General features: G+C 47.7%; 1 protein-coding gene and 1 long non-coding RNA gene across 4 annotated transcripts; one reads left to right on the forward strand and one right to left on the reverse strand.

Moving 5' to 3' along the window:
* The first annotated feature begins 1,168 nt into the window (after window positions 1-1,168).
* On the forward strand, window positions 1,169-61,943 carry LOC144110168 (uncharacterized). Its single transcript, XM_077643004.1, has 6 exons — window positions 1,169-1,257; window positions 2,010-2,126; window positions 6,034-6,140; window positions 45,445-45,543; window positions 48,058-48,216; window positions 61,006-61,943. Exons 1-4 carry the CDS (start codon window positions 1,170-1,172, stop codon window positions 45,463-45,465), a joined length of 333 nt encoding a protein of 110 aa, XP_077499130.1. The 5' UTR covers window position 1,169; the 3' UTR covers window positions 45,466-45,543; window positions 48,058-48,216; window positions 61,006-61,943.
* On the reverse strand, window positions 39,291-120,016 carry LOC144110169 (uncharacterized). 3 transcript variants are annotated; one of them, XR_013309737.1, is made up of 6 exons: window positions 119,838-120,016; window positions 119,535-119,761; window positions 64,279-64,489; window positions 62,798-62,909; window positions 60,643-60,741; window positions 39,291-39,789 (listed from the first exon to the last, which is right to left on the reverse strand). It is a non-coding gene; the product is annotated as an uncharacterized LOC144110169 (long non-coding RNA). The 3 variants fall into 3 exon arrangements; XR_013309738.1 differs by lacking the exon at window positions 39,291-39,789 and adding an exon at window positions 43,910-45,180; XR_013309739.1 differs by lacking the exon at window positions 60,643-60,741.
* Between the last annotated feature and the right edge of the window lie 24,163 nt (window positions 120,017-144,179).

The raw sequence follows: 144,179 nt of genomic DNA on the forward strand, positions 1-144,179 counted from the left end.
CAGCTCTGACGTCACTCGGCTCCTCGCGCATGCGCACAACTGGCATTCCAGAAGCACGGCGAAATGGCGAGACTGTGGGTAGTGTAGCTCTCACTACAAAATATGCATATACAAAATATGCAATATGTAGCAGCTCTGCCGGAGGCGGTTCTTCCTTACAGTCCCATAAGAGTCGGTCGTAAGTGGCGCGTTCGCCACAGCGGAAACATTGGGGATCGTATTGCGAGGGGGACGTGTGTGGCAGTTGCGCGGGGTTCGTGAGGGAGCGCGTTTGAAGCCGTCTCCACGTGGTTTCTTGTGCTCTGGAATGCGTTTTAGCCGGAGGGTGATAAACTCCCCTGCCCAAGGTGTAGCGGTGGGTAATGTCATGAAAAGAGGTCATGCCGTCTCTCGTAAACTCCGGATGAATAGGCGAGCTCCCTGTCCGGTTGACGTAACCTCGGGCTTTATTGTGAGCTGCCTCGTTCCCCGTATTGTCCGAGTGGGACGGCACCCAAATAAGTGCGACCTGTCTGGGAGGTTGGGCTGCTTAAGAATGCTAAGGTTGATGGGTGCTATTCGGCCCCCCGCAAAATTGTGAATGGCGAATTTTGAGTCGCTGAATATGACAGCCCCGCCGCGGTGGCTCAGTGGTTAGGGCGCTCGACTACTGATCCGGAGTTCCCGGGTTCGAACCCGACCGCGGCGGCTGCGTTTTTATGGAGGAAAAACGCTAAGGCGCCCGTGTGCTGTGCGATGTCAGTGCACATTAAAGATCCCCAGGTGGTCGAAATTATTCCGGAGTCCTCCACTACGGCACCTCTTCTTCCTTTCTTCTTTCACTCCCTCCTTTATCCCTTCCCTTACGGCGCGGTTCAGGTGTGCAAAGATATATGAGACAGATACTGCGTCATTTCCTTTCCCCCCCCCCAAAAAAAACAATATAACATATGCGGTGGTATTAGCTATAGCTATTGCCGCCTGCTCCGCAATAACGTAGAAGCTTGTTTTGATAGCCGCAGCTGCGAGCAGTCCATCGGGCCCTTCCACCGCCACCAATGCGTAGGCCTTGTTGTGTGGGTACTCCACAGCATCCACGTATTACACCACTCCCGAGTGCTGTCCGTACTTTTCGTGCAGAGCGCGTGCTCTGGCTGGACGACGGCCCTCGGCCTGCAACTCGCATCGGCATGTGCGCGAACTGGCTGACGCAGACGAGAAACGACCGGCAACATATCGGCCTGCCGCTGGTGCGAGGCCATCGAGTCAAGGCTGCGGGTTATTTCGATTGCTCAAACCACGCTTGAGAGCAGCACGATCGTGGCGCGGTCGCGTGGTTTATTTTTGCATTTCGCGGGCTTCTTTGGAGGTGGGGAACAAAGACACGCATGTGGGTTTCCTTATCGTAAATGTTTGAATGAGGGTTTCTGATGGTGCTGTACAACTTTTCAAATGCAATTTGTTGTCTAAAGTCAATATCTTTAAATTAAAATAATTAAACTATTAATTAATTTCGCAAGAAAAAATTGCTTGCGGTGCGCAACGTGGCTGTCACCAATATGCAACTGCTTTCACTCGGCTGTAAATAATAATTTATTTTTCAACCCTTGGCTCTACTTAGCCAGCACACCCGGCATACAGGCTGGTAATGCAATACAGGTGGTGAAATTAAAAATGCAGTCATGAACAGAGAGTAATAAGATACAGAGAGAACTCCAGAATGGGTTCAGAAGGGGAATGCGCTTAGATGTTCGTGCTTACCCGATGCAAAGAATTATGGTGGCAAAAAAACCTCTGTTCTTAGACATCCTGAGCATTAGCGGTGCACGCAACAGGGTGAACAGGGAACTGCTATGGAGCATACTCTCACATGAATGCAGCAGATTGAAGTCGCGAGCTATCATATTCACCGACGCAGCTGCAGCAGTGGCGCGCCGTAGCTTCACAGGGCTAACCAGTGCTGTGGAAACGCCTGACGTCACGGCTGCCAAGTGTCTCCGGTTTTAATCTCTTGTAACGAATTTGAGTAGGTCACGACCGTACGGGAGCGCGGCATTGGTTGACTGGAGGTCCTGGACGCGTTCTCCACGCAGCTCCAAGTGCAGCTTCGGACGGCAGAGCTCACCGTTACCGACGACAGCCACATGGTGAGAACATCACTATTTTTAGTACGCGCGGGAATACCGCAGCGTCAACTATATGATCAGTAGCAGAGGTGGGCAACCTCTTGAGGTTTTGACATCACGTAATGAGGTCGACCTCAACCCCAAAATGACATCAACCTCACGAAGTGAGGTGAGGTCGAGTTACACGATTTCGCCAATGCTATTCACCGCCTGTTTACAGGAGGTTTTCCGAGGCCTGTACTGGGAACAGTTGGGGATAAGTGTTAATGGAGAATACCTAAATGGTCTGCTTTTCGATGATGACATTACCTTGCTGAGTCCCCCAGGAGATGAACTGAAAAACATGATCAATAAGTTAGACAGGCAGAGCAGGACAGTGGGTCTAAAAATTATCATCAGAAAACCAAAGTAATGTCCAACAGTCTAGCAAAGAAGGAGAGCAGTTCACATTCAGGACCGAGGTGCTGGTGGTGGTAAAAGAATATGTCGATTTAGGGCAGGTAGTGAGCGCTGAACCGGATCATGAGATGAAAATAACTAGAAGAGTAAGAATGGGTGTGGAGCACATATGGCAGGTTCTCTCAGATCATGAAAGGCAGTTTACTAGTACCCCTGAAAGGAAAAAAAAATGGCAGTGGCATAGTTCAGCTATGACAGGATATACGCAGCGATAGCTGCAGTTATCGTCTTGTTACCCGTGTTGTCGAGCGTGTTGGTCTTTTGGACTTGTATCCACGGGTTGTCCGTAAAGTCCTCTAGAAACGCGCGTGTCGCACTGGAACATTCAGTAAGTCTGATCACGCGGTCGGTCATGCGGTGAAGCCTTCACGTCCTCGGAAGACGGCTCACCCAGGTGGGCCAAAGCGCGACGCTGCAACAGCTCCGCGTCATGACGTCGCCTCTTGGCTAGGCGCTCTTCTCGCTTCTCAGGCATTTCCGCTGCTCTCTTGGCGTTGCGTCGATCAGCTCTCTTTTCCCGAAAGCCAGCTCCCAGGCCACAACCTCAGGGTCGGACGAGTTGAGCTTATAATGTTTGCGAAGCGGCTGCCTTCTCCATGGCATTGGCTTTCCGCTACTTCATCACATCCGTTTTATACTCACACTGCAGCGCGTCCCCTCCTCTTGCGCATCAGCTCTGACGTCACTCGGCTCCTCGCGCATGCGCACAACTGGCATTCCAGAAGCACGGCGAAATGGCGAGACTGTGGGTAGTGTAGCTCTCACTACAAAATATGCATATACAAAATATGCAACAAAATATGCAATATGTAGCAGCTCTGCCGGAGGCGGTTCTTCCTTACATTCCCATAAGAGTCGGTCGTAAGTGGCGCGTTCGCCACAGCGGAAACATTGGGGATCGTATTGCGAGGGGAGGGTGTGGCAGTTGCGCGGGGTTCGTGAGTGAGCGCGTTTGAAGCCGTCTCCATGTGGTTTCTTGTGCTCTGGAATGCGTTTTAGCCGGAGGGTGATAAACTCCCCTGCCCAAGGTGTAGCTGTGGGTAATGTCATGAAAAGAGGTCATGCCGTCTCTCGTAAACTCCGGATGAATAGGCGAGCTTCCTGTCCGGTTGACGAAACCTCGGGCTTTATTGTGAGCTGCCTCGTTCCCCGTATTGTCCGAGTGGGACGGGACCCAAATCAGTGCGACCTGCCTGGGAGGTTGGGCTGCTTAAGAATGCTAAGGTTGATGGGTGTTATGCGGCCCCCCGCAAAATTGTGAATGGCGAATTTTGAGTCGCTGAATATAACATATGCGGTGGTATTAGCTATAGGTATTGCCGCCTGCTCCGCAGTCCCGTAGGAGCTTGTTTTGATAGCCCCGGCTGCGAGCAGTCCGTCGTGCCGATCCACCGCCACCAATGCGTAGGCCTTGTTGTGTGCGTACTCAACAGCATCCACGTATTACACCACTCTTTCTTTCTTTCTTTCTTTCTTTTTATTTGTTGCTTAGACGTTTGCCTAAGAAGGGGCTGAGGCTAAAGGCACAATGTTGCCTGACAGGGCCTCAGCCCCCTACAACATGACAAACAAACATACAAATTACAAATTATAACAGTCCGGCGGGCCGGTAAAAAAAAGTAGGCCAGATGTAAGCGTTATACAGAGGAAAACACATACGGAAGAAAATACATACAAAAAAAAAAGACAGAAGCGCGTGACAAAAAATTTGCATAATAAATGTACGATGAGTATATAAATAAGAAACAAGGACCAAGACATACATGAAACACTACATCAAATAACGAAGTTCTACTTAAGGCTTGTTCTAGCCTACTGAAAAACAAGACATTATGTACATATAAACACAAAAAAGGAGTACAGAGAGGCGAACACAGAATCAGTAAAAAAAAGAAAAAAATAGACCACAACTTGCTCGCATAAGAAATTTTAGCGATTGCTATAGGTGACATCGCTGCAGAGAAGAGCTCCCTTACATTCGTTTTTGAAAGTGGAGAAGGGTTTACTGTAATTAATATTTATATCTCTTCTATTGAGAATTCTGATAACTTGAAAAGAAAGTGCTTGACGACCATAATTTGTCCTTATCCTCGGCATCTCTATTTTCGGGTCTCTGATAGCGTACAAGTTTATTCTGTCTGTGGATGTGACATACAAGCGATTTTTATGTATCCATTGTAGCAACTTAAAGTAGTATACCTTGTCTGCCCTCAGCATATTGTACTTTAAAAAAAGTGGATGCGTTCTTAGTTCCCTATTTTCGCCATGATAATTTTCGCATATGCGTAACACTTTCTTCTGTAAAGTAATTAATTTTTTGTAATTAGTTTCAGTTGTCGTACCCCAGACTAAAATACCATAACTAATTCTAGAATAGAATAGAGAATAATATAATGTCTGCTTCATCCAAGATGGAATCAAGTGCTGGATTCTGTAAAGACAACCAATGATCCGTGATAAATCAGACTTAAGGCAACTAACATGGGCGTTCCAGGACAGATCACTGCTGAACCATACACCCAAGAATTTTTGCTCAGTGACCTCCTCCGAGTGCTGTCCGCACTTTTCGTGCAGAGCGCGTGCTCTGGCTGGACGACGGCCCTCGGCTGCAACTCGCACCGTCATGTGTACGAACTGGCTGATGCAGACGAGAAACCACCGCCAACATATCGGCTTGCCGCAGGTGCGAGGCCATCGAGTCAAGGCTGCGGGTGATTTCGATTGCTCAAACCACGCTTAAGAGCAGCACGATCGTGGCGCGGTCGCGTGGTTTATTTTTGCATTTCGCGGCCTTTTTTGGAGGTGGGGAACAAAGACACGCATGTGGGTTTCCTTATCGTAAATGTTTGAATGAGGGTTTCTGATGGTGCTGTACAACTGCTCAAATGCAATTTGTTGTCTAAAGTCAATATCTTTAAATTAAAATAATTAAACTTAATTAAACTATTCATTAATTTCGAAAGAAAAAATTGCTTGCGGTGTGCAACGTGGCTGTCACCAATATGCAACTGCTTTCACTCGACTGTGAATAATAATTTATTTTTTAACCCTTGGCTCTACTTAGCCAGCACACCCGGTATACAGGCTGGTGATGCAATGCAGGTGGTGAAATTAAAAATGCAGTCATGAACAGAGAGTAATAAGATACAGAGAGAGAGCTCCAGAATGGGTTCAGAAGGGGAAGGCGCTTAGATGTTCGTGCTTACCCGATGCATAGAATTAGGGTGGCAAATAAACCTCTGTTCTTAGACACATTAGCGGTTCACGCAACAGCGTGAACAGGGAACTCCTATGGAGCATACTCTCACATGAATGCAGCAGATTGAAGTCGCGAGCTATCATATTCACCGACGCAGTGGCAGCAGTGGCGCGCCGTAGCCTGCACAGGGCTAACCAGTGCTGTGGAAACGTCTGACGTCACGGCTGCCAAGTGTCTCCGGTTTTAATCCCTTGTAACGAATTTGCGCAGGTCACGACTGTACGCGAGCGTGGCGTTGGATGACTGGAGGTGCTGGACGCGTTCTCCAAGTGCAGCTTCGGACGGCAGAGCTCACCGTCGTCGACGACAGGCACATGGTGAGCACATCACTATTTTTAGTACCGGTGGGAATACCGGTGGGAATATGATCAGTAGCAGAGGTGGGCAACCTCTTGAGTTTTCGACATCACGTCATGAGGTCGACCTCAACCTCAAAACATCAACCTCACGAAGTGAGGTGAGGTCGAGTTACACGATTTCGCCAATGTTATTCACCGCCTGTTTACGGGAAATATTCCGAGGCCTGTACTGGGAACAGTTGGGGATAAGTGTTAATGGAGAATACCTAAATGGTCTGCTTTTCGATGATGACATTACCTTGCTGAGTCCCCCAGGAGATGAACTGAAAAACATGATCAATAAGTTAGACAGGCAGAGCAGGACAGTGGGTCTAAAAATTATCATCAGAAAACCAAAGTAATGTCCAACAGTCTAGCAAAGAAGGAGAGCAGTTCACATTTAGGGGCGAGGTTCTGGTAGTTGTAAAAGAATATGTCGATTTAGGGCAGGTATATAGTGACCGCTGAACCGGATCATAAGATGAAAATAACTAGAAGAATAAGAATGGGTGTGGAGCACATATGGCAGGTTCTCTCAGATCATGAAAGGCAGTTTAACAGTACCACTGAAAAGAAAAAAAATTGGCAGTGGCTTAGTTCAGCTATGACAGGATATACGGAGCGATAGCTGCAGTTATCGTCTTGTTACCCGTGTTGTCGAGCTTGTTGGTCTTTTGGACTTGTGTCCACGGGTTGTCCGTAAAGTCCTCTAGAAACGCGCGTGTCGCACTGGAACATTCAGTCAGTCTGATCACGCGGTCGGTCATGCGGTGAGCCTTCACGTCCTGGGAAGACGGCTCACCCAGGTGGGCCAAAGCGCGACGCTGCAACAGCTCCGCGTCATGACGTCGCCTCTTGGCTAGGCGCTCTTCTCGCTTCTCAGGCATTTCCGCTGCTCTCTAGGCGTTGCACCGATCATTCTCTCTTTTCCCGACATCCAGCTCCCAGGCCACATTTCCAGGGTCGGACGAGTTGAGCTTATCATGTTTGCGAAGCCGCTCAGCGGCTGCCTTCTCCATGGCAATGGCTCTCCGCTACTGCATCACATCCGTCTTATACTCACACTGCAGCGCGTCCCCTCCTCTTGCGCATCAGCTCTGGCGTCACTCGGCTCCTCGCGCATGCGCACAACTGGCATTCCAGAAGCACGGCGAAATGGCGAGACTGTGGGTAGTGTAGCTCTCACTACAAAATATGCAACAGCTGTATCTTACTCTTACTCACCTACAGGGCAGAAATTTCGAGGCTAACGAAAAGGGTCAGCTTAAGTTAAAGACCACGCAGCGAGCTATGCAAAGAAAAATGATAGGGGTAACGTTAAGAGACCGGAATCGGGCAAAGTGGGTCAGGGAACATACGCGGATTAATGACATCCTAGTCGAAATCAGGAGACAGGAATGGGCTTGGGCAGGGCATGTAATGCGAAGGCAAGATAACCGCTGGTCCTTAAGGCTAACGGAGTGGATTTCGAGAGAAGGCAAGCGTAGCAGGGGGCGGCAGAAAGTTAGGCGGGCAAATGAGACTAAGAAGTTTGTGGGCGTACGGTGGGCGCATCTGATAAAGGACCAGAGATGGGCATCCTCACGAGGGCAAGCCCTCATGAGGGCGTCCACCCTGACCTCATGAGGATTTTACTCGGTGAAGTGAGGGTGAGGAAGGATGGGCGCATGAAAATTCGTGAGGACGAGTGTGAGGGATGAAAGACATGGTGAGGGGTGGGCGAGGAAGGAAGACATGAGGTGGGGGTGAGGGACGGCAAGATGCACTACCCGAGGGCGACGGTGGTGGCCCGAACCGTACTCTGGGCTAACGTTTTTTGTCTGTGCAGCCTATTATAAATTACCGTTTTGAAGCGCTACTTCTCAAGATGAAGATTCCCGGGGAAGACGTAGTTTCTGCAGTCTGGAGGTACACGAGGCGAAGACGAAATGGAGGTGTCGCACACCTTCTCTGTCGCCGCGATGTACTCCACCACTGACGATGCTATGCTGAGAAAAGCGCTATTCTAACTCAAACAGCCTATTTTGTTTTAATTTGTAAGGTAACGTGAAAAACCCTGTATACTGCACTAACAAGGGGGCACTGACCGGGCCGTGCTGGTGGCCGCCGGTGCAAAGGGCAAACGTGCTACCGCAGCCAACATTTTCATCATCAGCCCCGAGTCTGTCGGATGATCAGAGTGTAGAGTAAAACGCGTAGAAATAATTTTTGTTTATTTATTTATTGTACCCTCATGGCCAAATGCATTACAGAGGGGAGTGGGTTAATTAGGATAAACAACAATGAATAGAGTACAGCGAAAATGGATATTACAAAATAAATTTCCTACAGAATAAAACAAACAACATCCAGAAACGTAAATAGTATAAAAATAATATACAATACAGTGGAAGCAGATATAACACACAATCAACTTTCTTCAGAATAAACAATATTAGCTACAGCGTCGTGAAAGATTTTGTTATCAGCAATGGCTGCAATATCGCGGTGAAGGTGGTTCCGTTCCACAGATGTGGTGGGAGGATATGTCTGAAAAGATTTGGTGTGGCATGTTCGGATGCCAACCTTGTGGCGGTGATCGATGCAACGTGAAATGTATTCGGGGGTGACATGAAAAATTCGTGAAGCGCAACGTGATGGTATAGCTTGTGAATTAGTGTTAGGCGACCAATTTTGCGGCGCGATTGTAACGGTGAGAGTGAGACGTTAGATTTCATGGCTATGATGCTTGCCGTACGGATGTAATTTGAAAGAATGAGGCGAACGGAATTATTTTGGACTAATTCTAAGGAATATACGAGGTTTTCATGCGTAGGGTCCCATATTGATGCTGCGTATTCTAGTTTAGGACGTATGAGTGTCTTATTGAGTATAAGTTTAAGGGATGAGGGAGTGGCAGAGAAATGGCGACGTAAGTATCCTATCATGCGGTTTGCGTTATTAATCACGTAGTCAATATGAATAGACCATGGTAAGTTTCGAGTGATATGAATTCCTAGGTACTTGTATGTTTTTACCCAACCTGTAGGAGTGCGATCAAGATAATATGAAGGAAGAGCGTTAGGTGTCAGTGAAACACGCAAAGCTTTACATTTATTGGTGTTTAATTCCATACTCCATGTAGTGCACCAGTTTGACACGAAATTAAGGTCTGACTGGAGAGTGTCAGTATCGTTGACGTTATTTCTCGAAATATTCCACAACCGTGAGGAAAAAGGTGAATGTTAGGAGATATGGCAGAAGGAAGGTCATTAATATAGATTAAGGATAGAAGTGGTCCAAGGACCGATCCCTGTGGAACACCAGACAGCACGTTAGCAATCGGTGAATTAGTGTTATTAGCATGCGAAAATTGCCGACGGTTTAGAAGGAAAGATTTTATTCATTGGAAGACGTTAGGATCGAGATTAAGTTGGCTCAGTTTATGTAGCAGCAATTTATGGCATAGTTTGTCAAAGGCTTTCGAAAAGTCCAAGAAAATGCAGTCAGCGCAAAATGAGTTGTCAAGTATACGGCATAGCTTATCAGTAAAGGCAAGTAATTGAGTTTCACAGGAGTATGTTTGACGAAAACCTGGTTGCGCAGGGGTGAAAAATGAATTCTAATCGAGAAAGGTAACGACATTCTTGAAAATGATATGCTCTAGTAATTTGCAGCATGTGGTGGTGAGCGAAATCGGACGAAAGTTTTGAGGGGAATGCTTACTACCGGACTTGTGAAGTGGAACCACCTTCCCAATTTACCAGTCGTTAGGAAGGCTTGCTGTGTCGAGTAACTGTTGAAAAAGTTTGGTTAGTATAACTGAACTATAAGCACAAGTATTTTTTAGGAATTTAGCGCTAATCGCATCAAAACCAGGTGAAGAATAATTTTTTAAATATCTAATTAATTTGGCTACACCAGGTGGATCGTCAGTTATAGGTGACATTTTTGGGAACGTGTGGTGCGGTATGAATGAGAGATTTACGCTTGAAATTGAGGAAAAGCTTTCAACGAATGTGTCATTCAGCACGGAAGCACAAAGGTCATTGGGGATAAGTTTACCGAAGGCGTCTTGTAGTGTAATTAATGGGTCGTTCTCAGGATGTATAACGTGCCAAAATTTTTTAACACTCGTTTTCAAAATAGTTGGTAATGTGGCAGACAAAAAGTTATTCTTTGTAAGCTTAATCGCGTTGACGTAAGCGTCGGAAGCAGACTTGTACTTCACCCATCGCGCATTAGATGTTGAAAGCTTCGCGCTGCGGTATAGACGTTTCGTTTTGTTAGATAATCGTCTGATGTGAGAGTTGTGCCATAGTGCTTGTGGATTAGAGGCAACGATGCGCTTTGGGACATTCTTATCAGTTAGTTCGTAAACCTTCGTTTTGAATGATATCCAGTTATCCTCGACAGAGCAGTAGTCTGAGTTTGCTATAAAGTAATCAACAAATGTTCCCAGTTCATTGTTAATAGTGGTAAAATTGGCGCGTTTGTAATCTAGAATGATTTTTTTACTATTTTATTCACTTTTGGGCGTGGTATATTAATGCAAAAATTGATCAGAACGTGATCGCTGATGCCTGCAAGATATGTTATGTCAGTAGCTAACTCTGGATTAGTTGCCAGAATAAGATCGAGAGTGCTCGAAGCGTTATTAAGTGTCCTAGTGGCTTTTGTAACTAACTGAGTTAGCGAAAAAGTGGTGCATAGTTCTAAGAATTCTTTAGCTTTATGCGAAGAGGGAGATGAAGAAGGCGGCTGCGCAGTCCATAAAGTAGTTGGGAAATTAAAGTCCCCAAGTAGAAAAAGCGGTGAAGGAAATCATGCGCGAACAAGATTTATAGCGTCGTGAAGCTCGTTAGTGAATGTAGGTGAATAAGAAAGAGAACGGTAACAGACGCCAATAACGAATTATACCTAGTAATGTTGTTGAAATCGATAGTTATATGCCTGCTGTACCTGAATGAAGTCTGATTTCAGGTCAGTGATGTTTTGAAGAATTGGCTGCAGTGCAAAAAATGCTTCTGCGAAATTTCACTGCTAAATCAGTCTGTTTCATTTCATTTATTTCATCCTTAAAGGCCCGAAGGCATTACATAAGGAGGGGCTTACAAATGGTTTTGTGTATGTGCACTCATGATGAAAACATAGGCACAATGATCTTAACACTGGAACTGTAAACACTAAAAAAAACGATAAAATAAGGAGGATCAAGCGGTTACAAAAAGGGTAAGCAAAAAATAAAAAAAAGCACAAAAATACAGGGAAAAATACAGGAAAAAGTACAGGGCAACTACAGGTTCACGTGTTCTGAAAATGACTAGTGAGTTTCGCGCGAAATGTTTTGCGATCGTTGCATGAAACTATGTCGTTGGGCAGGGCATTCCAATAGGTTATTGCGTCAGGAAAAAAAGAACTGCTCATTGCTAAAGTACGGCTCTTGATGCTGGCTATTGGGTGGTTGTGGCTGAGTCGACTGGAAGTTCGGATCGGTGGTTTCAGCAGGGGGTGTATTGACGTCGGATGGTAGAAAAAGCTGTGTAGTAGGCAAATGCGTGAAATGATGCGGCGTGACTCAAGTGTGGGGAGTGAGATAGAACGTTTTAGTGCAGTGATGCTAATTTCTTTTGTGTATTCAGAGGTTATAAAACGGGTCGCGCGGTTTTGGATGGCCTCAAGTTCGGCGATGAGGTAGGCTTGAGAGGGATGCCAGATGGATGATGCAAATTCAAGTTTGGGACGAACAAATGTTAGGTAAGCCAGTTTTTTTACTTCAGGAGATGCTGACTTGAGGTTACGTCGTAGATAACCTAAGACACGGGAGGCATCGGAACATATTCTTTGGATATGGTTTACCCAAGGTAGTGATGATGTCAGATGCAATCTGAGATACTTATATGACGTTGTTGGGACAATCGGGACTGAGTTAATATTGTATGAATGATCAATAACTGCGCGTTTGCGAGAGAACGACAACAGTTGGCATTTGTCAAGGTTTAAAGGCATCAGCCATGTGTCGCACCATGTGGCTATTGTGTCGATATCTTTTTGTAGCAGGTGACTATCGGTGGGATCACGAAGGGGGCTGTATGTTACACAGTCATCCGCGAACAGTCTTAATTTGGTGCTTGTTTTAATGGAAAATAGTGTATGTAAATGAGGAATAACAGTGGGGATAAGCCGGCCCCCTGGGGGGCACCTGATGATACATCTGTAAGGGATGAGTGGTAGCCATTGCATGAAGTGAATTGCATGCGCCGATTTAAGAAATGATCAATCCAGGTTACTAGGTTATGAGGAATGCCTAGGGGAGGAGAGTTTTGCGAGCAGGTGCGAATAAGGAACACGGTCGAAGGCTTTGGAAAAGTCTAAGAAAATGGTGTCTATTTGAAGGTTATTGTCCATAAAGTGTAAGATGTCATGAGTGAATTCGGCTAACTGTATTTCACATGAATAGTGTTTTCGAAAACCGTGTTGGTTGGGAAAAAAGAAGTTTATTGAATCTAGATGGCTCATTAAGTTTGACGATATAACATGTTCAAGTAATTTTGAAGGAATGCTGGTCAACGAAATGAGACGATAGTTGGAAGGATTTGTGCGGTCACCTTTCTTAAATATTGGAATGATTTCAGCTATCTTCCAGTCATCGGTGACTTCTCCGGATTCCAATGATTGGGTAAAAAATAGATGCAGGATTAGGCTTGAGACTGAACTAGTATTTTTCAGGAGTTTACTGTTTATATTTCGCAGCCAGCTGATGATGAAGTTTTGAGAGAACTGATTAAGTTCGCTATTCCTGCCGGTGTGACTGTGACTTGTGGCATAGGTATTTTAGCGATGGCTGGCAAAAAATTTGGGCTGCTAGTTGCTGAGGAGAACACTGAACAGAAGTAAATATTAAGAACTGCCGCGCACTTATTACTGTCTATGGGCTCACGGTCAGCGTCAAGAAGCTCAATTCTACAGGATCGCAGTTTGGGGGAGAGAATACGTCAGAATGTATTAGGGTTTGTTTGGAGGATAGAATGTAAGTCGGAAGAAAAAAACTTCAATTTGGCGGAGGCTAATTTTTCATTGTATTCTTTAGCGCATTGATGGTGTCGCTCCCAAGTTTCAGACAGGTTATGCAAGTTAGCCTTGCGATAAAGACGCTTTTTCCTATTAAGAAGCCTTGTCAGGTCTCTATTGAACCATTCGTTGTTGCAATCGGATTTTACAAGGAAGGACGGAATGTGTGCGTTTTTCAATGTGAGCATTGTAGTTTTAAAAAGTTTCCAGTTGGCATTGACCGAGCGAGCAGAATAGGATTTAAGAAAAGATTTATAAAATTCTGATAATGCGAGGTTGATGACATCGAGATTAGCCCTTTTGTAGTCGGTTATTATTTTTTTCGTTGGGGACCGCTTTGTGATGGGCAATGATAGGCGGATGTGAATTAGGTTGTGATCGCTAATGGCTGGTAATATGGTTATGCCTTTAACGTCATCGGGGGAGGTTGTCAGAAGTAGGTCAAGAATGTTACTTCCTCTTGTGGGGCATGTAATGGCGTGGTGTAGGTTGTAGTCAAGTGTTAGATCAAGGAAGCGTTTTGATTCGTTGGAAGGTGATCTTTTAAGCACTGAGAGTAAGGGCCATCTAATGTTAGGGGAGTTAAAGTCGCCGAATAAATAGATGGGATAATTTGGAAATTTATCTTTGATGTCGTTCAAGGCACGGCACAGCGCGTCACAGAAGGATGAATCACTATCAGGTGGCCGATAGCAAATACCAAAAACGACTTTTTTTTTTTGCCCTGTCATTCACGGATACCCACGTAAGTTCAAGGTTGCCGTCACTAAAGTTGTGAGACGAGGACAAGGTGTTCTTGATGTCTCTGAGAACGCCTCCGCCTTTCTTGTCTTTCCTGTCATGCAGGTGTACTGTGTAGTTAAGGTTGGGGGAAAATATTTCACTGTCTCTAATATTGTCGTTCAGCCAGGTTTCAGTGAGTAGCACAACTTCCGCTTCAATATCAGTAATGCAACCTTCAAGTCTGTCTCGTTTAGGGATAACGCTCCGGATATTCGTGAACGCAATATTCAGGTCGAGGTATAGTGATGGACGCTGTGTAATGACGGGTGAAGGTACTTGTTGGATGGTGCGTCATGTATCGCTTTGTTAAGTGTTTACGGAGGGTGGTCTTGCGTTTTGGGGACGGTAGCTGCTGAGTTAGGGCTTTCCAGAACGCTATCAGCGTCAGCGTTATAATAATAGCATTTGTTGCCTACGTAAAGCTTGTCAAAAACAAGTTTAAAGGCACATTTTATTGGTCTAACGAACTCAATAAGCTTAGAACGTGCTTGTCGTGTAGGAAATTCGAAGTCTTCTCTTACGGCGTAGTTGGTCCCTTTAAGTTTCCGCCCATGGGAAAGAATGTTCTCTTTTGTTTTGAACTGTGTAAATTTTACGACAATGGGGCGTTTTTCGTCGTCGCAGTGACTTCCAATACGGTGGGCACGTTCGATGCTACTCCGGTCTAGTTGAGCGTCAAGGTGATCTGCGCAAAGTTGAACAATTTTGTTTTCTGATTCGGTCCATGATTCGGTGTTTGTGTCGTCAATGCCCAGGAAAAGCAAGTTGTTGCGGCGCATATGGTTTTTGGTGTCGATGTTGGCAGCTTTTAGGACTGCGATCTCGCGTTATATGTGGTCTGTCGCGTTAGGCGTTTTGTCAGTATTCGGTGAGTGTTCTGGTGATTCAAGATTCGCTAGACGGTTGCTTAAAGCGGTTATTTCTTTTTCGTGTGAGACTTGAGTCACGCCGAGGTTAGCCATTTCTAAGCGGAGTGCTGCAAAACTTTCTAGTCGGTGAATGCGGGCCTCAATAGGTAATGGTTCTTTAGGCGTGCCAGGGCCAGGGTTGAGTTCGACGTCACCAGATAGTAACAGCATGATTTGTGACAGGTAATTGAAAGCTAGAATATCAGTGAGCATGCGAAAAAACGCGCCACTTCGAGTCGCAGGGGCACGACACCGTCACCAAAAAACTGTTGCTACTGCGGTATTGTTTGCAATGGTTAAGATAACTAACCTGAAACATCAGGAGTGCGGTGAGCATTGTGCGGTGACCGGTGTCGTGCTCCGTGTGGACCGGGTGGCTTTGCTGGTTAAGTAGGGTAGCGTTGAGTCCCGTGGTTGATGACGTAACCGGTAGGGGTGGTTGCCAGATGGGGGACGGCGATTATCGTCGAGAATGGTGTCTCGAGCGTGGAATGGGCGGCATTTGGTCCAAAATTCCGGGCAGCTGCGGGGTAATCATCGGGGGGTGGCAGATCAAGGCGGCACCACGTACAAGCAGGTGGCCAGTACGACAGCACTTGAAACATGAGGAGTGCGGTGAGCATTGTGCGGCGACTGGTGTCGTGCCCCGTTGGTGTGGTTTTCATTCACATTTTGAGTAGTTCAGTACAGTTGTATCTTTTTCTATTTTCTATTTTCACTGGAATTGCGGTATAAAAATGCGGTGCCGCAATGTGGTTGGAAAAGCCAACCACTGTAGTCACACCATGGAAATAAATCGCAGCTTAACCAGCTTGGCCTGAATCATCGCTCGATCCTTCTTTCATTACACGATGGGCTAAAAAAGAAATATGTCGTGCTGCTTTCTAAAGAACAGAAACAACTCTTGGTTTATCTCTGCCCCTGGTGAGACGTGTGACCATTTAATCGCGCGCCTGATTTTATAAACCAAATTTTATGCAGGCATAGTAGGGAATTTGACATTCAGCGTTTGGGTAATGCGTAGACGTGCAAGCAAAAAAATCACGGGTGGTTTAGTTTTGGGGTCAACCACGAAGCATCGTGCGCTAGCACCATTTGCCCTGATTTTGCATGTTTATTTTGATTTTCTATGCTTTTCCTTGTCCTGAACTGGCTTACATTGGTTGATACATCGTGTCTTGTAAGTTTGCGTGGTATTGCATCATTTTAGATTTGTACTGCGGTAGAAGTGGCCACTCTGTACATCCAGAGATATCTGGGAGTCCTGATTCCGCTCCAGGCGCAGGTGCTCAGCTGCTAAGCTACGCGCCACTGCTTTTCGATGGCAGGTGCTGCCATCGGTGGGGCTTGTGAGACCTGTGTTGTTCCTGAGGAGCCTCTTGGGACTAATCATTAACTGAACCGCCATGGGAAGTTTGCTCACCATCCAGTGGGCAGCTTGTGATGACTTCACAACATAACGGGACCAAAGTGGCCTACGTGCTAGAAGCAGGCTTTGAACAGACAGACAACACTTTTCGGCGGATTGGAAGCGCTAGAGCATTAAAATAGCAACTACAGGAATCGTTCATTCCAGACTCGGGGAGTTAGTGATTAGCATTATTCAGCCAAAATGCTGCATTTTAGCGAGCCGTTTGATTTTCAAGTGGCCTGAATATTTTTTTTTATTTTACGCGATATAATAAGAGCCTCACTGCAGCGGAAATCCGGCATCACACTGGGGGAAGCCACTAAAGAAATAAAATCTTTATAGCTGAAGGAGGGGGATCCGAACCCACGGCGGCGCTAAAAAATCAGTTGCGCTGGCCGCTGCTTCAAACCACTACGCCATCGCCACAGCTTTTTATAAGCATGGTATTTATTACATTGCAAATAAATTCTCTTCACATTAACTGAATTCTTTACAAAGCCTTTAGGAAACGCCACGGAACACATCGCAATACAAAGCCTTTAGGAAACGCCACGGAACACATTGCAAAAAGACAGAGCAACAGAGCATTAGACGCGAGGTAAGGCTAAGCACATCACCAAAAGAGAGTGCCACTCCGGTGTAAAGACTCTCGGTTCATATACTTACTTCCCTCAGATGAACAATCAGTTGGGATAACTCTTAACATCCTGCCTGTACGAAATGTCAAGCTCTTGAGCTGTGCTTGCAATGTCTTCGTCACGTAGCCGCGTTCACGCGTGTTAAACTGCCAATCTCTCACGCGGTATTTTGAAAGCGCGGTCTTCGTCACCTTGCATCGGTGCGCGTGGAAGCGTCATCAAACGAGCATCCTGCAAACCGCACTAAATGGCGGGAGACTAGAAGCAGTGAAATTCAGAAGGCCCAGTGGTACTGTAATTTTATTGGGTGATGGAAATTAAGCGACCTACAAACATTCCTTGTTCTGAGTATATTCAGCGCTTAACACTTAATGTAATTGTCGTGGTAAGCGCTACAGAATTATTTTCTAAATATTCTTGACGTACATAAGTTTTTTTACACAGACACAGCAATGCGCTCACTTATTTTAGCAGTCCATACAGATAACAATGAAATGTTGTAATTGCAGGGCACATGCATGCGTGCAGTGCATGCCAGAAGTGAAGGCACAATGATATTGTCACGGGTGAAGGCGGGATATCACTGATCACAGGAGACAGCGGTGGGCTTTGGCGAATGTCTTCAGATCACAGCTCCAGATCGCTGTTACTTCCACTTCCTCTTTTTGACGTGGCGCGTGCTTCAGGCCAGCGCTAAGCGAACATGCGGAATGCACTGTGTCACTGGCCCCCCGGAAAAAAAAGAGGATCGTCCCGATGCGTGGCCTGTGCGTTTAAAAAAAGTTCACTAGGGGAAGCATGATGTGCGCGCGAAAGTCCAGCTCTACTGCTACCGCTCGTAGTAAGGCTTGAGACGGACAACGTGTACCACCTCAGGGTGCAGGGATCGCCGAGACTTCTGAAAGCCTTCAGGAACGACCGCACAGTTGAGGTCTCCAATTAGCCTGATCACTTTGTAGGGTCCAAAATACCGGCAGAGGAGCTTTTCGCTGTCCGCGTCGGCGAATGGGAAACCAGACCCACACGGTCTCCTCATATGTACCGAGAACCACGACGTCGGAGGTTATAGCGTTGGGCATTTCGGCATTGTTGGTCGAGAATCCTCACTCTGGCCAGCTGACGAGCCTCTTCAGCGAGGTGCAGGAAGGTGTGAAGATCCGCATTCGGGTCGATGTTGTCCACATGCGGCAACATGGCGTCCAGCATCGTAGTCACGTCGCGGCCGTAAACGAGACGGAACGGTGGCATGGTTGTCGTTTCCTGTACGGCCATATTGTATGCGATGGTGATGTATGGGAGCACTTCGTCCCATGTTCTGTGCTGAACGTCGACATACATTGAGAGCATGTCACCTAGCGTTTTGTTTAATCGTTCTGTTAAACCGTTCGTCGGAGGGTGGTAGGATGTCGTCTTTCGGTGGCCTGTATGACTGTGGCGTAAAATTTGCTGTAGGAGGTCAGCCATGAATGTTGTACCCCTGTCAGTGATTAGGATCTCCGGTGCACCGTGACGCAAGATGATCTGATGGATGAAAAATTTTGCCACGTCAAATGCTGTGGCACTTGGTAGAGCTGATGTTTCCGCGTAGCGCTTCAGGTAGTCAGTTGCCACGATTACGCACTTGTTTCCCGAATGAGAAAGAAGGAATGGGCCCAGCATGGCCATCCCGATTTGTTGGAAAGGCCGCGATTGGGGTGCTATAGGCTTCAAGAATCCAGCTGGTTTTGTTGAGGGCACTTTGCGACGCTGACAGCCTCGGAACGTTCTGACGTAGTGCGCAATGTCCGACTGAAGGCGGGGCCAGTAATACTCTTTGATCCTTGCAAGCCTGCAAGCTACACCCAGATGTCCAGAAGTTGGTTCGTCGTGTGAAGATTGAAGGATTTCGTCACGTGGGCTCGTCGGTATGACAATAAGGTATTGCTGATTGTTTGCGGCGAAATTTTTCTTCATGAGGACTCCATGGCGAACGCAGAGCGACGCTATCGAGCGCTTGAAAGCCTTCGGGACAGTCGGGCGGGGTTAAGAAACTTCATGAGGTGCCGAAGTTCCGGGTCGGCGTATTGTTTTTCAGCGAGGCTCGTTGCACTGATCGCATTGAAGGTGATGTCGTCGTCGTAGTTACCGTCCTCTGTTGGGGATTCGAGTGGGGTGCGCGAGAGGCAATCGGCGTCCAAGTGCGTCCGGTCGGACTTGTACGCCACTGTCATGTCGTATTCTTGGAGGCGCATACTCCATCTGACAAGACGGGCTGACAGATCTTTGAGGGTCGCGAGCCAACACAAGACATTATGGTACGTAACGACAGTAAAACGTTTTACATAAAGGTAGGGTCGAAATTTTGACGTCGCCCACACTATCGCTAGACACTCTTTCTTAGTTGCTGAGTATTTAGCTTCAGCCTGAGACAAAGAGCGACTGGCGTAAGCGATGACTCGTTCTCGAGTTCTGTGGATTTGAACCAGAACAGCACCCAGGCCTACGTTGCTTGTGTCAGTATGAAGCTCCATATCTGCGTTTTCCTCGAAGTGAGCCATAACTCGGGGTGCTTGCAGGTGGCGTAGAAGAGTTTCGAGTGCTTGTGCTTGAGGGGCGTCCCACGTGAAAGGCGAGTCCGTCCTCGTCAGATGCGCCAGGGGCTCGGCGATTCGAAGGAAATTTTCCACGAAGCAACGGTAGTAGGCCCATAATCCTAGAAAGCGGCGCACTGCCTTTTGGTCCTGCGGTGGAGGGAAATCGGCAATAGCTCTGGTTTTGTCTGGGTCCGGCCGAACCCCCTCGCAACTGACGACGTGACCCAATAACCTAAGCTCAGTGTAAGCAAAGTAGCGTTTTGCATTTTTTAACGTTAGCCCAGAAGACTTTATGGCTTCAAGCACAACTTCGAGGTGCCGACGGTGCTCATCGAGCGTTGGGGCGAACACAACAACGTCATCAAGTTAGACGAGGCATGTCTGCCACTTCAGGTCTGCCAGAACTGTGTCCATCAGTCGTTCTAACGTTGCGGGTGCAGAGCACAAAACAAATGGCATTGTCTTAAACTGATAGAGCCCGTCCGGAGTAATAAACGCAGTTTTTTCTCGGTCCCGTTCATCTACCTCGATTTGCCAATATCCGGATCTGAGGTCCTTGGATAAGAAATATTTTGCATAGCAGAGGCGATCGAGAGCATCGTCGATTCGAGGAAGGGGATAAACATCTTTTTTTGTTACTTTGTTAAGGCCACGGTAGTCAACGCAAAACCGCAGTGTACCATCTTTTTTCTTCACGGGGACAACAGGCGCTGCCCAGGGACTACGGGAGGGCTGAATGACGTCGTCTTGAAGCCACGTAGGCCTGGGTGCCGTTCTCGTTCAAATCCACAGCAGTCGATGACGAGTCATCGCTTACGCCAGCCGCTCTATGTCTAACGCTGAAGCTAACCACCCAGCACCTCAACCAAGATTTCACGCGCGAATGCGGGAGATCACTGATTACAAGAGACAGCTGCGGGCTTCGACGAACGTCTTCAGATCACAGCTCCAGATCGCTGTCACTTCCACTTCCTCTTTTTGAGGCGGCGCGTGCTTCAGGTCAGCGCGAAGTGAACATGCGGAATGCACTGTGTTAATATCTTAGGACTCAACTCATAACTGTCTCGGTTTTGTCTCACGTATTAGCTCAAAGAACTTTCACACGTACACGCATACAAACAATATAAGCATCTAGCATCTCCTACCATAGTGCCATGAGGGCTTGTCTTATATGTTTATTATTCAGTAATATCACCAAAAGTTGCCGACTAGAAAATAGAACTCGAATTTTAACACGACTGTTAATGAGGTTGAGGAAGGGGCGACAATGTGAGGGCGAGCGAGGGCCAGCAAAGTTTTCGAAGTGAGGGTGAGGGTGAGTGAGGACCGGTTAACTTTTCAAAATGAGGGTGAGGGTGAGGGAGGGCCATTGATCCAAGAGTGAGGGTGAGGGAGGAAAAGTAAAAATGAGGGCATTTGCCCAGCTCTGCTAGTGAATGCCCTCAGGTTAATGCGATCATATTTATGGACTTTATTCAGATTTATACCTAATCATATGTGCTGGGTTTACGAACCACGTAACAGTAAACCACATCTTCCGTTCGCTTCATTACATTCTAAACTAGTCAAACGTACCGCGGCCAAATTGTGCTATACTAATGCATTTAACGAATCGTTTAAACATTCAATGCAAGATAGCTTCATGTGGCACACCCAACGCCTTGTGATGGCTGGTTACCCCAAGCATCTCCTTCTCTCAATAGCCGAACCGATTCTGTTAGGTTTAAAGAAACTCAGAACGAACAAAACTAATAGATTCCACGCAACCGTTCAGAAAAATAGAAAAGGTTGCGGTTGTTTAGTACATTCACCGCTTTACACACAGCCTGAAAAATATAGGTAATCTAGCACATAATAAACCAGTTTACTTGTGCCCTGATAAGCTGGGCAAGATTTTCAGTAATGTTAACGCCGCGAAGTTCATTGCACAAAAACGTTCTATTACGCGCAGAAATCAATTCCTGCCATGTCAGGAAGGTGTTGCGTTCTCCATCCCGCTATTGTGCGCTAAACAATACGTAGGGCAAACAGAAAGATGTCTGAATGTACAACTGTAGGAGCATGGCAACAATATACATCCTTCCAGTTTTTTTAATCGCACGATTATCATCGCTAAATGCAACGTGTAAAATGCTCTCCTCGGCTAGGCCGTTTGCTTGCTTATTAGTGGTGTAATTTAATGCACGACGTGACATTTAATGGTTCCTTTTCTCTAATTACGTGCTACTTGCATGATTCAGTCACAAGTAATTTAAAATATGCATCGTCTGTTGCGACATATAGCAGCATATACTGCGGTGGTTCTTGCTGCACATCGACCCTAAAAGAAGTTCACCACCTTATTCACATTAGAGTGGCCTCTTACCCACAGGAAGCGAGAAGGATCAGAACCATTGCTGTGCATGCTGCTTGATCTGGCTCTTTGTCAATGCAGAGAATGCAGATCTGTAATTGATGCTGACTGAATCTGAATCATGAGGTGAAAATAACCAGAAGAATAAGAATGGGGTGGAACGCATATGGAAGGTTCTGTCAGATCGTGAATGACAGTTTACCAATATCCCGCTACAGAAAAGTACGCAACAGCTGCATCTTGCCGGTACTCACCTACGGGGCAGAAACGTGGAGACTAACGAAAAGGGTTCAGCGTAAGTTAAAGACCGCACAGCGAGCCATGGAAAGAAAAATGACAGATGTAATAAGTGACCGGAAGCGGGCAAAGTGAGTGAGGGAACAAACGAGTGTTAATGACATCCTAGCGAAATGGGCTTCGGCAGGGCATTTGATGCGAAGGCAAGATAACCGCTGGTCCTGAATAACTGAGTGGGTTCCAAAAGAAGGCAAGACTAGCAGGGGCGGATGAGATTAAATTTGTGGGGATAATTTTGCCGCAGCTGGCACAGGACAGGGCTAAATGGAGAGATAAGGGAGAGGCCCGTGTCCCGCAGTGGCCGTAGTCAGGATGACGATGACCATTAACTGCCACCTCATGCGTTTAACTGTTGCACAAACAAGCAGTCTTGAGTAGCCCATAGAAGCATCGCACACTTTGCCTTTAGAAATGCATCATGTTGTGTTATTAAAAAATGGTAAGCGTGCAAATGAAACACATGCATTCACACGCATTGCATTTACATGCATTCCAGAGATTGTGACAGCAAAACATGCAGGCCATACTTCGTGGAAATGAAATTGATGAGCTTACATAACAATAGCCTGACTCGGGAAATTCTTGAAGCTGCAGAAATCGCAAGGGTAAAGGAAGCATGTGCCAGCACTCCCTCTGTGGCAGTAAAAGTAGGGGAGCTGAAATTTTTAGCCGCGTCGAAATGGCGCAGCTGTTGTCGTCATCAGCAGTTGTTAGTGTGGACCTTCTCATGGTATTATTGATACGTTTTCATTTATGGGTTGAGCCTGTTGTATATATTTCCCTGGTACAAGCAGTAGAATTCAGCTGAAAGTCATCGCCCGTCCTCGTGCGTCTTCCTTTGTCCCAGTTTAATTCGCGCGGTTTCTGCTCATAAGAATACCAACTCGCCCAAGCTTCTGTTTTAGCCACTTTTACCTAAGTTGTTCTGAAATTAAAAGAAAACTGATTTAGAAGAGCGTTTTTTTTCTCGGAATATCATTGTCAGTTTTGTAGTGTATCAGAATACGGTTAAGACGTGCTAACTGGTAGAATGGTTAAGTAATACTGCATAGTTAACTTTGCAATTGTTACTGTGTCTTCGAAAGTAATACCCATATCAATTTTTATATTTTCGAAACTGCAGTTTTTGTCGACGCTGTGACCCAACAAATTTCGGCTAAATCGCGGCAGAATAAACGCGTTTTCGAGAAGCTTGCAGGCAAAGCAACCCCTTCAATAAACGTAACTTGTTGAAATAGCCGCAATTTTTTGGGCCACAGCGGTGAGGGCAACTGCTTTCTTGAAATTCTAAAAACTGATATGAGATTACTTACGGGGAACTACACGCGTCTCATTAATTAAGTGAACTGAGAATAATAGTTAAAAAGTAATCTATTGAGTGTTAGTTAACGAGCCTACTAGTCAGCACGCCTTAGCTGAAATCTGAGGTGCTACAACGCTGGCGACGCTATGCCGAGAAAACGGTAATTCAAACTCAAAAAGGGTATTTAAAAAATTATCTGTGCACGTTAAATATCCCAAGGTGGTCGAAATTATTCAGGACTCCACTACGGCACTTCTTTCTTCCTTTCTTCTTTCAGTCCCTCCTTTATCCCTCCCTTTGTGGGGGTACTTACCAGACCGTTTAGCCTCCCTTGAGGTCTCGGCCGCGAACTCCGAGCTCCCGATATCGCACACCACGCGCGGCCGTTCTCACGGCGGCGCAGCGGAAATGCGAATAAGAACACAACACGGAACAGGACGCTTTGCCCGGGGCCAAACGTTTATTGGATTCTCCCAAATTCGCTGGCTGCTGGATGCTGGATCTATGACCCTTGCCCTCTGTCATGGTCGTGCGGCTGGCGAAGCAAGATGGCGACAAAAAAGAGGGAAGATGGGAGATAATATACCTGGGGTGAAGAAGAAGAAGAAGAAGAATGCTTCATTGGCATTCTACCCTATACCTTGGCCAATCCCCCCCCCCCCCCCCCCCGTGGGTATGTGCCATATTACTTGAGGAGAAGAAGAAGAAGAAGAAGAAGAAGAAGATAATTACCTGACGTCCTCTCGCTGTCGCAGCTCTCTGAAGTCTCCCTCGGCCACGGCCGGTGCCCGCCGATCTCGGCGCACTTGCCCGTTGTGACTTCCGGCCAATCAGCGACGGATTTGAGGAAGGAGGCGGCGCTCTCGAGCTGACCTTCTGGCTACTGGCCCGTGGGGAAGGAGGAAAGCGTCCGCTTTCCTGCGTCTCCACGGCGCGCCTCGCCGGCCAGGGAACTTTACGGCACTCCGAAACTCCCACACCATTACGGCGCGGTTCAGGTGTCCGCCGATATGTGACACGGCGGCCGCGTTGGCGTGGTGCTCGTAGTAGGCGCGAGAAGCAGTCCTGTTTGCGTCGCCACACGATGTTTCGCTGCATGAATGCTGGATGTTTGAGCGGAGTATGCTCACCTCAGGGGTGTCATATGCTCCGACAACTTAGCGAAACAGAGGGCCTCGGGTATTTAGTTTCCTCCAAGAGGTCCCCGAGATAAAGCGTAGAAGAAGCTGGTCATGAGAGGCAGCTGATGAAGTCCTGTTCAGCACATCTAGCCGTTTTGTCTCTGTTCGTCACTCCGTATTGGAAAGTGTAAATTTTAATGTTTGAAACTCTGAAATTCCTTTTATACGCCGCCCATCTCTGAGGCAGTCCCTTAAAGAGGCGACTAGGAGGCGGTCGAATTTACTCCGTGCTAGTTCGTCAAGCCGTCTTTGCAGCGATTTCTGTCCGATGTAAGTCTGTGGGTGAACAAATCTGACTTTTGTCATAATCAGGAAACCGCAGTGTGGATGCTTGATGTGCGTGTTCATTCCCGATACCTCATGCTCCAATAGTAGCGGTAGTAGTTCATAAATTTCATGGAATGAGAAAGAGTGGCTCTAAAACCGTGGGCACGTGGAATAATTCCTGACGATTTGTTGTACCTCCCTGTTTAAGCACAGGTGATATTGCGAACATAGCAACTTGTCATTTAGTCGGAATTTCACTGCGGTTTTATCAGCATTTACGAAAATAAAAAAAATGGTAATGGTCTAACGTAGTAAAACCCAGTAGACCTGCCAAAGCATGTGTTTAGCCTGACTGGCTGATATTTTTGTTTTGCTGGATAGTTGGTACGTCTGGAGACGATATTAGACTCGGGTTAAACTGTGATGGAGGTTAAGCTGATCTGATCTGTTTGCGCCGCAGACAGAAGATGATGAAGACGACGATGTGCAATGCACAGCGCGATTATGTGTTGCAGTTTAACATGAGGAGTGTCGGCTGCGGCGATAACATAGTACACTATCGTGCAGTGGCCAGCGAAGCTGACTTGTTGGCGCTGCCGCGGCTTCGAATGCAGACAACATGAAATGCACATTTTGAGAGAGTGGCCCCTAAACACGAGACGTGATTGGCTGCGGGGACAGCGTAGTGCTCTCGTGCAGTGGCCAGTGAAGCTGAACTTGTTTTTTTTTTTTATTCGAGAAGTGTGCCATGAGGCATAAGTTGAAAAAAAGGAATGCACGGGATTGAAAGTTAAAAGAAGGAGTGAAGTCCCGTCGCGCTGAGGTAGTTGCAGAGGTTGTTCATAGTCCACTTCACGTAGTCACTTTCGTGGTTCCACCGCAGGCCCACCTGCCTGAGGAGTCGTTTTTCTTATAGCAGCCGTCGCTGGGCACGTCCACAACAAGTGCCGCATATCACAAATGTCCGGTGCAGCGCTACAGTGAGGGCACCTGTCAGGTGCTGGCAGATGGTGTCAGAGCCGCCCCTGACCGAATCCGGCGCACGGATACCTCCTCCTGCTGTGTAAGACTACGGGGGGAGAGGGTGCGAACACGGAGGAATTAGAGCGCGTGTTTTCTGGCGCAGAACTTCGGAATCCGAAACATGGGACAGGAACGGATCTGGGGGAAGAGGGGAAGATGGCGGATCGTCTGATGTGTGAAGATGAGTCATAGCATCCGCTTGAATTTTATGTAGATCCTGGGAATGGCCGCGAATCCAGTGTATGCGCACAGCACATGGATACTTTGCGCAGAGCACATGAATTGATTGTGAAATCTGGAATGTCCGTCGAACAGCCTTCAGCTGTTTAAGGGCGGCGCGGGAGTCGGTGTAAATATGAACTGTATTGAATGTTGGAACGAGCGGAAGGGAAGCAATGGCATTATAAATGGTTTGAAGTTCCAATGCCAGGGGAGTGCACGTATCTGCAGTATACGTCGCGCGAGAGTTGAGATGGACTATACACAGCAGTAACTCCCCTCTCTGCAGAATGTGATGCATCCATGTATAATATGCACCCTTAATGCAGATACGCTGCTGATACCGACGGAGAAACGGTGGGGCGATTGTCAGTGAGCTGGCAATAGGACCACGGAGGAAGTGTCTTTAAACGATGAAGTTTGAGAGACTGTTTTCGAGCTCTATTTGCCACCCGTTGGTCGATGATTTCACTGAGTGTATTAAGTTTGGCGAACTCCTGTAGCACAGGTATGGGTGTTAAACTAGGCAGATATGTTATGACGCACATAGACTCACGATTGATAGTTCCAAGGGAGTCCGCGGGTGAGACGTTGAAATTGAGCCTGATATACTATCCGTGGCTGAAGGATAGAGCGCACAAGCTGGCGGGCCGTACGAGCACGTGCGCCACCAGAGCGCATAGCTATGCGACGAATCAGACCTAGAGTAGCGTGAGCCGATTTACGGGTGGCTGTCAGCCACGGGGTGCCAGTCCCAGATGTATGGAGGAGAAGGCCAAGAATACGAACAGTTTCTACCTGAGGAACCGGAGAATTATGTATCGTAAAATTTAAGGCGGGGGGGGGGGGGGGGGGGGACTTTCCGTTAGCCGGCTTTATTTACAGTGCGAACGAAACATGGTTTAGTAGGAGAGAGTGTTAGACCCAGAGGTAGGAGGCGAGATGTCACTACATCCAGCGCGTGCTGAAAGACCAACTGATGGATAGACGCATTCCAAATCTCCAATTGCGGCTAGGCGCCTAACTCTAGTAGTTAAATGTTACTTATTAAATATTAGATGACCAACTTACTACTTAAGACGGTTCACTGGTTTTCATGGCTCACGGTCGGCGCTTCCGAATGTAACCTGATGAGGCAGCTGGTGAAGGAGGGGGGGGGGGGGGCGGTACGACGGCCACTGCCTTCACGAAGTTAGCGTGAAAATCAGGAGTGCAGCGGCGGCTCCGTAGAGCCATGCAGAGGTAGAATTTCCAGCTGCGTGGCATCGGGCTACGTCACGCCACTGCGCTCGGCGACTGCTTCCATGAAGTGAGCGGTCGGGCTTACGCCTCCTCAGACGTAAGCTGTCTTACCCGTCTGCGTACACCTTTTTTCCGTTCTTTCGCGTGAAAAAAATGTCGTGTTATATTTCTCCCACTTTTCTTATCCCTTGCATCCTTTGAAATTACAGTGGTATTGAGGGCCCCCGAAGTGTGGCGGAGTTTTCGTGCCTCTCTACTTTCAGTGGTTGCACCCTTCCCTGCAACTGATTGAAAATAGGTGTGCTCTTGTTTCACTTACATCGATACAGCATTTTCGCTTTGCCCAGTGACGCGTACGCTTGCGATAGATGAGTTTTGTACATTTTTTTTTCTTTGGAGCTCTCTACGCCTCTCTTGTGGATTGACTTTTTTTGCATGCGGTGCCTTTCGGTGAATTCGGTCTATGATTAGCCGCTTTTTGGGCTCTCAGCCATTGAAAGATGAAAATCATGGGGAGTGCAGCCAGTGTCGCGTGCTGTCATCATCTCTATACGTTTCACTCACCTTTTCGTGATGACTGTTTGGTTAACACAAATGTACTGGACACACGGGTCCCTTGAGTTAACCACCGTTCCGTCACTGACGACTTGCCCATCTGGCAACCTAACACGCGCATTGTGTGCCAAAAATGATCCTGAGTTCTGAGTTAAAGGCATTCAAGGACTCATCTCACGTTGTCGGAGATGAGAAAGGCGGCTTTTCGTAACATTTCTAAATGTTAGTTGCTAATAGTTCCAACCTGAAAGTGTGTTTAATAAGGTTCTCGCTCGCTGTACCCTATGACTGAAGACCTGGTTTTCCTTATTAGGGGATTTTATCAGTACACACGCAAGAAAACCGCTATTACCTCGATTTCTATTCTGTACGATGCGTGTATTTTCTAAGGATCTGGCCTCGTCTTTCAAAACGCCCGTCTTTATGGGAAATTTTTATTTCGCGTCTAAAAATGAATCTGTAAGCTTTGCCAACACGCGCTACGTAGCATAATAGTGATATTTATTGCAGTAGCCGGAATACTGCACTGTATTGGTTACGCTAAGGAATCGGCCTCTACTCCTTCACAATGATAGACGGTATTCCGCATATTAGTTTTTGTTGCTAGTGTTAGCGGGACGACTATGCTATTGTAAACTCACGGTTGAAAAAAAATTTCATGACATAAGCACGAAGATTATTTGAACTCGTGTAGTAAGCTTTAGGTGACAGGTGGCAGATATAGCGAGATGATACTGAGAATTTCAGGAGCATGCTAAGCCTCAGTTACCTAAGTAGCTTCATTGAGAGAATGCGATGGTATTTTTCACCGCATTACAATACATGCAGATTTGAACTAGCATTTAGGGCACGGCCCAAGTCAAGGCAACAATATGTGTGTGGACGACCGGGAGCTCTACTAGGAATTTCAGCGGGGCTTGATTAATTGGGACCCTGGGCCTGGCGGCAAGTAATCGTAGAACACTGATTAGCACGGGACTGAAGGTGCCGTGGAAGACCGTGGCAAGCGTACATCGACCACCCAGCCGTAAACGCGACATACTCGTGTTTTTTTCTTTGTTGGATAACTTTCTCGCAAAAGAAAGGAACTTAGAAAAAACATTCAGGCAAAGAAAAATGCGTGCGTCCCGGATGAACAGTTTGATCTCCGTATGCCGAATGGTACTGAAAATATTAGTAGCTTTTGTATGTTTAACTATCCGCACGCTGCTGCAGGTGCCGTGTAAGCCCGCAGCAAGCACACATTGACCAGGCATCCGGAAGACGCAACGGGGGCTTTCCTTTTTTTTTTTTTTGCTGGACATCAGGATATATTCCCCGCTTCATTAAAAAAGATGTCTAGCAAAAAAAAAAAAAAACGTCCACGCGGCGTCTTTCGGATGCCTGCTGCGGGCTTGCACGGCACCTGCAGCAGCGTGCGCACTCCTCCCGCGAATTCCGTATTTCGAGAACAAGAAAAAAAGAAACGCGCCTCCCAGCGGTTTGCATTGCTTTGTGGAGAAAAGAACAATATGAATGAATATTTTCAAGAAATCCGGCTGATGCGTTCTTTAAGCACAGATCATTCATATCCGATAGATCTCACTCTCTGCCATTAGGTTTTGTTCTCCATACTATGCAGATAAATAAACGAAATAATTAGTCATTAGTATACCCCGAAGGGCAGTCATACGAGTACAAGTGAAAGATTTGTAGCTTGGTAGTTAAAGAAAAAGTCGTCCTTTTCTGGTGATGGAACCCAGACGACTGCCTGTCCGGCGCTGTCGCTCCATAGAGTAACTTTTATGTTACTCTATGGAGCGACTGCGCCGGAATGACAGTGGTCTGTGTAGAGTAACTTGTATGTTACTCTATGGTCGCTCTACTAACCAGGGTGGGCGAATGTCCCGATTTTTGCGCTTCCTTCCTCACCCACACCAGTATTGCATTGGCTCTCCCTCAACCTCACCGTCATCTTTCAAAACTGTCTGTCCCTTTGTCGCCCTCACTGTCACAATGAGCTGCTTTAAGATTCGTGTTTTTCTTTGCTCCAGATGTTGTTAGTACGTTCACTTTGGATCCCTAGCGAAAGTGTCCATAAAGACAGTAGTCCATAACAACAAATGATGAAGAGAAAACAGTTCATGACTTAAACCCTGCACCTGAGCATAGCAGGTGGGCAGCGAAGTGGAAATTAAACCAATTGTACGGCCCATGACAATTCAAAGCTATCATTTGCAGTTGGTCACTGCTTTTCGCTCCATCCAACACACCAAATAGAAGCGGCCGGCAGGGAGCCTGAGACTTCTTTCTCATGACTTTTCATATTAACGCGACAGGATTACATGGAACCCCACTTCGTCTTGTCCTTTGCCCGAACAGCGAGTGTCCGTATTAACGGGAGCTGGTCATATCAAAGAGGCACGGCTGAATGTTCTGGTGTTACTGAGTAGGACTAGGCGCAGTTTTCAGTGAGCAAGAATGACCGCAAGAAGTAATACAGGGACTACGCTCATGCTGTAGCCGACCACGAACAGGAAAGAGGCGTGTAGGCACACAATTGTGTAGGCACACAATTTCGTTAACTATTGTGAGGGAACATTTTATAAACGTGCCATTACCTTTGTGGCGCTCGCATGTGTTTGTTCCATTTCGTGCTTCTCTCGTCAGGACAGCTGCACTGATGGATGGTGACTTCCACATTGTACGCTGAAAGCTGATAACAAATCTGCCTCCTAGCGCCCGATGGTGGCTATTAGGGTGGCGCGTGGCTCCTGTTTTTGAGGTGGCCTCTGCTGTACGCCAGATATTTCGCCTATGATGTTCAATTTTTTAAAACAGGTTTTTTCGCCTAGAAAAATACATTTTGTGGCATATCACTCCGAGCGGTGTAGCGCATTAGGATGCACTTCAGACGTGCTAATAGGCTATCAATAAATACTGAATAGTTAATTTATGCAGAATTCTATAACTAAATAATCCCGAAGTCCATTTTGTATTCAGTCTACGTTGATAGCCTGCACATCCTCAAACATAGCAACATGCGAGAGGGAATACAACTACAGTAAACAAACTTCCGATATGGGCATATAAAAATGGTTTCAAATTTTCCACGCAAAAAAACAGCACCTGTTCTGTTCTCGCTTAGAAGAGGGCTGCACACTGTACCCACTCTCTAGCTATTTATTTATTTTTCAATACTCTCAAGGCGTGAATAAATTACAGAAAGGAGCGGCATACAAAATCAGCAGTAGTCTTGACATTTTCAACACCGGTGATGGGAGCGATGAAGTCAGGGAGGTGGTTCCATTCATTTGTAGTTCGCGGAATATATGACTTCAAGCATAGGATTGTTCTGCAGTGCGGCATTCTTACCTTAGAACTGTGATCAGTGCGTGAGGATATGTAAGATGGAAGAAGCAGTAACTTATGTTTGAGAATAGGGTTAGTATAATAAATCCGCTTGAAAAGGCAAGTAAAGATATTTACGGCGCAGACTTTATTGGAGATGCGCTTGGTGTCCGTGTGTAATTTGAAACAAAAAAGCGGGCGGTGCGGTTCTGAACAGACTATAAAGAGTTAATTAGAAATATTTTATTAGGATTCCAAATAGAACATGCGTATTCTAATTTCGGTCTTATTAACGACCTGTACAGGTGAAGCTTAACGGAACTATTTGCAACACTGAAATGGCGGCGTAAGAAGCCGAGTATGTGGTTGGCCTGGTTAGTTGCATAGTTCACGTGCATTTTCCAGGAGATATTGTGAGTTGTGTGAGCAGCGAGATATTTTTAGGATGAAACAGGCGAAACGGAGTGTTATTATGTAGATAGAGTGTGGCGTTAGCACGAGATTGGCTAGAAAAGCGCATGTGTTTGCACATTGTAGTGTTGTAACCAGGTCCGTCTGCAAACACGCTTCATCACAGGGACTAGTAATTATACGATATAGCGCACAATCATCTGCAAAAAAGTTTAGTGTGGGAAGAAACACTGTCCGGAAGATCATTAATATGAATTACAACCAATTATAACACAGCACCTGGAGGTACTCCTGAGGTTAAGGAAATAAGAGGCGAGTGTTAACCATTAACTGAGACATAACAATTCTTCTGAATGAAGTCGCACTACCCGCAAAAGATGTGCACAAATTTTTAGGAGAAAGTATCAGCAAAAACTCACATTCCAGCCGCGTATAAACATCCTAAAAAAGAAAGCTTTTCGATCCCTGAATATACTAAAAGTACTCTCAAGAAAAAACTGAGGTCCCGATAGGACGTCTTTTACGAAATTATCGCCATGTACTACACTCTACCTTAGATTATGGATGTTTAGTTTATAGGTCAGCGAGACCATCGTACCTTAAGCAACTCGATCCAGTGCATAATTTAGGCTTACGTCTTTCCATCGGGGCATACAGGACGTCACCCATAAATAGTCCGTATGTAGAAACGAGCCATCACTTACAGACAGAAGAGGCTGGCTCACATGCTCGTTCATTCTAAAAATATGCTCACTGCACAAGCATGTTTGCTATCCCAACGCTACAAGGTGCCCATCTAGAATACTCTTTAGGGCTAAACCGCAAGCCACCCGGCCACTGCTCTTGCGATTTGAAGACATGTGCCAGAACGTTGGCGCACTAGATATACTGCCAAGCATTGCTCGAAGGCGAGGTTCACTGCCACCAAAATACAATTTTCCTGAAATCTGAGGTTTCAGTCTTACACAGTTTCGCAGAAAAAGAAATTACAGAACAAGCTGTAATACAAGCATTTCTTGCAGTGGAGGAAAAATGCAGCACTTTCACAGCTTAGTATAAAGATGGTTCAAAACCAGATGTTGACTTTGGAAGCACAGTGGTACAAATTGGGATGAAATAGTAAGACTTCCATAGTGTGTATCCACTTCACTGCCGAATGTTACGCCATCTGTGCAGCCATAGAAACAATAGTAAATGGGAACCTCGCATACAGTATTATATACAAAGAGTCAATAGGTGGGCTTACCACCTTTCATTCTAGAAATGCAATCATTCCGCTGCTTCATCATACACAACATAACAGCCAGCCATAGCTCAAGGGGAAAATAAAACTCAGCTGAGTACCAAGTCATGTCGGTTTAAAAGGCAACGAGAGAGCAGATTTGTGCGCTGCTAAAGCTTGTGGCAAGCAAATTAACAAAATAAATGTGCCCTATAAAAATTGCAGCACAGTTTAACTCAAGAAAAGAATGGCAATCTGCTTGGAACCACGAAATAATTAACGAATTCCACTTGGTAAAGCCAGTTTAAGGTGAATGAAAATCATCTACCTCCAGGAACTTTTCATGCAAGTCATTAACCGCTGTCTGCATATGGCCACACGCACCTTACGCACAACTTCCTGGTAGCGAAAAAGGACAAACCGGTATGTAAGTGTGGAGTAAACATAAAGTAAATCACAATTTAATTTCATGCCCGAAACTCACAATTCTAAGGAAAAAGTGATTTTCTTCGTTTTATAATTAATGAATCAATTTTTATCCAGCGCTGGTCATAGGTGATAATGCAGTTGTCGACATGTCTTGTGTCAGATTTTCAACAGAAGCAGGTTTTCTTTAAAAAAAATGTAAATCGTGACCCAGTGCATAGCCAGATGAACCTCAGCCGCTTGTTCATTCCTGAATTAAAGTCGTGAGATCTTTAGTTGATTTGTTGGGAGCATCGAGATCCTTGCCCTGGCAAGTGTTGCCGCTGAGGCTACCCGACCCTTTTTAAAGGTTTTAATAGTACCCATGTCTAAACATTCTTTTTCTTTCTCATCGCGAGCAAATGCTAAGATTTTAAGCACTCTACACCACCGACGATTGTTCACAGTTGTATAAAATTCTGCGCAAAATTTCTCCTATACCTAAGTATATGTATGCTTACACAACCCAACACGAATGTTTTCTACAGCCGAGTCAGTGTGAAAGCCCGTATATCTGCCATGTGTAAGAGGACGATGAGCGGGCAGTGCCGCAAGGCGGAGCGCTGGCGCTATGCCAGCGGCTGGCACGCAAGAGGTGATGTTGTTTGGGCCAGAACCATGGGATTCATCATCATTATCGTCATCGTCAGCACGGATACACACACTGCCGAACAAAGGCATCTCCAGACTCCCATATCTCTCCAATTAAACCTGTCCTGGGCCAGCTGCGGCCACCATTTTCCTTTCGGACTTCTCAATCTCATTCCTCCCCCCCCCCCCCCCTCCAAGTATATTACTGCCACCCCTTGCCACGCCCCATTCCCTTGGAATCCACTTTGTTGTCCTGAATGACCATCGGTTGTCTTGATTTCGCATTTAATGTCCCTCCAAAGCCAATTTCTTCATCTTAATTTCGACTAGGGTGCCATTAATCCGTGTTTGATCCTTGACCCACTCTGGCCTCTTTCTGTCCCTTAACCTTCCTCCCACCATTTTTCTCTCCATAGCTCGCTGCACTGTCCTGAACTTAATTTAAACCTCCATGTTTCTTTGCTAGTATGGTAGTTGGTGTTGTAGCGGGAAGCGCTGGCGGTCATTTTTATACGGACTAGAAGGATCGCGGTTCTTAATGCAATGTTTTGTTCGAGCCCTAGCGCGATTTTCGACCAGGCCAGTTCGACTACACCATGGTGCATATATTCTGTGTATAATCTGTAATGAGACCTTTTGTGGTAGTTCTCTTTGTATATTTATTTATTTTGCTAGTTCTCTCTGTATATTTGTTTGTTTTGCGTGTGGGCGTGTGATCGCTGTTCGATAGTCTCACCTCCTCGCAAGCACAAATTCTCACTTCTTATAACGATCGTATAGTTCTGACATTCGAAAAATATTTCCACTGGTAATTTCGTAGGCCTGGCTGATGTTGAGATGGTTTTCGAGGCCTTCACGAAAGCGGCTGCAGATTCCAGCTCTGAACACGCGCTCAGACGCGCGCGTACATCCATGTGACGAACTTGGCGAGTTGTTGAGCGCGATACGAGTGCGTGGTCTTCGTTGCGTTTTGCTCAGTGGAAAGGCGGATAGGCTTTGACAAATGTGATTTCTTGAAACATGTCCATCATTTAAAGCCCTCATGAGCGCATTGCTCGAGGCATCTGCGCGGACCTACATGTGGCCGCACAGATTTCACTTACGGCAGCCGAGGCAAGTACTGCTTCTGTCGTCGCCGACTGTCGTCCAGTTTGATGCTCGGGACTTCTGCCACAAATTGTTAAAATATCTCAGAGCTACCGCACACATCTATATACTCGGGTTTGGCTCAGTAAAGAGATGAAGAGAAGAATTTCTCAGCCCGGAGCATCATACAAACACACGCGGTATGTGAGGCGCCGACACGAAAGGATCTATTGTAATGCCTTTCATTCGAGTTGCAGCCTTCTACGGTAAAGCTGTAACAGTACAGATACGAGACGCAGCTACAATTGTACAGTACACTCAGTTGCTCTACATGAACGTTCATCTAGCTGATATGCACTTTCGTCGAGGTTATGCGCGCATTCCTTGCCGGCAGCAAAAGCCGGGGCCGATGGACTAAAGTCGAACGGAACGTCATCAGCATCATCAGCAACAGCCTGTCTACGCCCACTGCTGGGCAAAAACCTATGCCATCTCTCTCCCATTAACCCTGTTCATTGCCAGCTGACTTCTTTATCTCATCCGCCTACCGCTTGCCTTCTCTTGGAATCCACTCCGTTACCCTTAAAGACCAGCGGTTACCTTGCCTTCGCATTGCATACCCTGACCAAGCCCATTTTTTTATTTTTACTAGCATGTCATTAACCCGCCTTTTTTCTCTCACCTACTGTTTCCTGCTCCTGTCCTGTCCTGCTCCAGCTTCGTGTCTCTTAAGGTTGCACCTATCATTCTTCTTTCCATGGCTTGGTGCATTGTCCTTAACTTAAGCTGAATCTTTTTCGTTAGCCTCCACGGTTCTGCCACGTAGGTGAGTTCTGGTAAGATACAGCTGGTGTATCCTTTTCTCTTGAGGGATACTGTAATTAACTCAAATGGCATAAAAGACATTTCAGCCACATTCTCACCTGTTGTCTTGCGTAGATAGGAAACAGACCTAGGTCCCCAATACAAGAAGCTGAGCTTTTACTTAAGACTAAATCTAAAGCTGTAGCAGCCACTCTGCTTACTCACAAAACAATGACAGTGTGTTGTATGTATATCGAACATCACGTTAGAGTGAACGTAGACCTTTTATACCAGCCACCAGTGCTATAATCAGTAGTTAGAAATTTTCACGTTCATTCATATTTTGTGAAGGGTAAAATGTTATTCAAGAGGCCAAACAATACAGGATTCTATTATTTGTAATAATATTTGCTTGCTGAGCAATGAAAAACCTACATATTGCTCCTCAATCTCGAGGCTGTATGAGCTGTATATATGTATTTTATAGCTTATCCCTGGGGTTTAGTGATTTTAAATGGGATGTCATTGACAACCATTATGGGATCCATCACCTTCCTGTACTAATCAACCTAAAAGCTGCACCTGAAGTGATTCCAACAAAACCACGACGTTGGAAGCTACATATAGAAGACAGAGAAAAGGCCAGCCTAGATCAAATGGTTTCGTATAACATCAGTGTAGACGAACATAATTCCTCAGTTATCTCGGGTAGTGAAACAAAAAGTGAAAAAAGAAACGAAACAAAGTGGCAGTGCAAACATACCTTATTATAATTGAGTTACAGTTCAAGAAAATCATGCAGTATTTTCCACTGGTGAACAGACTGCAGCCAGAAAATGCTAGCTAATCTCTCTAAACCTACCGTAGAGGCTCTTCTGAGATATTTTAACCAAATTTGATTATAGGGAGAAATACCCGCAGCGTCCAACAACAGGGCAGCATGAAAGAACAGAACACGACAAAACAGCGCGCGTCAAAACAGCGCTCGAAAAACAGCACAGCGACAACCCAGCCCAGGCAGAAAGCAGCATAGCGACAAAACACCACAGGGAAAAAGCAGCACGCCTCAGAACACCACACTGGACAAAACGGCACAGTGAGGAAACATCACAGCCAAAAAACAGTACGACGAAAGAGCGCAGGGAAAAACAGCTCGACGAAGGGAGAATAATAATTGTTTTTTTTTTTTTTTGGGGGGGGGAAGGAAATGGCGCAGTATCTGTCTCATATATCTTTGGACACCTGAACCGCGCCGTAAGGGAATGCGGTGCTGCTTGAGGGGTGAGCAATCATCGCCATAAACGAACGGTAAATCACAACACATACGGCAGCGACCATTGGAGTTAGCGTGTGCTCGTTTAACAGATGAAGTAAGGAATAGGGTAGGGTAATATTCGCAATCTCAAATATTCACTTTTTCTTGTGGGTAATGGAATGAATAACGCTGAAAAAGTTGTTCTGAGAGCATCAATTCGCTGATTGGACCATCCTGATGCTGATTTTTGGAAAAAAAACGCCCGACGCAGGGCTCTGGGTGTACAAAACTTCCTATTCAAAACTCTCGCTGCCGGCAGTTGAATCTTCAGCAATGAGCTACAGTGTCTTCATACACTGCAAATATCCAGTATGCGATGCTTATTGTTAAGGTATTGCCCGAGCCGACAGTTTCAGGACGCTGCACTGTTGTTCTCTGAGACTTGCCGGCGGATATTATTATTTGAGAAATGGCCTACACTGCTTACCTCAAAATTCATACATGAGCGTGTATTTATTGAGAGTAATTTTATACTGAAGCTGTTATTTTTTTCACTTCGAAGAGGAATATCCCGAAAAATCAATTTTCGCGACGTTTTACCGAAGCTACTCTTTTTCCCTTGGAGCCCAGTTTTATTAAAACAGTTTTCGGTAAATGGGACCCTTTTTTTCAGAAAACACAAGAAAAACACAGGTGGGAGTCTACTCAAGATGAGTTGTAGAATGAATTAAGGAAATTTCGCTTCTAAGCATGTTTATTGCCCAATATGGCTTGAAGATTAGGAGGTTGCAGCAAAAATGAAACAGGAATAACGAATTGGTAATACACTACGTTATGCTTCGGTAAAGACAGCATGAAAAGCTGCAAGACACATACCAAGATAATAACGCAAGATAAACTATCTGTGAAATTTGACCGCAGAGCAGATTGCCGGGCCATTTTATCTCTCATTTGGAAAGAGTCTTACATAATACAGAGACCAAATAGACAATTGAAGCCGAGCAAGCAAGGACTGCATTGCCACTAGTTTTGTGAGATGCACCATTGAAGCAACGCTCTTCCACATTGAATGAGCCGGCCCTGTTTCTTAAGGAACCAGCGAAACGCACTCGTTAACTCCAAAGGTATTTGCTATATATGTTGTGATCTTCCGTTTGTTTATGGTTATGACTGTCCACCCCTCAAGCAGCGCTGCACTGTACTCCGGTGTGCTCTTCGTGCTGTTTTTCCCTGCTTTCTTCGTTCATCGTGCTGCTTTTCTCTGTGCTGTTTCCTCGCTCGGCCGTTTCGTCCAGCGTGCTGTTTTGACGCGTGCTGTCTTTTCCCTGAAGTGTTTCGACGCCATACTGTTTTGTCCCTGTGCTTTGTTGTCGCTGTGCTGTTTGTTGTGCTCGGTTCTGATGCATGCTGCTTTGACGCGCGCTGTTCTTTCGCATCCCCATATGCTGCTTTCGTGTCCCTGGAAGAAAGTCATTATAGTTGCATATTTATAAAGAGGAAAACCACCTACCTCTGCTAGTAGTTATTGGCACATTGCCCTTACCAGCAGTCTTGATAAATTGTTTGAAAGTGTCCTGAATAGACGATTACTTTTTGTCTTTCGATCCCGTGCACTTCTTCACTGCGGTTTTAAAAATCATGCCCCACAACCGATCATCTTGTCGGTCTTGAAAACACAATCCGAGAAGCTTTCGTACATAGGAAACACTATCTTGCTTTTTCCGACTTCGTAAAGGCATATGAAGTAACCTGGATGTTAAGGATTCTTCAAGACCTTGCTGAGCCTGGCATCCATGGCGGCATGTTGAAATCCTTTAAAGAATTTTTGTCAGCTCATTCCATATCCACCTTGGTTCAACCCTTTCGAGGAATTTCATTCAAGAGATTGGGGTTCCTCAGGTGGTGTATTTAAGCGCAACACTTTTTATTCTAGAGATAAATTCTTTTTGCAAAAAATTCATAAGGTCCATTATCAGTCTATGTAGACGATCTTCAGATACGAAGTTTGCATGTCCATCAGCATATCAACATGACAAATACAGTCAACAATAAATAAACTGGCAACATGGCTGGACAAAAATATTTAGCGCTTTTCTTTACAGAAAACAGTGCTCATCGGTTTCTCACTCAAACGAGGCTGACAGTCAGATCCCACACTAAACCTGAACGAAACTATTTATTACAAATAAAAAATGGATACAAATTTTGTGGCATAAGTTTTGACAAAAAACTTACTTTCCTGCTTCTCATAAAAGCACATAAGAACAAAGCTTCTCAATCTCTGAATATCTCTAACTGCTTTCACGCAAACACTGGGGTTCTGATAGGGCACGCCTTTTGCAAATTTATCGCTTTGTTGTACGTGCCTGCTTACAGTATGATTGGATAGTGTATGGCTCAGCGAGACCTTCATATTCTTTGTGCTCTCTGCCTTCTGTATGTGACTTCACATTAACATCATTTGAGAATAAACAAACATCAAATGACAAGAATTTTTGGCGCTGATGGAGAAGTACAGGGAATACACTGGATTTTATACCGATGATTCAAAATCTGTCCGTGACGTTGGAAATTCACTATTACAAAACAAATTGGAGAAGACACTTAGGCTGCCGCAGTGTGCATCCATTTTCACAGTCGAGTTTTACACAGGATCTTTGGCTGTAGAAGAGAAAATAAATGAGATCATTGTGAACAGCATAATTTACACCGATATTTTATACATGATACTTCACCATAGGAATGCAGTTATGCCACTGATCGCCGATATCAACATAACAGTAGCCACAACAAAAGGACCAGTCATAAAATTTTGCTGGGTTAAGAGCCAGGTCCGAATTAGTGGAACTTAGAAAACGGATACCTGTGCTGCACAGGCCCGGCACAAATAAGTCAAGAGTGTAACCATCCTCTAAAAAGATGATGCGAACATAGTACGATGCAAGCTGGAAGGTAAATAGCAGGCTAAATAGAATATTAATTTTTTAAATTATAAATTATAAACTACAGACAGTAAACCCTTCATAGCTGAGTGGAACCAGGCTAAACTCAAGAACATTTTATTGGAGTCATTTCATGCCGCCTCCGTATTAGACACGCACCTTACACACCGTTTTCTTCTTCCAAACCACGAAAATCTACATACGAGTTATGCGGAGAAGAGGTCTCCATAACCCACATTTTATGTTCCTGTACATAGTTCGAGAGACTAAGAAAAAACATTTCTCGCAATTTTAGGAAGAATATTCCATCCGAGATTACTCTTCGGACAAAATTAAGTTTTCGAAATTTTCTGCATTACATCTTTCATAATAAATTTAAAGCTTTTAAACCAGTGATGGTACGTTAAAACTTTTGAAGAAAGTGAAAACATCACACAGTACTTCATCGACTTACTGCTATTCGTGTCGCCATTGAGCATATCAGTGAAGAAGCACCCCAGCAATTGTCTGTTTGCACTGATTCAAATGAAGCCCTAAAAGCGTTACAATCTGCTGGGTCACATGAACAACTTGTCGCCGAAATCCGAGAGTTCCACCACACATCCATCAACAAAGGGCACGATATTGTTTACCAATGGCTGCCAGGACACAGCGGGATCGCAGGCAACCACCGCGCGGACGAGGCCGCGCGAACTGCTCTCCATGAGGGTTATTGTGTGTTCATCCCCATCTCGAGAGCCGACGCAGCGGGTAGGCTTAGACCACTCTCGCGGGACATCACGTTTGCCGCGTGGAATTCAGGCCAGTTCTCGCATTCGCATTTAAAAACCTTATACCCAGATCTGAAGTTTTGCCTTCCATCCGGCCTACAACGACGTGAAGCAGCTTTGTTGTGTCGCCTGTGGCTTGTGTAGCTTCCACCAAGCACTACTCCTTCTTAATAGGTATGGCTGACAGCCCTGCATGTGCCATCTGCGGGTGTGATGAGACATTCTTTGTGAATGCCCTGACGGAAGCATAACGATCTGACGGAAACGGAGATTGTTGGCCACTGGCCGCGGCGGTCGTCGGCGGTGAAGGCCTCCAAGGCACTGCTCCGCTTTTTGAAGACTTGTGGCCTGCATGATAGGCTGTGACATTACTGAACTCTGTGAGTTTACACAGTGACTAATTTCCCGCAACTGTCTTTTCTACTTCATCTTTTTCTCCCCTCACCCCTTTCCCCGCGTGCAGGGTAGCAACCGGCTAACCGGCTATTCGTCCGGTTAGCCTTCCTGCCTTTCCTCCTCCTCCTCAGTTTTTTTAACCTCACTAGGCCCTATCACATCCTAGTTCCTCGAACAGCACTGCTAGGCTAGCTTGACTGGATAAGGGTCTAGAGTTACACATTTCCAGAATGAGTTTCCAATGGCAGCCTGTCCGGAGCCAGAGATACTTAGCACCATCCTTTTAATCGTATGTTTGACCACCGCCTTGGTCAGTTACTCTGTCGTTTATATGTAAGAATGCCATTTAGGCATATTTTGTAAAAAATTGTGGGAATGCTTTGACAGCTACTATTGTAGCTTCAATACTGTCAATATTCTCTTTTCACAGTGTCTGGAGCCAGCTCTTTAAGTGGTGAGATGGAGCTCCCTGTCTTCAAGCCTTGTTCAAAAGACATGTTAACTAGGTTGACTATGGTATAAGCAAATAATATACAGCCTGCAATTAACTTTTCTAGTTTATATGCAGAAACCTTATACAGCTCAGCCTGCTAGCGAAAGCGCGTTCTAAAGAAGGATACCGGCCGACGCTCCGTAGCCCCGCATTTCAGCGCTTGCCCCAAGATGGCGCCCACGAAGGTCGTGTCTCCACCCTGTACGGCGCAGCGCTGGCATCGAGGCACCCTAGCGCGCGCTCCTTGCTCGCCGTGACCAACCAGCACGCTAGGATCGACGAGCGATGGTTGGCGGTAAGCACACTTTGGCCAAAGTACTGTACGGCGCTTCCTCTCACTATCTGAAGACTGAAGACAAATTGAAAATTGATCTTCTTGCATGTTGGTGCCGGAGTTCAAGAGCATACGTAATTTTCTCATTTTTCAGCCTGTGTGTATTAAAAAAAATTCAGCATATACTTTTCTTCCTTTCAGTTCAGTAAGTTTCATTGTGTGTGTGTAAGCATGACATCAATAAATGTATAATTAATATTAAATAAAGTTTGGTTCCTGTTAGGGTGTATAGATGGACAACAAATTATTCTTACCAATGAACCACTGCTGCACAAGGAATGTTAACATGTAGTCGATAATGCGTGGCAATTTGATTGTGCTTAATTAGTTCTGCTGCCTATAACAAATAGCTTTACCTTAGTTCAGTAGCAAGTACTCCAAGTGGGTGTGAGTGGTCGCCTTAGCGACAACCACTCATTGCTGTATTTCTCAGTTTTAGCGAAACCGGAAAACATTCATCATACAGTTGGGATTAGCAGTGAGGATGGACAGGTGGGCACAGCTTTCTATACATTACTTGTTTGTTCGTGCCTGCAAACTGTCTTTTTAGTCAATATCGAGGTACGCATGAAAACTGCATTAATTTTTTGCCAAATGTGTAATCTTGCCAGGTTAACTCGACATTTCGGTGCTTAAATGGTAGCGCAAAGCTGCCCAGAAGTTCTAATATTCATGAAAAAGAAATATATACGTATTGTAAAGTCATCTCAGCCCAGTATGACCAGAGCAGGCCGCAAACTGTGGTAGATTTGAAATAATCGAATAATTACTGATAAGCATATACCAAAGCTCCGCCATACGGATAGAAAGCAAAGCTGTACATATTCATAGCTTTCTTTGTGATGGCATGGCTCTGATAAGCTGCTTCCTAATGAGCAATAAATGCGTTATTTCACTATTAAGAAGCAATTGTACTTAAACAAATGTTATGACGAGCAGCTGGAAGAGCATCGGAACTGGTTGGCGCTCCTGTAGGCAACTTTAATGCAGCCTGAAACACATTTGGGACCAAGAGGCATGCAATGATGCCTCTAGGAGAAAACATTTGCTATTGCAAATTATAAATGGTGTCTACAAACGAATAGCACCTTTACAAGAATGACAGGAAAGCCCCTTTATGTGATTCAGAGATTGGGTCCTCTTTCAGAAAGAAATTAAAGATGGCCAGATGTGACACTTGATGTTAAATGAGCCGCTAATAAACAGTGTGACGTGTGTTCAACATCTTTTGCTTAAGTTTGGGCGACATCTAATTTCCTAAACTAGGTTAGCATTTCTGGTATATGTATCACATAGGTGAGATTTTATGATCGAAGTGGATTTTGATTGTTGCAAATTTGCCTGACTCCAGAATTGTTTATTAGAACTGATGCTTTCATCTTTTCAACATCAAGTGCAATGAAATCCGATGACTGTCTAACTATGGGGGACGGAAGTGATAGCAGGAAGGAACCTGAGAGGAACGCTTTCAAAGCATTTTCCAAGAGCACAACTGAAGTGCTTCCTGTAAAGGAAGCACCAGATAAACAGATAAACAACGCTGTCAGATAAACAAAAACCTCAGTGTGCACTAGAGTGTGAATGCCATTTAGTTTTGCGCATGCCAGAGATTCACCGCTGTTATCAAAGCATTACTTGCCAATGTTGGTGAGGCTGTGTCCACAAAACGTCCGCAGCAGTTGTGGTGTTGTGTTCTCAGTAGAAGTGGTATAAAACGAATGGTTTTAATCGATAGAGAATGACGTCAGGATGATGCGCAAAGAAAAATATCGATAAAATGATTAATTATGGGGATTATATCAGATGGAGATTAACCCCTTTTATTGTTTCCGATGTACTGAAAAGCGGCATAGTAGAGGCCTTTGCCCTGCAGTGGGTCTAGTTAGGCAGGTTATTGGGGTGATTGAAAGGTGATAAAAATAATGAATTGTTCTATGCAATAGAAGCAATAGAAGCATAGAAGGTTCTATGGAATAGAAGCAAACGGTACTTTTCCGAGAACACGGCTGGCGTTAGGAGCACAGAGCAGATGAAGAACGGTGAGAGCAATGCATAATCGCTTTGTGGTTACCGGTGGCTGACTGGCTGGCTGTCGATGTAGACCGGCGGGCAATAGCATTTGTACAGAACCAGAATCAGAAATTTATTTCAACATCACAGGGTGCATGCGCGCGGCTGTCGATGCAGAATAAAGCCTTCTGCAGGCTTGACGGCCTGCATCTTATTTTGGTATTTGTTTGCTCACATTCGCATTCTCTGATTTGGTTGGTATAACGAAAGACATTGCAATTTAAGTATGTTCATATTTTTCCGCAAATCTCCAAGGACCGTCTAAATGTGTTCCTAAGTTGGAAACGCGGCTAATGTCTTATCATTATCAGCGCGAGACATGAATTTCAGCACTCTAACACGAGCGTAATGTAGGCGGTTCAGTGGTTTTCTTTCATTTCTCATTTTGGAGAATGACTTAATATTGTTGCGTCGTTGGTTGAGTGCGGGCGCCCGACTTCCTGGGCCTGCCGCAGCACACTCATTAAAGCAAGTGAACAGCGCCCCTGCTGAGTTGGCAGATAGTCATAACGTGCACATAAAAAACTAGAGAACATTTAGTCGAACTAAAAATCAATCATCGAAAAACAGTTCCTGGTTCACTATGTGGAGTCTCGCACAACCGCTCCCCGAGTTCGGCCGCTGTGACGAACAGGATTCTAGGCAGTATTGTTCCTGTATGCACCGACGCGTCAGTATCCTGTACAATCATCCGGCCTACTGCCCACTCCGTAATGACAGCAGTGAGATTATCATTCACTGTTTGACCATTTATGCCGTCCTCCTCAGTACGCACCGAGGCGTCAGTCACTGCACCAGAGCACCTGTGTTAGAATGCCCTACGGCGGTGTCCCCAGCAGAAGCTGGCACTATAGTTCAAGGTGGCAATCGAGCGTCTCCGCCAACAACCGGAGACAGAGTGCTCGGAGGAGCCGCCCCATTAAGCTTGCCCACGATGGCCCTTATGGTACACGATCCAAACGCGGCCATCCGGAAGTCTCGTCCCTGCTGCAAAGCCTTGGTGCGGCTCCACTGTTGCTGGCACCCGACTGGTCCAGGCAGCAAATTCTGCACGAAAACCCATTCTCCTGGTGCCTGGTTAGCCGCCTTCATCGACATATATGCGAATATTTTTGGAGTCGGGCAGCACGTTCGTTAACACAACTGAGCCGCGCCCTTCTACTGGGTCAATGCTTTCTTTTAAATGAAGGATTTCACGGGGCGAAATGTTAGGAATGGCGTCATACAAATCATAATTTTGCAGTTGTTCAGTGAGCCATGCAACCTTTAATAAAAAATATTTACGGCCAAATGATTTTTATACTTCTGCAGGCACCTTCTCGGATCTTCTAAAGGAATGCGGATGCAGCGAAGGAGAGATGGTGAAAAGCCACAAGCTGATGCCGTGATACCTGGACATTCGCCGCTAAAGTAAGTTTCGCATTTAGTGGAATGCTCTTGCGTGCTAGTTAGTTCAATTTGGAGGATTGATAACAAACTTAGCCTAAATGACGAGTACAAGAGGTAAAGTAACGAATAGGAGACCACAAGGGCATTTTTGCAGCTACTTCCTTCTTGAATTACTTCTTGAGAGTAATTTCGTGCGTAGGTGTTTTATTTGGCGTGCAATTATGTTTATTGTTATCCATAGCTACGCGGCAAAGGCCAGATGTCTCTCAGCTATCTTTCGCAGGAGCTAGAATAGCAAAAGAAAATTAATATCGATACAAGCTGCCCTTGGCTCACGGTGAAGAATGTAATTTAGTGTTGATACTCCGCCCGACGGAGCGACCACATCTTGATCGCCGCTTCTCGTGCTTTATCTGGCGCCACGAAATGAAAGCTTGTCAAGTCTCCGAGCAGCGGTCGAACTGCAGGCGTTGCTGGACCATTCAGTGCCTCGATGTGCACGTGCGATTGTTGCACAGAAGGATAGAAGCTCATGGAACTGCTTGAATGAGCAGAACCGCTGCGAGGACGTGGCCCTGGGGTCCTTCAGCGCGCGTTATAGATATCGAAGGTTTTTTTTTATATTTTTGCACGTGTCTGCCGAAACCGTAGTTAACTATACAGTCTTTTGAAGATAAACGGTCGGCCTCAACACGACCGCTCTCATATTTTGGACAAGGAGCCTACGTGCAAATTTATAGATCAGATGAGCAGCGTATTGAGCCGAAGATGACACGATATGAGCCTCTCCGTCCAGAGATCATGGTGAACTTCTGGGATCCGGGGTTTTTTCCCTGAGAAGTTCTCGCGCTAAAACACACTCTCCAACTGCAATTTTTTTTTCTTTGAATGAAGGTGTTCGTGCACACTGCTGTCCAATTAAAAAAAAAAAACCCCAAGCGGCATCTGGGCGGTCTGTCCGTGCCGTCCTTTCCGGTTGTATGAGTGGCGTGCAGACAGACGCAGTCCTTCTGCACGCCACTCTTACGACTGGAAAGGACGGCACGCCACTTCTGCACGCCACTTCAGGTGCGACTGCACCAGGGAGAAAAAAAAAACGAGCGAAAGCAGAACGGGAGTGCCCTCCGGGAACAATTCCACAGGAAGCAGCGGCAGGCATCCGCCCTTTGGATGCCCGGGGGACAGCGAGAGGAGATGATGTGTCATAAAGACACACCACCTCGCCTTGTCCACCACACAGAGCGGCCGAGTGTACAGCCGGGCGTCAAATCGCCCGGAGCGACCCTAGACGAAATCTCAGTCCCCACAGCGGGTGATGCCAGCGATCGCTCCGCTGCAGACGCTGGGATTCGATCCAGGGTCTTCGCGAATGCGTGAGCAAAGCTCAGGCATGTTACCCACTCGGCTACCCTGCGGCACGGCTTGGTCGTGCTTCCAGCCAGTGCTGGAGCGAGAGGAACAAGCTCGGCTGAAACGGCGCATGCGCAGTGTCGTCACCCTTGGGCGACGGCGATGCAATCGCGAGATATGAAGTTCGACAGCGATAACGGCGAGCATAATGCGCTATTCGCGATATCGTGCAAAACCGCGGCAGGGTCTTTTCCGTTGCAGTCGTGTGGGACGCAAAAACATCGTCATACAATTCACTGCCAGCAGCGGAATCGGATAAGTTGACTGCTGATCTCGCCATGATTGAACGTTTTCAGTGGCAAGGAGATGGTATGAAATGTTTCTCGCCTACCGCAGGCATAGGTACAAGCACAACACGCTATGGATAGTGGCGGCGGAGATTTATGAAATGTTTTACAAATTCCCCCACACCTTCCAAGCGCCTTCAATTTTTCAGCTGAATTAACACCGAAAACAAAATCGTGTCAAAGAGCGACCACCTCTAGCGAAGTTCCTGTCCTTCCAAGTGAAGGAACATCGCAGAAACTAGAATAGAATAGTCCCAAAGGGTCGTAACTGTTTCAGTTACGACCCTTTTGGACGTCCAGACTACCCTTAACTCTTTGCTGTTAATTTGGAGGAGTTCCTATAGGTGCATGCAAATAAGAAAACTTAAGGTCTGCCTGAAGGCCATCACGCCGCAACGTTAACGGCTGTTAGTGACTGTACAGTACGGAGAATTCTATTTATTCTCCTTAAAGTTAATGCGGAGACGCAGACATAAACAAAAGTGCGGAGACATTGCCAAACTACAATAAACCGATATATTCCAACGCATATGTAGTTCCAATTCAGTGCAGGGCCTTTTACATAGATAGAATATCGATCCTTATGCTCCCCTCCCTTCTGGAATCCTTATGCCTCCAAACGAGAACTCACGTTCGCATCCTTATCTATTCGAAAACGCGAAAAAGGCGAGGACGGAACAACTAGATGAACACATGCGCTGAATTTCAACAAGAGATTTATTGCTAGAGACGCCATTTATAGATTTTCGCGCAAAACGAATGCACAAAAAACCCACTGAATCGCATCTTCCCTGGTATTCTTTCTGGAACGACAGTAGGCGTCTCCTCTCCTTTCCAGGCGGTGTTCAGGATCTCATGATTCGTCCATACACCTCTCCCTCAGCGTAGCAGCGAAAACCAGACAGACAGAGCATCCCTGGTGGCGTGTACCAGCTGCAGATATGAGATGGAAATCAATATTATTGGAATCCGGAGAGGCCTAGAGGACCAAATCACGGTAGGATTTAATGCGGATTTACCCACCCCACTTTACTTCAAAATGTTCAAGCGAGTGTAATACTACTGAACATCGCTGGCTTACATTGCGGGCATGGGGGTTGCAGTGCGAAGCCTTAGCTTAAATTTCAGCGGGCGAGGAAAAGAGAAGTGTACCCTTTCTGTGAGGTAAAGAATAGAGGGCGTTTCTTTCGAATGCCTTGTAAGCTTGTCAGCGCAAAAAATGGACGCACTCCAGCAAGACAACAGCTGTAGAACTTGGCAGAATCTGAATACTCCTCTGCAACTAGCTGAACTTTCTGTTTAAGTTCGAAGCCTCGCTGCGCTTCCAACATATGGGACATCCACGGATGTTGCAGACTGATGCTTCTTCAGTATGCATATCAACCAACTAGCCCAACTCTCTGCTCTCCTAAGTGCATTCTAACAGCCACACACCCACTATTACCCAAAATACGCCACCCGTCGACGCACGGGAATTTTTTACCATTCTTTAATCTGCATTTCCTCCCCCGGCGGAAACCAGTTCCGTCCCAGGTACAAAGCCGCGCCATGTCTCCACGAGAGACACCTCTCCCGCGCCACAGGCCTCATGGGAAGCACGCAAAATGTGGAAACCCTGAAGACGAAGCCTAAGACCTCCTCCCGAATCATCGGATTTACTCACACAGGAGACACTAGCCGGTACCGGTCTGCCGGTACCGAACTGTAAGTAGACGAGAGGGACGAATGTTACGGAATCTTTATTGCAATGCAATATGGACGAAAGGTGAGTACAGGTCGCCCGCCTTGCAGCTCGCCTTGCAGTATAGGTCTCCCGAAGAACAGGCCACCCCTCGTCCCTACCTGGCTCGCAACAGGTCGGCGTCTATTGTTCGCCCACGAACACGTCGGAAAAAAGGTAGGCCTCCTGACTACGCGTCAGTCGTGGACGGTCATCTGCTCAAAAGGAAAGGTAGCGCTCTCCGTCCCCGCGTCTCCCATGCGTTGCCCGCGTGACAGGTCGGTCCCCGACCGTCCGCGCGTCGCCCGCGCAACAGGTAGATCCACCTGTCTGCGCGTCGCCCGCGCGACAGGTCGGTCCCCGACCGTCCGCGCGTCGCCCGCGCAACAGGTAGATCCACCTGTGTGCGCGTCGCCCGCGCGACAGGTCGGTCCCCGACCGTCCGCGCGTCGCCCGCGCAACAGGTAGATCCACCTGTCTGCGCGTCGCCCGCGCGACAGGTCGGTCCCCGACCGTCCGCGCGTCGCCCGCGCAACACGTAGGTCCACCCGTCTGCGCGTCGCCCGTGCGACTCGTCCGTTCCCACCCCTGTCTCGAAGTCGCCCGCGCGTCACGTACCCTCCCCCGTTTCCGCGTCTCCCCCTTCCTGTCTCGGCGTCGCCCTACGCGAGAGGTCGGTGCAGCGTCTCCGCACGTCGCCCGCGCGTCGCGCCACCCACCCCGCGCTCGGTGTCCGCGTTGCCCGCGCGACACTACCGCCGCGCCGCCCTCCCCGTCGGTGCCCCTGCCCGTGTCCGCGTCCCCCGCGCGACACGTGCCCCTCTACCCGTCGTACTCCCCCCCCGTGTCCGCGTTACCCGCGCGACACCACCACCGCGACACGCCGCGCCGCGACACGCGCCCCCCCTGCCCGTCGGTGCCCCTGCCCGTGTCCGCTTCCCCCGCTCGACACGCGCCCCGTTCCCGTCCGTGCCCCTGCCCGTGTCCGCGTCCCCCGCGCGACACGCACCCCACTGCCGGTCGGTGCCCCCGCCCGTGACCGCGCGACATGCGCCTCCCTGCCCCTGCCCGTCGGTGCCCCTGCCCGTGTCCGCGTCCCCCGCGCGACACGCGCCCCCCCTGCCCGTCGCTGCCCCCGCTGTCCCCCCCTCCCGTCCGTGCCCCTGCCCGTGTCCGCGTCCCCCGCGCGACACGTCCCCCCCTCCCGTCCGTGCCCCTGCCCGTGTCCGCGTTCCCCCGCGCGACACGCACCCCCCTGCCCGTCCGTGCCCGCGTCCCCCGCGCGACACGCGCCCTCCTGCCCGTGTCCGCGTCCCCCGTCCCCCCGTCCGCGTCCCCCGCTCGACACGTCCCGCTTCCCGTCCGTGCCCGTGTCCGCGACACGTCCCCCCTCCCGTCCGTGCCCCTGCCCGTGTCCCCCGCGCGACGCGTCCCCCCGCGTCCCCCGCGCGACACGCGCCCCCTGCCCGTCGGTGCCCCCGCCCGTGTCCGCGTCCCCCCTTCCCGTCCGTGCCCCCCTGCCCGTGTCCGCGTCCCCCGCTCGACACGCGCCCCCCTGCGCGTCGGTGCCCCCCGCCCGTGTCCGCGTCCCCCTTCCCGTCCCCTGCCCGTGTCCGCGTTCCCCCGCGCGACACGCACCCCCCTGCCCGTGTCCGCGTCCCCCGCTCGACACGCGCCCCCTTCCCGTCCGTGCCCGCGTCCCCCGCGCGACACGCGCCCTCCTGCCCGTGTCCGCGTCCCCCGTCCCCCCGTCCGCGTCCCCCGCTCGACACGTCCCGCTTCCCGTCCGTGCCCGTGTCCGCGACACGTCCCCCCTCCCGTCCGTGCCCCTGCCCGTGTCCGCGTCCCCCGCGCGACACGCGCCCCCCTGCGCGTCGGTGCCCCCGCCCGTGTCCGCGTCCCCCCTTCCCTTCCGTGCCCCTGCCCGTGTCCCCCGCGCGACGCGTCCCCCCTTCCCGTCTGTGCCCGTGTCCGCGTCCCCCGCGCGACACGTCCCCCCCTCCCGTCCGTGCCCCTGCCCGTGTCCGCGTCACCCGCGCGACACGCGCCCCCCGCGCGACACGCGCCCCCCTGCGCGTCCGTGCCCCCGCCCGTGTCCGCGTCCCCCCTTCCCGTCCCCTGCCCGTGTCCGCGTTCCCCCGCGCGACACGCGCCCCCCTGCCCGTGTCCGCGTCCCCCGCTCGACACGCGCCCCCTTCCCGTCCGTGCCCGCGTCCCCCGCGCGACACGCGCCCTCCTGCCGGTGTCCGCGTCCCCCGTCCCCCCGTCCGCGTCCCCCGCTCGACACGTCCCGCTTCCCGTCCGTGCCCGTGTCCGCGACACGTCCCCCCTCCCGTCCGTGCCCCTGCCCGTGTCCGCGTCCCCCGCGCGACACGCGCTCCCCTGCGCGTCGGTGCCCCCGCCCGTGTCCGCGTCCCCCCTTCCCGTCCGTGCCCCTGCCCGTGTCCCCCGCGCGACACGTCCCCCCCTCCCGTCCGTTCCCGCGTCCACCGCGCGACACGCGCCCTCCTGCCCGTGTCCGCGTCCCCCGTCCCCCCGTCCGCGTCCCCCGCTCGACACGTCCCCCCTCCCGTCCGTGCCCCGTGGCCGCGTCCCCCGCGCGACGTCCCCTCTTCCCGTCCGTGCCCCTGCCCGTCTCCCCTGCGCGACACGCGCCCCCCTGCGCCCCCTTGCCGTCCGTGCCCCTGCCCGTGTCCGCGTCCCCCGCGCGACACGCGCCCCCTGGCCGTCGGTGCCCCCGCCCCCACCCGTGTCCGCGTCCCCCGCGCCCCCCTGCCCGTGTGCGCGTCCCCCGCGCGACACGCGCCCCCTGCTCGTCCGCGCCCCTACCCGTGCCCGCGTCCCCCGCGCGACACGTCCCCCCTTCCCGTCCGTGCCCCTGCCCGTGCCCGCGTCCCCCCGCGCGACACGTGCCCCCTGCTCGTCGGTGCCCCGGCCCGTGTCCGCGTCCCCCCTGCTCGTCGGTGCCCCGGCCCGTGTCCGCGTCCCCCGCGCGACACGTCCCCCCCCTTCCCGTCCGTGCCCCTGCCCGTGCCCGCGTCCCCCGCGCGACACCCGCCCCATTCCCGTCCGTGCCCCTGCCCGTGTCCCCCCTTCCCGTCCGTGCCCCTGCTGCCCGCGTCCCCCGCTCGACACGTCCCCCCTTCCCGCGTCCCCCGCGCGACACGCGCCCCCTTCCCGTCCGTGCCCCTGCCCGTGTCCGCGTCCCCCCTTCCCGTCCGTGCCCCTGCTGCCCACGTCCCCCCTTCCCGCGTCCCCCGCGGGACACGTCCCCCCTTCCCATCCGTGCCCGTGTCCGCGTCCCCCGCGCGACACGTCCCCCCTCCCGTCCGTGCCCCTGCCCGTGCCCGTGCCCGTGCACAGACGGGAAGGGGGGACGTGTCGAGCGGGGGACGCGGACACGGGCAGGGGGGCGCGTGTCGCGCGGGGGACGCGGGCACGGACGGGAAGGGGGCGCGTGTCGAGCGGGGGACGCGGACACGGGCAGGGGGGGCGCGTGACGCGCGGGGGGACGCGGACACGGGCAGGGGCACGGACGGGAAGGGGGGACGCGGACACGGGCGGGGCACCGACGCGCAGGGGGGCGCGTGTCGCGCGGGTGACGCGGACACGGGCAGGGGCACGGACGGGAGGGGGGACGTGTCGCGCGGGGGACGCGGACACGGGCACGGACGGGAAGGGGGGACGTGTCCCGCGGGGGACGCGGGAAGGGGGGACGTGTCGAGCGGGGGACGCGGGCAGCAGGGGCACGGACGGGAAGGGGGGACGCGGACACGGGCAGGGGCACGGACGGGAAGGGGGCGCGTTGTCGCGCGGGGGACGCGGGAAGGGGGGACGTGTCGAGCGGGGGACGCGGGCAGCAGGGGCGCGGACGGGAAGGGGGGACACGGGCAGGGGCAAGGACGGGAATGGGGCGGGTGTCGAGCGGGTGACGCGGACACTGGCAGGGGCACGGACGGGAAAGGGGGGACGCGGACACAGGCAGGGGGTCGCGTGTCGCGCGGGGGACGCGGGCACGGGCAGGGGCACGGACGGGAAGGGGGGGGAACGTGTCGCGCGGGGGACGCGGACACGGGCCGGGGCACCGACGAGCAGGGGGGACGCGGGCACGGGCAGGGGCACGGACGGGAAGGGGGGACGTGTCGCGCGGGGGACGCGGACACGGGCAGGGGCACGGACGGGAAGGGGGGACGCGGACACGGGCGGGGGTACCGACGCGCAGGGGGGCGCGTGTCGCGCGGGTGACGCGGACACGGGCAGGGGCACGGACGGGAGGGGGGACGTGTCGCGCGGGGGACGCGGACACGGGCACGGACGGGAAGGGGGGACGTGTCCCGCGGGGGACGCGGGAAGGGGGGACGTGTCGAGCGGGGGGACGCGGACACGGGCAGGGGCACGGACGGGAAGGGGGCGCGTGTCGCGCGGGGGACGCGGGAAGGGGGGACGTGTCGAGCGGGGGGACGCGGGCAGCAGGGGCGCGGACGGGAAGGGGGGACACGGGCAGGGGCACGGACGGGAATGGGGCGGGTGTCGAGCGGGTGACGCGGACACTGGCAGGGGCACGGACGGGAAGGGGGGACGCGGACACAGGCAGGGGGTCGCGTGTCGCGCGGGGGACGCGGGCACGGGCAGGGGCACGGACGGGAAGGGGGGGGACGTGTCGCGCGGGGGACGCGGACACGGGCCGGGGCACCGACGAGCAGGGGGGACGCGGGCACGGGCAGGGGCACGGACGGGAAGGGGGGACGTGTCGCGCGGGGGACGCGGGGAACGGGTAGGGGCGCGGACGAGCAGGGGGGCGCGTGTCGCGCGGGGGACGTGGACACGGGCAGGGGCACGGACGGGAAGGGGGGACGTGTCGAGCGGGGGACGCGGGCAGCAGGGGCACGGACGGGAAGGGGGGACACGGGCAGGGGCACGGACGGGAATGGGGCGGGTGTCGAGCGGGTGACGCGGACACTGGCAGGGGCACGGACGGGAAGGGGGGACGCGGACACAGGCAGGGGGGTCGCGTGTCGCGCGGGGGACGCGGGCACGGGCAGGGGCACGGACGGGAAGGGGGGGGGACGTGTCGCGCGGGGGACGCGGACACGGGCCGGGGCACCGACGAGCAGGGGGCACGTGTCGCGCGAGGGACGCGGGCACGGGCAGGGGCACGGAAGGGAAGGGGGGACGTGTCGCGCGGGGGACGCGGGAACGGGTAGGGGCGCGGACGAGCAGGGGGGCGCGTGTCGCGCGGGGGACGTGGACACGGGCAGGGGCACGGACGGGAAGGGGGGACGTGTCGAGCGGGGGACGCGGACACGGGCAGGCGCACGGACGGGAAGGGGGCGCGTGTCGCGCGGGGGACGCGGACACGGGCACAGACGGGAAGGGGGGACGTGTCGAGCGGGGGACGCGGACACGGGCAGGGGGGGCGCGTGTCGCGCGGGGGACGCGGGCACGGACGGGAAGGGGGTGCGTGTCGAGCGGGGGACGCGGACACGGGCAGGGGGGCGCGTGACGCGCGGGGGGGACGCGGACACGGGCGGGGCACCGACGCGCAGGGGGGCGCGTGTCGCGCGGGTGACGCGGACACGGGCAGGGGCACGGACGGGAGGGGGGACGTGTCGAGCGGGGGACGCGGGCAGCAGGGGGCACGGACGGGAAGGGGGGACGCGGACACGGGCCGGGGCACCGACGAGCAGGGGGGCACGTGTCGCGCGGGGGGACGCGGGCACGGGCATGGGCACGGACGGGAAGGGGGGACGTGTCGCGCGGGGGACGCGGGAACGGGTAGGGGCGCGGACGAGCAGGGGGGCGCGTGTCGCGCGGGGGACGTGGACACGGGCAGGGGCACGGACGGGAAGGGGGGACGTGTCGAGCGGGGGGACGCGGACACGGGCAGGCGCACGGACGGGAAGGGGGGCGCGTGTCGCGCGGGGGGACGCGGACACGGGCACAGACGGGAAGGGGGGACGTGTCGAGCGGGGGGACGCGGACACGGGCAGGGGGGCGCGTGTCGCGCGGGGGACGCGGGCACGGACGGGAAGGGGGGCGCGTGTCGAGCGGGGGGACGCGGACACGGGCAGGGGGGCGCGTGACGCGCGGGGGACGCGGGAACGGGTAGGGGCGCGGACGAGCAGGGGGGCGCGTGTCGCGCGGGGGACGTGGACACGGGCAGGGGCACGGACGGGAAGGGGGGACGTGTCGAGCGGGGGACGCGGACACGGGCAGGTGCACGGACGGGAAGGGGGCGCGTGTCACGCGGGGGACGCGGACACGGGCACAGACGGGAAGGGGGGACGTGTCGAGCGGGGGACGCGGACACGGGCAGGGGGGCGCGTGTCGCGCGGGGGACGCGGGCACGGACGGGAAGGGGGCGCGTGTCGAGCGGGGGACGCGGACACGGGCAGGGGGGCGCGTGACGCGCGGGGGGACGCGGACACGGGCAGGGGCACGGACGGGAAGGGGGGACGCGGACACGGGCCGGGGCACCGACGAGCAGGGGGCACGTGTCGCGCGGGGGACGCGGGCACGGGCAGGGGCACGGACGGGAAGGGGGGACGTGTCGCGCGGGGGACGCGGGAACGGGTAGGGGCGCGGACGAGCAGGGGGGGCGCGTGTCGCGCGGGGGACGTGGACACGGGCAGGGGCACGGACGGGAAGGGGGGGACGTGTCGAGCGGGGGGACGCGGGCAGCAGGGGCACGGACGGGAATGGGGCGGGTGTCGAGCGGGTGACGCGGACACTGGCAGGGGCACGGACGGGAAGGGGGGACGCGGACACAGGCAGGGGGTCGCGTGTCGCGCGGGGGACGCGGGCACGGGCAGGGGCACGGACGGGAAGGGGGGGGGACGTGTCGCGCGGGGGACGCGGACACGGGCCGGGGCACCGACGAGCAGGGGGCACGTGTCGCGCGGGGGACGCGGGCACGGGCAGGGGCACGGACGGGAAGGGGGGGACGTGTCGCGCGGGGGACGCGGGAACGGGTAGGGGCGCGGACGAGCAGGGGGGCGCGTGTCGCGCGGGGGACGTGGACACGGGCAGGGGCACGGACGGGAAGGGGGGGACGTGTCGAGCGGGGGACGCGGACACGGGCAGGCGCACGGACGGGAAGGGGGCGCGTGTCGCGCTGGGGACGCGGACACGGGCAGGGGCACGGACGGGAAGGGTGGACGTGTCGAGCGGGGGACGCGGGCAGCAGGCGGCACGGACGGGAAGGGGGGACGCGGACACGGGCCGGAGGCACCGACGAGCAGGGGGCACGTGTCGCGCGGGGGACGCGGGCACGGGTAGGGGCACGGACGGGAAGGGGGGAACGTGTCGAGCGGGGGACACGGGGCAGCGGGCACCGACGGGCAGGGGGGCGCGTGTCGCGCGGTCACGGGCAGGGGACGCGGGCACGGGCAGGGGGCACCGACGAGCAGGCGGGCGCGTGTCGCGCGGGGGACGCGGACACGGGCAGGGGCACGGACGGGAAGGCGGGACGTGTCGAGCGGGGGGACGCGGACACGGGCAGGCGCACGGACGGGAAGCGGGCACGTGTCGCGCGGGGGGACGCGGACACGGGCAGGGGCACGGACGGGAAGGGGGGACGCAGGGGCACGGACGGGAAGGGGGGACGCAGGGGCACGGACGGGAAGGGGGGACGTGTCGAGCGGGGGACGCGGACAGGGGCAGGGGCACGGACGGGAAGCGGGCGCGTGTCGAGCGGGGGACGCGGACACGGGCAGGCGCACGGACGGGAAGCGGGCGCGTGTCGCGCGGGGGACGCGGACACGGGCAGGGGCATGGACGGGAAGGGGGGACGTGTCGAGCGGGGGACGCGGGCAGCAGGGGCACGGACGGGAAGGGGGGACGCTGACACAGGCAGGGGGTCGCGTGTCGCGCGGGGGACGCGGGCACGGGCAGGGGCACGGACGGGAAGGGGGGACGTGTCGCGCGGGGGACGCGGACACGGGCAGGGGCACCGACGGGGAGGGCGGGCAACGCGGACACGGAGCGGGTGGCGCGACGCGCGGGCGACGTGCGGAGACGCTGCACCGACCTCTCGCGTAGGGCGACGCCGAGACAGGAAGGGGGAGACGCGGAAACGGGGGAGGGTACGTGACGCGCGGGCGACTTCGAGACAGGGGTAGGAACGGACGAGTCGCACGGGCGACGCGCAGACGGGTGGACCTAAGTGTTGCGCGGGCGACGCGCGGACGGTCGGGGACCAACCTGTCGCGCGGGCGACGCGCAGACAGGTGGATCTACCTGTTGCGCGGGCGACGCGCGGACGGTCGGGGACCGACCTGTCGCGCGGGCGACGCGCAGACAGGTGGATCTACCTGTTGCGCGGGCGACGCGCGGACGGTCGGAGACCGACCTGTCGCGCGGGCGACGCGCAGACGGGTGGACCTACCTGTCGCGCGGGCGACGCATGGGAGACGGACCTGTCCTGTTGAAGAGATGACCGTCTACGACTGACGCGTAGTCAGGAGGCCTACCTTTTTTCCGACGTGTTCGTGGGCGAAGAATAGCCGCCGACCTCTTGCAAGTCAGGTAGGGACAAGCGGTGGCCTGTTCCCCGGGAGACCTGCAGGCGAGCTGCAAGTCGGGCGACCTCACCTTTCGTCCATATTGTATTGCAGTGGAGACTCCGTAACATTCGTCCCTCTCGTCTACTTACAGTTCGGTACCGGCAGACCTAGTGTCTCCTGTGTGAGTAAATCCGATGATTCGGGAGGAGGTCTTCCGCACCTGTGGCGCGGGAGAGGTGTCTCTCATGGAGACATGGCGCGGCTTTGTGGATCTACCTGTGGCTTACAAGGCATTCGAAAGAAACGCCCTCCATTCTTTTCCTCGCCCACTGAAATTTAAGCTAAGACGTCATCAGGCTTTGATGTAGAGTGGGGTGGGTAACTCCTACCGTAATTTGGTGCTCTTGGCCTCTCCGGATTCCAATATTGATTTCCATCTCACATCTGCAACTGGTACTCTCCACCAGCACGGGTCTTCCTGTCCGGCTTTCGCTGCTACGCTGCGGCAAAAGTGTATGAACGAATGACGAGATCCTAAACCCTACCTGGAAAGGAGAGGAGGCGCCAACTGTATTTACAGAAAAAATACGAGAGAAAATGCGATTCAGTGGGTTTTTGTGCATTCGTTTTGCGCGAAAATCTATAAACGTCGTCCCTAGTAATAAATCTTTAGTTGCCATCCTCTGCCTGCCGCACTGGTGATTAATAACAACATCGAGGTGTTTAGGAAAAGCCTATGTTTGCATTATAACGCATAGAAGTTTTTTTTCTAACTCCTTTAGCTCCACCGTTTTCAGTTATATTGTGTGTTTTATGTGGTTTCATGTTGCGTTCTACTCTCTTCGTTTTTAACGACAAACATTGACGAGTGTTGCAACTTATCAGCCACGTTTCCCAGGCGCTGTTAGTATTTTAGGTTACCGTTTTTCAGACGAGATGAATCCCCAGTTCTCTCCTGTATTTCTATTTTCCTGTTCCTTTCTTATTTTTTGTTGTTTTGTACTGTATCGCTCTCGGGGCCAAGAGGGTAACTGAAATAGATAAATTCAGCGCAAGCGTTCGCCTAGGAAAAGATCGATATTCTCTCGATGGAGAGAGGTCCTCTGCACTGAATTGGAGCTGCAGATGCGTTGGATTACGTCGGTTTATTGCAGCTCGGCAATGTCTGCTTTTCTTCGCAGTTTTATTCATGTCCGCGTCTACAAATTTACTTTAAGGACAATAAATGGTTTTCTCCCATGTACAGTACAGTAGCAAATAAAAGTTAACGTCGTCGTGTCATGGCTTCAGGCGTAGCTTCAGGGCGCCCTTAATGCACCTATAGCAACTCCTCCTAATTAACAACGAAGAGTTACGAATCGTCTGGACGTCCAAGACGATCGTAGACGATCGTTTTTGTTTTCGGTGTTTTTATTTCCGAAAATTGGAGGCGCTTGGAAGGTGTGGTGGAATTTGTAAAACATTTAATAAATCTCCGCCACCACTATCCACAGCGTGTTGTGCTTGTACCTATGCCTGCGGTAGGCGAGAAACATTTCATACCATCTCCTTGCCGCTGAAAATGTTCAATCATGGCGAAATCAGCAGTCAACTTATCTTATTCCGCTGTTATGTGTGCTCCGCTGCTGGCAGTGAATGCTTTTGCGTCCCACGCGTCTGCACCGCGACGCGAAAAGACCGTGCAGCAGGTGCGCACGATATCGCGCATTATGCTCGTCGTTATCGCGATTGCATCGCCGTCGCCCAACGGTGTAGCGACACTGCGCATGCGCCGTTTCGGCCCAGCGTGTTCCTCTCGCTCCAGCACTGGCTGGAAGCACGACCAAGCCGTGCCGCAGGGTAGCCGAGTGGGTAAAATGCCTGAGCTTTGCTCACGCATTCGCGAAGACCCTGGATCGAATCCCAGCGTCTGCAGTGCTGCTGATGCCAGCGGTCGCTGCGCTGTGGGGACTGAGATTTCGTCTAGGGTCGCTCCGGGCGATTTGACGCCCGGCTGTACACTCGGCCGCTCTGTGTGGTGGACAAGGCGAGGTGGTGTGTCTTTATGACACATCATCTCCTCTCGCTGTCCCCCGGGCATCCAAAGGGCGGATGCCTGCCGCTGCTTCCTGTGGAATTGTTCCCGGAGGGCACTCCCGTTCTGCTTTCGCTCGTTTTTTTTTCTCCCTGGTGCAGTCGCACCTGAAGTTGCGTGCAGATAGACGCAGTCAGTGCGTGCCGTCCTTCCCGGTTGTAAGAGTGGCGTGCAGACAGACGCAGTCTGTCTGCACGCCACTCTTACAACCGGAAAGGACGGCATGGACAGACCGCCCAGATACCGCTTGGGTTTTTTTTTTAATTGGACAGCAGTGTGCACGACCACCTTCATTCAAAGGAAAACAATTTGCAGTTGGAGAGTGTTTTCTAATGTTGCTTTAGCGCGAGAACTACTCAGGGAAAAAACCCCGGATCCCAGAAGTTCACCATGATCTCTGGATCGTGTCATCTTCGGCTCAATACGCTGCTCATCTGATCTATAAATTTGCACGTAGGCTCTCTGTCCAAAATATGAGAGCGGTCGTGTTGAGGCCGACCGTTTATCTTCAAAACACTGTATAGTTAACTACGGTTTCGGCAGACACGTGCAAAAATATAAAAAACCTTCGATATCTATAACGCGCGCTGAAGGACCCCAGGGCCACGTCCTCGCAGCGGTTCTGCTCATTCAAGCAATTCCATGAGCTTCTATCCTGCACTGAATGGTTCAGCAACGCCTGCAGTTCGACCGCTGCTCGGAGACTTGACAAGCTTACATTTCGTGGCGCCAGATAAAGCACGAGGAGCGGCGATCAAGATGCGGTCGCTACGTCGGGCGGAGTATCAACACTAAATTATATTCTTCACCGTGAGCCAAGGGCAGCTTGTATCGATATTAATTTTCTTTTGCTATTCTAGCTTCTGCGAAGGATAGCTGAGAGACATCTGGCCTTTGCCGCGTAGCTATGGATAACAACAAACATAATTGCACGCCAAATAAAACACCTACGCACGAAATTACTCTCAAGAAGTAATTCAAGAAGGAAGTAGCTGCAAAAATGTCCCTGTGGTCTCTTATTCGTTACTTTACCTCTTGTACTCGTCATTTAGGCTAAGTTTGTTATCAATCCTCCAAATTGAACTAACTAGCACTCAAGAGCATTCCACTAAATGCGAAACTTACTTTAGCCGCGAATGTCCAGGTATCACGGCATCAGCTTGTGGCTTTTCACCATCTCTCCTTCGCTGCATCCGCATTCCTTTAGAAGATCCGAGAAGGTGCCTGCAGAAGTATAAAAATCATTTGGCCGTAAATATTTTTTATTAAAGGTTGCATGGCTCACTGAACAACTGCAAAATTATGATTTGTATGACGCCATTCCTAACATTTTGCCCCGTGAAATCCTTCATTTAAAAGAAAGCATTGACCCAGTAGAAGAGCGCGGCTCAGTTGTGTTAACGAACGTGCTGCCCGACTCCAAAAATATTCGCATATATGTCGATGAAGGCGGCTAACCAGGCTCCAGGAGAATGGGTTTTCGTGCAGAATTTGCTGCCTGGACCAGTCGGGTGCCAGCAACAGTGGAGCCGGACCAAGGCTTTGCAGCAGTGACGAGATTTCCGGATGGCCGCGTTTGGATCGTGTACCATAAGGGCCATCGTGGGCAAGCTTAATGGGGCGGCTCCTCCGAGCACTCTGTCTCCGGTTGTTGGCGAAGACGCTCGATTGCCACCTTGAACTATAGTGCCAGCTTCTGCTGGGGACACCGCCGTAGGGCATTCTAACACAGGTGCTCTGGTGCAGTGACTGACGCCTCGGTGCGTACTGAGGAGGACGGCATAAATGGTCAAACAGTGAATTATAATCTCACTGCTGTCGTTACGGAGTGGGCAGTAGGCCAGATGATTGTACAGGATACTGACGCGTCGGTGCATACAGGAACAATACTGCCTAGAATCCTGTTCGGCACAGCGGCCGAACTCGGGGAGCGGTTGTGCGAGACTCCACATAGTGAACCAGGAACTGTTTTTCGATGATTGATTTTTAGTTCGACTAAATGTTCTCTAATTTTTTACGTGCACGTTATGACTATCTGCCAACTCAGCAGGGGCGCTGTTCACTTGCTTTAATGAGTGTGCTGAGGAAGTCGGGCGCCCGCACTCAACCAACGACGCAACAATATTAAGTCATTCTCCAAAATGAGAAATGAAAGAAAACCACTGAACCGCCTACATTACGCTCATGTTAGAGTGCTGAAATTCATGTCTCGCGCTGATAATGATAAGACATTAGCCGCGTTTCCAACTTAGGAACACATTTAGACGGTCCTTGGAGATTTGCGGAAAAATATGAACATACTTAAATTTCATTGTCTTTAGTTATACCAACCCAATCAGAGAATGCGTAAGAGTGGCGTGGCGACAGACTGCGTCTGTCTGCACGCCACTCTTACTACCGAAAAGGACGGCACGGCAGACCGCAGCAGTGCGCACAAATACATTCAATGTTAAATAAAAAAAAAGATTGAAGTTGGAGGGTGTGTTCTAATGTTTCTTTAGCGCGAGAACTTCTGGTACAACCAGAGAAAACCACGGATCACAGAAGCCCATATCTGCACGGAGAGGCTCATACCGTCTCATCGTCCGCTTATTACTGCTCATGCAATATATAACTGCACACGTAGGCTCCGAATCCAAAATATCTTTAAAAGACGGTATAATTAACCACGCTCTCGGCAGACACGCGGAAGAATATAAAAAACCTTCCATACCTAGGAACGAGCGCTGAAATACCACAGGGCCACGTCCTGGCTGCTGTTGTACTCATTCAATCATATCTACCAAGGGCAATACGAAGTAGCTTAAAATGGCTTGATGTCGACATCACTATCTATCCTTCTCTGCGTTGCCATATTGGAACAATAGCGCGTAGACGTCGAGGCACTGAACGGTCAAGCAACACCTGCAGGGCGGCCGCGACTTGACAAGCTCACATTTCGTGGCGCCAGATAAAGCAAGAGGAGCGGCGATCAAGATGTGGTCGCTACGTCGGGCGCAGTAACAAAACCTAAATAAATTCTTCGCCGTGAGCCAGGGGCAGCTTGTATCGATATTTCTATTCTTCTGCTATTCTAGCTTAAGCGAACGATAGGTGAGAGACACCTGGCCTTTGCCGAGTAGCTATGCATAAAAATAAAATTTTCTGCACGCCAAATAAAATTCTTGCGACTGAACACGAAAGTAGCTACAAAACTGCGCCTGTTGGATCCTGTTGGTCATCAATCCTCTAAAATCAACCAACTAGCCCGGAAGAACGTTCCACTAAATGCGAAACTTACTTAGCGGCGAATGTCCCAGCACTTCTGTGCCAGGTATTGCGGCATCAGCTTGTGGTTATTCACCAAACTTCATCGCTGCATTCCCGCTCCTTTAGAAGGTCCCAGAAGGTGTCTGCAAAAATAGAGAAAAAAGAAAACATCCTTCGTTGTAAACATTCTTTATTTAAGGTTTCATGGCTCACAGAACAACTGCTAAATCATGATTTTGCCCCGAGAAAACCTACCTTTAGCAGAAAGCTTTGACTCAGTAAAAGGGCGCTGTTCTGTTTGTGGGCACCTCCCTTGCAGACCCATTTGTAGCCTTTCCCACGATGAACCGTGCAGAGACAGCATCGCCTCAAGGGAGGGCGCATATCGTTACCGTGTTTACGTTACCGTTTACCGGGCCCGGCAAGCGACGTCTGCGCATGCGCCGCCACTTACCGGTCCGCAAGCACTTTACGGAATCTCAGCGTTGCGGGGAGTTAGCGTTCGCTCGTAAACAAACATAGCGGCGTCCTGCACGGCCGTTTCGGACCAAATACAGCACCGCCGCCACGTTCTTCGGCGCCATACATGAAAGCATTCGCTTTTAATTTGCAAACTTCACTCATACGGTAAGGTTTGAGTAATAAAATAAGTCCGTGTTTTTGAGATTATTTGCCGATTTTTGAGGAGTTAAGCCTGAATATATGCTGTGTACATAGCCAAATAGCAACGACTACACTGCAGCTCTTCAGTTTAGTGCCCGATTTAACATTTTTCTATATTTCCATTATTTTTTCCTCGCAAAACAAAAACTGGTAATTCTCTTGCTATATTCATCAGTAATTAGAGAAAATAAAAAGTTTCTCCGGCCCGGAGTTTTCGCGCTTTAACTTACTGCCAATAGATGGCGCCACTGTGTTTACATCCAAACACATAAAGAAGCGAGAATGCGGCACGGCAAACATGTGTCGTAGTTGTGCTTTTTTTACAGCGCTCGCAACGCAATGTGCGCTGTGTATGCAAGCTTACTGAGGTCTACGTAGTGAAATTGTCTACTGGATAGGGTGTCTAGCTTCACGGGCACATTTGAAAAGCCGTTGAGTCGGCTGTTAGCTGAAGTGTCGTCGGTACGTCTTTATACCCAGAGAAAAAGATTATTAAAGTGTACCATTTCACTTCATAGAAATGATTGCAATGCATCCCTATTTTTTATATAATGAAAAGCTGGGCATCAACCATCCTCATCACTAGTTTTAGCTTTACGGTAACTTGTTAAGGGAGATACAGTACGCTAAAACGTCTTCTGTCGTGCGCCGCGCTAACCGGAAAATCCGGCGTCCGCTAACACGGTAAACGGTAACGTAAACACGGCAATGATATGCTATAACTCTCTATTTTCTGTTTAGTTACTGTAACAAACAAGGGAGAGTGCGACAGAGACTTCACGCACGCGCGCGTGGGACGTTAAAATTAAACTTTTTGCTTGCAGATGTGCAGTTTATTATACGACGCACCTTACAGCATCACCCTCTTCGTCTGGGATCGTCGGCGCGAACGGACGTGTCGCTCGTGGCTCCACTCTTCGCCAGCGTGGCGAGGAAGCGGCGGGGAGACATGCCTTCGTATCTCGTTCCGCCCGGCCTCGAAGTGTCCCTAGCGCTAGCGTGGCCGAGGAGGAGGAGGAAAGGCAAGGAGGTTAACCAGACGAATAGCTGGTTTGCTACCCTGCGCGGGGGGAACGGGGTGAAGGGAGAAAAAGATGAAGGAGAAAAGACAGTTGCAGTAAATTAACGTCACTATGTAAAGTCACAGCGTTCAGTAAAGTCACATCGTGCAGGCCAGAAGTCTACAAAAAGCGGAGGAGTGCCTTGGAGGCCATCACCGCTTACGAACGCCGCGGCCAGTGGCCGAGAATCTTCGTTTCCGTCAGTGGGCGCAGGTCTAGATGCTCCAGTGCATGGCAGTCTTTCGGCTCTGTAGGCAGGGCATTCACAAAGAATGTGGGCTATAGTCTCATCACACCAGCAGATGGCACATGCAGGATTGTCAGCCACACCTATTAAGGAGTAGTGCTTGGTGAAAGCTACACCAAGCCACAGGCGATTCAACAAAGTTGCTTCACGTCGTGGTTGGCCGGATGGAAGCCGAAGCTTCAGATCTGGGTCTAAGTTTTTTAAACGCGAATGCGAGAAATGGCCTGAATTCCACACGGCAAGCGTGCTGTTCCGGGACAGTGGTCTAAGCCTACCCGCTGCGTCAACTCTCGAGATGGGGATGGACCTCATGGTGAGCAGTTTGCGTGGCCTCGTCCGCGCGGTGGTTGCTTGCGATCCCGCTGTGTCCTGGCAGCCATTGGTAAACAATATCGTGTCCTTTGTTGATGGCTGTGTGGTGGAGCTCTCGGATTTCGGCGAGTTGTTCATGGGACCCAGCAGATTGTAACGTTTGGAGAGCTTCCTTTGAATCAGTGAAAACAGATAATTGCTGGGGTGCTTCTTCACTGATATGCTCAATGGCGACACAAATAGCAGTAAGTCCTGCACCCGTCGATGAAGTCCGGTGTGATGTTTGCACTTTCTTAACTATGGTCCTTACGGGGATGACTACGGAGCCCGAGGAACTGGAAGGGGTCACTGAGCCATAGGTATGTACTTGCAGTCGGTGTCCGTGTTTCTGTTGGGGTGGTCTGTTTTAGTGTTTTGGTCGATAAATCAGCCCTCTTTTTTTGTGCCCGGTGTGCAAAGAAGCACACAAGGTTGGTGCAGACTCCATAATCTCCATAATGAAGACGACGGTCTAGAGGCTGGTGTAAGTCGCGATGGGCATCAATAATTTTTGCAAACGATTTACTCGACCGGTTAGCAGGAAGACTGGCAAGATGGTGTGCGGGAGTCCGTGAGAGGTTACGAATGTGTGCTCTCAAGGCTTCGATTGTGACATAGGTAGTCGTCACTGGATTCTCCTGAGCGATGAGTACTGTTGCGGCTCTAGACGCGCATTTTGGCACTCCTAGGCACGTCCGCAGAGCTTGAGCCTGAACACTTTGCAGACACCGTATGTTCGCTTTCCTCAAGTTTCCTGTGTAGGGATACTGTACCGATGGAATCCCATGAATAATGCCGTGTACAGCTGGAACATCGACTGCACTGATGCTCCCTATGACTTTTTCTCCGAGAAAGGAGAGAACGTTAAGGATTGATGTCAGTCGCCTTTTAATGTACGAGACATGTGGGCTACATGTTAGATTACGATCGATGATTACTCCGAGGAAGCGATGGCTTATCTCGGAGGGTATTGTTGACCCTATCTATGTTTACAAGATAATGGGACACGTTCTTGTCTGCAAAGACAACAACAGAAGATTTTTCATTAGAAATCTCCAGGTCTTGCAGGCGGAGGTAGGCCGCAAGAATGCTTTCCGCCTTTTGACGCCTTGCTCGAAGTTGTGGTCGCGTAACTCCTGATGCCCAGATACAAATATCGTCTGCACCGACTGAGACTCTCGCCGACTGTGGTAGTACATCAACAAGGCCGACAAGCGCAAGATTGAAAAGCGTTGGGCTGAGTACTCAACCCTGTGGGACCCCACGGGAAGTGTAATCTCAAGATGTTGGTCCGTCCTCAGTCTGCATAACTAGTGACCGATTGGATAGATAACTGCGTATCCAGCAGAACATGCGACCACCAAGTTCTGCAGCTTCCAGAGAGTTCAAAATAGATTGATGAGCGACGTTATCATACGCCCCTTTAACATCCAGAAACAACGCCGTGGTCAAGCGCTTAGATGCTTCTGATGTTGAATTGATGACACCAGGTCATTCACGCAATCAATAGAAAAACGTCCCAAACGAAACGCAGACATTACATCTGGGTATCTTTGATAGCGCTCCAGATACCACTCAATTCGCGTAAGTGCAATCCTTTCCATGAGTTTGCCCACGCAACTAGCCAATGCGATTGGACGGTACGACGCTAGGTCAAGCAGCGATTTCCCTGCTTTAAGGAGTGGAACCTGACGACTTGATTTCCACGCGTCCGGAACTGTACCCGCACACCATGATGAGTTGAAATGGTCTAAAAGAACACGTCGAGCCTCTTGACCAAGGTTTGCAAGCACAGAGCATGTTACTATGCACTTCGCAGCAATTCAGTGTTGTGGATTGGTTCGTGGGACCTGCTATTCTTGCGCAAAAATCTTCGCCAATTTCCGCTTCGCTTCGAAAGACTTGAATAGTTGGAGCTGCTGAGGAGATGTTCACAAATCGCGCAACACACTCCAGATGCGGGAGAGAGGCTGTCGAGGATTCAGTGATTCACAGAATTCTTTCCAACGGTCAGCCTGCATGATTTGAATTCTGCGCTGAATTTTGTTCTGTGTGCGCCTTGCACCCCTTAAGTCGTGTAGCGACTTTGTGCGCCTGTATCTTCTCTCTTCTCTTCGTCGAGGTGATCTGAGGCGCTGCAGCTCCACATTGAAGTCTGTGAACTTTGGCATTGAAGGGAAGAAGCATATCTCGCGTGTTTCATAGCCTCTTTTATGCGCCCTTCAATGCATGTTGTAATTTCTTCTCTGCAGGCTTCTTCCATAAAGATTTTAAACATAGACCAGTCTATTGGTTGCAAATGTATGGCAGATCTGCATCCAGCGAGACCAGGTACAATAATATATGTGGAAATGTGGTCACTTCCATGCGTTTCTACGTCGGCAAACCACGGGACGCGTCACGAAAGGCACCGAGACACAAACGCCAAGTCCAGACAACTGCTGTAAGACAGCCCGCGAACGTACGTTGGAGAACTATCGTATAAGGCATTCTAGGTCGTGGTCAGATGCGAAACAGACAAGATTTCTGCCCTTCGAATTCATCCGGATGTCTCCCCACATGGCGTGATGCGCAGTTAACTCAGCAGTGACGATCGAAGGCCCAAGTCTTACAGCCAACAAGTCCCTCAGTCTGTCGGCGTCAAACCTTGTTGTTTGGGGGGGGGGGGGTTATATTGCTGGTGGTTTGGACGACCTCGATTCCTCAGCGTATTTTGTTGCTAGCTGGCATTATTGTTGTTGCAGCAATAAAGGCCTGTTTGTGTAAGCCAGTGTGTCGTTCCTTTGTTCCCTCAGAGCATGGCCCGCCGTGGTCGGCGAGCGCTCGGTGTTGTACGCGATCACGCGGTGGGGTGCGGGCGCTTTTGAACTGAAACAGCCGCGATTAAACGGAGGGAGAACGAATTATCTCCCCTACTCAACCCAGAAACTTGTATTCATTAACCCTATTATTCACCCCTGGGAAAAATATTCGCATATATCGGTGAAGATGGCTAGCCAGGCGCCAGAACTGGTTTTCGCACGGAATTTTCAACCTAGACAAGTCGGGTGCCAGCAAAAGTGGAGTCGAACCAAGGCTTTGCAGCAGTGATGTGACTTCCGGAAGGCAGCGTGTGGACGAGACACCACGGCCGTCTTCTACAAGCGCCATCGTGGACAAGCTCAATGGGTAACGCCACATACGGCTACTCCGAGCGCTGTCTCCGGTTGTTGGCGAAGACGCTCGATTGCGACCTTGTGCTACGACGGCAGTTTCAGCTGGGGACACCGCCGTAGGCCATTCTGACACAGGTGCTCTGGTGCAGTCACTGACGCCTCGGTGCATACAGAGAAGGACGGCATTAATGTTCAACAGTGAATGGTTTGGTTTGGCTTAGGGGGTTTAACGTCCCAAAGCGACTCAGGCTATGAGAGACGCCGTAGTGAAGGGCTCCGGAGATTTCGACCACCTGGGATTCTTTAACGTGCACTGACATCGCACAGTACACGGGCCTCTAGAATTTCGCCTCCATCGAAATTCGACCGCCGCGGCCGGAATCGAACCCGCGTCTTTTGGGCCAGCAGCCGAGCGCCGTAACCACTCAGCCACCGCCGCGGCTCACATGGAAAACTCTCAGTCGCGGTGGACACCTCAACCACGCTGCATGGTAATGTAGTAAGGCAGTGGGTGCAGTAGAAGTAGGAGGTAGTGTGATTCTACATGATACCGGCAAGCTATCTCAAGAGACGGAAGATCGGATTAAGAAACGCCAAAGCATGAAAGCGGCTAAGCCTATAGACAGAACAGAACTGGCAGAGCAATCAACTGGCAGAGCAATCAATAAGCGAAGGCAACCGCAAATGAAAATTTAATATGGAAAGAATCGAGCATGCTTAAAAGAGCGGAGGCGGCCTAAAAACGGAGAAAAGGAAACTAGCCATAGGTAAAAACCAGATGTGCACTTTAAGAGACAAAGAAGGCAGTCTCATAAGCAATATAGATAAGACAGTTAACAGACGCGAAAAGTTCTACAGAAATCAATACAGTACGTAATGTAATCAGAGTTAAGTACAGTTAGTATGCTTAAAAAAATCGCTTTAATTATGCTGTTCACAATGTTCTAATTTATTATGTTCTCTACGGCCAAAGATCCTGCGTAACACTCGGCTGTGAAAAAGGATGCACACTGTGGCACCCTTAGTGTCTTCTCGAAATTGTTTTTTTATTAGTGCACTTCGAACTGAATGATCTGATTTTGAACCATCGGTATAAAATCGGTTGCATTACCTGCACTTCCCCATCTGTGCCGAAAATTCTTGTCATATACGTTTATGTGGCATTTTTTGTGTTTTGTGCTGAGTTTTATGGCACATATGCAACTGATGCCATCATGCACCAAGAACAAGGTATAGGAAAAGTCTTTTGTTGAATGTTATAGAAATGTAAAAATAATCCCTAGTGTAACGGCCATCAAACGTTACTACCAACTAGTGAACACATACACAAATTGTAGAAATGGCTTAGTAAAAGCTTTAAAAACGGCTGGGTAACCTCAGTAGCTTTCCTTGGCTGTGCAAGGATATCGAGGCTCCCAACCAATCAATATAAAAGCCTCATCCTTCTTCTCATGCATGAGAAAGTGGCTGAGGTGTACTGAAACTCAAACAGACCATTGGGTAAAAAATTTAGTCTTTTGAGAAATTTCGTTTCGTTAAGAAAGCTAAAAACACGTGACACATCAACAATTGCATCATCTCCTGCGGGATGAAAAGGAATGTATTCGTTACAAAACTGAGTGAAGTACTTTTTCCTTAGTTTTTTCAGCTTCGCACAAGAAATTAATATGTGGTTAACCGAAACTTCATGTCCGCATTTTTCGCAGACAGGTTGATCTTGTTTTGTCAGTAGGAAATTGTGTGTGAGGTGCATGTGTCCTATACGAAGACGGCACATAATCACTTACTCAAAACGTTCCTGGTAAGTGCATTCATTCACCTATAGCTGATTTTACGTTGTGTGATTTGTTGTTTACTTCGTTGTCCCACGCGGACTGCCATTTCTGTCTTATTTTACGATTAATTAAGCTAATGCAATCGTTGAACGGTACATTTACTTTCTTTACATGCTTATAACGAGCTTGAGCAGTACAGAAGTCCGCTCTTTCGTTGCCTTTAATTCCGGTATGGCTTGGTACCCAGCAGAGTTTTACGTTTTGTCCTTTAGCTGTGGCTATTACTATGTTGTGTATGATATCACCATGTATAAGAGTGACTGCATTTCCAGAGTGAAGTTCTGTAAGCACGCTTAGCGAGTCTGTGTATATGATACTGTTTGCGAGGTTCTCATTCACTATATTTTGCACGGCTCCAGAGATCGCGTAACATTCGGGAGTGAAAATGGAGGCACACTGTGGAAACCTTACTATTTCAATCCAATTCCCATGTACCACTGCGTTTCCTACGTAGGCATCTGTTTTTGAACCATCTTTATAAAAGCTCTGAAAGTACTGTACTTTTCCTCTAGTGCAAGAAATTGTTATATGATATGTTGTTTTGGAGTTTGTTCCTTCCGGAAGCGTGTAAGAGAAAAATCGCAGATTGCAGGGAAATTCTGCCATCTCGTCTTTGCGCAATACCAGGTAATGTGTTTAGGACGCCAAGATTCTGGCACATCTCTTCAAATCGCAAGAGCAGTGGCCTGGTAGCTTGAGGTTTGTTGTTAAAGAACGTTCGAGATGAGCACTTCGTAGCTATATGGTAACATAGACGTTTTTTGTAGGGAACGGAGTTTCAAAATGTACGAGCAGGTAAGCATGGTTCTTCTGCCTGTAAGTGATGGTTCATTAGTTTCTACATATAGGCTGGTTATGGGTGATGTCCGATATGCACCAGTGGAAAGACGTAAACCTAAATGATTCACTGGATCCAGTCGTTTAATATACGATGCTCTCGCTGACCCATATACTATACATCCGTAATCTAAGGTAGAGCGTACAATGGCGCGATAGATTTGCAAAAGACATGTCCTGTCAGCACCCCAACGTTTGCTGACAGTACCTTGAGTATATTTAGGGATCCGGAGGCTTTCTTTTTCAGTGTGTTTATATGGGGGCAGGAAAGCGAGTTTTTTATCAAAGGTTATCCATAGAAATTTGTGCTCATTTTTGACGGGTATCTGTGTTCAGTTCAGGTGTACGAATGGGTCGACTTGTGTGCCGCGTTTCAGCGAGAAAAGGATGGGTACTGTTTTCTGTGTGGAAAACTGGAAACCGTTCTGATCTTCCCATGCCACTAGTTTATTCATTGTCAACTGCATTTGTCTCGCCCATGTTGCAATGTATGAGAATGTGCAGGCTATTTGAACATCATCAACGTATACTGATTACAGGATGGACTTTGGGATTATTTTACTTATGGAATTCAATTTTATAATAAACAATGTCGTGCTTAAAATACATCGTTGAGGAACTCCGTTCTCTTGAACGAAGCTCCAGGACAGGGTTGATCCCAGGCGTACTTGAAATGAGCGGTCGGAAAGGAAGTCAGTGAGGAAATTTAACATCCTACCGCGAATAACTAGGTCGCCTAGGTCGCGGAGGATCCCAAACCTCCAGGTCGTATCATACGCTTTCTCCATATCGAAGAAAACGGCAAGACAGTGCTGTTTGTGTAAAAAAAGCTTCTCATATTGTGTTTTCCAGGCGAACTAAATGGTCTGTCGTTGAGCATCCCTTTTTATATCCGCATTGATCGCCATCAAGAAGTTTGCGGGTTTCAAGGACAAATGTTAATCTTATATTAAGGACACTTTCAAAAGATTTTGAGACACAGCTTGTGAGGGCTATCGGCCTATAGCTGCTTGGGGAAGTCGGTGGTTTTCCGTGTTTCAGGAATAACACTATCACTGCTGTTTTCCATGCTTTAAGCATTTTTCCTTGTGTGAGTATTTTGTTGAAGAAATTCAAGAGTGCCTTTATGGCAGGCTGAGAAAGATGCGCAAGCATTTCGTAGTGTATCTGATCGGGTCCTGGTGCAGTTCTGTTTTGGCAGACAGTACTCTATTTCTTGGAGAGTAATTAAATTGTATTTCCCTCCACTTATGCGAAGTTTTTTTGTTGTTTGGCTATATTTTTGTGTTTCGAAATGACTGCGTATAGTGCGAAGAACTGGAGATTGCAGCGAAGTGTTCCCCCAAAATGTCTGACTGTTCCCTTATGCTTGTTTGTGTGCCAGGTGCTGTTAGAAGAAAAACTGTGAGAAGGTGCCATTTATTTTCGAACCTAAATCCCACATTTTTGTTTCTGATGTGGTTTGACTGTTTAAAGATGAAACGTAACTCTGCCAAGAAGCTTTCTCGGCACTGCGGCGGACGTACCGAGCTCTGGCTCTTGCCTTTTTAAAATGCACGAGGTTTTCTTGTGTTGGGTACCTGCGAAATTTACCCCAAGCACTATCATATGTTTTTTTTTTGCTTCCTTGCATTCTTTTGTCCACCACACTGTGTTTTTGCTGCACCATCTCCTGAAGACCGAGGAATAGCTAATTGTGCGGCAGTAATTATACGATTCGTGAACATTTCGTTTATCTCATCGATGTTGACGTTTTCTAAAACTATATCTTCTAAATTGGCTTGTGCTCTAAAAAGTTTCCATTCTGCTAAATGCAGCTTCCAACGTCGCGGTTTCGTTGGGATGATTTCTGGTGCAGGTTTCAAACTTATTAATACAGGAACGTGATGGCTGCCATATGGGTTGTCGATAACATCCCATTTATAATCGTTAAAAACAGATGGTGAACTAAAAGACAAATCTAAACAGCTCATATTGTCCGAGTTTGGGGAGCAGTATGTGGCCTTTTCCGTGTTTAAAAGACATATATTGTTTGTGAGAATAAAATCTTCGGTTGTTTGCCCCTGAGTGTCACAGCGCTCGCTTCCCCAAAGAGGGGAGTGAGCGTTAAAAATCCCAACTACAAGATGTGGCTCTGGAAGATCATCTATCCGTTCTTGTAGATCATGAACTGTTATTGTAAAATGTGGATGTATGCATACGGAACAGATTTTTGGTGTTTTGTAGCTGACGATGCTGACTGCAACCACCTCAAGTTTTGTTTTGAACTTGATTTCTTGAGCAGGAACGCCGCTTTGAACGTAATCGCGACACCTCCCGAGAGTCGATTTGCCTGCTCTCGATAGCGTCTAAAAGTTTTATATTGTTTCAGGATATGCACATGTTGTGGACCAAGATTGGTCTCCTGAAGACAAAACTATGGGTAACATTGACCCTAAAATATGTGTTATGTCGCTGTAATTCCGCATAAGTCCTCTACAATTCCAGTGAATTAAAAAAGCCATGTTTCTGCTTTTGAGAGGAAATGAAAGGAGATTTACTTAGGCGGTGGGGCCTGTCTTTTTTTCGCTCAAGAGAGCTGTTTCGCCGCTGCAGAGCGGGCGGACTGAAGGTTACATCGATCACCTCGCCAGAAGTGCTGGAGGACCGCGGAGAAGCCGGGGTTTGTTAGTTTCAATCCTCCCAAGAGGGGGGAAGTCCTGCAGAGTGCCGACCCATGGACCGGCGCTCCCTGCTGTGACACTGGCAGGACAACTTTCGCTGACCCTGCCTTGGACGTGGATGGCCCTGCCATAGGCTCGGTGGGAGTGGCCTCGGCAAGTGCCGGAGTGTGTGTGGTGCTACGCCCCTGCGCACCACATCAGCGAAGTTTTGTTTTGCTGTGAAAGAGAATGTGTTCGTAAGCGCAAAACGCCTTCTTGCTTCTTTCAAAAAAATGTTTTCCTTCGTCTCTATGGTGATTATCTCTTTCTTTCTTCCAGGACGGACACGCTCTGGAATATGCAGCGTGGTCTCCTTCACAGTTTGCGCAGCGCGGGGTTGCATCACATTCATCAGAATGGTGATCCTTCGAGGCACGTTTTGCGCAAGTTTTGAGACCGCGGTAACTCTGTGAGCCGTGGCCGAACCTTTGGCAATTGAAATATCTGTAGGGGTTAGGTATATATGGTCTTACATTACCTTTCAAATATCCCACATCGATGGTGTCGGGCAATGTGCTGGTGTTGAAAGTAAGGATTAAGTGTTTTGTGTCTATTTCCTTATTGTCCTTCCGGATCTTGATTCGGTGCACATCTATGACGTCTTTGTCGCTGAGCCTTTCGATCATCAGTTTAATAATAATAAGAATAATTGGTTTTTGGGGAAAGGAAATGGCGCAGTATCTGTCTCATATATCTTTGGACACCTGAACCGCGCCGTAAGGGAAGGGATAAAGGAGGGAGTGAAAGAAGAAAGGAAGAAATAGGTGCCGTAGTGGAGGACTCCAGCATAATTTCGACCACCTGGGGATCTTTAACGTGCACTGACATCGCACAGCACACGGGCGCCTTAGCGTTTTTCCTCCATAAAAACGCAGCCGCCGCGGTCGGGTTCGAACCCGGGAACTCCGGATCAGTAGTCGAGCGCCCTAACCACTAAGCCACCGCGGCGGGGTCGAAAATCAGTTTCTGATATTACGCCTCGGACAGTGTTCAGAGATCGATGTGCTGTTATGGAGAGAGAGAGAGAGAGAGAGAGAGACTCTTTAATGAAGAAACAGAGAATTTAGCCGGCGTTTCAATATCGCTGGCATGCTACTCTGCGTAGGGAGGGGAATTTGGGAGATAAAGACTGAAGGAGAGCAGCGTGGAAGAGGTGGAAAAAAAAAACGAAGATAAAATGCAGCCATGAAATGGGTACTAAGGATGCAGTGGCGAGTATTGATGTAACCTATGGAATGATGGAGTGCATAGTCCGACGAATGGGCTGACGAAGTTCACTGCAAGAAGAATGCATGAAGGTAACCTGCAAGTGAATTTAGAGCTTATCGAGATGTCCAATGTCTTTTAAATATGTAAAAAGAAAGTTCATTGCAAGTCTCTGTTGCCTGAAGCAGGCTAAGGGGCCTAAAACTTTGTCCATTGTTAGGGGCACTGGGCAGAGCTTCTGCATGCAATGTTCATAGTACGCACGCTCGTTAGCATACGCAGGGCACTCAAGCAGGATATGTTCCACAGTTTCTATCGAAGCACAGTTGTCACAATGCGGACTGTTCATTTGTCCAAAACGGTATCGCAGGCCATTTCTATATGCAGCATTCAGACGAAGTCGGTGATAAAGTGTTTGGAGTTGTCGAGGATTTCTGGGTGAGAGTCTTGATCTAAGATGTGGGTCGATTGAGTGAAGAAATTGGTACTGATGTGTCGGCAAACTCCAAAGCCGATACGTTTCTTCGTACGCAAAACTTTTAGCCATTTGGGACGCATCAGATTTCGTGATACCGGGATGTCCCCTATAGAAGCAGTGTTTGAAAGTTTCGAGCGCTGGATGCACTCACGCAGATCAAGGAGAAGGTCACCGCTGGCCATTTTTGAGATCCCTGTTGCCAGGGCCCAAGGTATCGGCTAAACATTTAGACACAAGGTATGGAGATATTATTCTTCCTTGTTTTTCATCGCTTTGACTGCGGATTACGTGAAACTTGGTAAATGTTTGTTTCTTTTTTAAAAAAAATCTGCTGCTTCATTCCGCCCTGTCTTGAGAAAGTGATCTGTTTTTGAAAGGAGGGGAGCCATAAAAAAATTTAGTTTTTCATTCATGGTGCCAGCCACCCACCACGGAGTCCAACAAGGGGACGGGACAGGAACTTGAAAGGAATTCCTGCCCACGCCAGCTGTACGCCTCAACTATAACCAAAAATGGGGCAACTGAGGGTAGCTACTCTACATAGGGTTAACCCTAGCCGCCCACGAAGGAAGGAAAAAGCGGGAAACGAGGAGGAGACAGGACAGTAGTCAGAAAGAAGATAGAAAAGAAATAGATGGAGAGAAGGACAGGAAAATACGACTGCCGATTTCCCCCGGTCGGGTCAGGCCGGAGGTGCCGTCTCCAGGAAGCTGGGGCCAAAGTGGTGTGTTGCCTCCGCCGAGGGGCCTTAAGGGTCCAAACGCTCGGCATCGGCTCAACCACCAGGATCCCCTTTTCACCGGACACGGCGATGCCACGCACGGCGAGGCGCGGGTGCTCGGGTCCGTGGTGATGCACTGTTCACCATCATCCCCCTGCGGTGATGTCCCTGCAGATGCTCGGGAACCCGTTGTGTCGCCACTCACCGTCGCGACGCCTGCAAGCTGCAGGCGCCCCCCTGCGGGGGGCATTCACAGGCGAGGACGCCTGTGGGGGATATGTGCCACCCTGCACATATCCCCCACTGCCACTTCGGAGGAGGCTTAAGAGGCCGCTATTGCCGTAGTCATCACGCGCATGGAGGCCCCGTATATACTATCGGACTCTAAAACTGCCATACTAAATTACTCCCGCGGATAGTTCACGTCCCTGCATTTCGCATGCTGAACTCCCTCGTCGCACACCCGTCCCGCCACATGGAGCTCATGTGGGTGCCTGCCCACTCCGGGAATCCCGGAAACGAGGCTGCCAACGCTTTATCCCGAGGTTCTCTTAACCGGGCACCGGCGGCCTCCGATCTGGGGTTCTCACGGGAGCGCATGCATTCCTTCAGTGAACTGACGCAGGCCTGAAAAGCCGAGCGTCGGCTGTACCCCCACCCCATCCCTCCCTCGACAATTATCACCAGACACTTTGGAGGCGGCTCCAAACACGCACCTTACCTTCCCCTTATATACGCTCGCGCTATCACCAAGTCCACACAAACCCCTCCTGTACCCTTTGCCACCACCCCAAAGCCATTCTCGATCATATCATTTTCCTCTGCCCGGCGGATCCTCCCCCGCGGGGCCTGGAACACCTTACCACTTGGTAGGCTTGGGAGTCCCTACTGCGCTCTGAGGACCCTACCAAGCAAGCCATCGCCACAGACCGGGCTGCCAGCGTCATGAGCCTCCGGGACATGAACGTTTGAGTGCAGTGGGGCCGTGCGGGGGCCCAAGGACGTGCGCGTCCTAAACTCCCCCGTGTCTAATAAAGTTTCCACCACCACCACCACCACCTTGAGAAGCTGCCACAAGAGACTATATGGACCAAAAAACTGAAATGCCTGTATTCGTGTACTAGTATTTTCCCGTTGGCATGCGTAGAAATAAATAGAACTATGCACTGCATATTATTGGTTAGTGTACCAGTGAAGGTCTCGCTGACCAAGACTGTGGGACAGTAATACTTCAACTGTAAGTACTCAAGTTCCAGTATGTTCCGATTCAGGCTGGAACGGAGGGTGCTTTGTTATGCACGCATAGTTTGTAGCGACGCTCTATACTTTCAGTTACTCTTTGCAGGAGACAGTGTCTTTTGTAGCGATAGCTACATTACGGTAGCATTTCGAGCTTTCAGCGTGGCGGCGCCGCCACGCTGTCACGTGGTGGGTCACGGGGTGCGGAGCATCTGCCGGCGGCGCTGCGCCGTGGCTGATTACGTGGTTCGTCACGTGGTTGGTCACGTGAACAAGTTCCACTCAGCTAGCTGTAGCTATTGCGTCACTCCAGGTTTAACCAGAGCAAAACCACCAATAATTTTTTTTGTGAACACCGCCTCGATGCCCAGTGTAGCTATCGCTTTAAAGCACTTTAGAATTTAAAGCACTTTGAACGCCGAGAGCATGAACGGCGCCGTTAAAAACGCTAGCGCCGCTGATCCCGCGTGATTCAATATGGCGGCGTCGCTTAAGTTGTCTCTACTAGGGGCTGGCATCGAGGCACCCTACCAATCCTAGCACCACACTGACATCTGATGATGAGATAAAACCCGTTACTTAATAGGTTGCAAAAAATAAAGATGTTAAAAAATGGCGGTGGTTAAGCTCTTGTTAAACCTGGAGTGACGCGATAGCTACAGCTGGCCGAGTGGAACTTGGTGACGTGACCAACCGCGTGACGAAGCACGTGATCAGCCACGGCGCCGCGCCACCGGCAGCTGCTCCGTACTACGTGACAGCGTGGCGGCACCGCCACGCTGAAAGCTTGAAATGCTACCATAATGTAGCTATCGCTACAAAATGAGGGAAGAATTTTCTTCTGCTAGCTGGATATCGACAAAAATTGTGACACCGTTTACGCAGAGAAGCGTTTGCAATTTACTAGGCAGCCATGCTCAGGAAATCAAGAGAAAATTTGCTGCATTAGGCTGGTTCTGTCATGTGCTACATCACTTTTATTACAACTATACACGTACTTCCTGCCGTTTATGAAGTGAGTATCGTACCTGAGATCGACTTTGTCGACACTGTGTTCGGCAATTTGGCGAAATTCCAATGGTGTTTTTTTTTTGTTGCGTACTCCTTCACAAAACCTCTTTTTTTTGCGTACCACATTGGAGCACGTCAGTCTGACTCACTTCCGCAAGTTCAGCTTTAATCAACTGCCTAATAACGGAGCTATTGGCTTTCCAGTAAAAAAAAAGAACCAGTGGGTCCAGTTGGGCATATCATTTGATTACAATTAAAGCCAGTTGGACCCAATTGGCCCGCCAGTTTGGCTCATCAATTCAATTGGGTAGCCCATTTGGTTTCCCTAGTTCCAGTTAGGCATTCTAAGTGGTTCTGCGTTTCCAACTGGGCTGTGAGGTTCCAATTGGTTTCGGCACTCCCAGCTTGATCGCCCAACTGGAACCATTTGAAACCAATTGGCGCTCCAAGTTGGAACCCAGAAAACCAATTGGAAGCTGATCTCCCAACAGGAAGCCCCAGATATTAGGAGTCTTATCTCTTGAAATGTTTTCATAACTTCCACCATCGTCACGTCCTTAAATTAGATAACTTCGCTTAATGTTCACCCGCGACTGGCCAGCTAGACAGTTTCATAAATGGGGTATATAAGTCACTGCAAAAGCATGTTCTGTGGATATATGTTGAGAACCAAAGTTGGTATACAGGGCGTAATGCATGCTTGTTGGTCTCTCTTGATTTTCGTAACGATGCGTATTTATAATTTCAGCTTCCTTATAGAAATGTTGGCAGCAGTCTCACAGCAGTTATAGAAGAAAGGGCAGTTGGTTCCAATGCAATTCTAATTTCTTTTTGCTGACCAGTTCAAACCATTTGAGTCGGATTGGTATGCCAATTGAGTTTAATTGGTGGGTCATCTGGTCTGGTTGGTTGACCAACTATTTCTTATTGGAAGCGCCAATTGGGCCCAATTGGTCGAGCCCAATGGGTGGCGAAAACACAATTAGTTTTGACCAATTGGTTTCAACTGAAAATTTTCCAACTGGACCCATTGGTTTTTTGTGTTGGGTTTTGTTCCCGGATATGGAGAGTTCTGTCCCCAATAGTAAAACTAATCGGATGTCCCATGAGGTGCTGTAACAATGCTATTCTACATGAAGTAAAGGCAGCACCGAACGCCAGGAATCCGAATGCGGTGACCGAACTGTCACCAGCTACCGTGAACGCTACATCCGCGCCAATTGATCGCTATGCGGGAAACACGCGACACTATTTCGCACTGTCTGGCTGCCACTTCCGAATGCAGCTTGACCTCTGGTCGCCCGACATGGGTGATCAGCGCCAGCTCGTCGTCCGGGCTGCTGCGTCCATGAGGGCCGTTGGGGCCCTAAGGGCTCCACTACCAGACCAATGTCCCCACAACCTGAGCAATAAATCTTCCACCACCGCCACCGCGATTAGTTATGAGTTATAACGCGTCTCTTCCTTGTCTCTTAACGCATAAATCTGGTTTTTACCTATGCCTAGTATCCTCTGCACCGCTTTTAGGCTACCTCCGTTATTTAGAGCATGCTCGATTCTCTCCATATTAAACTTCTTCCTTATGTCGGCTACCTTGCGCTTATTTATTAACGGAAGGGTTAGACGCCCTCATGCTTTGACGATTCTTAATCAGATCGTTCGTCTCCTGAGATAGCTTGCCGGTATCCTGTCGCACTGTCCTACCGCCTACTTCTACTTAACACTCCTTAGTGACAGCTGTCAGATTATCGTTCATTGTATGAAAATTGTATGACAAGGAAGGCAATGTCATTAGCAATATGGTAGCCGATAGTTCTACAAAAATCTGTACAGTGACCAATGTAACCAGAACGTTAATAATAGAGACAGTAGCGCACAACAATGCGTCATCCGGCCAGTAACGAAAGAGGAAGTAAAGAAAGCCTTAGGAGCAATGCAAAAGGGTAAAGCAGCTGGTGAGGATCAAGTAACAGCAGATTTGTTGAAGGACGGAGGGGAGATTGTGCTAGAAAACCTAGCCAGCCTGTATACGTAATGCCTTATGACCTTGACCGTACCAGAGCTTGAAAGAACGCAAACATAATCTTAATTCGAAAGAATGGATATGAAAAATTACAGACCGATCTGCTTACTGTCCGTTGCCTACAAGGTAGTTACTAAGGCAATCGCTAATAGACTTAGGTCAACCTTATACTTCAATCAACCAAATGATCAGGCAAGCTTTCGTAAATGATATTTCACAATAGATCATTGTCACACTATCAATCAGGTGATAGAAAAATGCGTAGCATATAACCAACCCCTATATATAGCCTTCACTGATTACGAGAAAGCATTTGATTCAGTGGAAACCTCAGCAGTCATGCAGGAATTAGGGGGAATCATGGTGCAGAAGAGCCTAACGTGAAAATACTGGAAAATATCTATAGCAACTGCAGTACTGCGCAGCTACCATAGACCTCCATAAAGTCTGTAATAAAAATCTAATAAGGAAAGGTATTCCGAGGCCTGAATTGAGAGCAGTTGGGGATAAGAGTTAACGGAGAATACCTAAATAACCTGGGATACGCTTATGACATTGCCTTGCTGAGTCACTCAGGACGTGAACTGCAAAGCATGATCAATGAGTTAGACAGGCAGAGGAAAACGGTTGGTTTAAAAATTAACCTGCAGAAAACCAAAGTAATGTTCAACTGTCTAGCAAGTGAGCAGCAGTTCACAGTTGGCAGTGAGGTGCTGGAAGTGGTAAATGAATACGTCTACTTAGGGCATGTAGTGACAGCTGATCCCCTTATGTAATGCCCCATTGGGGCCTTTAAGGGAAAATAAATAATGATGATGATGATGATGAGAGGGAAATAACTAGAAGGATAAGAATGGGGTGGAGCGGATATGGCAGGTTCTCTCAGATCACGAACAGTAGGTTACCAATATCCCTCAAGAGAAAAGTGTACAACTGCTGTATCTTGCCGGTACTCACCTACTGGGCAAAAACGTGCAGGCTAACGAAAAAAGTTCAGCGTAAGTTAAAGACAGCACAGCGAGCCATGGAAAGCAAAGTGATAGGTGTAACGTTAAGAGACCAGAAGCAGGCAGAGTGGGTGAGGGAACAAACGCGGGTGAATGACATCCGAGTAGAAATCAAGAGGAAGAAATGGGCTTGGGCAGGGCATGCAATGCGAAGGCAAGATAACCGCTGGTCTTTAAGGGTAACAGAGTGGATTCCAAGACAGGGCAAGGTTAAGGTTACTTGGGCGCATGAGATTAGGAAGTTTGCAGACTTGGGGTGAGCACAGCTGGCAAAGGACAGGGTTAATCGGAGAGACGTGGGAGAGGTCTTTGCACTGCAGTGTGTGTAGTCAGGCTGATGATGATGACGATAACGCGTTCCTAAACTAGATTGCTATAGCAGCAGATGTCTCAACGAGGAGAACGTGATTGCTCAGCAGAGCTTGGAAAGCCCTGCGGATGGGTCAGCTCTGAAGAAGTGGGTGCACAATGCTCACTTTGTAAAAAAAAAATGGAATTTTTGTCGGACTTCGTTTTCTTGGTAGCGCTGTGGGAAGTCCATTTACTACGAACTTCGGATACAACGAACGCCATCTGAGTGAGTATCAGGTTCGTTACAAAATGGGCTAGAGTGTACTTCGTCAGAACCTGAATCGTCGCTTCCGGTGACACACTTTCATGACTTCAGCTGTCTATTTCAGTGATCCTCCAACGCCGCCATCTCCCGACTGGCACGTGTGACAGGTGAACAGCATGCGTGCCCGCGGTGGCTCTGCTCTTGGTTTACCTACACCTGAGATTTATGTATTCTGCCACTCTGGGTATTTTATGTCATTTTATTAATGATATTGCTCAAAACTTCCCCATTTCCTGCTGACCGTACAATATAGTCCGCATATGTTAAACCGGAGAGCCGCTACTCTACTTTCCGGTAATCTGCACGACAGATTATAACCGAGATTACTTTCTTGTAGCCTACTCTCCATATTTATCATATAGAGCATGAATGGAAGCGGTGACAGAGGACAACTGTACTTTAATCTGTTGCGTACCTCAAAAGCTGCGGCACTTATTATCTCTTCCCATGTAATTTAAACTTTATTATGTTGGTATATTTGCTGCAGGAAATCAGTTATCTCATGACTTGTACATTCATCTGACAGTATGCTCCACAAGAGTTCCTTGTTCACGTTGTCGCATGTATCGCTAATGTCCAGGAAGGCTAAATACAGAGGTCTATTTTTCTTTCTAATTCTATCCATTGGGTAAGCATGAACGGGCTATCACATAAGAGCCTCCCGATTTTGAAGTTCTCCGGGTATCTTATTACTGTCTCTCCATGACTGCATTTTTAATTTCACCGCCTGCATTGACAGCCTGTATATAATAGACGTTGTCGTAATTGATCTGAAGGACTTTATGTGCATCCTATCTCCTTTCCCTTTACAAATAAAGTTCATTTTACACTCTCACCAGCTGCCCAGAACTTTCTTGTCATCATTGCTTCCAATGCTATAAACGTTTCCACGCTTCATGGACCAAGTTCATTAATCGGCTTGATTGAAATTTGGTCTGTCCCTGCGGATGTGCATTTAGGAACATTTGCTTCCACCTTTGTCCAGTCAACATTGGGTAGTTCTAAGCACCTTGTTCCTTCATTTTGGAGATTACCCTTTCGTCGCTCGTAAATAACTCAGCTATAAAGGATGTAATGTAGTTCACAGCGTCGTCTCCCTCTAAACATTTTCCTCAGCATCTTGAATTCGTTCCTGCTTTCTTTGACTTTTTTTACCCACACAGTTTATATGGTTCCGGAATTTTCTTGGCCCACCTTTAACTCCATCCCGACCTTCAGCCTCCAAGCGATCAGTGGAATGTTGTATTTTACTGTGGACGTTGACTTGTACATGTAGTTTCTTTTATCGATAAGATTTGCATTTTTGGTATATTTCCTTAGCAGGTATCTGCCCCCTTTTTGCCTTGAAGCCACCCGTCTTTGTTCAATGAGCTTCGTAACCCTTTGTAGAACAGCATATATATTTTTTGCAAAACTGATGAAAACTTTTTTATTGCACGTGCATTTGAGGTGCACAGAAATGGCTCTGAAGAAATTTAACAATTTTAGTACAAATAGTTACGTGGGAAAAAGTGAGACATATTTGTGCTGTTGACACTTAATGGGGATAAAGAAAGTGGAAGGTATTTGTTTCATGAGCACTTGTAGCGAAGGTACGGCATCTGCACCACCAGGCAAGAGAAGAGGGTCACGAAATCATCTTCCAGTGGGTACCAGGCCATAGTGGCATTGTTGGCAACGACACAGCTCACGATGCTGCTCGATCGGCTCACGATACAACCAACATTGTCCGCATACCACTAACAAAAGCTGACGCAGCAAGGCATCTTCAACTGCTCGCCCGAAGCGTGGCTGTGCAGCCGTGGTCTACCCGTGGAGGCTGGAGACTCCACTCGCACCTTACTTCTTCATCAGATACGACCAACATCAAAAACTATTCGGCCTCCCCCGCTGTCACACGACGCTGTTGCGCCGCCTGTGGCTGGGGGTGGCATTCACTAACGCCTATTCCCATCTCATCACAATGACAGCCTCTCCAGCGTGTGTGCAGTACGGATGCGATGAAACCTACTCTGTGACTGCTCTCGTTATGAGTGAGAGCGTGCCTTCCTGCTACACTTCGCCGCTTGGACTCTCGTTCTCTTACAGAAACCAAGATTCTGAGACCTTGGACAAAACCTTCATCACAAAAGACAGCGGTGAATGCGCTCCTGAAGTTCTTAAAGGAATCGGGGCTGAGTCTCCGACTATAAACCTTAAGCTTTAAGCGTCCTCTGTGCCTATGTCAGAGTGGTCGACGGACTCGTGAATAACTAAATTCATTTCCGCTCTTTCTTTCCTTTTTTTCCCTTTGTTACCCTCCCCACGTGTAGGGTAGCCTACAGGGCAGCGCCTGGTTAACCTCCCTGCCTTTCCGACCTTCTGTTTCTCTCTCTCTCTGAGTTTCTTCTTACCACTTCATGAGCTTGTTCACACTTCTCCGCTTGTTGGAACTTGCTCGCACTACTCCCGCCGTGGAACACCAACGGCGTCTGTGCATTTGTTAGACTTTCACAGGGTTGTGTTCTTTGAGGATGAGCCAAACTTCGCCCAAGACGCCAACTATTTTTGGCTGATTCGGAAGGCCCTCTTGCTGCTGGTGCTTCTGAATGTTTGGCTATTGATGACTTGGCGCCCGGGAACAAACTCTACATATGATGTTTGAGCAACGGCACTCAAAATTCAGTCAATAATTATCGAACTATTTTCAGCATGGTAATTATAAAAACTGCTTTCCTCTTATTTCTTATGATCTCAAATCTTTGAAACAAGTGCATGTTGTGATCTAGAGTTCTTCCTCTTTATGCACAAAAAATATCTCTCAACGAGCATTATTATTGTCTTTTTCTGCAGATAGAATTCATGTAGCCAAAAACTTGCAAGGCGCCCGGAAAAAAGGAACGAAGTTTCAAGCTCTCGACTCCTTACTTCATCTAGTGGACACGGATGAAACCATTTTACAGAAATAATTAAAACCTTTAGATGGAATCATATAGCACAAGTGGGACTGCTACGTCCCACTGTCTCTCACGAGCCCTCTAGTATGGAGAACGAAGTGAGACGCACGTGTCCCAAGGTTCCTCAAAAAGTTAATTTCAGCAGTTTCTCAGAAGTTTGCAATTTTTACTTGTTTCATTTTCGCACTGATGAGTATTTATAACTGATTATAATCCCGCTTTTCCAAGGGCCTTTTTTTTCTATTCGCCGCGAGATCGACCTATAGATGCCGGTAACCTCGCTGCTCTAGTGTGGATCGGCAGCCGGCGGCGCCCACTGAAACGTACAAATGGCCTCCCAATTCGCTTCTAAGTTTAAGGTGGTTTTTCTGCCAAATAAAATGTGCCTTCTGCAATTAATGAAAGCTGTACTTCCTAAAATATTTTGAGTGTGTCCAGAGAAGCGTAAAATTGGCAAACGCTACGCAAAATGAGTGCAGATTGTAGAAAAATACGGGACTTCCATACAACCACATAACGCCGGTTTTGTGATTTTCTCAGGTTTTCGCGTGCGTTTTCGATGTGCCCCGCTCACAGGCCTGATATATTTATTGCGTCCCACTTCCCCAACGGAAGCTTTGTTTTATCTTTGGCTTTCCACCACTATTCGCGCCACTGCCTGTGCCACAGAAGTGATATTTGTACAGGTGCCAGACAGGCACTGCCAGCGGGTGCATTTCGCCTCATGAAGTGTCACTATGGTGAGACACGGTGCTATACTTAGAAGATTAGTGCCATTCAAAACGTGCTTTTCCAACATACCATGCATGCGCTTTCCCCCAATATTTTTATAAGACAACGCCTCTGTGCCTGTCTGCTACGACAGGTGCTTCACTGGACAGAGACACGACGAACTTCGAGATGATACGTTTGTTTTTGTGCTAGCATTTTTTTGAGCCCACTTAGAGGTGCAGGTACTTTCTGCCCTGACCTGCTTCAAAAGAAAACGCGGTCTCGTTCACTATAGTCGGATACAATTCAAGAACACAGAGGATTTTTTCTGTCAAAGGAACCCCTTCCAGCTAATGGCGTGGGCCTATTCTCATCACCCTACTAGTGTGACAATACAGGGTATGGTGCCACAATGGAGAGAGGGGTCTATCACCGACCATAGGGGCAAGGCATTATCCCCTTCCATCTACCACTCCCTGCTTTGTCACACAAGCAGGATCGCGAGAATCGGCCGATGCCATTGGCTAGAAGGGAGTCCTTTGACAGGGAATTTCCGCTGCATTCTTAAGTTATATCCAACTATTAAATGCAGCGTAGGCAGCGCACCGCCCGGCAGGTGTGTCCACGGATGATGAGTGCACATATCTGGTCTGGTAAGACGACACCGGCGCTTCTCCAAACTGTTCCCTTAAGGTCAACCACGCCAGCATTGCACAAGAATTTTTGCCGCACAGGAGTGTTCGCACGTGTACGGCGTGAGTTGTGTTCTGTTGGATTTTATGGCACATAGGCGGCTGAGGCCATCATGCGCCACACGCAAGGTATAGAAAATTGTCTTGTGCCGGATTTTATATGACAGAAATGAAGCGGTGGTGTAAAGGGCCTAAAATGTTATTTCTCACCATCTAGTGAAGGTCAAAGGCAGAATTTTTCGAAATGGCCAATGGTAAAAGCTTTAAAAAACGTCAGGTAACCTCAGCGGCCATCTTTTGCAGAGGAAGGATGTCGAGGCCCCCAACCAATGAAATACACACCTCAGCATCTTCTCAGGAATGAGAAAGTGGCTGAGGTGTATCACATAAAGATGAGGCATTTACAGTTCATTAAGACAACCAACCTCTCGTAAAAAGTTAAAAACATAAGAAATGTCAACAATTGCATTATCGCTCAAGAGTAGTGCTGGGTGAAATGGAACGCATTGAATATAAAATTGAATAAAATACTTTTTCCTTAGTTTTTCTAGGTTTGAACACGCGAATAAAATATGGTTTAGTGTGAGCTCGTCTCCGCATCTTTCACAAACGGGTTTGTCTTCGTTTGTAAGTAAGTAGTTGTGGGTCATGTGTGCGTGTCCTACGCGAAGACGACATAAGATTGCTTCAGTGAAACGTTCCTGGTGTCTGCATGACTTCCATTCCCCCAAGACTGGCTTTATGAAGTGTAGTTTGTTCTTGAGTTCATTATCCCACTCTTTCTGCCATTTATTCTTTAGTGTGTTATGTATCAACTTCATGCAGTCTTTAAAAGGTATGTCCACATTTTTTATTTCACTATTTTGAGCTCGTACTGCTGCTGCGTCTGCTCTCTCGTTACCCTCTATGCCGACGAGGCTCGGGACTCAGCAGAACCTTATCGTATGTCCTTGTGTTGTGAAATTTTCTATTTTCTGTATGATGCTGCCCAATAAGTGTTCAATTGCATTTCTTGACTGCAGCGCTGTGAGTAGGATCAGGGAATCGGTGTATATTATACTGTTTTTGATGTTCTCACGTGTACTGAATGAAGAATATTTCAACTTTCAGCAGAGTGGAGTGAGCTCGCCGAACATACTACAAGGAAGTATGTATTTGAAAAAACGGTTCCGGTAATAAAACCTTCCGCATATTAAATTGCCGTTTAAAAAAACAGTTGTCTCAACATTCGTGCAACGATTACATCTATTACTCCTCACCAAGTAAAGACTGCCACACATGAAGGAAACGATGATCAAACGCATATGATATTCAGGGCTATTATATTCCGCTTCATATCCTGAAGTAGTACATAGGATGTTCGTATTCTTCACTTTAATGTTTACTTGTCAGGAGCAATGAGCTTAGGCGGGAGAACGCTTGCTCTTAGCCGAGTACCAACGCTACTTGGCCGACAATGGCGCACATTTATCTAGTCCGACCAGGTAATATTTGCTGTTTCATTTAAGTGCTGGGCATGATGAGCATCCTCAAACATTTTCGCAGTTTTCTGGAGAAAAATTTTCTCACTGTTGTGATGTGCCGCATGCGAAATAGCCTTAAAGTTTAACACTAATAGTTAATACATAAGTGTCTTACGAAGCTGATTAACACAGCGAGAAGAAAAAACTCAACTTGATCTTGCAGATGAAGGGCATAATATATGGCCCATTCAAACTGCTCACGGCAATGTACAATCAGTGGGCGGCTGCATTCCGTTGAATGTATGGCAGCGACCAGTTCGTTGTGGTTTGACATGGAACTTAACGCCATCGTTACTGTGTTTAAGACGCTGCGTGGCAAAGAACCTGCAGTGCCGCAGACCGACGGAGGATGTCATGATGCAGCATCACGTAATAAATATAGACAATTATTGTCTTTGTTGGCAGACAAGTAAATAAGAGCGCCCTAAAATCTAGAAACGAGCAACAGTCTCGAGGAATGTCTGTCGTACGTGCGCATGTAAATACTGCTGGCTAGCAGACGCGAGCGGGCGTCCACATTATGGAGGATTCGCTACTGCAGAATGAATCCCAGTCGCTTCGAGCGAGGGTGGTTGCATAAGCTTCCACGGCCTGTGTGAGGAAGTCAGTGTGGAGGCGGAGTTTGTGGTTGAGGTGTCGTCGATGCCATCGTCTCAGCAGGAGACCTTGGCGGGCTTCTCAGATATGTAAAATGTGTGGATCTGCCTTCGGTATGTTGTTTACTCGTTTTCTGATGGTGTGTAAAGCTTCCTCGATCCTACTGGCCCATTCGACTATTGATAAGGAGAGGGGGGGGGGGGGCGAGGGGGGTTCTTGTGCAAGATGAAAGCAAATTTGAAATTTAAATTTATTCCGCAACGAAAATGGATGATGCGAGGAGGGCAGGTAAAAAGCTGAAAAAACAGCTTTAGAAGTCCTGACCTTCCAGCACATACACAGCAGCGCACCAGCGTGTGGCGAAGGCGGTACAAATCAACATCAAACCAAGGTCTGATACAGCTTATACAAACAAGGTACGCAATTTCTTTGAAGAAATCACAGAAATGTCATTATTTGTTTCCATAAAAATATTATTTCAAAACCGTGAGCAATGAGTACGTCAACATCTGTTTCCCGTAGTTAGTCCAGCATTTGGTGACATTTCAGGGTTCCAAATAACGTACGTTATAGGTGGTGGTGTTTATCTGCAATCCTGCTAGGTTAGGTAATGCGTCATTATTCTTTAGTATTCCCAGTTAATAAAGACGGGATAGTTTGTAATTGTATAGGGATGTAATTTTACAGTGATATAGTGGACACGGGAACAGCTCTTTCGACCAGACGCTCAAACGTTTCCCCTTTACAATGCAAGCATGGCTTGTATTACTCGTGCCTTGGCTGTGGCTTAATTTTTAGGTGCCTCGTCCCTGCGGAACTATGTTCGGTGCGGAACTCTTCTGTTTGAATATACTGTTGGACTGCTTGATGTGTGGTAGATGCGTACGTGAGGGTGGAGATCAGTCCGTGGGTTGTGAATGGGCTTTGGGGTGGGAGTGAGAGGGATGGGTGGGAGTGGGGAAAGCTGTCTGGACCATGCATACTTTCATGCGCGTCGCACTGACATGCACTGGCAGATGAATATGTGAGCAGCCCACCCGTCAAACTCGCCAAGAAAGAACACGCCTATCTGATATCAAAACAGCCATAACTGTGTGTGCCCAGCCTCCCCTCTTCCTACAAAAGCTTTCCCCACCTAAAAAAATATAACAGCTGAAAGTAAGCGCTCCTTTTTTTTCGTCGTCTCTCTGCCCTAGGTAGCTCTGTAAAAATTAGCCGTTCCATTGCAAAAATCACACTGAAAAACATGATTGGTTCGTTAATATACCGCAAATGGTTGCCTTGTGAATGTTCATAAACACATGGTTACAACACAACGGTGACAGTACGGGGAGTGCATACTAAACGCATCCAAGAAAAAATGTCACAGTTTTCACTTGATAACACCTATTCTAGTGCGAAAGCACTGGCTTTTGGCTATACATGATTGTCTTTGGTACAAATCGGCCAGGGTCAACTTTCAGGAGTGGCTCGGGCCAAATTTTAGAAACGGCCCCAGGTCAAATCTGCAAGTCGTCATCGTGTTGGGTACGGTCAAATTTAGGGTTGTACGGGCCGAATTTTAGCTAAGTAGTATTATGCTAGGTTTGATTAAAGGTCGCGTCGCTGTTGCTAGGAAACTGCACAAGAACGTATGAATGTATGGTGGTGGCAAGATTTTTGGTCAGTGTTGGTGAGCGTATGAGTGCTTTCACACTGAAATTTAACTCTCCGCAGTTCTGCTGCTACTATCCGAACTGCACGCGCTTGTGCTACTGCTACATACCAGACGTGGGCATTTGGCCTCAAATACCTCGACCTCACCTCAACCTCAAATAAAATTTGACGACCTCGCTCAACCTCGACCTCGCCACTTGAGGTTGAGTTCTTCTCAACCGCCCTCACGTCAATTTTCCAGAGGACACTAGCGACCTCCCTCAACCTCAACTTCATATTGCGAAATTGAGGTCGGATGCTGAACCATAAAAAATAAAATTTAATAAAACTGAAATTTCAGTAGGCAATTCAAAAAACAATCCACCGAGAATCCTCTGAGTGAAACAAGCTAAAATGGTGAGAGTGTCTTGGTAAGGACTAGTTAGGACATTTAAGAGTGTATAATTATTAGATATAGAGTGCACACAGTGCATATAGATATAGAGTGAGATACAGAGTGTATAAATATAGATATCCACATAAAACCCAAGAGAAAAAGATTATGGAAAATAAACGGGTACCATGCAAATCCAGAATTACGTGCTAATATATGCGCTATAACCAGAGTAAAAAAAGTGCATGCGGCTAAAAAACACTTTTTCTGCACTACACTTACTAACTTTATTAATGAATCACCTCATAAATTCTGGAAAGAGCTGCGGTCCTGATGGCATTCAAAACTGCTTTTTCAAGCGCTATGCGGAACCAGTCAGTGAATACCTTCTTCTTATGTTTTCTAAATCAATTCAAAATAGTTGTCTTCCATCTGAATGGAAAGTAGCTAATGTTGTTCCTATATGTAAGCCGGGTGACGCACCACTACCATCTAATACAGACCAATCACTTTGACATGTACTTGTTCTAAACTTCTAGAACACATAATAACATTTCTTCAAGAGCATGCTGAGGCCAAGGGCATTTTCCATCCCAATCAGCACGGCTTGAGAGCAAGTTTGTCTACTGTCACCCAACTGGTAGAACTCTTTCACGACTTAGCTCAGGCAATCAATGACCAAAGTCAAAGAGACAATTTTTCTCGACAATTCGAAGGCCTTCGACCGTGTGTCACATGTCAAATTGCTTTTTAAGCTTAGCCATATACTTGGAGAGGGACCCGTTCTCAAATGAATAGCCAACTTTTTGTCGGAACGCCGACAATTCGTGCAATCCCAGGTGAAAATCTGCAGCTGGAAATTAAACTGGGAGTGACTAGTTTCAACTGGGAATAACTGGTCCCAGTTGGGGACCAAGTGGGAGGCAAATTGTCAAGGAGAACTTTAGTTTGGGCTAGTTGGTTCATGATTCACAAAGACAACGGCGCGAATGGTCAAGTTTGCCACCAACTGGGAAACATCAATTCCAAGTCGAGAGCAAAACAGTAGGAACTGCGGACCAACTGGCTGGTAAGTAGCTTCATTTTTGGGTCAAGTGTGAAGAAAAAAATTCCCAATTGAAGGGGCAAAACTGGTCGTGGGTAAAAACTAAATTGGATTTTTTTTATCGCTTGGAAGGACATCTAGAAGGAAATAAATGCTGCTGCGGCTCAGCACATCGTACAGTCACTAGGCGCAGAAGTGACCATAATGTGAAATTAGATGGAAGCTGGCTTATCGGCGAACATCATTTCCATCGCACTGTGTGCACTGCATGTGAAAACGCCCGTAGACGCTCTCCTGGCGAATGACATCACTTCCCTCAAAACTCAAAATATAGCATGGGTCGACACGGATATGCTGCGAACATATGTGCCCGCGTTAAAGCTTAATTTTTTTATTAAGCCCGTTCTCTTTTTGTCTCAGCCCGTTCAGACATAGGCGTTTCGGGAATGGTAATATTATATTTATTTATTCATAATTGCCCAACCACCAAAACGAACTTCCATTTCAAAGACCGTGGTATACCGTGACTTGCCGTGACTCCAGCGGACCGGGAGCGGGTGTCATTCTCTACGCCGCCATCGCGTTGAAGTTCATAACGCATTTTATCAATAATAGCACAAACTATGCACGGCGATTACATCCATGAGAAAAGTAATTTGTTACAATTTACAAATTATTAACTTATCTTCCGTGCTAGAGCAAACAGAGTGCTAAGTATAAAAAGTTGCCGATACGAAACAAGCGTCAGTTTCGCACGCATCGTCCGTGCTAGGGCAGCCATGGCGGCATTGGTCGCGCGGATGGCGTGTGCAATTTCTCATCGTTTTCTGTGGGAACGTCGTGTTTGAAGAACCTCGACATAGAATTAATTTTTAGCATACTATTGTTGGTGAGACTGTTCAACGGTTCGTCTTTCCTTAAACAATTGGGCTGAAGGAAGACAGTTTGCTTGCTTTTACTACTCAGCGATGTGGACCAGTCAATACCAGTTAGGACTACAAGTCGTTCTCATCGGCTGGGACCCTACCCGTTTCATGTGCGTGCTCAGTTCGCTCATTTAAGTGTATTTTATGCTATTTTTGTGTTCGCAATGAAAAAAATGCTAACGCATTTAGCGGCACGTTATATTTTTATGCTAACTCGTTTGGCTGTTTTTCCAAACTCGCTGTTCATTGAAACAAAGGCTGGTGATGTATGCAACTGATCTCTACTATACGAGAAGTTGGCATGCGTTCGGATCGTGTGCCGAAGTGCGTGTGGAAGCGAACTCCGCTCAGCACGATTGCGTCTTACTGCTGCAGACAGCACCCCCGGACGCCTCATAGACTTGCATGGTTAAAGAGAGTAAATTTTATTTGTACTTGCTGTGTGCGATTTTCATGTTTGTAACCTATAAAAATGAACTATTATGTTTTGTTTTGCAGCAACCCTGACCTGTTGGGCTCGGCAGAAGAGTATTAATGCCACCGCAGCTGTCTTAAAACATGAAGAACGGGCTCAGCGAGAAGATTCAAGATTCAGTGAAGGTGCAAAGGGCAATAAACATTGATGCACTCAAAACTTATCTTCAGTGTTTTGAACTCCCGTGACGACCATGTACACTCGCTTACTCAAATGTATTTGAGCTAGCTAGAGTGCTTGGACGTCCCGACGCTCCCGTGGAGACGTCTGTGACTGTGCCGCAGTAGGCCCCCGCCGCATCTGAGATTGCAGCGGGTTCCATTTGCATCTCGGATTGCAATGGGTTCCAGTTGCATCTGGGATTGGAACCGATTTCAGGGTGCAACTGGTTCCAGATGCAACTGGTCCCAGATGCAACTGGTCCCAGTTGCGACTGGAAATCTATTCCTTAAACCGGATGAACTGGGACCAGTTGGAAACCACTTGGAAACCAGTTAGAAATTTTCACCTGGGATGTGATGATTAAGCTTCAAGTACTGTAGCGGTTGTCTTTGGAGTACCGCAGGGAACAGTACTAGCTCATTTAATATTTATTTTGTTCATTAATGACTTAGCAAGCCACGTAGATGTAAACATATGTTTGTTCGCAGATGATGGCGTGCTCCCCCGGCGAATAAATAAACCAGAAGATAAAGCAAGGTTAAACGCGGCCCTTAACAACGTCGCGCAGTGGTGTAATAGCTGGCAAATGGCCATTAACCTAGAAAAAACGGTCGTGATGTCACTGACAAAAAGAAAGGAAAGCTTAACTACCCTTATAATATTGTTAATGCCATTCTGGAAACCGTAACGGAAAAGTAATACCTAGGCGTTGTTCTCTCTCAAGGGTCACTAGTTAATTTATGCGGATCAAGAAAATGTTCAAAAATTCTTTCAATCTGTGACAAAATTGCTTCGAAAGTTATTAAGATTGACATCTATCAGGACTACACAATCATCTATGAAGCAAAAGCACTGCACACCGCTTGATCCTTTGAAATCACTTTTGAATTTCCTTTCCATTTGTGCCAATTGTAGATCACTTGGCACATGTTGGTTGGTTGGTGGGCCTCAAATAAAGCTGGCTTATACCCACTACGAGGGAGTGGCCAAGACACTGGCGGTTATTTGCACATGTGCAGAGCATTTGTTTCTGCAGGTAGTTCCCTTCTTCACAGGTAGCGAATGTGAACGAGAAATACATTAGCAACAGTAAAAATCCCGCCACAAAAAGCCCTGTCTCATATCAGAAAGTCACAACATCTTGCCGATTAATACAGCCTTCTATGGACGAAAAGAGCTCGTCGTGCAGCAGTGAACAGTACAAATCTTTTATATCAAAACGAGCAATCCATCATTCCTTCGTGCTTGTGCACTTCGAAAAACAATTGTATCTTATCGTTTTTTTTTGCCACACGGGTCGCCTAAGGTTACGGAGTTCAAACCTTTCTTCAATTATGTAGCTACAAATTTTTGCCGCGTATGTTTTTTCGGAAACGATTACTCGAAATGCGCAGTCCGGTTAGTGGATCTTAGCACTGAAGAATAGCTGCAAACTCAGTCCTTTACTTCTGTCATTTCTAGGTGGCTCAGATTAAGTTTTACAAATATTTTTTTTGTTTTAGCTTGACCCGTTGCGAACATACGCTTCTTGCGAGGTTGAAGGACGAAAGAATCGCTTCTCAGCTTTTTCAGCCATAACGAAACGATACCGCTGTTGTAACCATCAACAGTTGCTGGTATGTATCGTCTACTGCGATTGTAGATTTGTTTTCAGTTGCTGGTTGAGCCTGTCACACATATTTCCGCATGCCAAGCAGTAAACGTCAATTAAGAACCAGTGCTCGTCCTTGTGCGTCTTTCTTCGTGCTAGCTTAAAACGATCAACATCGCCATCATCAGCAGCCTGAACACGCCCCCAATGCAAGGCGTTGTCAGGCTTAGTGGCTTCTTTGCCGATGAACTAATCAACAGAGTAAACCTGGTTCTTTCTGCTCTCCATAAACGGCAAAAAGCTAATGGTTTAGATGTCTTCTTCCGGTCCCTTAGTTCGGATGTGAGTGTAAACATTACCCTGCAGCTAGAAAATAACGTTGAAATTGTCGACAAGTTTAAATCGCTCGGCATTGTTTTTGACTAATAAGGTGGATTGTTGAGCTAGTTGGTGCATGATCGAATAAATGGCAGCGGAAAGTAAACGAAGACATCGAAGAAACACACAAACGAGGACGATGCTGCTCCACTAAGCATCGTCCTCGTTTGTGTGTTTCTTCGATGTCTTCGTTTACTTTCCGCTGCCATTTATTCGATCATTGTTTTTGACTCTCGTATGAGATGGTACGACCATATAATGCATATCAAAAGTAAGCTTATTAGATCTGTTGGGGTTCCTCTCCAGACTTCGAAAGCAATTTTCCCCAAAGCACAAGCTTCATATTTACCACGCTTTATTTCAGTCGTACATAAGCTACTGTCACGTTGTGTGGGGTACAACAACCAAAAAAAAACTAAGTACCATACTTGGTCTCCAAAAGAGAGCAGTTTGACTGATCACTGGTGCGAGTTACACTGCCCACACGGAAACTTTTCCTCAATGTAGGATTCACCGTGTGCATACCACGTTTGAGTATCGCTTGCTGCACTGCCTTATTTTCTCACCACAATGCCCATCCGACTTCCTGAAGAATCTTGCAGGACTTAAGCGATATGAGAAACGCTTTCATACCATAACCAAACAAGCATGGGATGTTCCTCGAACGAGGACGTTATACGGAAATCAGAGCCCTCTTTTCGTTTTACCATACAGACTAAATAATCACAGCATAAACAACCCAAACATCTTTACCGCCCCCACTAAGGACTTTAGGTCGTATTTCATCAATGCCGCACACTCTTTCTGTTCTCTGCCTAAGCGAGCTTTGTCATCATTACTCACTATATTTTTAGGTTCAGCCACGTTGTCACCGTTAGTTACTGTCTTCGTTCTAATTTGTTTGTTTCATGAGCGCAAGTATTGCTCCTGTTTTTGCTATTTTCCATACTACATAATTTCATTCTCTATATGTATGTTTGCATTGAATGTGCACATGTTCTGCTGCTCTGCGTTCACCGGGCCTCGAGCATATCTCAAGCTGCCCTTGTAGCTTTTCGTCCGAGGCCCATTGCCTGTATGTGTGGAAATAAACTTTATTCAATTCAATTTAAAAAAGGCATCTCCCATGTCTCTCGAATTAACCTTGTGCTTTGCCAGCTGCGCCCACCTTGCTAGTGCTGCTGAATCCTCAGTGTTGTGTCGCGACTGCCTTTGAATGCCTCGGTGTCATCCGTCAACTGCTGATATTGGCAGGTGATGTTGAAGTAGACCCCGGTCCTAACACCCGCGGTGCTGCTCCGCAAGATTCTTCCGACATAATGGAAGCTTTGAATGAACGTCGATCTGGACAAGCATCTTTGCTGGCCGAAATGAAAACAATTCGCAGCACGTTAACCCAAAATGACAAAACGCTAGGTGAAATAAGAAGCAGACTAACGAAAATTGAAGATTGCGCATCATTTGGCGCCATAAAGGATGATATAAGCGTAGTTCGGGATCTTGCGGAGCAGGATGCGGGTGAAATATCGAACATTATGTTTAAGCTGGCCGGCTCCGAAGACAGAGCACGCCTATCCAATTTATTATTTTTTGGCTTAAATGACACTAATCCAGAAATCTGGGCTGAATCTGAAAAGTTTGTCACTGAGATATGCAAAGAAAGACTAGACGTGACAATCAATCTAGCAGGCATTGAAAGAGCTCACAGACTGCGAAAGTTTGATGCTAACAAAAATAGACCGATTATTGTTAATTTTGCCCACCATAAAACAAAACAAAAATTATTACCTGTGCTAGCAAAGTAAAGGACACTGGCTATAGTGTTTCTGAGGGCTACTCTAAAACTACTCTCTTTGCGAGGAAGCAGCTATTTGCATTTGGTAAATCGCAAACCGAAAAATACAAACTCTGGTATAATAAGCTCATCATCGGTACCACCACGTACACTTATGACCATGTTACAAAGTCGTTCCCCGCACTCTATAGCTACTCAATGACCCTTCCCACTCAATGACCCTTCCCAAAACTCTAAGCTCCACTCCTTGACCATTCTTTAAACTAACATCCACAGCCTTCCACCTAATCTTGACACCCGTGACAGTCTCGTACGCACGACGGAGAGCACGATAATTGTACTAACCGAAACATGAATAAATTCGTCCATAGGAGACTCCGAGATATTTTTCGTATTTCCAGATTTCAATTTCTTTCGACGTGACAGGATAAATAGGCGAGGAGGAGGCGTACTAATCGGTGCTTATCACTCATGTCGGTGTTCAGAGATTAACTTTGCATCCCCTCTAGAATTGCTTTTCATTCAATGCCATGCTTCGTTCCCTCCAGTTATCATCGGCGTTTGGTATTGACCACCTGATCTAACAGATTCCTTTCTGGCTCACTTCCACGAAGCACTCCGCGTCATAACTACGTCACTTCAGCACATTCCCATCCTTCTTTATGGTGACTAATTTTCCTGATATTACCTGGTCAGACCTCCCTGCCGTTACACCCAAAGATAACATTTAAAGTGATTTTGTTAATACGTGCCTTACCTTTGGCTTGTCTCAGCTCGTATCTAACCCTACCAAGCAAACTGATCATTCTTCTAATATTCCTGATCTTGTTTTCACTTCCCACCCAGATAAATTTTCACCGCCACTTCATTTACCTGTGCTTAGTGACCACTCCGTAATACTAAACACATTTTCCTACCGACTGCCATGTCTGAAAAAGCAAAAAAAAAGACACTAACCTTATATGACAAAGCGAACTACACAGCCGTGAACACAGAACTGTCCGATTTTTTGGCGTGGCTGGCCCTTGACTTCTCAAACCGGTCTATTGAAACTAACTGGTCTCTCTTCAAACACGAAATGCATCAACAGACTGATAAGCACATCCCTACTATCACCATCACCGAAAATTCATCGTCACAATTTAATAACGAACAGAAGTGCCTCAACAACAAAAAGAAAAGACTTTTTCGAACCGCCAAACGCATGAATAGCGCTTGCGCGTGGAAAAGGTATAAGTATGCAGAAAAAATATTCCAGTCTTTACCAAGCCAAACCATACGTTCCTTTTTTTCATCAGTGTTACCGTCTATGCTACGTACCAATCTTAAGTTTGGAAAACTATTAACCGTACACACCACAAAGCTCTAACATTACCATAACGATGGCAACATTCTCATACCGGGACATGAAGTCTGTAGCACTCTTAACTCCTTTTTTTTTGCTCAGTTTTTACTAAACAATCTGAAGTCGAATTACCACACTTCCCTGTCTTTGATCACCCTGTTATGCCAGACATTCTCTTAGATACTAGTGGAATTATGAAACTAATCGAATAATTGAAAGTGCCATTTTCATCTGGTATTGATGGCTTAAACTCGAAAGTCCTAAAAAATACTAAGAACATTGTTAGTGTCATCTTATGCCCCCTTTTTCAACAGTCTCTATCATTAGGTGTGATGCCACAAGACTAGAAAATAGGTAAAATTGTCCCAGTTCGAAAAAAAAACGTTAATCTTTTTCATGTAAAAACTACCGCCCTATTTCTCTCACAAGCATTTGTTGAAAACTAATGGAACATGCTATTTATTCTCACGTCATTAAATTTCTAATCTCGGTCAACTTTTTCCACCCTAACCAACATGGTTTCTTAAAAGGACTTTCCTGTGATTTCCAACTAGCCCTTTTCATCAATGATCTTAGTTCGCATCTTGACTTAAATATTCGTCTTGACGCACTGTTTCTTGGCTTTGAAAAAGCCTTTGATAAAGTACCGCACAAAAGATTACTACTAAAACTCTCGCGTCTAAACCTTAATCATGTAGTGATGAACTGGCTTCAAAATTTTTTGACTAACAGAGAGCAATTCGTCTACGCTAACAAATCGTCGTCCCCTCGTTCTCCGGTTACTTCAGGTGTTCCTCAAGGCACAGTGTTCGGGCCCTTGCTTTTTCTCATTTACATTAACAACCTTCCTTCCAACGTTGCCTCTAAAATCCGATTATTTGCAGATGATTCCGTAATTTTCCTCCCGATTTTTACTTCTATGCAGAGGTGTGTCCAATCAGTTTGGCAGAGGTTCACCAGAGACTCCCGAAAGTATCCCTTCTCCAAAGTGTCTGCCATTGATTCCGAAGGAAGGCACCCAAGCTCTTCACTTGGACAGTGACAGACCTGTGGGAAGTCTGTGAATGCACAAAGTGAGCCCAGCGCCCTAACGCCCACACGTTTCAACAAGATTTAACCCGAATTGAAACTTGGTGCAAGCATTGGTTAGCATCCCTTAATATTGCTAAAACATGTACGATTTCTTTCCATCGCAGGCAATCCCACATTTCCTCTAAATATGTTCTTTTTGGTTCTGGAGTGTGTTCCGTCTTTACCTGTAAGTATTTGGGCATTACTTTAACTCATACCCTAACATGGTCTTCAAATATAACGAACATTGCTAATGAATCTAACCGCACCCTTGGCTTCCTACGTCGAAATCTTCGTTTTGCTACCCCTTCCACCAAATAATTAGCCTGCCAAACTTTCGTCCTACCTAGATTAGAATTCGCTTCAGCAGTATGGGACCCTCATCACTTGAGTCACGCCGCATCATCTCACGCCTTTGCATCATCATCATCATCATCCTGATTACACCAACTGCAAGGCATAGGCCTCTCCCATGTCTCTCCAAATAACCCTGTCTTTTGCCACCTGCGCCCACCCTATTCCTGCGAACTTCTTAATCTAATCGCCCACGTAACCTTCTGCCGCCCTCTGCTACGCTTGCCTTCTCTTGGAATCCACTCCGTTACCCTTAAAGACGAGCAGTTATCTTGCCTCCGCATCACATGCCCTGCTAAAGCCGATTTCTTCCTCTTGGTTTCAACTAGGATGTCATTAACCGGCGTTTGTTCCCTCACTCACTCTGCCCGCTTCCGGTCTCTTAAGGTAACACCTATCAGTTTTCTTTCCATGGCTCACTGCGTTGTCCTTAACTTAAGCTAAACCCTTTCCGATAGCCTCCAAGTTTCTGCCTCCTAGGTGAGTACAGGTAAGATGCAGCTGTTGTAGTACACTTCTCTTGAGGGATATTGGTAAACTGCCGTTCATCATCTGAGAGAACCTGCCATATGCGCTCTACCCCATTCGTATCCTTCGTTATTTCCCTCTCATGACCCGGATCATCCTTTGCCTACTGCACAGCGTTTTCTACCATCCGACTTCAAAGCACCCCCTGCTGAAATCACCGGGGCTCGAAGCTCGTCATGTGGAAACTTCCACTTTTTCTTCGAGCCCTCCTCGTCCTCCGTTAATCTTTTTCTGAGAAACAAATAAATATTAATTGATTGAAATAAATATTGATTGATTGAATTAAATATTGATTGATTGATTCGAACTTTCAGTCGCCACAATCACAGCCACCCAATTGGCAGCATCATAAGCTGTACTTTAGCAATGAGTAGTTCTTTTTTCCTGACTAAATAACCCATTGAAATGCACTGCCCAACCACATAGTCTCATGCAACGATCGCAAATCATTTCGCACGAAACTCACCAGTCATTTTAAAATCAAGTGAACTTTTAGTTGGCCTGTAATTTTTCCTGTATTTTTTCTGCTTACCTTATTTGTAACACTCTGATCCTCCTTTTTTTGGCGTTTACAGTTGCAGTGTTACTTTCATTGTGCCTATGTTTTCATTATGAGTGCATTTACACAAAACCAACTGTAAGCCCCTCTTTACGTAATTCGCTCGGGCCTTTAAGGATGAAATAAATGAAATAATCTAATCTTGGTGCAAGCATTGGTTAATGTCTCTTAATATTGCTAAAAAATTTGAATTCTTTTAATCGCAGGCAATCCGACATTCACATTAAATACATTATTTTGGTTCTGAAGTGTCTTCTGTTCTTACCTTGAATTATTGGGCATTACTTTAACTCATACTCTAACATGATCTTCGTATATCACGGACATCGCTAATGAAGGTAACCACACCTTTGGCTTTCTACATCGCAATCTTCGTTTTGCTACCCCTTCCGTCAAATTATTAGCTTACCAAACTTTCGTCCGACAAAAATTAGAATTAGCTTAAGCAGTATGGGACCCTCATCAGTCAAACCTCTCACTAACGCTTGAAAAAATACAAAATCGTGCTGTCCGCTTCATTTACTGTGATTATTCATATTATACTAGTGTGTCTTCTCTAAAATCTAGAGCCTCTTTGTCTAGTCTTCAAACAAGAAGAAAAATATCTCGATTATGCTTGTTCCATAAGATTTATCATTCATCTTTAGGCGCATCAATCATATCAGCAGCACATCGTCTCTCCAGTCGCATTCACCACAGCAAGACCGTGTACCCTTCCCCTTCAAGAACTGCATATCATTTCCAATCTTTTTCTGTCAAATCATCTCTGGACTGGAACGAACTCCCGCCAGAAGCCATACACCTTACCAACCCCATCAAATTCAAGAAAAAGATTGAGGCCATCACTTTGTAGTCTGTCATGCCCATCCCTCATGTAATGCCCATATCCGGGGTCTTTGAGGTAATAAATAAATAAACAAATATATTCTTGCGAACTTATTGATCTCACCCGCCCACCTAACTTTCTGCCGCCCCCTGCTACGCTCGCCTTCCCTTAGAATCCACTCCGTTACCCTCAAGGACCAGCGGTTATCTTGCCTCCGCATCACATGCACTGCTCAAGCCCATTCCTTCCTCTTGATTTCGACTAGGATGTCATTAACTCGCGTTTGTTTCCTCACCCACTCCACCCGCTTCCGGTCCCTTAACGTCACACCTATCATTTTTCTTTCCGTGGCTCGCTGCGTTGTCCCTAAGTTAAGCTGAACCCTTTTTGTTAGCCTCCACGTTTCTCCGCCATAGGTGAATTCCGGTAAGATACAGCTGTCCTATCTCTTGAGGGATATTGGCAAATTGCAATTCTTGATCCGAGAGAACCTGCCGTATGCGCTCCACCCCATTCTTAATATTCTAATTATTTGCCTCTCGTTAACAGGATCAGCGGTCACTACCGGCCCTGAGTAGACGTATTGCTTTACCACTTCCGGCGCTTCGTTGCCAATTAATTGAGAACTGCTGTTTCTTTGCTAGACTGTTAAACATTACTTTGGTTTTCTGCAGGTTAATTTTTAGACCCACCGTTCTGCTCTGCCTGTATAAGTCTTTGATTATGCTTTGCAGTTCATCTCCTGAGTGACTCAGCAAGGCAATGTCATCATCGATTCGCAGAATATTTAGGTACTCTCCATTAACTCTTATCCCCAACTGTTCCCAATTCAGGCCTCGGAATACGTCCTGTAAACAGGTGGCGAATAGCACTGGCGAGATCGTGTCTCCTTGCCTGACGTCCTTCCTTATTGGAGTTTTACTGTTGACTTTATGGAAGACTATGGTAGCTGCGAAGTTGCTATATGTATCTTCCAGTATTTTTACATAAGGCTCTTCTACACCTTGATTTCGCAATGCCTGTATGACTGCTGAAGTTTCCACTGAGTCAAATGCTTTCTCGTAATCAATGAAGGCTATATATAGGGGTTGGGTATGTTCTACGCATTATGTTCTACGCATAGTGTGAATATGATCTAATGTGAAATATCGTTTACGATAGCCTGCCTGATCATTTGGTTGATTGAAACTAAAGTTGCCTTGACTCTATTAGCAATTACCTTAGTAAATACATATACCCTGTAAGCAACGGATAGTAAGCTGATCGGTCAGTAATTTTTCAAGTCCTTGACGCCTTCTTTCTTATGATTTATATAATTTTAGCGTTCTTCCAAGGGTCTGGTACGCTCGAGGTCGCAAGGCATTGCGTATATAGGCTGGCTAGTTTTTCGAGCACAATCTCCCCTCCATCCTTCAACAAATCTGCTGTTACCTGATCCTCACCAGCCGATTTTTTCCTTTGCATTGCTTCTAAATCTTTCGTTACTTCTCCTTTCGTTACTGACGGGATGAGGCATTGCTGTGCGCTACTTTCTCTCATTAACGTTCTGATTTTATTGGCTACTGTATAGGTTTGTGTGGAACTTTTCCGCTAGTTTAACTATCTTATCCATATTGCTAATGACATTGCCGTCTGTCTCTTAACGCATACATCTGGATTTTACATATGCTTAGCTTTGTTTTCACCGCGGTTAGGCTCCCTCTGTTTTTTAGAGCATGCTCGATTCTCTCGATATTAAACTTCCTTATTTCGGCTACCGCCACCCCCCCCCACCTGCCCTAATTTGTTAACTTTGATAGCTCTCTTAGTTTTATTCTGTCGGTAGGGTTAGACACCATCGTGCTTTGGCGTTCCTTAAGCAGATATTTCGTCTCCTGAGATCGCTTCTCGGTATCCTGTCGAACCATTCTACCGACTATACTTCTACGGCGCATTTCGTAATGATAGCAATGACACTACCGTTAATTGTTTCAACATTAAGATCGCCTTCCATTAGTTAAAGCCGAATGTCTGTTCTGTAGCGAAATCCTTAATTCCCCCACTTTACCAACATGGTTCCTTAAAAGGACTTTTCTCTGATTCTCAACTAGCCCTTTCTATCAACTTCCTTAGTTCGCATCTTGATTTAAACATTCCTGTTAACACGCTCTTCCTTGACTGAAAAGCCTTCGATAAAGTACCGCACAAAAGACTACAACTAAAGCTCTCGCGTCTAAACCTTGGTGATGAACTGGCTTCAAAACTTTCTGACTTACAGAGATCAATTCATCCACGCAAACAGATCGTCGTCCCTTCGTTCTCCGGTTACTTCAGGTGTTCCTCAAGGCACAGTGTTCGGACCCTTGCTTTTTCTCATTTACATTAACAACCTTCCTTCCAACGTTGCCTCTAAAATCCGTATATTTGCAGATGATTCCGTAATTTTCCTCCCGATTTTTACTTCTATGCAGAGGTGTGTCCAATCAGTTTGGCAGAAGTTCACCAGAGACTCCCGAAAGTCTCCCTTCTCCAAAGTGTCTGCCATTGATTCCGAAGGAAGTCACCCAAGCTCTTCACTTGGACAGTGACAGACCTGTGGGAAGTCTGTGAACGCACAGGGTGAGCCCAGCGCCCTAACGCCCACACGTTTCAACAAGATTTAACCCGAATTGAAACTTGGTGCAAGCATTGGTTAGCGTCCCTTAATATTGCTAAAACATGTACGATTTCTTTCCATCGCAGGCAATCCGACATTCCCTCTAAATATGTTCTTTTTGGTTCTGGAGTGTGTTCCGTCTTTACCTGTAAGTATTTGGGCATTACTTTAACTCATACCCTAACATGGTCTTCACATATAACGAACATTGCTAATGAATCTAACCACACCCTTGGCTTCCTACGTCGAAATCTTCGTTTTGCTACCCCTTCCACCAAATAATTAGCCTGCCAAACTTTCGTCCTATCTAGATTAGAATTCGCTTCAGCAGTATGGGACCCTCCTCAGTCAAACCTCTCACTAACGCTTGAAAAAATACAAAATCGCGCTATCCGCTTCATTTACTGTGATTATTCATATTATACTAGTGTGTCTTCTCTAAAATCTAGGGCCTTTTTGTCTAGTCTGGAAATAAGAAGAAAAATATCTCGATTATGCTTGTTCGATAAGATTTATCATTCATCTTTAGGCGCATCAATCATATCAGCAGCACATCGTCTCTCCAGCCGCATTCACCACAGGTAGACCGTGTACGCTCCCCCTGCAAGAACTACCTCTCATTTCCGATGTATTTTTTGTCAAATCATCTCGGGACAGAAACGATCTGCCGGCAGAAGCCATACACCTTACCAACCCTATCAAATTCAAGAAAAAGATTGAGGCCATCACTTTGTAGTCTGTCATGCCCATCCCTCATGTAATGCCCCATATCCGGGGTCTTTGAGATAATAAATAAACAAATAAATTCCTGCGAACTTCTCAATCTCACCCACCCACCAAACTTTCTGCCGCCCCGTGCTACGCTCGCCTTCCCTTAGAATCCACTCCGTTACCCTCAAGGACCAGCGGTTATCTTGCCTCCGCATCACATGCACTGCTCAAGCCCATTCCTTCCTCTTGATTTCGACTAGGATGTCATTAACTCGCGTTTGTTTCCTCACCCACTCCACCCGCTTCCGGTCCCTTAACGTCACACCTATCATTTTTCTTTGCGTGGCTCGCTGCGTTGTCCCTAAGTTAAGCTGAACCCTTTTTGTTAGCCTCCACGTTTCTCCGCCATAGGTGAATTCCGGTAAGATACAGCTGTCCTATCTCTTGAGGGATATTGGCAAATTGCAATTCTTGATCCGAGAGAACCTGCCGTATGCGCTCCACCCCATTCTTAATATTCTAATTATTTGCCTCTCGTTAACAGGATCAGCGGTCACTACCGGCCCTGAGTAGACGTATTGCTTTACCACTTCCGGCGCTTCGTTGCCAATTAATTGAGAACTGCTGTTTCTTTGCTAGACTGTTAAACATTACTTTGGTTTTCTGCAGGGTAATTTTTAGACCCACCGTTCTGCTCTGCCTGTATAAGTCATTGATTATGCTTTGCAGTTCATCTCCTGAGTGGCTCAGCAAGGCAATGTCATCATCGATTCGCAGATTGTTTAGGTACTCTCCATTAACTCTTATCCCCAACTGTTCCCAATTCAGGCCTCGGAATACGTCCTTTAAACAGGTGGCGAATAGCACTGGCGAGATCGTGTCTCCTTGCCTGACGTCCTGCCTTATTGGAGTTTTACTGTTGACTTTATGGAAGACTATGGTAGCTGCGAAGTTGCTATATGTATCTTCCAGTATTTTTACATAAGGCTCTTCTACACCTTGATTTCGCAATGCCTGTATGACTGCTGAAGTTTCCACTGAGTCAAATGCTTTCTCGTAATCAATGAAGGCTATATATAGGGGTTGGGTATGTTCTACGCATTTTTATATCACCTGAATGATAGTGTGAATATGATCTAATGTGAAATATCGTTTACGATAGCCTGCCTGATCATTTGGTTGATTGAAACTAAAGTTGCCTTGACTCTATTAGCAATTACCTTAGTAAATACATATACCTTGTAGGCAACGGATAGTAAGCTGATCGGTCAGTAATTTTTCAAGTCCTTGACGCCTTCTTTCTTATGATTTATATAATTTTAGCGTTCTTCCAAGAGTCTGGTACGCTCGAGGTCGCAAGGCATTGCGTATATAGGCTGGCTAGTTTTTCGAGCACAATCTCCCCTCCATCCTTCAACAAATCTGCTGTTACCTGATCCTCACCAGCCGATTTTTTCCTTTGCATTGCTTCTAAATCTTTCGTTACTTCTCCTTTCGTTACTGACGGGATGAGGCATTGCTGTGCGCTACTTTCTCTCATTAACGTTCTGATTTTATTGGCTACTGTATAGGTTTGTGTGGAACTTTTCCGCTAGTTTAACTATCTTATCCATATTTCAAATGACATTGCCGTCTGTCTCTTAACGCATACATCTGGATTTTACCTATGCTTAGCTTTCTTTTCACCGCGTTTAGGCTCCCTCTGTTTTTTAGAGCATGCTCGATTCTCTCGATATTAAACTTCCTTATTTCGGCTACCGCCCCCCCCCCCCCCCACCTGCCCTAATTTGTTAACTTTGATAGCTCTCTTAGTTCTATTCTGTCGGTAGGGTTAGACACCATCGTGCTTTGGCGTTCCTTAAGCAGATATTTCGTCTCCTGAGATCGCTTCTCGGTATCCTGTCGAACCATTCTACCGACTATACTTCTACGGCGCATTTCGTAATGATAGCAATGAGACTACCGTTAATTGTTTCAACATTAAGATCGCCTTCCATTAGTTAAAGCCGAATGTCTGTTCTGTAGCGAAATCCTTAATTCCCCCACTTTACCAACATGGTTCCTTAAAAGGACTTTTCTCTGATTCTCAACTAGCCCTTTCTATCAACTTCCTTAGTTCGCATCTTGATTTAAACATTCCTGTTAACACGCTCTTCCTTGACTGAAAAGCCTTCGATAAAGTACCGCACAAAAGACTACAACTAAAGCTCTCGCGTCTAAACCTTGGTGATGAACTGGCTTCAAAACTTTCTGACTTACAGAGAGCAATTCATCCACGCAAACAGATCGTCGTCCCTTCGTTCTCCGGTTACTTCAGGTGTTCCTCAAGACACAGTGCTCAAACCCTTGCTTTTTCTCATTTACATCAACGATCTACTAACGTTACCTCGAACATCCAATTAATCTTCGACGATTGCGGAATTTACCGCCTGATTTCTACTAGCACTGACGCCTACACCCTTCAACAAGATCTAAACCACCTACTCGCAAATCCCTCCTCCCTAGGCAATCCCTGATAACTTATTAACCAGGATTAATCATTTCTTAAATGAGCGCATGCAGTTCACTTCCTGCATTGGTTACCGCTCATCCTTTACCGATGTATCATCAGGTGTCCCCTAGGGTGATGGTTTATCGCCACTGGTATTCCTCATTTACATCAACGATCTTCAAGAAAACAGAAACGCCAAATTAAGACTGTTTGCGGACGACTGTGTAATATACAGCCCCATTCGTGATCCCGCCGATAGTCACCTACTACAAAAAGATATTGACACAATAGCCGCATTGTGCGACAGATGGCTCATGCCGTTAAACCTGGATAAATGACAACTGTTGTCGCTCTCTCGCAAACGCGCTGTTATTTATCATTCATACAATATTAACTCAGTCCTGATAGCCCCAACAACGTCATATAAGTACCTTGGATTACATCTGACATCTTCGCTATCTTGGGTAAACCACGTCCAAAGAATATGTTCCGATGCCTTCCGTGTCTTAGGTTATCTCCGACGTAACCTCAAGTCAGCATCTCTCGAAGTATAAGAAAACTTTCTTACCTAACATTTATTCGTCCCAAACTTGAATTTACATCACTAATCTGGCATTCCTTTCAAGCCTACCTCACCGCCTAAGTAGAGGCCATCCAATACCGCACGACCCGCTTTATCACCTATGAATACACAAAAGAAATAAGCATCCCTGCACTGAAACGGTCTATCTCCCTCCCTACACTTGAGTCACGCCGCATCATCTCACGCCTTTGCATCATCATCATCATCATCATCATCATCATCATCATCATCATCATCCTGATTACACCAACTGCAAGGCATAGGCCTCTCCCATGTCTCTCCAAATAACCCTGTCTTTTGCCACCTGCGCCCACCCTATTCCTGCGAACTTCTTAATCTAATCGCCCACGTAACCTTCTGCCGCCCTCTGCTACGCTTGCCTTCTCTTGGAATCCACTCCGTTACCCTTAAATACGAGCGGTTATCTTGCCTCCGCATCACATGCCCTGCTAAAGCCTATTTCATCCTCTTGGTTTCAACTAGGATGTCATTAACCGGCGTTTGTTCCCTCACTCACTCTGCCCGCTTCCGGTCTCTTAAGGTAACACCTATCAGTTTTCTTTCCATGGCTCACTGCGTTGTCCTTAACTTAAGCTAAACCCTTTCCGTTAGCCTCCAAGTTTCTGCCTCCTAGGTGAGTACAGGTAAGATGCAGCTGTTGTAGTACACTTTTCTCTTGAGGGATATTGGTAAACTGCCGTTCATCATCTGAGAGAACCTTCCAAATGCGCTCTACCCTATTCGTATCCTTCGTTATTTCCCTCTCATGACCCGGATCATCCTTTGCCTACTGCACAGCGTTTTCTACCATCCGACTTCAAAGCACCCCCTGCTGAAATCACCGGGGATCGAAGCTCATCATGTGGAAACTTCCACTTTTTCTTCGAGCCCTCCTCGTCCTTCGTTAATCTTTTTCTGAGAAAGAAATAAATATTGATTGATTGAAATAAATATTGACTGATTGATTCAAAATTTCAGTCGCCACAATCAAAGCCACCCAATTGGCAGCATGATAAGCTGTACTTTAGCAATGGGTAGTTCTTTTTTCCTGACTAAATAACCCATTGAAATGCACTGCCCAACCACATAGTCTCATGCAACGATCGCAAATCATTTCGCACGAAACTCACCAGTCATTTTAAAATCAAGTGAACTTTTAGTTGGCCTGTAATTTTTCCTGTATTTTTTCTGCTTACCTTATTTGTAACACTCTGATCCTCCTTTTTTTGGCGTTTACAGTTGCAGTGTTACTTTCATTGTGCCTATGTTTTCATTATGAGTGCATTTACACAAAACCAACTGTAAGCCCCTCTTTACGTAATTCGCTCGGGCCTTTAAGGATGAAATAAATGAAATAATCTAATCTTGGTGCAAGCATTGGTTAATGTCTCTTAATATTGCTAAAAAATTTGAATTCTTTTAATCGCAGGCAATCCGACATTCCCATTAAATACATTATTTTGGTTCTGAAGTGTCTTCTGTTCTTACCTTGAAGTATTGGGCATTACTTTAACTCATACTCTAACATGATCTTCGTATATCACGGACATCGCTAATGAAGGTAACCACACCTTTGGCTTTCTACATCGCAATCTTCGTTTTGCTACCCCTTCCGTCAAATTATTAGCTTACCAAACTTTCGTCCGACAAAAATTAGAATTAGCTTAAGCAGTATGGGACCCTCATCAGTCAAACCTCTCACTAACGCTTGAAAAAATACAAAATCGTGCTGTCCGCTTCATTTACTGTGATTATTCATATTATACTAGTGTGTCTTCTCTAAAATCTAGAGCCTCTGTCTAGTCTTCAAACAAGAAGAAAAATATCTCAATTATGCTTGTTCCATAAGATTTATCATTCATCTTTAGGCGCATCAATCATATCAGCAGCACATCGTCTCTCCAGTCGCATTCACCACAGCAAGACCGTGTACCCTTCCCCTTCAAGAACTGCATATCATTTCCAATCTTTTTCTGTCAAATCATCTCTGGACTGGAACGAACTCCCGTCAGAAGCCATACACCTTACCAACCCCATCAAATTCAAGAAAAAGTTTGATGCCATCATCTTGTAGTCTTTCATGCCCATCCCTCATGTAATGCCCCGTAACCGGGGTCTTTGAGGTAATAAATAAATAAACAAATATATTCTTGCGAACTTATTGATCTCACCCGCCCACCTAACTTTCTGCCGCCCCCTGCTACGCTCGCCTTCCCTTAGAATCCACTCCGTTACCCTCAAGGACCAGCGGTTATCTTGCCTCCGCATCACATGCACTGCTCAAGCCCATTCCTTCCTCTTGATTTCGACTAGGATGTCATTAACTCGCGTTTGTTTCCTCACCCACTCCACCCGCTTCCGGTCCCTTAACGTCACACCTATCATTTTTCTTTCCGTGGCTCGCTGCGTTGTCCCTAAGTTAAGCTGAACCCTTTTTGTTAGCCTCCACGTTTCTCCGCCATAGGTGAATTCCGGTAAGATACAGCTGTCCTATCTCTTGAGGGATATTGGCAAATTGCAATTCTTGATCCGAGAGAACCTGCCGTATGCGCTCCACCCCATTCTTAATATTCTAATTATTTGCCTCTCGTTAACAGGATCAGCGGTCACTACCGGCCCTGAGTAGACGTATTGCTTTACCACTTCCGGCGCTTCGTTGCCAATTAATTGAGAACTGCTGTTTCTTTGCTAGACTGTTAAACATTACTTTGGTTTTCTGCAGGTTAATTTTTAGACCCACCGTTCTGCTCTGCCTGTACAAGTCATTGATTATGCTTTGCAGTTCATCTCCTGAGTGACTCAGCAAGGCAATGTCATCATCGATTCGCAGATTATTTAGGTACTCTCCATTAACTCTTATCCCCAACTGTTCCCAATTCAGGCCTCGGAATACGTCCTGTAAACAGGTGGCGAATAGCACTGGCGAGATCGTGTCTCCTTGCCTGACGTCCTTCCTTATTGGAGTTTTACTGTTGACTTTATGGAAGACTATGGTAGCTGCGAAGTTGCTATATGTATCTTCCAGTATTTTTACATAAGGCTCTTCTACACCTTGATTTCGCAATGCCTGTATGACTGCTGAAGTTTCCACTGAGTCAAATGCTTTCTCGTAATCAATGAAGGCTATATATAGGGGTTGGGTATGTTCTACGCATTTTTATATCACCTGAATGATAGTGTGAATATGATCTAATGTGAAATATCGTTTACGATAGCCTGCCTGATCATTTGGTTGATTGAAACTAAAGTTGCCTTGACTCTATTAGCAATTACCTTAGTAAATACATATACCTTGTAGGCAACGGATAGTAAGCTGATCGGTCAGTAATTTTTCAAGTCCTTGACGCCTTCTTTCTTATGATTTATATAATTTTAGCGTTCTTCCAAGGGTCTGGTACGCTCGAGGTCGCAAGGCATTGCGTATATAGGCTGGCTAGTTTTTCGAGCACAATCTCCCCTCCATCCTTCAACAAATCTGCTGTTACCTGATCCTCACCAGCCGATTTTTTTCCTTTGCATTGCTTCTAAATCTTTCGTTACTTCTCCTTTCGTTACTGACGGGATGAGGCATTGCTGTGCGCTACTTTCTCTCATTAACGTTCTGATTTTATTGGCTTCTGTATAGATTTGTGTGGAACTTTTCCGCTAGTTTAACTATCTTATCCATATTGCTAATGACATTGCCGTCTGTCTCTTAACGCATACATCTGGATTTTACCTATGCTTAGCTTTCTTTTCACCGCGTTTAGGCTCCCTCTGTTTTTTAGAGCATGCTCGATTCTCTCGATATTAAACTTCCTTATTTCGGCTACCGCACCCCCCCCCCCCCCACCTGCCCTAATTTGTTAACTTCGATAGCTCTCTTAGTTCTATTCTGTCGGTAGGGTTAGACACCCTCGTGCTTTGGCGTTCCTTAAGCAGATATTTCGTCTCCTGAGATCGCTTCTCGGTATCCTGTCGAACCATTCTACCAACTATACTTCTACGGCGCATTCCGTAATGATAGCAATGAGATTACCGTTAATTGTTTGAACATTAAGATCGCCTATTAGTTACAGCCGAATGTCTGTTCTGTAGCGAAATCCTTAATTCCCCCACTTTCCCTCTTACCGCTAACTCGTTAATGGGCTTTTGCTTCAATAGTTGCTTCCGTTGCCTCTTCAAATCTAGGATAATTCGAAACCTTAGAATTCTGTGGTTGCTACAACGCACCTTTCCGATGACCTCCACATCCTGCACAGTGCCAGGATGAGCGTATAGTATTTTGTCTATTTAATTTTTAGTTTCACCATTGAGGCTCTTCCACGTGCAGTTCCTGTTTTATCGTATGTATATCAACAGCGCAAACACAGAACTAGGAAGAAGGAGAAGATAGTACAGAGCGCTGAACTTCCAACTCTGTACTATCTTCTCCTTCTTCCTGGTTTTGTGTTCGCGCTGCTGATACATGTGGATCGCAACCAAATAGCCCGGCAGATGGCGTTATTCTGTTTTATAGTTTGCGGAAGAAGGTAACCATGATCCTTAAACTATTTCTCTCGGCGAACTTTACTAATAACTCTTCCCTGCTATTCCTAGAACCTATATAGTCGCCTTCCGCCTGGTGGCCAGCCTGCTTCTTGCCTACCTTGGCATTGAAGTCGCTGATGAATGCAGTGTACTGTGATTTTACTTTGTTCATTGCTGATTCCACGTCTTCATAGAAGCTTTCAACGATTCGGTAATCATGGCCGGGTGCAGGCGCGTGGACTGCACCACCTTCTACTTCTACCTCCTGCTGAGCCTAATTACGATAGCTACCACCCTTTTGTTAATACTATGGAAGTTCTCTACATTGCCAGCTATACCTTGATTGATGAGGAATCCCACACCCAGTTCTCGTCTGTCCGGTAATCGACAGCAATGTGCCCGCCCTTTAGTACTGTATGCGCATCACCTGTCCTAACTTCACTAAGCCCTATGACATCCCATTTAATACCAGCTAGTTCCTCGAACAGCACTTCTAGGCTAGCCTCACTAGATAATGTTCTACCGTTAAATGCTGCCACGTTCAGATTCCAATGGCGGGCTGTCCGGAGCCAGTGTTTCATAGCGCCCTCTGCTGCGTCACAGGTCTGACCAACGCCTGGGTCAGTTGCTCCGCAGCCTCTGGGAATCGTGGGCCGAGGGTTAATTGGTTTGATCAGAGAAAGTTTTGTTCAACTACTACACCATGGTGGCCAAATCCTGTTCTGGGGAGGATTTCAGATCGCGCTGTCTCTGCACAATCTGAGGCGAAACACCCGATATTTTTGAAAAAGGCCGCACGTACAATCGCGATGAAAAAAAAACGCGGCCCACGGCTCCAACGTAAGGAGAGGGTGTCCGTCGGGCTCATCGGTTACGATAAAACTTCGCCCTCACTCTCTCCTGGCTACGTCACACGATTGTCAAACTTCAAGTGCGCCGTTCAGTTGTTTCGCCTCCACATTGCCCCGGGGCCGTACTGAAGGGGAGTGTGCGCGGTTCGCCTTTGCCGCCGCGATACTGCTTGGTTCTAGTGTGCCCCGCGCACCCATGCCTGGTAAGCCTTGGTGCGCGGACATTGGGGCGCTCAAGAAATAGGGCAGAGAAAAGTTATTGCCGCGTCACGACCCTGGTCAGTACACTAGGTGAAGCCCTGTTTTGTTTCTCGTTGTGTATTAATACGTGCTGTTGCAGAAGGAGTGTGCTTTGATTTTTTTAACTTTAAATGCACGACTTTAAAGTTCCAGCTGCTAATAAGGGCGAATGACATATTGCTGTGCACTGATATGACTATATATAATATGCAGGATCACGTGAAGAAAAGTGAATGCGAAACACTAGTAGTAAATTAACATTACATGGTTTTGCTGCTTTCCCAGCGACCCCCGCAAATAACGACGGTGATTCGTGCCAGAAAGCATCATCATAGCCAACCTCACTATGCCCACTGCAAACGAATGTCTCTCCCATAACTCTCCAATTAACCGGTCTAGGGCGAGCTCCGGCCACCTTATATCTGCAGAAGTCCTAAACGTCTGTCAGGACTTATGAGAGTTTGTCAATAAACGTCTATTAATTCACTCACTTGAGTGCCTCAATGCACGTGCGCCACCCGCTCAAGCGCCGAGAACTGGAGCGCGGCGTACACGGACGCGGGACGCGGCTAAAAAATTTACAGGATTGCACTTAAGTCTGCTTAAGAGCGGAAATCCGGAACCCTTTCTCTTTCTTCTTTCTCCCTGCATTTTTCATCTTTATGTATGGGGAGTAGGCTTAACTATGTCGACGTCCATGGCTATTGTGGCGTCTGTTTCCGAGACGGACATGCTATGTCGATGTTCATGGCTATCGTGACGACCTAACGACCTTCGCGGTGCTCGAACCTACGACCTGTTTCGCTATTGCTATCATAATCACTATCATCACTACCATCACTATACCACTACCATCACTATATCTCTAGCACTACTACTATCGGCAACTATCATTATCACCATCACTATCATCACTACCTTATCACTGCCCTAACAAGTTTTGGAAAACTATTAACCATACAAGTCACAAAACTAACATTACACAACGATTACGACATTCTCGTAGCGGAATATGATGTCTGTAGTACCCGTAATTCCTTTTTCTGTTCAGTTTTTACTTAAGAACCTGACGGCGAATTACCATACTTCCCTGTCTTCAATCACCCTGCTATGCCAGACATTATGTTCGATCATAGTGGAATTATGAAATTAATCGAATCATTGAAAGCGTCATCTTCATTTGATATCGATGGCTTAAACTCGTAAGTTCTAAAAATACTAAGAACATTGTTAGTGTCATCTCGTGCCACCTTTTTCAGCAGGCTTTATCGTCAGGTGTGCTCCCACAAGACTGTAAAATAGGTAAGATTGTCCTAGTCCCCAAAAACTGTATCTTTTTCATGTGAAAGCTATCGTCCTATTTCCCTCACAAGCATTTGTTGAAAACTAATGGAACATGCTATTTATTCTCACATCATCAAATTTCTAATCTCAGTCAACTATTTTCCCCCTAACCAACATGGTTTCTTAAAAGGACTTTCCTGTGATTCCCAACTAGCCCTTTCATCAATGATCTTAGCTCGCGTCTTGACTTAAATATTCCTCTTGACGCGCTGTTCCTTGACTTTGAAAAAGCCTTCGATAAAGTACCGCACAAAAGATTACTACTAAAACTCTCGCGTCTAAACTTTAATCATGTAGTGATGAACTGGCTTCAAAAGTTTTTTGACTAAGAGAGAACAATTCGTCTACGCTACCAAATCGTCGTCCCTTCGCTCTCCGTTTACATCAGGTGTTCCTCAAGACACATTGCTCGAACCCTTGCTTTTACTCATTTGCATCAACGATCTTCCTTCTAACGTTATTTCTGGCCGCCGCGGTGGCTGAGTGGTCATGGCGCTCGGCTGCTGACCCGAAAGACGCGGGTTCGTTCCCGGCCACGGTGGTCGAATTTCGATGGAGGCGAAATTCTAGAGGCCCGTGTACTGTACGATGTCAGTGCACGTTAAAGAACCTCAGGTAGTCGAAATTTCACGAGCCCTTCACTACGGCGTTTCTCATTGCCTGAGTCGCTTTGAGGCGCTAAACACCCATAAGTCAAGTCTAACGTTATCTCTAACATCCGACTAATCATCGACGATTGCGGAATTTATCGCCCGGTTTCTACTATCACTGACTATGACACCCTTCAACAAGATCTAACCCACCTATTCACAAATCTCTCGTCCCTAACCATTCCTGATAACCTATTAACCTGGATTAATCATTTCTTAAATGGGCACATGCAGTTCATTTCATGCAATGGTTACCGCTCATCCTATACCGATGTATCATCAGATGTCCCCCATGGCGCTGGTTTATCACCACTGCTATTCCTCATTTACATCAATGATCTTCCAGTAAACAGAGACGCCAAATTAAGACTGTTTGCGGACGACTGTGTAATATACAGCCCCATTCGTGATCCCACCAATAGTCACCTACTACAAAAAGATATTGACACAATAGCCGCATGATGCGACAGATGACTCATGCCTTTAAACTTGAATAAATGCCAACTGTTGTTCTCTCGCAAACGCGCTGTTATTCATCATTCATGCAATATTAACTCAGTCCTGATTGCCTCAACAACGCCATATAAGTACCTTGGATTACATCTGACATCTCCACTATCTTGGGTGAACCATGTCCAAAGAATATGCCCCGATGCCTTCCGTGTCTTAGGTTCTCTCCGACGTAACCTCAAGTCAGCATCTCTCGAAGTATAAAAAAAATTTCTTACCTAACATGTCTTCGTCCCAAATTTGAATTTGCATCATCCATCTGGCATTCCTTTCTAGCCTACCTCACTGCCTGACTAGAGGCCATCCAAAATCGCACGACCCGTTTTATCACCTCTGAATACACAAAAGAAATAAGCATCCCTGCACTCAAACGTTCTATCTCCCTCCCCACATTTGAGTCACGCCGCATCATCCCACGCCTTTGCCGCATCATCATCATCATCACCATCATCATCATCAGCAGCAGCCTGACTACACAAACTGCAAGGCAAAGGCGTCTCCAATGTCTGTCCAATTAACCCTGTCTTTTGTCAGCTGCGCCCATCCTATTCCTGCGAACTTCTTAATATCATCCGCCCACGTAACCTTCTGCCACCCCCTGCTACGATTGCCTTCTCTTGGAATCCACTCCGTTATCCATAAGGACCAGCGGTTGTATGGCCTCCGCATCACATGCACTTCTTAAGCCTATTTCTTCCTCTTCATTTCGACTAGGATTTCATTAACCCGCGTTTGTTCCCTCACCCACTCTGCCCACTTCCGGTCTCCCAAGGTAACACCTATCAGTTTTCTTTCCATGGCTCATTGCATTGTGCTATGAGCAGTTCTTTTTTTTCTGACGTAATAACCCACTGGAATGCCCTGCCCAACGACATAGTTTCATGCAGCGATCGCAAATCATTTCGCACGAAACTCACCTGTCATTTTCAGAACAAGTGAACGTTTAGTTGGCCTGTAATTTTTCCTGTATTTTTTGCTTACCTTATCTGTAACCACTTTATCCTCCTTATTTTATTTTTTGGCATGTACAGTTGCAGTGCTGCGTTCATTGTGCCTATGTTTTCATCATGAGTGCATTTACACAAAACCAACTGTAAGCCCCTCCATATGTAATTCCTTCGGGCCTTTAAGGATCAAATAGATAAAATAATCGAATCTTGGCGCAAGCATTGGTTAATGTCTCTTAATATGGCTAAAACATCTGATTTCTTTTATACGCAGGCAATCCCACATTCCCTCTAAATACATTATTTTTGGTTCTGAATTGTCTTACCTATAAGTATTCGGGCATTACTTTAGCTTTCGGCCAGCCTAAATTATAATTCGCTTCAGCAGTATGAGACCCTCATCAGTCAAACCTCTCACTAACGCTTGAAAAGAATACAAATTCGCGCTATCCGCTTCATTTATTGTGATTACTCATGTTACACTAGTGTGTGTTCTCCAATATTTAGAGCCTCCTCGTCTGATCTTGAAACGAGAAGAAAAATATCTCGACTATGCCTGGTCCATAAGTTTTCGCATTAATCTTTAGGAGTATCAATCATATCAGCAGGACATCGTCTCTCCAGCCCTGCAATTACTACATCTCATTTCCGATCTTTTATTTTTTGTGAAATCTTCTCGGTACTGAAACGATCTTCCGCCAGAACCCGTACACCTTGTCTTGTATAATCTTGTAGTCTGCCATACTCATACCCATGGTGTCTGAGGTAATAAATAAACCAATCACTATTACTATCTATCTGTAGCGCTATCACTATCTATCACTATTATCTATTTACTAACACTACTATCACTACATATAGGTTGCTTATCAATTGTTGCTTAACAACTTTTACATTTTATCCTAATTAGCATACAACTTATGATTGACAGTTCAGGCGGACACTTTTGCGAACAACTTCTGTCTACGAATTCCGTCCACGCCACTCGAGCCAAGAAAGGCTTTTGCCTTAATATGGAATGCGAACCGGACACTTTGCAGGCGTACGCGCCGCGCGCTTAGCCGTAGCCGGTTTGCGCATAGGGGAGGCGAGATATTCGAGCAGGTGCCAGCGCGCCGCTTAGTCACACGCAGCATACACGCAGCTCGCATTTGAGAGCCCTCTTTCGTGCTGGCCTCTACCGTGAAACAGCTTAACGCCGCACTTGAAGTTAATCAGTCGTGTGTCGTGCCCAGGAGAGAGTGAGGGCGAAGCTTTGTCATCGCCCTGTGCACCTTTGAAACGAGTGCCCGAGGAAGATAGCAGTGCCGCCGTGTGGCCTGGCAGCCGCTCCTTGCACCGCAGCCGTGAGCCGCGTAATTTTGACCGCGACCGTGCATCTTCGCGAACAGTATCGAACAATGCGAAATCATCTTTGAAAAACTGCGATATTATGCCAGCCTTCTAATCACTTTACGTTATTATGATTCACCCCGAACACAGAAGTTCTCAACCCACTCTCGAGTTCATATCTCTTCTGGCGCGCGACCGAGAACGGTGGCAAAAAGACAGTGATAACCCCACACGTCAGCAGTAATGATTGATAATGCTGAAAGTAAGTTAAACGCAGCAAAGCGCCAAGATAGCGCAATGAATTCCGGTAGCACTAGAGCTTGGCAGTGCGTCTACGATAGCTTGTAAGTGTGTGGTACGTCTTGATGAGGTCAATCAAAGTGAATAAAAAATAAACCAAAAATGCAACGCGACGAGTTATTGCCGACTTGTGCGAAACGCGATACGGTCATGTATACCAATGACGAACAGTCATTCTGCGTACTAATCGTGGCTTAGCAAAGCGGTGCGTGTTCAGTGGTGTCAACGTAAAATAGCGCATCAAGCTGATTCAGGCAGTAAAATGCACTCCACACACACTTCATGTGAGTTTAAAAGTAAATGAAACTTGACTAGGCCGAAATCGCGGTGAAACTTGGGGCCTGCTCAACATACGCGTGCCAGTGAAATCGATATGAAAGAGCACGAGAACGCATGCCGATGCGAGCCCATCGCGTATTTTCTTCTGTCCCAAAAATTAAAAACTTTTCCGCTGTTATGAAGGAAAGCGGCTTTCCAATCTTTAGAAAACAGCACTTTAGCGTTTTTCATACACCTTCGTATCCCTTCATCTATTTCCCCCAGTGACATCAGACCGGTATCCTCTCCCGGCTAACCAACCCGCCTTTCCTTTTTTCTCTCTTACCGGGGCATGCTTGAACTAAATGGTACGAAGTGTGGTCCGCTGCGGCAGCGGGAAGAACAGCGCTTATAATTCCCAAACCTGTAGTGCTCGCTGAGCGACAACTTCGCTGCTTACTTCCATCCCTGCTTTCTAGAACCGACGATCTGGTCAGGGCGTGCCTTTCACTTCTAGTTCAGAAGAAGTTACGTGATCACCGATCAGCTACACATCACTGCGTGTTGCTCATCATTGCTTGCAACCGTGTCTCCGCGACTGGCGCAAGAAATTTGCTGAGCTAAACATAAATCGTTACGGTATCTTCGTATGTGCGTTAAACGCAATTCCTACGCTAACAAAAGCTCGAGTATCGATTGTAACTGCACTTACCGTTCTTGCTGCCGCCCTTGAAACTTTGGTGAAGCTTCGTCCATGCAATCCGAGTTCATCCCTTGGAGAGGCGACGCCGACAGCACTGCACTTCGGTGACAAGCTGGCAGCACTGGCACTTTGGCAGGAGTTCGTTCACACGCAGGTTAAGGAGGTGATCTGCCGTGTTCAGCGATGTACAGGGGAACAGCTGGCACGAACACCACGTTGTCAGGCTCCGGTGATGGCTGTGCACGTTGAATATGTCAGGCTATAACTCGACGGCAATTCTAAGGCACCAGCTAAAACAGTGTTTCAACTCACATCACAGTTCGACGAGGGAAGCAGAAAGGGTCTCAAGTTCATTAGGTCAAGGTCAGTTTCGAGCGGCGTCACAAATAATTAATAACTAACGAAATTACACCCGAGCACCACTGAAAGGGCGACGCAATGCCGCCACCCCATCGCTACTGCCCGGGTAGGCTTAGGCCATTCGCCGCCAATTCTCGCCCGCCGTGCAGAGAAGAAGCGGATAGCCTTATCTCCAATCCTAGATCGCACGTGTTCCAAGTGAGGCCATAGCGACAGATTTTTTCTTTCTTTCTTTATGGCGGCGCATCGCATTGTTTCATCTCGGATTCAAGCTCTCGGTCTATCGCAATCGACTGCTTGACTTTTTTTCAGGCTGACACGCGCAAGTGCCACGTCAGCTGTTCAATCTGATAGGACAGACGGCAACGGAGTATGGTTGCATATCACCGAAACCGCGTTCACTTGACGACGTGTCCTGGAACGTTACCGTAATATCATGAAAGCAGTGTAGCGCCCTCTCTTGGGTGGCGCCGGGAACTCGGATGGCACGCGCCGCCCGGCGAAGACAGTAAAGACGGCACCTGGCGTGCCTCGAGCAGCCATGGCTCGCAGTTCTGTTCTGGTGTCGGTTCGCAGCAGTGGTCTTGTTCCTTCGCTCCTGAGACGTTAAGCCTACAGCCACAACAGTGAACGAAAACACGTTACGAACATCATTTTCGTCCCATGAATCGGCACTTGCCAACATCCAGCAGTCGAACAAATGTTTCCTAGCTTGACGACTATTTTACCAAAAGCGTGCACTGAAAGTGGGGGCCCAAAGCATCAGTTATGCCCACGAGGTTTTTTTCCGGCCTTCTGACAAAAATGAATTGCGGCACAGCGCTTTGCTTTGAGTACGTACCGCATCACGCCCTCTGCCCTCCTATGACAGGGGTGGTGACAGATGTGAGCGGCTCCCCTTCACGAGTTGCACACTACGCGCAGTCCACACAGAGCTGGCCGAGGAGACAGCCATCGCGCTTGCCCTCTCACCCCCCGCCCCCACCCCTCCCCCACCGGGGTTCTTTTTTATACTTGAGAGTGAAAATTGTGACAAGGTTTGGTTTTGGTTTATGGGGGTTTAACGTCTCTACACGACTCAGGCTCTGATGAACGCCGTAGTAGAGGTCTCTAGAAATTTCGACCCCCTGGGGTTCTTTAACGAGCACTGACATCGCACAGTACACGGGCCTCCAGAATTTCGCCTCCATCAAAATTCGACCGCCGCGGCCGGGATAGAACCCGCTTCTTTTGGGTCAGCAGCCAAGCGCCATGACCACTCAGCCATCGCGGCGGCAATTGTGACAAGTCCCCGCCGCGGTGGCTCAGTGGTTAGGGCGCTCGACTACTGATCCGAAGTTTCCGGGCTCGAACCCGACCGCGGCGGCTGCATTTTTATGGAGGAAAACGCTAAGGCGCCCGTGTGCTGTGCGATGGCAGTGCACGTTAAAGACCCCCAGGTGGTCTAAATTATTCCGGAGCCCTCCACTACGGCACCTATCTCTTCCTTTCTTCTTTCACTCCCTCCTTTATCCCTTCCCTTACGGCGCGGTTCAGGTGTCCAACGATATATGAGACAGATACTGCGCCATTTCCTTTCCCCCCAAAAAACAATTATTATTATTATTATTATTATTATTATTATTATTATTATTATTATTATTATTATTATTATTATTATTAATATTATTATATTATTATTATTATTATTATTATTATTATTATTATTATTATTATTATTATTATTATTATTATTATTATTATTATTATTATTATTATTATTATTATTATTATTATTATTATTATTATTGTGACAAGAAATCTTTAACCAAATCGGTCGGGTAGATGGTCTGTTGTATCGGGATAGCTTTGCAGTTACATCCCAGGATGGCTTGTTGACTGCGATTTTATGTTTCAAGCGCAAGGTTATTGGTTAGAATCCGGACGCAGCAGATGAATTAAAAAGCGGCCGAAATGGGAACTCACCCATGCATGAAGACTTCAGGGCAAATTAAACAAAAAAATTCTAAGGGCGATTTTGATTCCTCCTAGTGCGAAACTTTAGCGCAGCTCAGTCAGTGTCTCAGCCTCTCTAAGCTTATTGTCTTGCTATGCCGGGTCGTCGGAACATGTGGCGACAATATTAGCCCGATAGCAGTATTAGTTGAAGAAGACGACGATGTGCAATGCATAGTGCGAGAGTATGTTGCAGTTTAACGCGCAGCGTTATCGCCTGCGGCGATGCCCTGGTGCTCCCGTGCAGTGGCCAGCAAAGGATATCCGTTCGCCGCGCTGGAATTTCGTATCCCAATCGCAACAATATTTATTTATTTATTTATTTATTTATTTATTTATTTATTTATTTATTTATTTATTTATTTGTTTGTTTGTTTGTTTGTTTGTTTGTTCGTTTATTTATTTATTTATTTATTTATTTATTTATTTGCTTGTTTATCTATTTATTTATTTACTTATTTATTTATCTATCTATTTATTGTGTGGGTCGGCGCGCGGCTTAACCCCACGAGTGGACGATTAAGAGCTGCACTCCAAAAGTGTGTGTCCTGTTCGCGTCAGCGCTAATAGCGCCACTAGCGGATAACAAGGGATTTTCTCGACTTCCGCCGATACACGTCCAGTAAGCGTTGTGCAAATTCCGCACTCAAGGAACAGACAGAAAAATAAAGAATATACGGGAGCAAGCAGTGGGGAGAGAGTTGCCAAGAAAGTAGGGGACGAAATTTTAGAGAAAGCCGAGCAGAGCTCGGAAAGGCAGAGAATAATACCACCAGGCTTCACTTGAGAGGTTGGCCAGCCATCAACACGAATTGTACGAGGCATACTGTTTCGTCGATTCTTGACAGGATCACCACAGAGCGCGAGATTCCTATTTTACGACTGCTTCAAGCTCATAGGAATAACTAGGTCGCACGGGAAAGTCAGGTAAAGTTTCGCGCGCCGCGGAGAACTATGCGGAAAGATGCTCAACTCAGGAGCAGTTACGCCGGAAAGGTGAGAAGAAAACTTGAAGCCTGCGCGTATAGTAGACTTTCCAAACCAGTCGGGTGGCTTAGACGCCCAGAAAACGCTGGACATCAAAAGCAAAGCGTGAGAGCGAAATAGAAAGGAATAAGCGGAAAAGAGAACCGGAGGCGACTCGGGCGTACTGTGGCCAACGGAAACCCAAAGCCCATTACTGTGTCACGCCTCGGTAAAGTTTCAAGACAGTCGGGGACAGATGCGGGGTCTGGCATACGCGGGTCACGAAAGCCATTACTCGTAGAGGCAGGGCGCGCAGTTTTGCGCGGCTCGAGGCAAGACAGTTGCCGTCGCAAGTTCTCACGCTGCCGAGGCGCTCGGTATCAGTGTGTGTGCTGCTGCGAGCACCGCGCTCCGCTAGATGGCGGTGTCCAATGACCGGCAAAAACGCGGCCCTGTGACTGGACGCCGGCGTGGAGAGATGAGAAGCGAGGAAGCGAACGTTCTTAATGCGAACCAGCTCCCGCGCTCAACTCGCCGTATAGTGTCGAGTGAGCAACATTCATCACCGGAAAATGAATACCTCTCCGCTGAACTATAGAATGTTTCTGCTTCTTGAGCGCCTCACGCAGTACAGACCGCACTACTTTTTGAATGCGTCAGCAGTACAGTCCTCACTCGGTGAAAAAGCCGTGGTGCGCGCCCGTGTGCGTGTGCGTGTGTGTGTGTGAGAGAGAGAGAGAGAGAAAGTGACAGTCAATCCATACCCAAAACTCCAAAACACACTAGGAAGGAGATTGAAGAAAAAGCGATATAAACTACAAATACTGTTTACGGATATATGTTGCACTAAATAGTATGACCACCTGTTGTGCATTTTTTAAAATCTTTCCACGTCGGTTCCTTGGAACTCTCAGGGCTAAAATTTATGTGGTTATAAGAACCACTCGAGCCATGTGCGGAGAGTCGCGATATTCCTTTTTATTCTCACAAAAACCACGCGCTAAAGAAACAAAAATCAAATGTTTAGGAGGAGGGGGTCAGCCTATTACCAATTGCAATAGACCAGACATTTTCAGCGTCACAGCTGGGAGGCGGGCTTTATAATGTATTGTGCTACCTTCATCGCCATGACGACGTGAAAAATTAAAGCACAATCTTCTTTTATTATTGAAAATATTCAAGAGTGTGAAAAATAGACAGGAGAGGGCATTGAAGCTAGCTCTCTGCAATGAGTGTGCTTGGAAACCGGAATATGCGGGACCAAATAATGGAACATTTCCTATAAAAGAACGATGTCTGTGGTTGGCTAACAAACGTTCGCAAAGCGGCAATACAGTTAGAGGCATTGTAAACGTGTCACAGCAGAGGACACACTAAATGTCAGTAAACCAACACTTCGTCGCCTGGCGTCTTTGCTTCAGCCTGAAAAATCTTAGCGCGTAGAACTGGAGAACCGAGGACATCGAAATGACTGCCACGAGTATAATAGTTTTTAGGAAAAATACTTTTTAGCCATATGACTGCCCTTGGGTGGATGCTAATGAGTAATTACTTCCTTACAACAACGAATAGCAGCGTTACGCGCAATATATTTTTTTCTCAAAGGCACTACCGTACGCTGTTTCGTTTCTGTCTGCAGCGTTCTCAACTCACGCAGCTTCGTAGGTGCTGCGCAGTTTGGCCAGCTGTGTGCCGCGAGGTCACAGTGCTATGACATGATGATGTTGATGAAATGAAAATTCATGATTGTTATGACCAACACGTAAAAAATGTTATTGGTGGCCAGCCTTTTGTAAAGGGCTATGAACAGAAAGCGCCAGTGGAAAGGTTGAAAAGAAAAGTAGGAAAAAAAAACAACTAGCAAAGCAAAAAGCAGTAAAATCATTTCTGGAAGATGCGGGACGTGGACTATCTTTATTTTTGTCAGACTTTAAGGCCTGTGAGCGTCACATGTATCGCGGATGCGCCACAAAGGTTTAACCGACGCTTTTCTTTTTCTATGGAGGAAAAATGAAAAAAAAAAGCTTCTTCAGAGAGATTTCGGTGCCTTTTAAAAAATCCCGAGGGGTCGAAATAAACCCGAAGCCTTCGACAACGGCGTTATTCGTAGCCTAAACGTAGGTTTGAGTGAAAAAAACTTGATTAAAAAGCACCTGCGTTTTGGGGAGTTCTATTCATTCCCCTGTACTCCTTGTGACGCTATGAGGCGGCTGTACGTTCGTGTTGGTTGTGACCGCAGAAAAAAAAATGACGGCGCACGTATGCTATTTAAGAAGCGCAGGAAAATAAAAATGGCGGGCGCAACGTGCGACAAACAGTCCTATTTGTTTTTTAAAATATACATATAGTAAATTGAGGTCAATAGAAGTAGACCTTCTCTTGCACCGCTAATGCATGACGGGTATATACAGACAAACAGAGCTGTATAGACAGAGAAAACTGGAAGCACATTTCGGAGGAGTGTTCGTGAAGTTCGTTTACACAGAAAATCAACTATGGGTCTTTCACCAGCCTTGCATCATGCAGTCGGCCAAAATCTGACAGCAATGCAGACAAGTAGTCGATGCTGGGGTCTTGGCTGAACGGTTCTGTTCCTGTCGCACTCCTGGCGCCCCAACCGCAGAGTAAAAATTCTTGGGAGAGTACGTATTATCGGTTTAAAATGGGAACTTGGGTAAATACCACTCAAAATAGACTGTATACAGGACCCCCCCCCCCTTACCCTGCCCTTTGCAGCCATGCCGTGCATTATTTTGTTTGTGTGCTTATCTGCAAAACGTTGAAACGTGTACATCCGCATCTGACGACAAGAAACTGGACTTTTTCCAATTTCTATTTTGACAGTTGCTGTCCCCTTGTCCTACCGTCCTTTCTGTATTTTAATTACCTTCCCTAGAGAGAGGATGACGACGGTGGTTTTAAACATCTGGGAAAGAGTGTGTTTCTCAATAGCAATATTTCCACCAAGACAGTGTGAGTACGGCGGTTCTGCCCGAGAACCTTCGACACTAAAAAAAAAAAAACGCAGGTGTAGGAGCTAATATTGGGTGTTATTTTCCATTGGTGTCTATGATTTTCACAAAACTTGTGTCATACCGTGCTCTAACTAAACGCTCCGAACCACTGTGATACCTTATGTGATAATTTTATTAAACAAGATCAAATATGCAAAAGTGTCACGAAAAAAGGCATTTTTTCCTTGCCGGGCCACGCGAAGCATTGGTTACACTGTTGAACAATAAAATTAACGTATTTCATGAGATGCGACTTCCATCCCCGCGAGCTTTGGCTTAACAGAGCGCGTCACACGATCCTCACCCCCCCCCCCCCCCTCAACCCTACACCCAAGCTTTACAGTGGAAACGATGTAGAACATCTTTCCTCCGCCCGCACAGCAAAGTTAAGATTCCCCAGTTCCGTACTCACGTATTTTACGGTTACTTTGCTAAAAACACACCAAGAGAATAAAAGCAATTGCCGTCATTGACTAAATAACTGACAGAGGTACTTTTAAAAGTGCGACTGAAAAAAGAAAGCTTTGTAACCATAACTGCTGCCACTACACCAGTGTATGTGTTGCCTTCAATAAGTTCCTTCAATTTTGTTTCTTCATGGCATACCTTTATTCTGTTCCAGTGTCGCTTTACTCACTTCCTATGTAACACCCCAAAGGCCCCAAAGGACTGAAATAAAAGGATAAATGAAAATAACTTCCACAAACTCGTCGTTAGCGGAGCTCACCACATCGTTAGGCATAGCGCGGTTAACGCGCGCCTAAACTGCGCCACCGCGCGCAAGCCCCGCTGTAGCTCGAACCATAGAGTCAGTCCGTGGTGTCGAAAGGGTTCCAGCGAACGACGCCCTCTGGTGGTCAAGCTCCGAAGCGAGTCGCCGCGCCTTTCGCGCGCCCATCCGATGTCAGCCGTTGAAGGCGGCCCTCGGGGAAAATTGCTTCCGCATGTCGGCTCGCTAATTAATTCGTTCATTGGAATTTTAAACTGCAATCAAGCTGCTCGGAAGAGCGACGCGGTCGGAGGTAGCCAGCAGCGCGCACAACACGGAACAGCAGGCTTGGAAAAACGCTGTGGCGCCTTTTCCCGGCCTCCCTTTCCAGCACCGCCAGTTTTCCCCCTCGTCCAACTCTTCTCCCCATTTCCCACTTCTGAGCCGTAAATCGGGAAGAGGAGGATGGATGGGGAGAAAAGGGAAGGTACAGGGCTGAGGCGACGCACGCACCCGTTTCCACAAAACTGCTTTCCGCTCAAACTCCAATCGGTGAAACGAGAACTCGAAGAGTTCATTTCCCCCCGGACAATTAGTGGCGCGCCGGTGCCGAACGTCATTCCAGTGCTCGTTCAAACGGACGAAGAGACTATTTTTTTCCGGCGCACAAGAAAAAATTAAAAAGATTGCATTATGGAGAACGCCGAAGTGTGACGCATGGTTGAGCGCTGTGATGACTTAACAACGTGCCTCCGTGCGCACAGCCTGAACGCGCGCTCGTAAATAACGGTACGCTTGAGTAATTATCCGGTAAACTCCGATTCAGAAGTATACCTCTGCCGTGCGAACAAAGTGGCGGTAATGACAGCGAAAAATTGCGGTGTTCAGGAAAGTTGATGGCTGATGGTTGAAACAAAAACAAAAGCACGCTAAGATGAAGAGAAGCTTTACTTTTATTTTTGTACAGGAAATAAATATTTGTGCTCTTAAAGGTGGCGTGCCAATGAAAAGCCTTTTTTTCGCAGCCTCAGGAAATTAAAAGGCAAGGCGGTAACGGTGTGTCAGTGAAAAAAACCCACTCAGCGCAATGTACTTAAAAGTTAACACACTGTGGCCAGATTGCGCTGTCATCCTGATAGCCCTCCGAACTGAGACACGTGACGTTTACGTCACGTTTCCGAGTGTACTTACATCGCACTCTACCTTGAACAAACGCTTTCGTTACCGGACCGCCGGTCTGCCTACACACAGCAACGCTCGCGTCGACTGCGGGTCGTATATTTACGTTTCGAAGGGAAAAAATGCCTAAATTGTAGTTGTTAGAACCATTTTCCTCGTATCATCACAATGAAATACTTTTTTCTTTTCTTTTTTTCAGCAGTCGGGAAGACAGCGACGGTGAGCTCTCAACATTTTCGCGCCCTACCCTTCCTGCCAAGAATAAAGTTCCTGTGAAAGCACTGTCGTCACCTATGGTTATCGCCGCAAGGACGTCAGACGTCATCTAACGTTTACAACAAGCTATATTATAATTTTCCTTTGCTGTCGGCAGGCACCGTCAGGCGTCAAAAGGCCTGGGCGCTTCTCAGCAGTACGTCACGATAAGCCACTAGCAGCCACGATGGAAGCCAAGCTATGAAAAGTTTCTCGATCCTTGCCTTTGCTCCCGCTCATTTTTTTTAGACAGGTTTTTTCTAAACAACGTTAGTGACAAATTCAGCTCGAACGAAATAAATAACCGTGCCTGGTGACCTGTAAAGAATACTTTGCCCTTAACGCAGCTTATCTGCAGCAAAGCGCCCTTACAAAAAACGTTAATGTCACTCGTTGGAGTATTACGTGTTTTGCTCCTATTGGAAGCCACACCACGCACCTAGCGTTGCTCCTACTGGAACCTATACCACGCGTGTAGCGTAGCATAGGCACTATAAACCACGCACTAAATCCCATTTTACACCTCACTTGTTCCTCAAGTGGCGGCGGGAACACTAAAAGCATGTCAAACGCGGCGTTCAAAGCGTTTTTACGCAGCTGCGAAAGTCTGAAATTTAGAAGTATAAAAGAAAAATATCTCACGAATAGACTAATGCGACGATGCGCAGTCGTTTAGCCCGAACGACAAAATCGTGTCCTGGTGGCTTGTAAAGAGTACTTTGTCTTCAGCACAACTTATCTGCAGCAAAGCGCACTTTCAAGGCAGTAAAAATTTTCATCGCATGAAACTCTGCATGGATTCTCCAACAGCTAGCCGCTCCCTAGTTTGGCGGCCACAAATGCTGGTCTCTACCGCCGAAACGGCACGACGGCGCAGGTCGATGCAGTTCTTCGCCAACGCCCTTTTACAAACCGACAGCCCAAGCTCGCGTAAAGGGCAACGCGCTCCGCGGTCTCCAGCAGCGGTGCCTGGCGGCTCGGGTGCCTTCCATCAACCATTATTTATGCAAAGCACACTCGCGCACTCACATGGAGGACAGACAGACCAATGCGGAGGACAAAAAAACGTTCGCTCGGCACGAGACATGACCGGGCGGAGAAAAAGCGAACGCAACGTCGAGACCGGCCCTCTCCACCCCGTTGCAATTGAGGGCGGTACTGGCAATCGTAAATGTGTGTGTATTTATGTCGCCGGCCCGTGCGCTGCGCGGCTCGAACACCATCAGGACCGACGCTCACGTATGTCGAGGCGGTAGAAGTAGTAGTAGTACTCCAGCTGAGATGGTGCTGCGCCAGAGGCGTATGCTAAACGCGAAGTGTATTACCCGCTGCGCTGGCGCTGTTTGGGACGAGTTTCGCATTCAAAACGAGCGATCTACACCCGCAGGGAGCGACCAGTTCGCATAGAGCGGAAGTCGCGGGCGCGATGGAAATCGCACGAAACTATTTGGAGCAGCACTTGAGCATCATGACGTCTCTGTGGTGCTCAGATGCTGCGATGCACATTGTTTGGTGCCTATGCAGGGCATTGCGCCGAGTTAAGACGGAGATCAATTGCAGAATGCTCTGTTTCTTTGCAAACTACTCACGACAAACTCGGATAGTGGAGTTGTTACCATCTTATTGCTCGCTTTCATCACTTTTTTCCCCCAAAGCTCACGTCGTGCCTCTCCCGGATTTTTCTTGAACTGTACTTCATTTCACATTTTCCCATATATATTATTGCTCAGTTAACAATTCAAGAATGAATCATAAGAACGGAAGGTCGCTGTGTTGAATATTTTATGACATTAATGAGGTGACTGTTTGAGCATCCTCGCGGTTGATAAGAGGAAAGTGAATGTATAGTATAAAAAAAGGCGAGTATCACTTGTTCTTACCTAAAAGTAAAAAGGCAGGAGGGAAGATAGTGGGGATTGAAGACCATTGGGCCGAAGTATGAAAAAAATGGGCATTACGGTATTTAAAGGCCACGATATCGGTTCGCATTGCGAATGCAGTTGAAATGGCTACGATGGTGCCCGTGCGTAAGGAAACAGAACTTGACACCTGCTCAATACGGTTGAGGTCAGCACTTTCGGTAAGAGTTTTGCTGCATGGCGGAGATCATGATGCAGTGGAACCAGATCAGTGCACAAGATGTGACATGCCGTGAAAATCCGAAAAATGAAAATGAAAATGAAAATTGGTTTTTGGCTAAAGGAAATGGCTTAGTATCTGTCCCACATTTCGGCGGACGCCTGAACCGCGCCATAAGCGAAGGAATAAAAGAAGGACTGAGAGAAGAAAGGAAGAAAGAGGTGCCGTATTGGGGGGAGGGGGGGGGGGGCTTCAGAATAATTTCGACCACCTGGGGATCTTTAACGTGCACTGACATCGCACAGCACACGGGCGCCTTGCTCCATCGAAACTCGGCCGCCGCGGTCGAGTTCGAAAATGTGTGGCATAAACGATGGTAGGTACGCCACTGTTTTAAACACTAAAAGGGTTAACTAAGAATGAAACAGCCATCCATGGCTAAGATGCCTTTAGCAAACTGTAAAGCGCAGACAGGGTTTTTTGCGTCATTTAGCGAAGAATGCACCGGTGATCCTATTTAATGGCCTCCTCCTGAGGCCTACTGCAACTATTAAGAGCAAATTTTAATACGGTGACAGAGAGCCCGTAGAATGGAATGGCCTCGCTTCAATTTGTTTGACGACCGTTCACGCCCCACAGCGGGCGACAAACGCAAAAATTGCAGGGCGCTAGAGAATTTTCAATCTGTGAAGAAGTGAACGTAACATTAATATCAAGAACCATGTCATGAAAATGACCTGCTTCAATTCAATCACTGACCGGCAATTCTATGACTGACTGCCACACCAACCAGTTGCTATGGCTGTTAGTGGAGGCGAAATAATTCGTAGCCATGATATTGTTGAGTTCTCTGTAACACATAATTAGTGGCGCCACAGTTCCGTGACACCAATTCTTTTTCTATCGCGCTCGCGACCAGAACCCGTAAATCCCATAAAGCCTCGTTGACTTAACTTCGGGACGCCAAAAGGATAAGCTTGGCAATGATGAGCCAAGTTGGACTTTGTGCTAGGGATTTCATTATCAAGTACAGTATTAGCCCGAATTGACCGAACATAAGTGCTGCTACCACGGGTGTCTGGCGACCACCCCTAACGAATTCTCATTCGCGAAACCATCAATTTCAGCGTGCGGCCGCTCCAAACGTCCCCCCGTGCACACCTCCCCGAACAGAACGCTTCCAAAAAGAGCGCAGACCGCAAGAGTCGCGCACAGTCCGGCTGTCTTGCAGGCCGACCGGGAGGTAGGGCAGCATGGCGCCGCTTTTAATGTCCCGCGCGTGGCGGCGGCGTACTTGTCACACGGCTGAATAATCCTGAACCCATTTTCATTTCCAGCACTGCGCCGGGCTTTCGCATTTCTACCGCCCCCTCCCCCCTCTCTCTCTTCCTCCTCACCCTCCTTGTTTCACATTCATATCGGTCACTCATTGCGCTTGCTCATTTTGTTCGCCAGCGGGCTTCACTTCGGTCACGGCGGGAAGGCGGGTTGTGAATCCGAAATGACGACCATTGTAGAGGGCGAAAAAAGAAAAAAAAAGAGTGTATAGAAAAAAAGAAGTTTTGCAGAGTGTGTGCCCAACCATCAGCGGAGCGAGACGGCGCTTTTGAGGCGAGCTTGCATTCGAAATTGCCGGCTGCCCTGCGCGGTTCATTAATATGGACGCTTTCGGGAGGGCGTCAGACGTATTGCGCTACCGTGACGAAGGGCTGCGGAGGAAGAAAGGTTCCATGAGCTTGCTTGGGCAGCGTTCGCACGGAGTCTGCTTGCGAAGCTTAGAGTTTCAGTGACGTCACTGTAATGAGCGTTCGAGTTTGCCTAGGTTATAAGATGACAAACTCGAAAGACCCAATTGTAAGCGCTCGAACTGCGCACCAGAATTTCCATGCGAACGAAATGTAGAAAAAGGAAATGGGAGGGGACGCTTAACCTCCGCATTAGGGGATGACGCGACAGCTAATTGGTTAGTGTCCATATATTCAGAATTGGCAATTCTCTACTTACCATTAATAGCTCACTGCGAGTCCTCATACCACTCCTAGCGCAGTGGTGTAACGGTTTAGGTGATGCGCCACTGCCCTGCGATGGCAGGTGCTGCCACCGGTGGCACTTGTGCGATCCAGGTTGCCCTCCTCGAGCAACTTTTTGCGCCCGATCATTAGTTTAACTGCCACCTGCCGCCTACCAGTTCGCTCACAAACCGGTCGGCAGATTGTGATGACGCCACAAATTTACATGGCTTATGTGGCCCACCAACCTCATAGGTTGCTTCTCTGGGAACTTTTCGTGAATTTTTCACTTAAAGTTAATGACACGAACGCCGACGCCGGATTTTCTGCACAACGAGTTCGTTAACGCTATCGCGTTAAAAACGGTGTGCTTTGGTTTTAGTGCATGCTATAAATAAGCCCGAGGTGGCTGAACTCAATGCGGATCTGCTGAGTACTGTGTCCAACAATTAGTTTCTTCTTCATTTTGGCATTGGCGCAGTGTCAAGCATAATAACTGCTCGAAGCAGCTGACCGAGGAGTGACAGTTCTCTTTACCCGTACCCAGGCTTTTCATTGGTGTGCCAGAGTCTTGATTTCTCTCACAGGCAGCGAAGATGCCCAGGAGACCCGATACCTTTGAATGCTCTGCTATGGCAATGATGAAAAAAAAGTAAAACACAAAGACTGGTGTGCTAGCAGACAGTAACAGAAAATGACTGCAAGTAGGTGTGACGTCACAGCTCTTTCATATGACATACTTAAACGGCACTGAGACAACTACACATACGGCACAGAAACACATATCGAACCACCTTTTCTGGCTGCTGCTCGAAACAGGGCACGTACCCGAAAGTCATAGCGGGATCTGCGGAGCCTCCCCCAGGACTGCACCCCATGCACAAACCGGTAGTCAAGTCGGGGGCGTCTGTACCCATGCTGTGAGTATGCGACGGTGGGTTTTGAACCTGTCACCTCCGGCAGTCGAGGCGAACGACCAAATCACGAGGCTACTTCTGCACTGCATAGTTCCAAGTGGTCTGTGCGTTTTGTTACGGCCAGTATTGGTTTGGTTTGGTTTGGTTTATGGAGTTTAACGTCCCAAAGCGACTCAGGATATGAGAGACGCCGTAGTGAACGGCTCCGGAAATTTCGACCACCTGGGGTTCTTTAACGTGCCCTAACATCGCACAGCACACGGGCCTCTAGAATTTCGCCTCCATCGAAATTCTACCGCCGCGGCTGGGATCGAACCCGCGTCTTTCGGGCCAGCAGCCGAGCGCCTAACCACTCAGCCACCACGGCGGCTGTTACGGCCGATATTGAAGCTGGAATACCTCACAGATACAGCACACGCAGAAAAGTGTACAGCACGAGTGTACTACATAGTACTACAGAGAACATACAGAATACGCGAAAAATTCGAGGCTAGTTTAATGCAGCATGCGGTTTTGCCGGATTAACCTTAGTCTCAGTTAGCGGCAACTGAGAGAAGGGCGCCGAAAAACCTCTCTGCAGCCGAAAGTTACAAACCCGGTGTTAAACTATGAAGCAAAAAGTGTGCTGAAGTATGAAAACAGCAAGCTATCTGCAGAAACAGCAGAGTTCGCCCTGCAGGAGTTCTTTCTTTCCATTCCTAGTTCGAAACGAACTTTCAGCGCGTGGCTTGACAGATATAACGCGCCGCTTTGCGCAGTGAGACAAACTGGTCTGCAGATAGCATCTGCAGAGAGGCGCCGGTGAAGAAAGAGAACCAACAAGCCGGCCACAAGGCACGGCTGACCACGACACGGGATGAAAGAAGAGGTAAAGAAATACTATGGGACCGACTAACTGTACGGGCAACGGACGCACACGAGCGGGACTTTCACGAGCGAAGGAGGACGACACGGGCTGACTGCGGCGGCCAATGACAAATTGCAAATTCGAGCCATAAAAGCCGTGGGTGCGCTTTAATTACGTAAACGAGGACTTTGCCTCGCTCTCTGCTAATGGTTCTGTAATGTGTTTCAAAGTTGCCAAGCCGCCCTCCCCGGGCGTGTTTGCGTACGGACTCGGCGCGGAAAGGGTAATGAGGGGAACGGACGAAAGAAAGAAAAAAGAAAGAGGAGCTCACATCAGACAGAAAAACAAGCGGAGAGATAGACAGAGAGGTAAAAGAAGAGAGGCAAAATGTACGAAGCCCGGCAAAAGAGGTGCAGCAAACTGTATTTCATTTTTGCCCCTTTACAGTTATTTCTTTTTTGCCTCTTACACATCCTGAACGTGGGCACCAGCGAGCGGTTCTGGTGAAATTCGTCGATGGGAACTCACTCAAAAACAATGCTATGAAAGCTAAATTGAGCAAAAAAGAACAAAAATAAAAGGGCCTTCAAGTAATATTAAACGAGCTTCGGCGTTTGCTGTTAAAAGGAACACGTTAAGTGACGGGGTCATGGGGGCCATGTACCTGCATGGGGGGGGGGGGGGGGGGCTGTAATATGTAACTAGTATTAACAGGTCCTGCGACCAGATATCCCACAAAGCTCCAGACCTTAGTCATCGCCGACTCCGGCTGATCTGTGTACGCTGGTCACTTTGGATGAATTACTTTTTGCGTGCTTAAGAATTTTCGGGACCCTCCTTGAAAAAATCCGCAACGACGAAGACATTGAGATTAGGGTAACGTTGACTCAGAGGAGGCTTGAGTGGGAGGTGAGAACAAGTAAGTGGTGGCAGGCGAAAATATATACAGAAACAGATGAAACGAAACACTCAACGATGCAAACTTAACGCCGAGTGCAAAAAAATACAGCATCCATAAAACGTGCCGGGCCGTAAGCAAGGAACGCGCGTCAACCGTGCCCATCATTACCGAATTTCATCAACCTGCCTTAAAGACACACACACGCCAACAAAAAAAAAAGAAATATAATGTCGCAATAAACAAAGACGACGCCGCCGCCCGCGGACTTGGCCCGGCAATTACACACCGCGACGTGTCGCCCTCACCCTTTTCAGTTTCCTCACCACGTCTTCTTCCTCTTTGTTTTTTTTTTTCCCTCGAATGAAGTGCAGCGGGTTCAAGCAAAGATGGCCGCCGGGGAAGGAGAAAGAGAGAGAGAGAGAGACGGCATGCAGGGGGTTGTAGGTTCTTTCTACCAAGCTTCAGCGACGAGACGGACGACAACTTGCACTCCCTCTCAGCCTCCTTTCTGCGTCTCGCTTAATTATGTCAGAAAAGTTTCAAGCCAAGCGGTGGCGGCCGGCATAGTCGTTCCAAGCGAGAAGCTGGTCCCTTTCTCTCCCTCTCTCCTCTTTTGTCTCCCTTTCTTCCCCTCGCTCAAGGCGCGAGCGCCTCTTCGCAAAGAAGCTGCGGGGGCAGCGCAACCGTGCATGCGTTTCTGCCCCAGTGTAGCGAGGTGAGAAAGTGTCTGTGCGTTGCTGTCGTTGGTGCCCGGATGTGTGCGTACACGGCTTTGCCACGACGACCTCATTACGTTGAAGCAGGCGAGGCGAGGGGAGAATGGGAAAAGAGAGCGGCCGCTTTATCCCCTGGGCGACAGGCGACCGCAGGAGCGGTGCCGGCGGCCGCTTTATTAATAAAATAATTCTTAATAACGGCCGCCCGACAGCTCCGTCCCAGTTTAGTTGGCAAGTCAATCCAGCGCTGCTGTCGAGCCACCGTGCTACTGCTGCTGCTACTTCCTTGCAGGCGTTGTGCGTTGTTTCCCTTTAGATGCAATTCCCTTTCTCTCCGTTGGCCTGCCTCTCTCTAAAGGTGCCCGACCTTGGACGGAAAGGGTGTGGTATTGGTTCTGACCCCTCACCAAGCGGCGAAGTAAAAAGGCCAGACATAAGAGTTACTAGCACGGATATAAGAGGCATACAGTTGCGGTTGGTTTAAATAAGGCCAGACGTAATAGTATGTGAGAAGTTTCGTTTGGCTTGGTTTATGGGGGTTTAACGTCCCAAAGCGACTCAGGCTATGAAAGACGCCGTAGTGAAGGGCTCCGGAAATTTCGACCACCTGGGGTTCTTTAACGTGCACTGACATCGCACAGTACACGGGCCTCTAGAATTTCGCCTCCATCGAAATTCGGCCACCGCGGCCGGGATCGAACCCGCGTCTTTTGGGCCAGAAGCCGAGCGCCATAAGCACTTAGCCACCGCAGCGGCAGTATATGAGAAGTATGACATTCAAAATGCGTAGCGTTTTTCGTGGAAATGAAAATAAAAAGCATCTGAGAGAATATTATTTGGCTTCCTTGACGGTTATACATACAGAGTAAGCACAAGTGACGTCCCCAGTCATTTTCTAGCGGTACGCACTTTATAGGGCTTAGGGTAATAAAATGAACACAAAGAAAAAAGTTGCAAAGCGATGATTTCTTCGAAGCCACGTGAGTTTGTTTCGTTCTATCGTTAAATGCGCGCAGAGACACATATTAGCCAGACATACCAATGTTCCGATGTCCGCGCATGGTGGAGGTTATCGTGATTATGCAAAAAAATCTGAGGCTGCGTTCATCTTCAACTAAACATTGCCCTGCACTATTTAAATGCCGCATTGCGTTCACAACTATATAACCACAGTTTAAACAGAACACAGTAAAAGGGGGGTAAGCTGTTCCCTAGTGCACTTCATTGCTAGATGAGAGATTACTCCCTTTTTACTTTTATACAGGCGAATTCGTGTTCAGAGTGCAGTTGTCACAAAACTGAGCCTTGCGCGACTAGTCCAATGGAGGTGATAGGCTAAGAGCGGACAGATCGGCAACCGTGACAACATGAGGCACGTGGCCAAAGCCAAAAGCATCCAGCCCATCTCACTTCAGTGCCTAATTATGTATCGCAATACCTAAGGCACCAAAAAAATGTCATTACAGTGCAACAAGGGGATTTCAGCAGACATCACAACAGCGCAGCGCCGACACCTGTCTCTTGGATTTAGTACGAAATCACTATTGAACGCGGTCCCAACCAAGGATCTTGTGTGAAGCCTTCATCTTGTGTGAAGGTCGGGTAAGTTCGGAGAAGCGTCGCGCAAGCTGTAATGTAAGTGTGGTCTTGAGGGTGACCTTGGCCAAACCTAGTATAACAACAGCCTATGCAGAAATAAATTAAATATTGCCGCGACCGAGTTTCAAAGCCGCGGTGGAGCGAACAGTTAAGCTGCCAGTATGGTATCGCTGGCCTCGCGTTAAACTAAAACACACTATCGCGCTGTGCAGTGCACATCGTCGTCTTTATCAACTTTCCTCTCCGGCGCGAACAGATCAAACCAGCTTAAAAGCCAATAGGCTCCTGGAATGAGGGCCCGCCTAAACATTCTATGCATTTAACGCTATTTTTTTATGTCTCTCTCTCTTCCTTAACGTTGATCAGAGTTTAACCTGAGTCTAATACCGTCGTGAGACGTGCCGACGACCCAGCAAAGCAAAACCATCAGCCAACCAGGCTAAACACAAGCTCTCGCAAGTCTACTCGATTTGACTACATTGAAACCCTAGCACCTTCTTCCTCTTTTGTAGCTCGGAAAAACTGCGTTTTCTCTGAATGTAGCATCTTATTCATCAAAAAGTGTCAACTCATCAATCTAGACCAACTTGGATTTTCAAATCAATGTCCGTTTAAGCTACTCTTTTCTCTGCAACGTCATGCGGTTCTACCTAGCTACTCCACTCTGTTTTTGCCGTGATTCAGCCTCCATGAGATTTCACTCAAGGATTCACATTGTGCATTCACCGTGGCTGCAAATCAGCGAATTGCTAAATGCATTTGCAGCAGAAGTTTGAAAGAGGAGTGCGGAGTTACTAAGACGAGTGCCTATCAAATTAACCCGAAACCGATCAACAGACCGAGATGTTACAGTGATGGAAATCTGGACCATGACCGAAGGATATTTGTACTAATTGGAGTATCTGCAGTGACCATAAGCTATTCGTTTGTTGGTGACTGTGGAGACCGAAAAGCTTTACATACACTCTCAAGAGCTACAGTAATTTACAGTAGAGCACAGTACAGTACAGTACAGTACAGTACAGTACAGTACAGTACAGTACAGTACAGTGCAGTGCAGTGCAGTGCAGTGCAGTGCAGTGCAGTGCAGTGCAGTGCAGTGCAGTACAGTACAGTGCAGTTGAGTGCAGTGCAGTGCAGTACAGTACAGTACAGTATTGGAGCCACAGCAGTTGAGAGAAAACGATGCGGTCACGTTCACCACCAAGCAGGAGTACTCGCGCAAAGATGAAAGAGAGGGTCATTTAAAGATAAATGCAGAGAGTTCGGCTTGAGGGACCGTTATCAAGCTCGCTACTATGCGCTGGATAGGGAAAGAGTATAAGGAAGCTATGTGCCCCATAACTGGCTCTGTGGGAAAATTCAGCCACCACAGTATATGGAAGCGGGGTTTGGAACCACCAAAAGCAAATTCCCAAACTTGTAAAAACAAACTAATGCATCACAAAGAGAGGCAGGTAAGAATTTGGTCCAAGAAACAACTCGCTGCCCTAATGCCAAAACTGTTCCTTGCTCACCCCGCTTCCACACACACACACATAGGAAAAACACTAAGGCAGCTGAAAGGATGTTTCCTGAAACCATAAAACACACCCCGTTAATCGCAGTCAGTCCATAAAAGTCGGAACAACTTAAATAAAACTTAAATGTACGTTGTGGTGTACATGCCATTATTAATCAATGCAGGTACAATGAACAAGAAGCTGATTCTAAAGTCTCCCAACTTAACCTTTGTTCTTCTCTGCCACCCGTGTACCAAGCTGTTCTTTATACCAGGTATAATAGAGCCCCGCATAACCTCCTTTTGTCATGCTCGCCTCATAATAAAGCGGTCGTCCTGTTTATAAGCGCTTCCTTCTCCTTCTTCCATTCTCTCATTATTCTGCTGCGCTCTCCTCTTTCTTTTTCATTTCAGTTTCTTACTGCCCTTTCTTTCTCGCCCTCTTTCTTTCTTCGCTCTGTCATCACATTTTTTTCTAGACGGTTTTACCGCCCCTCTTCACTGCGCCAGAAGATTTTTTTTACACCAATCTACCGTTCACGCCGGGGTTGCATGCGCATTTTTCAGCTCTTTTTTAAGCCTTAAAATCGCCATTTTTTTTCAATTTCTTTCGATTACACAGTGCACGTCCATGCCCCACACTCCCCTGCCTCTCTTGATTTCGTCTTTCCCCCTCCCCTCCCGAAACGGCCTCAGGGACAACCGCGAAGCTCTTTTCCCCGCCGAGGACAGTTCAGTGGGTGCGGTTCCTGTTTTTAATACCGGAACACGTGCCCGCACTGGCAATAAGCGCTCTGCGGCCCGGAAACAATGCGAAGCCCAGGGGCGAAGCTTAATGACTTCTTTATGCCGCACACCGCATGCCTAGAAAAAAGAAAAAAAACAGCGCGCACAATGGAGAAGCGAACGAGAAAAGAGACGTGGATGGCCTGCTGCGCTTAAATGTAATGAAGACGCCACAAGGTCAGCGAAAAGGCACGAGTAGCAGAAAAAAAATAAAATGAAAAATACATTTCAGCTCCATCCACGTAGTTTGTTATTCCTTTGTTTGTTTGCTTTTCTACCACCTGCTGCGATTTTAATCTCTTTAAATGCCTCTCACTTTTTATTGCAACCCATGGTGCTCGATCGTTGCTTGTTGCTGTTGCTATGACGCTGGAACATAATATACAGTGTTGCTCAAAAGTCTTCAGGCTAAACGCTTTTCGTTTGAGCAACATACTGGAGCCATACGGCACTAATAAAGACCCGAGAGCCTTGAAATACTAGGAGAAGGTTTCTACACGCACTAGAGAAGCTTGCTGCATGATTTATGTGTTGCTAATCGGGGTCTTCAAGGAACTTTAATTTCAGCACAAGAAAGCGCTGTGGCCTGAAGACATTTGACGCGGTGTGTACATCACGGCAGCTCAAATCTAAAGCCTTAAGTGCTAAAATTAAATTAAAGACAACGCGTTGAAGTACTGAAAAGAAAATGATAGCGGTAAAGTTAAGAGACAGCAAGAGGGCAGCGTGCATTAGATAGCAAATTCGTGCCAATCACTTGTTAGTGGAAATAATAAAGAGAAAATGGAGTTTAGACGGGGCAATCTAAGCAGTAAGCACGCAATCAGTGGCGTGTTAAGATAACAAAGTAGATTCCAAGGTAAGCAAAACATATTTGGGGAAGGCTGAGAGATAAGTCGGCAGATGGGATAAGAAGACTGCGATAACGTGGCCGAGTGGCTCGCGCAGTACAGGTTAATAGGAAATCAGGAGGGGGGGGGGGGGGCTATTATTTCCTGCAGTAAACGTAACCAAGACTAATGAAGGTGATAATGATGATGAACGAAGACGACTAATATCTCTTGCCTTCACATGCACGGCTGCATCAAGGACAATTTGCAAATTTTGCGTCACCGGGACGTTATTGTAGGTATCCTTTCTACCTATCATCAGTAGACAAGATGCAGGTACGGGCTCAGTTGTTGGAGGATGCTGACCTGTCGTCAAGTGATGTAGGTGAGAACATTAGATCGTGCGCGCAGCGGGCAGAAGATGGACTCGTTAAAATGGTGCGACACAACTGTGGTTGTCTATTTTCTGACTCTGCAACAATGCGATAAGTTTCTGAATTTATATTTCTTTCAGAAAATAACTGTTTTGCCGCCTGAAAACTTGTGTGCGCCGAGTGTATTTTCTCAACCATTCCTTTTCTGTCTCTCAGTGGAGGGGTAATCAACTTGAAGGAATTTTTGAAGAAGGAAACATAAAAATACTGATAGCGTTTCCAAGTTCACCGGACGCTACGGCACATGCTGTGATCATCAAAGGAAAGCTACCTCTGAACAACGGAAACTTCTAAAGGTAAGATTTGCCCTTCTTGAGCAGGGTCCGGTCTGATCAATACAATTTTTCCAATAGCAAATGCGGTCTACCACAAGGCCACCGAAAGCGCCTTGCAATCAGAAGGTGCTGGGTTCGATCCCCATTGATGCTGGGTACTCACCGGTTTTCTAATGGGTGCAAGATTTTCCCCGGCCTGGTTCTCGGCTCTTCTGGGCTGATATGCTTGGGAAAAAGGTCTTCGACCAAACCGTTGCATTGTCGAGCTAGTGATTCATTCCGCTGTCAAGAAACTCTAAATCCGCCTCATGCGGTAAAAGCCCGCGAAACTCACTCACTCAACTCACTCTTCACTACCTCTCTCGCAGGCTCGCCCTCACTCACTAACTAGATTTTAGTAAAAAAAACTAGTTTAATCACTTCGTTTCTTTTGATTAAAGAAAGCCACTAATAAACGAGAAAACGCTCTCAGTAGAACATGCAGCAAGTCCAGGTAAAATAGCGCAGAAAACGAAGCGGGGGCTCCTTAAATTAAATAACCAGGCCGCAAAACCAGGTGCAAAGTCTTTATCCTCTCTTGTTTTCTTTTTCTTTTATGCGCATTCCAGTAACACAAATAGGCCGTACACACAGCTTCGCAAAGGCTACGCTGCAAGAAGAACTAAAAGAGCGAGCACGCCAATCGTCAGCGTAAAGCAAACAAGCACACCGCTAAAGAGAGCACACTAAATTCCCCGCCACGCAGTTCAATAGTTTTCCTATTTCTTCTGTTACCCCCAGTCTTCCTGCCCCCTACGAGCGCCTCCTTCAATTCTACTCTTCGAAAAGCCCGGCACCGCAAACAGCTAAATTCGTTAATTAGCCGCAGCCTTAATAAGCGAACGCACGCACAATTCCAGCAAAGTTCGGAGCGCTTTAGCAAATCAGGGCCCCACGGCAAAATCCACGATCTCTCTCCTCTTCCTCCCCTCACTCCGCCCTCAATGGCAAATGAATTTATTTTATATTCTCAACCTTTCGGCAGGCTTTATACCTTTCTATTTCTCTTCATTCGTTTGGTTCGGTGTTTCGCGCTAACGAAAGAAAAAAAACGACACAGGTCGCTTTATAATAGGCGCAGGCAACAGAAAAGAAAAAAATCAACATAAAGACAGCAGCAGCAACAGAGTAAGGGCGAATAAGAACGAGACGACAAAGCGAACTTCAATTAGAGTAGTTGAAGCTCGCGAAGCGCTTTGCACCTCAGGTTTCGATTGATTGGTTTCGGCGGCTGATTTGCATCGGGAAAAATTAGCGGTCGGCGACGGGCCAATACAAGCCGCAATTGGAGACTATAAAAAGTCCGAGAAACACACCTAGGAAGAAAGAACTGTGCAAGAAAAACAAAGAAAGAAACATAAGATTGCAGGCAGGGAGAATAAGCCGCGAGGAGTGCAAACAACAATCGCACGTCTCTTCAACATCCAAGGCTTGAGAAAGTAAGGCAAAAAAAAAAAACGAACAGCACCAGAGGAGGAGGAGGAGTCGGAGAACGCGCAGTAGCGCGCAGTTTTTGTTTTTTTATTTTTTTGGGCGGCAATTCTCTTCACTGATTGTTGAGAGGAAATCTTACTCCACATTCACCCTCACAAATAGACACACACACACACACAGTAATAGCGAAATAACTTAACCGAGTTTGTGTAAGGCGCAGAAATTATCCTAACGAAATAAGAAAAAAAAGACAAGAGAAAAAAGTGCGCAATAACACACCGAGCCAGCACGGACGGCGAGGAGAAATGGGGAGGAGGAAATGAGAGAAAGAGTGAGAGAGGAGTCGCAGGCAAATGGAAGGCGACCGCGGTTTTCGCACTAATTCGAATCCCGCTGCTTTTTCAGCGGGCGACGACCAAGAACGATGGGAAGGAGAAATAGAGGAGGAGAGAGAAAAGTGTTGAAGAGGAGCCGTGATTGGCAACTGTGAACAGAGGAAGTTGGAGGGGGGAGAGTGGAATTTGCATAGCAGCGCACGATGACGACCCCAGAGTTGCGGGGGGGGGGGGGGGGGGGCGAAAAACTGTGCGCCGAGTGAGAAAGAGTGTAAGCCTGTTTATTTACGTTCATCATCAGGCGCGGGCTTGCCTGCGCCGTCGGCTTATTAATTTACATAGACGGCGGAGCGCGAACAGGAGAAAGGAGCAAGAAAAAGAGGCAGACAGGCGTACAAAGAGTCGATCGAAACGGCGCAGCGCCGCATCTGAGTGAGAATATGCGCCCACCAGCTCCGTGTTCGGAGTCTGAGATTCGAAATAGCTACTGCGGTTCGACGTCTACCTTACATGCGGTTGTACGGCCTCTAACCCAAGATAATTTTTTGCTATGTGGTTAGACGAATACACAGCATATTTTATTTACAAAGCAGTGAAGTATTGGAGTGCGCATGTGGTAGCAGCAAAAGGTGGAGCAGTCAAGCCCTAGAAAAGTATTGTGTGACATCGATTTTTTTATCGGTGACCAATAGCAGACAAACCACTTGACTGAAATCTGCTTTTACGTGAACGAAAGATACCGCATGGTAGCCACATATGGACGTTTTCTTAAAGTTGTGAGGTACAATCAGAAAAAAATTAGAGAGGACAATTAGGCTTCGCATTAGGATATGACGCTATAGCGTTACTGGGTAAATGCACATATAGGCGGATTCGACCATTATCGACTATGCATTCATACATCCCTGGCAGTCCTCCCACCACTACTGGCGCTGTCGTGCAATGGTTAAGCGATCCGCCACTGCCCTGCGATGGCAGGTGCTGCCACCGGTGGGGCTTGTGCGAACCAGGTTGCGCTCTCCGAGCAACCTCTCGCGGCCAATCATAAATTAAACTCGCAATCCGGTTGGGCAGGTTGTGATGACTAAACAAGGTCACGTGACCTAGGTGGCCCACCTAAGCTGCTTTTCCGGGGATTTTTCGCTCACAACGCCAACGACGATGTCGCCAGATTTTTTGGAGAACGGAAGCCTTAACGGTATCGCGTTAAACATTTTGTCAAGCGGTTCATGATGACAGTGAGTATGATGAGTATGATGCTGTGACAATTAAAAACGAAGCACTTCTTCAGTGTTCTTTGCGAGGCGTCCAAAAACGAACTTGCATTTATGCAGTTTATAAAGCAGTATTCAGTGCTTTCCAGTACGTGAAACCGAACAAAGTTAACAAACCGAAAAAAAATGAACCCTTTTCCTGATGCTAGGTTTTAACAAGCAGAGGTTCGGCGTGCAGCTTGAAGGAAATTGGTTTGGTT

The sequence above is a fragment of the Amblyomma americanum genome, chromosome 11 (genome assembly GCF_052857255.1).
Source record: "Amblyomma americanum isolate KBUSLIRL-KWMA chromosome 11, ASM5285725v1, whole genome shotgun sequence".
In the NCBI taxonomy this organism is placed as follows: Eukaryota; Metazoa; Arthropoda; class Arachnida; order Ixodida; family Ixodidae; genus Amblyomma; species Amblyomma americanum.

What these genes read in the sequence shown, in the direction of transcription:
- LOC144110168 (XM_077643004.1), top strand. Translation starts at nt 1,170, where the DNA reads ATGTGCGCGAACTGGCTGACGCAGACGAGAAACGACCGGCAACATATC. An exon ending in CCATCGAGTCAAGGCTGCGG is followed by an intron (nt 1,258 to 2,009) that starts GTTATTTCGATT and finishes GAATTTGAGTAG; the next exon opens with GTCACGACCGTACGGGAGCG. An exon ending in TTACCGACGACAGCCACATG is followed by an intron (nt 2,127 to 6,033) that starts GTGAGAACATCA and finishes GAATTTGCGCAG; the next exon opens with GTCACGACTGTACGCGAGCG.